The sequence below is a fragment of the Anopheles coluzzii genome, chromosome 3 (genome assembly GCF_943734685.1).
Source record: "Anopheles coluzzii chromosome 3, AcolN3, whole genome shotgun sequence".
NCBI lineage: Eukaryota > Metazoa > Arthropoda > Insecta > Diptera > Culicidae > Anopheles > Anopheles coluzzii.
Window position 1 is genome coordinate 85,592,283 of NC_064671.1, and position 144,179 is coordinate 85,736,461.

Genomic DNA, 144,179 nt, shown 5'->3' on the forward strand with positions numbered 1-144,179 from the left:
TTGATATCAAAACGATCAAACGATGACCAAAAAAAGAAGTTGCAATTGATTATCAATGCAAAGAAGACAAAATACCTGCTTGTGAGAAATCCACCAGCGGCTTGTAACTGAGAAGCAGCGTATTACCGACTACTTTGAGGTGGTAGAGCAAGTCTGCTACCTTGGAACGGTTGTAGCTTTTAATAAAATTAGCATTTAAAACTGGAACCAGGATCCAGAAGACTTCGAACCCACACGAAATGTGCGATATACCACACGCTGATTCACCTGCTAGTCCTCTATGGACAAGAGTCTTGGAACATCGGAGTAGAGGATGCATCCGCTCTAGACATCTTGCTTAATGCCGGCAGGGTACAATGACTAGAGCTCCATTAAGAAGCTACTCGACAGTGACACTCAGTTCAGCAGGAGCCACAGAGGAGCATAGCGAGCTCATTGACTCTAGTCGGTGTTTCGGTCGTAGCTTGAGTGCCGGTAATGGATGGGAAGCAGCAGACAGGGATTGATAACCAGGGATGTTTAGTATTTAGTGATTGTCAGTCCTGTGCCTATCACAAGATCAGCCCTTAAAGTTTCAAACATAGTGAACAGAATCTACATTGAGCATGTGCTCTGAATGATCGATGTTGATCGTTGATAAAGTTGGTCATCCAATGTTGATTTTTTGTTAAATTAGAATATTATGAAAATATTTGTAATGACTTTCGTAGTAAGACCATATAACCACGATATCCCTCATGGTAGCTTCAGACGGTTCTGGTTGTAACTACAAATTATATCTGTTTATACAAAAAATAAGAGGTGATTTTGGAATACATTATTATGAATATTTGTTATAGCCTTTTTACTATTTCTTAACGATCGCCAGCTTTACGTAATTTCACCATCGAATTAATATTTGCTTCAAACCCGTACAATCGCTTACGTCTTTCACACTCCAACTTTTGACATCGAACCACAACCAAACCCAAGCGAACATCGCCCATGAAAGCAGCAATTAGTATGTAATCCACCGTGCTACTGCGCGTTTGCTTAAAGGGCTATAAACTTACACCTTCGAGCGCAGGCACGTACTGCCTGTTTTATTTGGTCAATCTTTTCCCGTGCCCGAGAGCATAAACCTGCTCAACCGATTTCGGCTGAGCGTTCGGACACACGGGCCAAACACACATGGCTTTTGTGTTTCTTTTTTCCATCTCGCCATCTCGGCTAGATTCAATATTGGGACCCTGTGGGGCCCTAAATCATATCGAAAAAGTGCTGCCCAGTGCTGGTTGCATATTGAAGCGTGTGCACAGCATAACAAATAACATGTACCCATACACACACGCGCATCCGATGCACTTTTCGTTTAGGCTAGTTTGTCACCCGAAAATATGACGCTTCAGTTTAACCTTTTTTTCCCGTTCGGCTGCTCCCAACGCACAATGACACAACAACGCTGCGCCAGGTGCGACACAACCGCACAAGTTGGGAATCCGTCATCAAGCCCTCTCACCCAACGGGCCACGGGCAGCCAGGTATCAGTATGCCGACGAGGTGTGAAGAATTTATGCTCGATCATTATCATACACCACGCACCGCGCGTTAACATGCTGTATGTGTTTTATTTATCCTCTTTTTGTGTAGTAGTAGCAGTAGTTATCGTTGTCATGTCATTTCTCTGCGGTGACAAAATGCCGTTGGATAACTGAGGTTGAATGAAAGTGAAAAATGAACAAACGCACCAGTCTGCCCACTGGCACATGTTCGACTGTGGGAATTGATGTTGTGGCGCTGTTTAAATGCGCTTATCGCCCGTAGCTTAGGCGGATGGGTTTGAATACTAGATTTGCCTGGATAGTCGTGGGTTTGATGGGCTTTTTTAATGATTCATGCTCATAGATTGCCTCTGTACTGCTCTGAGAGTATGAGTTATGAAAGAGATCTGCTTGATTTAATAACATCATGCCAGTAATGCCTACAAAAACAGAGTTTTTATTCAAAGTTCAAACATCACACCATTCCAAAATCACTTACAAGCCATGCTCTTAAACCTCCACCTGTTGTGCTTTATACAAAAACCGAAGACATTTCCAAAGAAACGAACGGTACAGGACGGACAGGACCGGATGAAATAAATTACCCCAAAAGCCATACCTATTACCCACGGTCGCTACACCCCGCGTGGCACGTGTCGATCAAAGACCATTGATATGGTGCGAAGGCTCTTGGCTGTCGGTCAAACGCCGAAAGCATTGTTAATTAAAAGACGGTAGCGCAATGGTTTCGTTTTGATTTTCTCAGTGCTCTCGAAAAGCGTAGCATGATATTGGAGAAAAGATTGCACAAAACACGCCCCTGCCAACGGTCCGTGATTTACAGAACCATTTATGATCATTTAACGAAATAAGAATCTTTTTATTTTTTCAAGAAGAAGATTTTTTCAAGTCACCTGTATAGCCATTTTAGATATCTTTTATATTTTTTATAGAGACCTCATTTCCCTATTTATTTAAGATAATGCATTCTTTTGCGTTTATCTTTATTTCCCAAAGCTGAAAAACAATCTTCTTTATTAATTGAATTTAATTGGCAGTTTCCTTACTGTTACTAGATTGATTGCCACATGACGACTTTCCAATACCCCAGGCAACTTCAAAATAACGTAGTTCTGTTACCTGCAGCCATTAACAATCAATATTTCAATGTATCTCAAGTGAAATCTATACCAGAAATTGCTAACATCCGTACCCTATAAAAGGTTATAGAAAAGTTTGAACTTTCAAGTCACCAGAGTTCGTAGAAGCCACTAAGAACCACATCTCAACAACGAAACTCAAACCCTGCAGTGAAATTTAGTAGCAAGCTGTGATACCACCAAGAATCTGTTGCATTATCATCAAAGAGCAATGGAAGCCTTATAAGGCCTCAAACTTCCCAAAACTTCTGGTAGTCAAAGGGAATCACTACGAATTACGGTCTTTTGGTTTTGGTAGGATAAATGTTTTAGTAAAAACAGTTGAAAACTTTACCAATAACATATATTGTTGTAGAGTCCAGTGAAGAAAACATGTTCATTTTACATTAAATGCAAATTTGCATAATTAGTTTTCCTTAATTTGTATATTTTTTTAAGCAAAACTTGGTCAGTCTTCATGTCTACAGCGTGTTAGCCAGGGCGTCCTCTAGCGGCAAATAGCGTAAGCTTCCAAGCACAGTGGTGAAACGTCATTACAACCTGAGGTCAAATATGTTTTTTTTGTCTTTTGATTTCTATTTTCTTCTAAATTGCAAATTAAAGTTCGATAATTAATTGAAAAAATACTACAATATTTGAGATGCTTTAAAAAATAAATACAAATTTGTATACTATTTCTTCTTAGTGTATTATCTTTTACAATCGGTGTTTATTTATACTGCTGTTCCTCTGTTGTAAAACTGTTGTAAGCTCTACATAAAATTTTCCAAATTTAAACAAGAAAATTAGTATAAAAATATACAACTTAAAAAACAAACAGAAATTCTTCAGCACAACCGTGCATGATGCTTTCGCTCCAATCCCTAAAACAAAAATGGGCTATCAAACGGACATTTTGCGCAATGGTTGTGGTCTATTATTACAACACAGTCACTCGAACCAGGGTGGGGGGGGGGAGAAACGTTGGCATTACAGACAACCGAGCGTATTAATAATGTACCGAAAATTAATTTCTTCCCCTGCAGGTGCACCGTGGCGCTCTTTGTGTGGCGGACACCGACTCATCTAGCCAGCACAACATCAAATTCCCTTCCCTGCGAAGATGGCGCAGCTTGTTGTCGTCGTCGGTTGCCTCCAGGATGCTTCCCCGTCGCTCTATTTTGGTCCGTGTCCGTGTCGTCCATGACCGCGCTCATCACCTCGCTCCCTGGGGGCGACTCGGATGCGAAATAAGTTGTACAATTTATTTATTTCCCATTAGTAAGGGATTTTCCTGGGCACCTTCTGCGTCTCGCTCGACTCGCACGCGCAAACACAAACGCACACACGCTACGGCTCGGGGTCGAAATCAATACTTACCCCCGGGGGAGGAGATGTTGGTCGGTCGGTCGGTCGATCGGTCGGCCAGGCCTGGAAGAGTCGGGAGTGTTGTATGCGTGTCCACTCGAGATAGCGCAAAAGCCGGGATGCGTATGTCCTTCGGGCGTATTTTCTATTCCTCCAAACACCGATCCGTGTACGACCCTGCCCAGATTGCCATATTGCCTCCGGTTGTTGCGATGGTAGTTGTGTGAACGTGTCACACAGAAGGTGCTGCAAATTGAATGCCAGGAACACGCGACAGCTTCATCTCGCCGGTGGTGGCGTTGCGTACCGATGGTGATTATTTTCACATCTGCCACATCGCCGTACCGTGCTGGCGTCTATCTCCCTTTCTTTCTCTCTCTTTCTCACCGTTTCTGCTTCTCTTTTTATCCCGCTTGGTTCCATCCTGCGGTGAAAAGGAGGGATGGAAACAGCGCAAAGCCCTCGGGAGGGCAAATCGCAATCGAAACCAGCGCCGTCGAAAACACTCCCTCCCATCCGAATCCCTGCTGTGCTGTGCGGCCAGTCTCCCTTCGCATGGCAAACGAATTTCGGCACGGGATGCTGTGGGGTGTTTTACCCTTGGTTTTCCAGCCTAGCGACGATTTTGTTTTTTTTTTGCTGCTCCCTTTTGCAATGGCCGACCAATGCCGGCGTTCGTCGTGCGGGAAAATCCCTTTCAAGTGGGCAGAATGATAATCATAAAAAAGTAGAAGGGACGCACAGAAACCATGCCACAGAATCGATCCGCCAGAATACAGGCCCTGATCTATCTCCAGGGTCTTTAACTATCGCTACACCTAGGGTATACGGGCAACACGGGAATGATAAAAAAAAAAATAAACACCAATGAAAAGAAAAGCGCGGCTCAGCGAGCCCGGTTCGATACGAGTCCGGCGTGTGGGAGAGAGCGAAAGTAATCCGTACGCAAATTTAATTAAGATTAGTCGACGATGGACGCTAGCTGGTAAGATGATTATTTGCAGCGAAGGGAAATGGCCGAGCAACTCTTTGAACGAAGAGTACGGTCTAGTGACAGTGGTTGCCTGTTAACGATTATCCTGTTAAGCAGTGTAGCTTCGTTTGTATGTGTTGTCGGATCATTCCCGCTGGTGCAGCATATTTTCTGGCTTTTTAAATGTTAAATGTTGTTGTTGTGCCAAAACTACTTCAAATTACCTAGGGTTCTTTAAACATTATCATATTTTTATTACCGATGGTAATTACCATCATGTCTCATTTCAAGCCGTGTCAAACAGCACAACAAGAAACAAATTGTTTCGACTTTGACCAACTAGAAGGTTGCGATAGCTATCAATTGCAGACATTTAGCCGCAAGAAGATTTGCAATTGCAGAGTATTTTTCCTATTTTTCAAAATTTTGTGAATACTGTTTTCCCCGAGCTAAGCGAATAATGCATTCCGGAGACATTCGCGTAATTCAATTTTTTGCGATCGATTGATGATCACGTGTTACAGCCAATATATAGTTGATATATGTAAATTCAAGATTCAAGCTCTCTCTCTCTCTCTCTCTCTCTCTCTCTCTATTTCTCTCTCTCTCTCTCTCTCTCACTTGCGATTAGATCCAAATCGGCATTACTTATTAATCAGTGTAGATAATATATAAAAAAAACTATTGCATAAACTCTGTGTATTGAGTCGAATTCAAACTTACACTTCTTGGATTCAACTCACAGATTCCTTCTTGCTCAATGACGCCATCTCTAATACAAATAGCACCATGATGTGAACTTTTACACTGCTATTTTGTTCTATGAACTGCTGTTGCATCGATGAAATATAAATCATATCAAATAACTAAACAAAATAATCTTTAATGACTTTACCCAAATGTTGGAGAGTCACATCATTTATACAAAATTAAGATAGATCTTCGCCATGATTGTTTAAAAAAAACTAAAAGGCTCAAATAAACCCAGAAGAATATACCGCAATTCACTAAAGTGCACCCTCATAAGACTTTGTGCAGAAATGTAGAAAGACCCTATGCAACAACAAAAAACTCAACAAACATTAAGCATCAAAAACAAACAATAAAACGAAAAAAACTAACTAATGTGCAACGCCCATCAACCGGAAGAGGATGCTAGGGAAAGAACAAAGGAAAGCCTAACCTATGCTCGCATTCGTATTTCGCCCACACGCTACATTTGCGCTGGGTTGGTTGACTGTTTTGCACATTCTCTCTCGCACAAACAAGCTCGCTCGAGCGTTTGCACTCATCGCAATAATTGCAGATGCAGGTGCTTTGCAAATTAAGATGAAGCCACGCTTCCCGGGCGTACAGTGCACCCATCTAAAGGGAAGCGAAACCAGCCACTAAGAGGTTCGACAAAGCCCGCCTAATGTGTCACCGATGTAATAGGCGGAGAGGAAGCTGCAGCAGCAGCAGGGGAAATTTCCACTGCTGGTGGAAATGTGCAATTACGGTAAGATGAACCACGCCGATGACGACGATGTGTATGCATCACTGCATCCGACTGCACTGCAATTGCACTTTGCTCGATGAGATTGGATTTTCCATGCATGTAACCACTTTCGACATAAAGCAAAACAGCAAAAAACGAGCTGGAGGAGAACACTTTTTCATGACTACCATTTTTTCCTGTTTTGCTCTCCCATTCAATTGCAGCGACAAAAACAATCGTGTGTTGAAGAAAGGTAAGGTCCTAACCAAGGCAAGGCAACGTGCATCTTGCAACCCTACCTCATTAGCTGAACAGTTCCTTGCGCACATTACTAATCATCATTAGCCACAGCAGGCAGCGATACAAATGAGCTAGCCTACTACTCCCTCACGCGTAAAACCAGCTCCCCAGCGCTTGAAACGTCAAACAATAGGGCACATTACTTTTACCCCCAGGCCATGAGGGAGGAGAGGAAGGTATCGCTTCGAAGTCTCGACTGCTCGAGCAAGCTCATTGAGCGCGCTACCACTCCGTCTGTCTGGAGTAGCGGTGTTGCGATGTGATGTGGTGTTGTCATGCGTAAAGCAATGGCAAAGAGTCCTCCACCGAAGGAGACTTGGTCACAAACGGGGTCTGCCCGCCAAACAATAGTCTTGCTGGAAGGTGGAATTAAAATGTGCGTTCGCTTGATGAATTACCTTCCGACCGCAGTGCAGATGACAATTTCTTACAACGACCATACTTCGACCGTCACCGAACGGAAGAGTCAAACACCGCCGGTCCTGCTAAAACCGGCACCCAGTTGCACAGTTGATAAAAATGGCGGTAATATTTACGGTACTGATAAACAACAAATACCTGCAACCCTTGGACGGCACGAGTGTGCTGGCTGAGTGTGCTTGATGGATGAGTTTCCCATTCAAGGTGATTTTGCTGGGCCGCCACCCGCCCGGGGAGCATGTCTAAGGATTGGTAATGAAATACCTCAAGTGACTCCCTGGAGCGCTCCCGTCTGGTGCTTCAAGATGTCGCGTCTATGCCGCGTGCTGAAGCTGGGTGCTTCAACCAATGTAAGGAGGGTTTTGCATACCCTCCTACCTTTCTATTACAATGGTGATGAACGCTCTAACCGGTATACGGTGGGCGAACAAAATGGATGCTGTATTATTTGATGCTATGTTTTCAACATGAGTTTCAGGGCTTGCAAATGGGTTTTAACACTTTTCATACTTTCGATGGACTGCTTTTTAAGCATGTAAAGGAAAAGATATGTAAATAAAATGAAAAATAGTAGGAAAAATTCAAAAGTGTTTGTGAAATAAGCTAAAGTTATTGTAAAACACATGAAAACTACAATCTAATGAATAGGCTGTGAAAATAGTTATAATCTAACTTTAATAACTCTACATTGGTTTCTAGATGAAGTTCTTAATTTAAATTAATCAAAAGAGTAAGATAAATAGACCACTCAATGATATATTCAAGAAATACATCGTAAACGAATGAAAAATAAAACGAGAAAAAGACATATTTCTAGTATTAAATTATATAAAATCAATAAATTACACATGAAAACAACCGAAAGCAATAACAAAAACTATACAAACATATAAATACAAAGATGTGTTCTTGTTAATGAATGTGTAACCCCGTTGTTCATAATGTCATGACGTTTACATCTTTAAATTCAAAATCATTTATGTAATGAAGTCCATGAAATAAGCCATCATTTGAATAAGTCACCACATAATGACATCAATCGCCTCGAAGCCATTCAACGGAGACTCACCAGGTACGCGGTTCGACTCCTTCCATGGCAATCCCACCACGCTCGGCCCACCTACCATCAGCGGTGTCTGCTTCTCGGACTTGAACCACTCTGCTCTCGACGTAAAAACGCCCAATGCCTTTTCATATTTCGGCTCCTTAACGGAGAGATCGATTCCCCGGCATTACTAGCCAGCATCAATTTGTTCGCTCCCTGTCGGATTCTTAGATCCAATTTCCATCTCCGTGTACCGCGTACCCGCAACAACCATAGCCAGGGACACCCTATTATACGTATGTCCCTCGAGTTCAATGAAGTGTTAGATTTGTTCGATTTTAGTATGTCTACTTCCACGTTCAAGGAGAAATTGCGTCTACGTCACATGTAATGTTTGCTTATAACTAGATGTTTATTTATATGCTCCTTAATTTAATTATAAGGTTGCCGATTAGACACGATGGTCCGTCGGTTTATATATGAAATAAATAATAATAATAAATAAATAATAAACCACTAAAACTTAAAGCAAACATTCAACGAATGCTGACAAAATACAGAAGACCCTCGACATACGATTGTATTTGAGACCTCAAGGCGTAAGTCTAAAAAGTCGTAAGTCGAATACATAGTTTTGTACCCTTGCTATTCAAATTACAGACAGCTTCAAACATTCAAGATTGAATATTCAATATTCAAATTTTTATTGAACTTCCTCATATCTGGTCCATGGCCATGCCGCTTATTAATTTTACATGATTGCCATGATGTACTAGAATAAAATACAAATTTGTTTGAACCTCAAAAGACCCTGCTCTCACGATAGATAAATGTTTTCTGTCGATCAGTAATGTGTGCATCGTCGGAGGCATTCTTAGCCGTTTTGCTTCAAACCAACTATAGTAAGTTCTATAGATGCACTATAGATGCATTCCTATTTGCCTGGTCCAGATTTGAATGCATCGGAATCCATTGTAGAAGCAGTTATCAATATGAAAACAAGAGTGTTTAATCATACTGCGATCTTATCTTCACAAAAACACATGTCTGTTTTCTGTTTTCACAATTCTGCCCGGAATTAGAAAATGTATTTGACAAATGCCTTGATGGTTATACGGGATAGACCATCAATTCACGCAGCACTTCGTCGGTCCTATGCATCTACGAGTACAGGAGAAAAACAGCACCCAAACCCCGTTGTTTTTAGGAACATCGTTCTGTCGCTCTAGGGGACTCCTTTACTCAGAATTAGGTGTTCGGAATTTAAAATAAGTAAAAAACGGAAAAGGTGTTGCGTGAGTGTGAATTTCAAGCTTATTGTCGAAATATTGACTGTCCGAAATTCGAATCAAAGCTGTCCATAATTTGAAACATGAGCTCGAAAATATTCGCAATATGAATCCAAATATCGTGCCAAATTCATGATTGTTTGCAATGTTTGGAGTAAAACAAGATCATTGGAAATCTGTTTTTTTTCTCGAAAATTTAGAAGGTTTTCTTCTGTTAAGTTTAAATGCAAATTATTACGTGCCAAAAATGCCTTAAGTGTTCGTTATTCGAAGCAATGTGGCACCTAGTTTATTAGTAAGAAATTTAACGTCTCATATTCAACAATATACTAACTGAAAACTGTTAAATTCAAAATCGTCGTATCTTCGAATAGTCGTAACTCGAGCCCGTTGTATGTCGAGGGTCTCCTGTATGTAAAATGTCATGTGACATTTTGTAAGATGGCTCATTTAATTGTTTTTTTATTCAAATTTGCTGACAAAATATAATGTAAACATTATTTTATTTATACAAACAATTGTAGTAATAATATCCCGTCTATGCGTGTAAATAGACTTTTCTCTCGGCTTTTATCGCCTACCAAATGATTCAAGTTAATCCATAAAACATAAAAAAGAGCTCTTCCATTGATTGTGAATTACTGAATATTTGAAATTGTATTTATTTAAAAAAAAACTACCACCCAATGGAAATGCTCTACTTTTAATTAAAAAATGTCTAGTTCTAGTAAACGCTCACCCCCACGATACCACGTTTGCATGTATCGATGCACAAAAAGTATACTTCCCTTGCTTTCGCTACCGAGTGTGAATTTCATTCCAGGCTTCATCACGATGGCGCACAAAACAAAGCTAGACCAAAAAATACTGTCTTTTTACAAGCGACAAACAAACAACGCCATGCCCCATTCCACCCATGGTGACATTGCGACAGGATAATGCGCGACCGCCCTGACGTGCGCGAAACATGCCACACAGGGCGCACAGTGGGGGTGCAGACCATCTCCAAATGAATAGAGGCACGCAAAAGAAAGCAGAAAAAAAACAAATCCCACCCCAACCGTTCCGAGGCAATCCAAACACCACCCGACGCCAACATGGCTGTGCTGTCGGCGAGGACAAACTTGCGACAAATGTGGGCAACAGCAGAGGAAGCACATGCACACACAGGGAAGGAACGTGAAAATACAAAATGGAGTCGACGCTGTGGGCTGTCAGCGTCAACGACAACGGGCGACGAGAAGATGACAAAACGCAACAGCAACGACACCGCAAACGGTGGGGAAAAACACCCCGCACTCGCTCGTGGAAAACTACTGCTTTCCGGTTGAGTGTGCGTGAGCGAGCTACAACATTGCTGCATCGGTTGTTCGGAGAGCGCGCGCGCGCGCTCCTGTGTGAGTGAGCGGAATGGCGGCGAGCGACACAACACACGGAGCAAGTTGACAGTAAGGTTGACAATTTTCTAACCCTCCGGCATTTGAACAAGCGTACCGGAGAATAAATTAAACACCGCACTGGAGAGGGCCATAACACAGGGGTGGAAGTGGTGAGAGGGGTGCCAGTCAGTGGTGATATGGCGCAGGCATCCGTGAGCTGCAGACGACATCCTTTTGCTTCCACCATTTTTCAATTTTTCATCTGTCATCCGACCGTGTACGGGGCGAGTTTTTTCCCTCATTTCTTCCTCCCATCCTAGCTAAACTTTTCATTCATTTTAAGAGACAAAAATGTAGCCCCACACCCCGCGCAAATGGGGTTGGGATAGGTATGCGATGATGAGAAAAGGGGTGAAAATTGTGAAACGCGTTCACTGAAAGCAAAAGCAAAAAGCACAACCAGTCCAACAGTTTTGCACTTCTGCTCGATGTTGTGGGTTCGCTTTTTTTTTTGCACAGGAAGTTTTTTAGTAAAAACCACCCATGGAATGTATATAATGCTCGGATAGATGTCACAAAAACCCGAGAGCAAGCCCCGGGATGCCCCTTTCGGCTGGTGGTGGTCTTTTCAACCGTGAGGGAAAGTGCGATTTGCTCACCATTCGGTGAAAATTACAAAACAACAAACTCCCATCATATGATTAACGGGCAAGAAGAGCAACACGCTGCAACTCGTTTTGCACACGAGCTACTGGTTTCTATTTGTGTAATAGCCTCTGTCTTTAAAGTGTTGAGCTAAAAAAAAAGCTTAAATATATGCAATATAAAGTGATAAACTAATACCATTGAATGATTTGATAATGATTTGAATTAAAAGAAAAGTATAAAAATTGTTACATTATAAAAAAATAACTTTAAAAATAATAACAGTACTACACAAAACCGACAGCCGTTTTATCTAAAAAGGAGGTGATAAAAAGAAAGGAGTCAAAAAGGTTGAATAGAAAGTTGAATAAAAATAGAAGGAAAGATATTGAAAATAAAGAAACGAAAATTGAATAGAAATTTGGGAAAAATATTTTCTGGTTTCAACAAAGAGTTATACAAGATAAAATCGTACAAAAACATAAAAAATGAATTGACAAAGAGTATACAATTTTTCTTGAATTGTTGATACAGGGGTTTTGCATCAGTTCTGATACTTTGGTACACTGTCATAATTCGTTGTGATATGTCAATTAACAAACAAGGCATTACTCACAACAAGAGTTTTTCTTTATCTACTTTCATTGTTATCTTCTTATTTATCTACAATATTATCTATACTTTAATTTTTTGAAATTTTATGTTGTTTTCTTTTTAATTCTTTCAGTATTTTTTTATTTTTTTCCTGTTAATGTGTTTTTTGTTCTTTCTCTTCGCTATTATTTCTCATTTATAATACTTTTTTACTTCCAAGTCTTTTTTTGTCCTATATTGATAACAAATCTTCTGGATCTTTATGATGACATTTTACATGTTCGTTTTGTTTGTATTCATTTAAGTTGAACATAATTTAAATTTTTTATCGTTCATGTTACCCTTCTCTATTTACTTTAAATATATTAGTTTTGTTGGAAGTTGATATTATTTCTGTACTGTAATCTACTTTATAAATTTTATATTACTTGGAATTATTTTGTCTTATTGTGCAAATTTTTGGGTTTAGAAAAATTAATCAGAAGAATAAATAGTAAACTTAGGTATCGTTGCGGTTAATTCCTTTTCTCATCTTCACTTTAATCATGTTATGCTGTTTAGTTGCATGTTTTAGTAATACTGTTTACTTATTACATCTTGTACTCGTTCGTTAATTGCACTGATGTTCTATTCCTCTCTATTTCATTCCCATTTTTACTTTTTCTAATCAAATTTGCAGCACTTGGTTCACCGCGTTATTAGGCCAACTCATTCAACGTTGTTCAACAGTTTTCGCGTGAAAATTGCAGCAAAACTCTTATGCTGAAGCACTTGCTTCATCGCCCACAATCGATACCGGGCAGTGTGCCCTTGGACGATTTTGAATGAACTCACACACACACAGCCAAGGACAGCGTATCCCGCGCGACGGTGGGTGCAAAAAGAAAACACACGGAAGCAAGGCAAGCAGGATCCGTTCTATGCCAACGGAACAACGAACAGTTTTGGCGTCAAAAGCCAACGTCGGCCTTTTCAAAATTAAAAAGCCTCCTTCCGCCGGGCAGGGAAACGGACCGTATCGTACAGTTTCGGGTAGCGGGCCAAGCGGGAAAATATTTTTAATTGGCATGCCAAGTTCTCGAGCGCCGACGCTAACGCCACTGGAAAACACTGCAGTAATCTGGCGAAGAGAAGAACGGGGGGAAACCTCCTCCTTTCCCACCGCGCGCAGTCAGCCGCGGCGGTGCAGGGCCGTTCCTTTCGACACAAATTCGACAACCCTTTCGAGTGCAATCTTCGAACAGGAAGGCGACGACTGGCAAAAGAAGAGGCATTTCTGCCGTAACCGCTCCAGCCGCTCGGCTCCTGCTGCCCGGAAACGTGAAAGGCGTCACTGGCAAATGGGGCATAGACGCCCCCGAACCTTGCAATTACAAACATTTTCCACAGTGCTGCAAAGCAGCAAGCGAGTAAGTGAGTGAACAAGAACAAGAGTCCCCCACCGTTACTTGGTCTCCGATTTATTGAAATCAAGCCGGCTAATAATCAACCATGCGAACGACACCGGCCAGGAAAGTCATCCGGAGTTTCCAGCCGACTGGGGTGGATTGCAGGGGATGAACGTAAGGATGTAATTGATTCCACTTCCCTCGGGAGAGAGTGAGAGTGCGCAAGTGAAAACGCAAATGAAACGAAGCCGCCTGCCGCCTTTTCAACAGCCAGATTACGATCAAAATGTTGTGATGAATTCGATGTTGCGCCACGGGAAAACGTGTCCGTAGAAAACACTTACCTTCCTTTCCTTTCCTTTCCATTCCTTTCCTTCCTTTCTCGGGCTGTTATGCCTTCCAATCTGCAACCCCTCGCGAAGGTTTGGTGGGTTTCGGTGCGAAGCCAAGCATGGGCGCATTTAATTATGTGAATATTTTCGGTTCTAATCTTGGCGCAGCAAACGGCGGCAGGAGTAGCAACGGCAATTTGAATCCGGAAAAGGGTATGGCTGATGCTGATGGTGAGCATTTTGGCAAGGGCTGTTGCTGTACTATTGAGGGAGAACTTCGGTGCAGTTACGAGAGAGGAGCAAGGAGGAGTTTTTTTGTTATCCCTTTCAAGGCAACCATTTTATTTTCTTATTTAAGCCTAATGGAAATGGGGTTTTCTAATTATTATTATACTTAAAATTTATTGTAATATGTTCTTTGTACTATTTTAAAATACGGAATATCTGCTTTGTTCGAGCATTTATGCTGATGCTGTAAAACATTTATTATCAGAATTTTCAACTCATAATTGAATAGTGAAACCTTACGATTGTATTTTATATTTATCACTTGGCATCTATTTATACGGTAAACTGAAATCACATCACCTCATTCAACTCAAGCCATTGCTTCTCTGCTTCTGTTTTGTGCAAACGACCTTGCCACACGAATCGCTATTTGTTGAGTTATGTTTTCTGTTTGTTTTCCAATCGATAATTAAGATGACAATTAGATGATAGTTAGAGGCATGGGATGCATACATTTGAGATTGGTTTTAAAAGACTTGACCAAATGTATTGCTCATAACATTGCCGTAGGGGAAGCATTTCGCCCAGGGCGGATTAACACGAGTAGAGTCCCTAAGTGGTCACACGAACACGTAGAGCTTTCTGAAGTGTTGAGCGAAAAGTTGTATAAGGAGTTCTAAACCAGAGAAAGATTTCGAAGCAACTTTTCTTGTGAGCGAGGTGTGAGTTCATTCTCGGGTCCCACGTGGCTGCTTAGTTTGAGTACTGCTTAAGCCGCTTCTGTGCATGGGTAGAGTTGGTGCTATAAAGCCACAGCATGGGGTTTAGTACAAAATGTACGCTCATCATCGCGTATATACAGCACTATCTCTCTTCTTTTTTATAGAAACTTTGGGCCGATTGTCATCATTCGGCTCTTTAAATCGATAGATTAATTTAAAACTAAAATCTGAAGTAGGTTAGATTCATTCAATTACTTTATACCGTATAGTCTCGGTTCACTTAAAGCTATCCGTTGATACTATTAAAATTGTTTTTCTGTTTTAGCATATGATCCATCATCATACAACCTTTTCGGCGTTTTCCGTTAACTACTATTTATGCAATGTGTGCAAAAAACGGGAAAGAATTCCAAAATATGTTCCGATGAACAGGATGAAACTAAAAAAAATGTTGATAACGATGTGTATTTAAATTATTACAAAGTTATTTAAATTTTAGTTTAACTCATAATGCATATCCTCTGATAAACTAATTTGTTGCGTAAAATTATGTCTTGAACAACTTTCTAACAGCTGACGTTTTAGCTTCAAACACATACAACATTGTCAAGCGTACGACATTGACTATCACATACTGTAGGTAGGGTAAATGTACCTATAGTGGTGGTAGTACCAATAGTGGTGCTATTGCTCTAAAATGCGGTTCATAGGGCAAATTAAAAGTTATTTAAGTTAGTGTGAAATGTTCTTTAGCCTTTTACAAAGGGTTTAAAAGTTAAGTGGGGCCATTCCGTTACTTAGTGACCGAAAAATCCATTTTTTGTGAAATGTGTCAACATTTTTCCAAAATCCTTAGGATTTCATAACGATACTCATTTTTCTGTTAACGTTCTAAACGTTATGTAATGTTATTGTTTTACTAAAATTATTTGCCTTTTGACCATATTTATGCATTTTTAAGTGTTTTTTACCATAGTACCATTATAGGTACACAAAACAGGCATGTTCCTATAGTGGTTATAGTTATAAAGTCAATAAAAAAAGGTCGTTTTAGATTTTTTCGGGGAAATTGTTGACATGTCGTACTGTTTTCACTAAAATAAGCAACAGAAATGAGTTTTACGTAGGTAATTTACCAAAAACAGGCCAAAATTCGCTTATCTGGCTGAATGAAAAATTGACTTCAAATTAAGCACACTCTTCCGGATGTAGGTTGACGACAGGTGTGATGCAGTACTTTAGTGAATAGTTTCATCAATCAAATTTATACATTTTTTTTACGATCAAATTACGCAAGAAACCAATATTATGGCAGTAAGAGCCACCTTGTACCGATGTCATGCATTAAAAAGCTATAAAGTTCCACCAAGCTCGGTACACATTCTTAACAAGCCTTAAAGTTCTATCATGAACCCTACACATAGTGCTAATCAGCCGCAAAGTTCCAAAGAGTACCGTGTGCTTGTTAAAAAGCTTCATGGTTCCACCAAGTACCGTTTCATCTCTTAATCAGCCACAGAGTACGACTTTAAACTGGCATTAAAGTTCAACAACCAATAGCACACGTGACAGCTCCGTCCTAGAGTCTTTTTACGATTGAAACAGAATAACGCTGAACCAATGAAAAAAATCATACAATTAGTTTTGCAACCTTACACACTTCCCAAAGCTACAAATGACACTGTAAATGTGAATGCCGTCAGCACAAAGTAGGATTTAATTCTTTGAAATTGCTGCATTTAAGCCATTAGCTAAAAACTCAAATAATGAGAATCTTAAAGAAAATGGTTCATTTTCAATTGTCATAAAATTAAGCTGCAACAATGATGAAAAAAGCATGCAAAATTTAATTGATATTCAATATTTTTTAAATGTTTTTATCATCATTAAAACAAAATATAGAATTAAATAATTGTTCTACGACTACGTGTATCGTTTTTGTCATAAATGTCGTATCAATTGCTTGTTTTTCTATAACTTGTATCAACGAAAATATAAAACTATGTCTAATGTCTAAAAAACCCTCGAACAATCCTAGACATATCTTACACAAATAAACACCAAAACAAGAGATATAAACCTAAGCCATAATGATGCCGTCATCACAAACTGTCACGGGATGATTAATCACAAAACAAGCGCAATCAATAAGCAGCACAAGCAAGTTCGGTCCATAAAAAAACCCCTTTTGCTCCAAACAATGGCCAAACCAATCCTGGGCAATCTCGAACCGTACAGCCTCGGCGACAGCATCAACAACTACCTGGCCCGGCTGGACGCGTACTTTGAGCTGAACGGCATTGGTGACGATAAAAAAACGGCACACCTGCTGCTGGTCGGCGGTGCGGCACTGTACGAGCTGGCCAGCAAGCTGTGCTCACCGAAGAGCCCCAACTCGTTAGCGTACGATCGGCTGGCCCATCTGCTGCGCGGACACCTCGAGCCGGTCGTCAATGTGGTAGTGGAGCGGTACAAGTTTCGCAATCTGTTCCAGCAGCGTGACGAACCCATCGGGCAGTACATCGTGAAGCTGCGCACGGCGGCGCTGAGCTGCGATTTTAACTCCTTTCTGGAGGATGCACTGCGCGATCAGCTGGTGGTGGGTGTTGCTGATCAGGAGATAAGGAATCGGTTGCTGCTGGAACCGTTTCTCGATTACATGTCGGCGTGCATCATCGCACAGGCCTGGGATGTGTTGAAATAGAGATGGAGGATGAGGCGAGTGTGCCGTTTGGCAAGCAAAAACCGTGCTGCCAAGTGTGTGTTCCCAAGTAATTTATTATATATTAATAGTTAAGAATTGTGATTGTTATGAAGCGTTTGTAAAATGAGTGGAAAATAGGAGATAAAGTGTATTAAAAAGATGTGTTTGTGTTTGTAAATAAAAGTGCAGTATTTAAATGAATGTGTGTTGGGATGAATTTATAACCAAACACCAACACAGCAGCCTCTAACTTCCCACGTACGCGGCTCTATTTATCTATTTATTTACCTGCGTTGCGTAACCCTTTGTTCAGACCTTTCAAAAATTATTTCTAAAGCGGCTTTAGTGAACCAAAAAAAAAGAAGAAAGAAGGAAGCTTATCAAAATGCACCCATGAGCGAGCGTCGATTGGCATTTGCAAACAGAAGTCCCAAAAACTGCTGCGCCATCGCTCAATGCATACGATGCGATGGTGTTTATCTATCGCACAAAGGGACGCACCCGGTGTACGCATCCCTAAACGCGGTCAGCAGCGAGAATCCTTTGTAATCCCTTTACGTTCCATATTTCACGCCATATTCTCTAGGCGCAACTATCCATTAGATTCAGAGAAGGGTCTGTGAAGGGTAGTGAGAGTTTTTTTTTGTGTGTTCGTTTAGCATTATTTTCAGGTCATCAGCTAGAAAAAAAAACACAACACTCGGCACAACGGCTTCGGAAGCTTCGGCACCGGGCTCGTCCTTCCATCATCATTGTTCCACGCGTAAAGGTAAACGTTGTAACGCTTCAGTTCGCGCAAGCATTGCGTACACAGTGAAACTACGAGCACTGTTTCGCCGCCGAGTTTCCAGCCGGCCACGGGTTGTAAAGAAGAGCAGGGCAAGGGCTTTTGGGTTTGGTTTGATTTTTCCCCGTGTGTCTTGCCCCCCCGGTGTACCCGGTGCTCCGCTCCTGCGCTCAGCGATGCTACCAGCGTTTCGGGTTCGGGTATCGGGTGTAACGCATCGATGCGAGTTGAAGATCGGTACAGAAAGTTTGAACGTGGTATGTAAACGTACATTCATCGCTGGATGCTCACACAGACACAAAAAGACGCAGCGCCACACAGGCAAATGGTAAAATGTTAGGAAATCTGTGTTTGGGAAAAGTGATAACCGATCATAGGAGGAACGAAATGCCAAGGGGGGGTCTGTGGGACTAGTTTTACGGGCACGGGAATGTAGAAACGGGAATTTTAAATTATGCTCATCATCGTACGCTCCCATGTTCTCTCGATACGACTGCAACTGCAAAGTGATTCCATATTTTTGCAATGGATGGAATTTTTTAACAGAATTTATTCAATTAGAGCACTTTACCGATCGGTAGCAAGGGTCGAATGTGTTGCGGTAAATGAATTTATGGTATTTATCTCGATTACGCTCTGTCTGGCTTGCATTTTTCGTTTCTTTTTCAATGCGAGCTTATATGGTTTAGGGTGTAATATTTCGTAATTTGCTCTCTTCAACGTAATGTGGTGTAGGCACATAAGAGGCTGAAAGTATTTCTATTGTTTATTAATTTATTCATAAAATTTAATAAACTTTGTTTTCATCCGTTTTTTCTAATATCTGTATTTTTTCATAATTACATCGTTCATCATTACCTCATTGATGGACATTTCACACTATTACAAAAGTAATACAAGTGCTGATGCTATATAAAATTAATGTTACTGAAAATCATTATTCGAAGATTTGGGAAAAAATGAAATGTACGGAATTTTTTTTTCACAATAATAGACAGAGCTGTACGTCCGCATAGCTCTTGCTAAAGATTATGAAGACTGCAGTATTATGAACTAATTTAATGAACCATTTCTTTTCTAAAAATGCATTTTCTTTCATACAAACGTATGAGAATATTTGTGAAAACTTCCTATTTCTAAAACATTGTACGTATTAGCATTTCATATGAATTCCATAGAACGTGTTTAATCCATTATGAGCTTTCATACGCAAAATATTCCAATTTTATGGAAAGTAATTTTCCAAAAACTATTTCGTTAACTATAAAAGCTGATAATTTAAGAGTGCTTCCGTTGTGTTTGAAGAGTGTTATGTTCGAGGTAAATGGAGCCACAAAAGTAAGGATCAAACTTCAAACGTTTTCTATCTTAAAGTAGTTACTATTCCTCAAATTTGTGACAAAATATTGCATAGTAAGTGTAAAAAGAGATATCTAACACAAGACCAGAAGAAACAAGTAAACCCGCTTAAAAATTGGTGTTTACTTTAAAGATATCACTTTTCTCTCTATAGGGTTATCTTGCTTCCTGAAACTTTACTTTACTTTACGACAGAGCTGTACAATTTTTTGAAAGATTTTGACGAATAGTTCAACTCCAACATAGATATCGAAGTGATCGGAAGCTAGGTTGGACAGAATAAACCATTTGAACAATACGAATTCACCCAATAAAACCCAAAAAAAAAGTGTGCATATTGTAACCGATGCTTAACAAATACATACAAATACAAATACATTTGTTTGGAGAGTGAAGAGGATTTGCACCCTTTGCCGTGCTTTTTCCAGTACCACACTCATTGATTTTGAAGCAAATTAATCATAGAATTATTTTTGTTGAAAAAAATCCTATAATATGCTTTTTTCTTTTTTAATAATCAATGAGGACAACGTATGAAATTGCGTACTGTGTCTCAACATCTAAAGAATTCAAATAAAAAAATGGTTCAACTTTCCGCGTAGCTACGTTACAGCTTACAGAACAAATTACAATTGCTCTGCTATTCTGCAAGCAAAACAACAAATGCATCACGCAAAAAATGACCCATTGCCTGTACGACTACCGTACGGCTTTCAAAATTTCAATTTTTGCATCACATTAGTAGCTATGCATAACATGCAACAGCCACCGGCCCCGGCAAACGAATCCTTCCGATGGTGCCTCATACCTTATGCAGAGTGCAAGGGAAAATAGAAACGCGTGGACTGACACACAGACACCATAGGCTTCCCCCTTCGACCCGTATCGTAATCGGTAATCGAAAGCCATCTACGGTCGCCCCCCCAAAAAAGGGCAGCATCCAAATAATATTTGTTAAGTGAGCCGATTTTCGATTACGATGATGCGATGCAAGCTCGTTTTTGTCAACCCCGAAGCTCATACAACATACACATACTACGCCAAATCCATCCACGAGGACGAGGGCTTCCCGGCCAGGCGACTGAAAGGCCAAAACCACAAAGCCTCGAATGCAAATATGCATGAGATTGAAATTGAAAATTTATCTCTTAAATTAATCTCGACCCAATCGTTCGCTTGCTTCGGGCAAGGAGGTTGGTGAGTGGGTGCTTTACCCGTGTACGCTTCCGTTCCAGGGATGTGACGGGATGGGCGGCTTCAATCGATTTGAAAAGTTACTCCCAAGCAATAGCAAACGAAAAAAGCGCAACAAGCCAACATGGCGACACACAAGCCAGCCAGCATGAACCAGCATGAGAAATGAAATCTAACTATCATCCCAACCACGGTAAGCGTCGAAACAGCGCGTACGCTGCGTACGGTGTGCAGTCTTCAACGGTAGCATTTTGCATTGGGCAAAATTATCGAATCGATGAATTTATAATTACAAATTTCGTACACCACAGTGGGGGGGGGGTGTGGTGGTTGGGGAAGACTCTTTTCCTTCCGGGACGGTGCATAGAACCAACCATGTCCAACAGTTTGCAAATTAGCATTTCCAATGTTATTCCAACAATGCATCTTTCATACCGCACGATGACGGTGGTTGCGATGGTAAGGATGAAGGTTGTGGATTTCATTTTATTAAGCGCATACGTGAAAACAACATGTTTACTTCTTCCTTCAGCTCGATATTGCGATATTCACATTTAATTGAAATAAACTATCAATGTCTAGTGAATAACATCATCAAATAGTAGATGGAAAATATTATTTCAATTTTTTAAATTATTTTTAGAACAATTGCACGACGAAATATTGAACGGAATTTTTACTCAGTTGTATGAGAAAGCTATGAAAATAGTTTAAAAAAATGTGTAGTGGAGACGTGAAAGAGAGCCCTAAGAGGTCGACAAACTTTGTAATCATAAAAACAACAATATTATGATTATCCGGTAGGACCTTTACTGTATATCATATTAACGTCTGCCACAATCTTGCCCAAATCTGAATCGTTTCATCTTCTCCAATCATCTTCAATTGCCTCGTAGCTCCTTATCATCTTTCTGAGTTACATAAATAGTTATTCCGAAATAATATTATATCTAAATTTGGCAGCTATACCTAACGCAGGTAATGTGGTAAGCCATGATTGAAGTTAACAAGTAGCGGAGATAAATGAAGATCATGAAAAGACCGACAGCAAAATGAACAAATCAAACGACTAACACAACACGTCTCATATCTAACGAAACTTATCTACTGCTAATTAATCTAACTCAAAATTATAGATAATCTACTGGTAATATTTAGTCAGTCATCCTTCAACTTTAAATCAAAAACTAATTTTGCATACTGCTTTAAAGCACAGCTATATCTAATAAATAAACGAAAGAGCATTGAAATTCTGCTCCATTTCATGTATCTATTTCGTTACCGATTTTCTAACCTTTACAATCAGATATTCATCATCAGGATAATCAGAAGTATCTTAAGAATATCAACCTTAAGCATGATCAATTTCGATTAAAGTTAATATAATGTTTTAATACTGTAGAATAGTATATTAAGGTGTTGGTCTTTCTTCCGTAAAAAAATAAATAAAATAAAATTATCGAATCGAATCTTAATACTTGCAAAAAAAAATTACGTGTTGCTAGGTCAGCCATCAAACTAATCCTACTATAACAAAAATAGTAAAAATAATTTATCATTTCATAAGACTCTACTTGCAAGCAATGCACTTTGCCTGTGTTCCAGAGAAAATACTCTCTGGAGCGCACCCAAGACTCCGATCCGACTCCGACTATTGTTAGTCCGATTCTGGCTCCGGCAAAATGGAACCACTAAATCCGCTTGGAGTCTGTGTCGCCCGGAGCCGTCTGGAGCCACCCGAAGTCTTTCGGAGTCGTCTGATGTCGTTCAGAGTCGTCCAGAATCGTAAGGAGTCGCCCGGAGTCATTCGGAGACCGATTAGGGACGACTCCGGACGTATCTGAAAGACTTCAGACGACTCCGTACGACTACGTATGACTCCGGACGACTGTGGATGACTCTGAACGAATTCGGACGATTCCAAATAATGCATGGTGGACCTACCATTCGGAGTCGACTCTCGATTTTTGCCAACTTTACCCATCACTCGGACAAATGCTAAGAGGTACAAAACCTCTTTAAACATCTTTAAACAACAACAGAGTTGTAAGTAAAATGATGTACGGCTTTTTTACATAAATTTTGGTACAATCCTCTGTCATTGAGCATGTAACCCAGGCTCAAACGCAACACAACCCCAAATTTGCTCATTTTACAATTTTGTTACAACCGTCAACTCTCACACACATCCAAACACAAAGACTGCATACAATAATTGTAACATTACCGTATGCTGAAAGCTAAAATGTCAACATCGTGCAATAAAACATTCGTACACAATATCGCAACGCTCTGCCAGTAAGAATTCAGTATCCATTTCCCTAGCTCAGTATTTATTTGAGATTATTTTCTTTGCTGTGCTACTCCGTTTGCCCCAATCTCAAGAACGGATACTTGGCTCGGGAATTTGCGGCGCAACATTTGCAGTCTGTTGGAGGATTGATTTTATTTACCCAATCCTTATCAAGCGTACGAAGCGAGAGAGCGAGCGAGCGTGACGTACATGTGCTTGAGGAAAAGGTTAAGGATTTCCATCGGCAACTCCACCACAAGCTCCAATCCTTTAGCACACAATCGAACCTCACCCGGATAGGTTCAAAATTGCGTTCTGCATCGGGATAAGTGGCATGGAGTACGGCGGGTAATATTCACCGCATTTGTCACTGGCTGGCACTACGTGTGTACCCACAAACACGCATTATCTCGATCCGTTTCGGCAAACTCTTCGGCAATCGACTTCATTCAAATCGACTTTCGAATGCCCGAACCTGCTTCCAATGCGCATGAAGGTCGTTCAATGCAATTCGCTCAAACATGCTCATCACATTGCATGTTTGCTTTCGGTACCGCATAGAAAGGCTCCAGAGCTCGGATCAACAACGGTTTTGCCTCCTTTCTTCCATACGTGATTGGAGATTTTTGGAGCAAACTAAGGTTTCTTTTTTGTATAATGTCCTGTTGACAAAACGATGCCAATACCACTCCAAGCAGCGTAATTTCGTAGCTCAAGACATCGTTCCACCCGGTCCTTTCACCCCGCAAAGAGTGTAATATTAGCATGAAGAGTTTTCCATTTTCGATGCTACTTTTGTCATTTTGTGCTGCGAGCGAGTTGGAGGGACAAAATGCGCATACCCAAAAAAAAGTAAAAGGGAAAGAAACCGTCACCCTCTCGCGTCACATTGTGTGTACCAAAATTGCAAATATCCGCCATATTTATTTCAAACAAAAAAAAAGAGGAATGCCCTTGTTCGACCCATGGTAAGGGCAGCCAGATATTGCCACGCCACAGTCACCCACTTGGGAGAGGAACGGCGACGGCTTGAAATTTCTGTGTGTGTGTGTGTGTGAGAGAGAGAGAGAGAGAGAGAGAGAGAGAGAAAGAGAGAAATGGTCCTCTTTTTTGTTCAAGCCATCCTTAACGCCCTGGTACTTCAACTTCATCAAACTCGGGCCGGTCTGGGACATTTCCCAACAACGGCGACCACTCTACCCTGCATCTGAGTGACAAGAGGCAGACGAAATACAAAAAAAAGAGGAGGAAAATAAGAAATAAAAGGAAATGAAGCAATCAATGAGGCACGAATCGCAACGGCGCCCATTTGCGTAGGGAAAAAACACACAATGGAAAGCGGAGAAACACTCATTGTTCACAGTAGGTGACATTTTATAAAGCCTCAAGTGTACAGTAAACAATTGAAATGTATGATTAATTTTCCGTCATCCATTTTGTGGGCTTTCCTTCGCTGCCGGTCGCAATTGCCGGTTTCCACTCCCGGGGAGAGGAAGCCGAGGAAATCCGTCTCCGTGCGCTTTACTGGCGCAAATAATCCGCAAACGCCGTTGTTGCGCCAGCAACTTCCCTGCCTTGCGTAGGCTTCGCCGGCTGTGATTGATGAGTGTGTGTGTGTGTCAGGGTTGGGTGGGTTTTCCATCACGTCCTAGCCGACTCTGACGTCAACAAAAGGGGAGTAGGCTGTTCTATTGGCTGCGTATGTGTGTGCTCAAGAGAGTGTAAATATGGTGGAAAGGCACACAGTGGGGTGCTGGTGAAAAAAAATCTTCATAAAAGCATCACAAGGGGTCGGTTGTCAAGATGGTTCCCTCTCGACATACTCCTCCTTGTGGTGCGTTTGGAAAAGGATGGTGGCGTTTTCCCATTTTTTATTTGTTCTAAAATATAGATTTTTTCCACAATATTTTCAATTAAACATTTCATTTTCTAACTCCTTTTGTTTGTAGTGCCCTTCGCTGCAAAGCAATCCCTTGAGAGCTGCCCAAGCTTCTCAAGCTTACCCGCCCACCTTTAATGAACCTCTCGAAAGCTTCTTCTTTACCTGGCCAAAGCAACTACTAACGAGCAGGATAAAGAACGTCCATCCCGTATCGTTGGAGCCCGCTGTGGATTTCGCCACGATGGTGACCGCACTAACGAACGTCGTCAAGCACTGCACCGCAATGGATGGATAGATTATGGAGTGGCCATCCATGTAGGGAGCAAAAGTGATAAGAATGGAAGAAGCAAAGTAAGCGAAGAAAAAGTAATACACCTTGAGATCATCGAAACAACCGCAACCCCGCTCGAGTGGGGCATTTTTATTCGCCCCCGCCCCCGGGAGGTCAATCGATGGCACTGGAACCGGAACGAACGAGTTCACCTTAGGGCACGGGATTTGTGGATAGGAAGGTACTTCTTAAGGAAGTGGTGCAGTTTTTCTATTGTGATGCTGTTTTTTGTTATGTTTTTTCGGTTTAGCATTACCTGCAAGATTTAAGAAGATAGAAGAAGAAAAGTTGAAAAAAGTGTTTACTAATTTTAGTATATTTCATTCTTTCACTCAAAGCATAAGCACTAAATAACTAAAAGAGACAAGCTTTATTCACTATCGAAATGTTAATACTTCTTAGTAATTTTTGGAACGCTTTGGCCACTCCATGGCCAGTTTAAATTGTTGTGATTAGAAAGTAACATTTCATGCGCCAAACCGCAACCTTAGACAGTGGCTGATTAAGACGGGTGGAAGTCCTAAGCGATTACACGAATGTAGGCCTTTTTTGAAGTGTCAAGCAAGAAGTTGTATGAGGAGCTCGTCGTTCATCCTTCTCCTCCTGAAACACCTTGCTAGAACACACCACCACAGATATGCATTACTTTATCTAGCATTATTCTCATCTCTAGCATTAGTCTGAACAAAATGATCACTGCACGAAAATTTGCTCGAATTAACCTAAGCAAATTTTACTCATCATGCGCTTATTTTATGAATGATTATTTAATTGTATAGATATTTCTTCTACCAACACTCTCCTGAAACAGAGGTCTCCAATGTATGGTGCACGGAGCACATGTGGTTAGTGGTGTTAATAGATATGGTCCGTGGAAGAATTAATTTTGTAAAGCTAGCCTTATTACAACACATATTGTAAAATCAAGATTAAATGTTCACCTGGTATGTCTAGAATACGAATTAAACATACAGTATTGCTGAGAATTATGGTCACTTAAACTCTTTTTTGGCATGCAACATGTTCTTACTAGCTCAAATTTAATCGGCAACACCTCTTTGTCACTCAGTTTACTGAAACAATCCTATTTTCAACAATCCTTCCATAACCCAATTTTAGAAAAAAAGATTTCCAATGATTCAAATTCCGCACAGCCTCAAAATTGTATCATTAATCTTCAATTTCACACACACACACACACACACACACACACACACACACACACACACACACACACACACACACACACACACACACACACACACACACACACACACACACACTACTTTTTTTAAAACTTGTTTTAAGGTTGGGTCTGATCAACTCTAAGCGTCAGACTCCTAACTGGACCGACAGGACGACTGTCTTATCGACAACCATTGATCTTCCCCGTAAGGATATTTAGGCATTTGTCGCATATATCTTCAAATATCATTGATTTAGTATTATTACTGGACCAGATGTACCGGAGTAACTGCTAAGAATTCCAGCCATCAAGGTCTACTAGATGTCAGACACATGTTTGATAGATTTTAGTACATGATGACGATCATCTAGAAGTTTAAAACTAATAACGTAATTTGAATCATAACGTCATATAGATGGTCCGCGATCCTAAAAAGGTTGGAGAGCACTGTTCTAAGGTAAAGGATCTTTCTTTTCAAGCATGATATGGATCTAATGTCCATCAGATTAGCATTTTTTCTTAAAAATCATTTGCTCTTTCATTTTTTCCAATAGCTAATAAAAGTGTAGTAGAAGAGTAAATATAATTGATCTACTTTGTTTGACAATTTCATCCGCTGATTGTTGGGTACAAAACAATATGTTACAGCAAACGATAACGTATCAATGCAGCATGAACGGGGAAAATAGGTAAACAAGTTGAAGCTTTATAATTTAGTGCATTAATGAATGAAATTCAAACTAAAACAAAAAGACCTTTAGTGTGTTAAACACTTCATACAATCTGAAGACGTGCTAAAAGCATGTCCCTACCTGATGGTTTCACCTACAAAAGCGAAATAAAACGCAATCCATTTTAGATAAGAGCCTCACACAAAACCTTCAACTTCTGTAACTTTATGTTCCAAAAATTTCCTAATCTCTTCCATCTCCTATCCAGCGCTACGGTTGAGAAGATCACCATCAGCACGCATGAAAGCGATCGCTCCTGAACGTTCGATCATTTGCTCCTCCTATCTGCATGCCGAAATGGAAAAAGTAACACATCCATAAAGATGTACAAGAAAAGATCAGCGCACACAGAAACGTATCCTATTACAGGTTTTTTCCACTCCGCATACCATCCATTTCTTTACATCATATCTTGGACAATCGGTTGACCGAAACACACACGCACTCCGTCTAAACAGGAGTGGAGTGGAAAGAAATAAGGCTAGAAAACAAAAAATCCCTTCTCACACGGTGTATGAGTGCGTCCCTTTTGTTCCCGCTTTACGCTTCGTCCGTTTTTGGCACGAACCACTTGGCACCTTTTGCAAGCGCGCACTCACTACCATGTGCATTGCGCGCAAATCAAGCCTACGCGCAAGTACAGCGAACAAAACGAACGCAAAAAGATCGTCGGGATTAATCGTATCATTTCACAAAGGGCCGCGCCAAGAGGGTTTCCACCAACAGGGCACTGGCACCGTGCAGAGGGAAGGTGAGTGGCCAGTGGTGTTGGTAGGCTGTTTGCGTTCGAGTGGCCAGATGCACCACTGGGCCCTCTCGGCTGCCAGGCTGCGCCGGCATAGTTCAATCGCCCGGTACCGGTACAATTGAATGTTCAACGATGGATATTTTTTTTCCGTTCCATGATACGCTTTTGCTGCTTTATTCCAATGCCCTGGCGGACTCGGGTGTACCTTCCATAGCGCGTCCGGTCTGGCGGTTCGGGGCGCGAAAATATGAAATGCCCGAGCATAATGAAATGTATATTTCCTCCGTTCGGAGCAGCAAAAGCGGAAAGGGGAAGGCCGTACAGCGGGGGATTCATCTCGAATCACACGAGCTCTCGGTTAAACGGTGCCCGATGCTTGTTCAGCTGGTTTTTTTTCTTATGAAAAATGAAATGTCGGCGTATGATTGACGTATCCTCGGCAAGTGATGGAGAACTACTTAATTATGTTATTAAAGCGATCGCTCCAGCACCGGCGGCCGGAAGTGTACACACAAACACACACACATAAAAAACCGTTCATTCGCTTGCGAGGGTTATGAGAGCGTGTGTGTGTTTTTTTTTTTCTATTCGGTGAGTTTACCAAGTGTTTGGATGTATGAAATCGAACGCTGGCAATTGAATTCGTTCTTGGTTGAACACGATGGAAAGGAAAGCGTTGCGTTGCGGCCAAATTTATATTCCTGAAAAGAACAATAATAGGCATTTTTTCTTAAAATTCAAAGAGAAAAATATCAAGCTAATCGACATACTCATATTTAATCGATTGTTTCAAATGTTGCTATAAAAAATGAGAGCCATTTCAGAAAACTATGAATGCAGTTTTAATGCAGAAATGAAGAAAAATTTAGCTTACGAATCCTCGAGTATGGTGATCGAGTTCATGATGTTTTTTTTTTACATGAGGAGTTTACTAGCAAACATTGAATCTAAATGACTTATTTTTGAAGCGAGAAAGTTTAATGTTTAACGTATATTTGTGAAGGGACTCATAGTCTCCCTCAATACTGCTTCAGATTACAATGTCATTTTGTCGTTTTGATTGTAGGGTCATCTAGGGCCAACAAAAGTAGTCGGCACGTACAAAGCATGGGGATACCAGTAGCCAACAATGATCGCAGACAAAAGGTCTTAGCAAGCACGTACAGGTGAATCAACAGAAGCAGCACAGGACAATCGATACTTATGTTGTGAAGCTTGGAGCCAAATACCGAGTAGATGCAAGCCACCACACAACGATCTAATGCGTGTGCAGTACAGCGTCTTGAGGCATCGCGAAGCAGACAATTGTATCTAGCCTCAAAATATTGCGCGCGCCACGCAATTATCTTCAATAAATAAATTACGATTGTCTCGGCCAACAAACTCAAACGGAAACGACAGGAACGGCAGAAAACGACTTCAAACTTCAGTTCTCTAGATTTCAGGAGACGGAAGAACATTTAAAGCAGGACCAAAAGAAGCCTTTAATTGAAGCCCTGACTAAAATACCTATTTAAAAACGTGTCAAAGTTTAATAAAACAAAATTAGCTCAGCTGATTGCTGCTTATACTATTCTACTTCTACTATTTGGAATCATGGCAAATGTCAATAATTTAAGAAATAATCATCAGGAACGCCACGCAGCACCCAGAATTTTTACAAGATATTACAAGTATAATACAAATAATTTTGTAACTCTGGACGTCTTTTGAACTTAATAATACAAAAACAAGGTACAGATTCTACTCTACTATTCTTCTTCTTATTCTTCTTCTCCGACACAAAACAACCGTTGTCGGTCAAGACCTACCTGTACCACTACTAGTGGGTTTGGCTTTCAGTGACTCATTGATACCCATACTTAACAGGATAGTTAGTCGGGACTAGAACCCATTCCAGGCATGATGTACTGTACTATTACTTTAAACCAGGTATGTCAAACTGGCGGCCCGCGGGCCGCATGCGGCCCTCGTCAATGCTGAATGCGGCCCGCGAGAATATTTTGAGAATTGCTAAAATCACTCCAAACCAAAAAAACTGTTATTACTATTTGTCGAAGTGTATTTAATTTTCCAGAGAAGAACAATAATTTAGATGGTATATTTTTCGAATCTAACATGAATGTACCCATAACATCTCATAAACTTTTTCTTCACAATCGTACAGAACAATAGAGACCCTTAAGAAACATTGAATTGAATGCAAACTCAGTCGGTATTATGTTTCGATTAAATTCTGAATATTTGCATAGTATTGTGCACACTCGATTGCACATTCTATATGGAAAAATAGATTTGCGACTACCTTCTACCAACGAAAAAGTAATGAAAATAACTTGATACACACACTTGGAAACTTCGCAACAACTAATGATGGATTGTCAGAATCGCATCCACGGCTCAAAACCATTTTCGATCTTAGCTATAGCAACTTCGAATCCGGCCAAATCAAACCAACAGTTCCGTTCGGTGCCGTCCGAAGCCTATAGAGCCGTTTAAAGCCATTCGGAACCGTTGGAGTCATCGGTTGTCGCACGGAGCGGCTACAGTGAGAAATGGATCCGGTCGGTCCCACCGAATTTGACCATCTCAATACCCCCGAGTGCCAAGTAAAGGATTCATTCGGCTCCGAATTTCTCCGATTTGCACGGCTCCAACGTTATAATGTTACATCATTGATGTTCGATTGGAACCACTTCTGTTTTTTTGTCATAATCATGCCACAATCAATTTTAATAAAAATGATTGTAGCCAAGTTGGAATTTTGTGTACCCCACATTTTGCAAGATGAATTAATGTACTTTTGAACCTCCCCAAAAATCTAAACCAAAATGATATGATTACGCTTAAGCCTAAAGTATTTAGATGAAAAATGCCGAAGTCGTGCGATACATAGCTTATTAATAAATTAGCTCACACAGTCCATACCTCAATTCGCGAATCATCTCCCTTCAAGTGCAAAACAAGATTTGCCAATCTTTATGGGATCACACAGCATGAATCTTCGTCAGATAAAATTATCGTAATTTAACAAAATTATTCGTAAAATATGGGTTCTTGTAATAAGAAATGCCTCCATACCACCATATACCACCATATGCCCCTTCGAACTTGGAAATTAGCGAAAAATAATGTTTAAACACGTTTTTTTACAATTTTCCTCTTGATCTATCAAAAAAATGCATGCAAATATTTTTGTTATTCATCCTGCGGTGGATAGCTCGGATGGCTTGAAAATGATTCGCAACAGGCTGGTAGACTTCCCCTACCTCAGTGAAAAAGTGTGGTTGAGTGATATTTTCTAACAGAAGTGCCGTGTTAGAACGCGACTAATGAGAAATTTCCTATTTTAATAATAAGGATGAAAACAACGCATGTGACTTTAAAAGTACATTTAACATTTTTTTTTAATAAAAAAGTGCACAATAAAAAAAACATAGCAAATTTGTAAATAAGAAACTATTCCAGATTTGAAGCGAGGAGTACAAAAAGTCAATTTGTTTAACGATAATGATTTTAAACAGTATTTTATATGAATATTGAGATATATTTTTTATTCTCAACTTTGCGGTCCACGAATCACTGAAAATCTGTACTTGCGGCCCTCTTATGAATTGAGTTTGACACAGCTGCTTTAAACTATTGTAAAGCAATAATTTGGCTTTAAAAGGTAAGTCAAAACAGTTAAATATTTATTAAATTTCTTGCAAATCTTCAAAGGGGCAACTTATTTACTTACAAAAGGTACATGGGAGGAAAAATATATAATAGAAGTATTCTGTCAAAAATTGATACCAAAGAAGGCAAATCTAACTGGCTATATTTGTAAAGCACAGTTACATCTTTTATTTGCCCGTAACGTCCTTCACGGATATGCCCCTCCGGTCTATGGTCCGGTCTCCGAGATTTATTCTTGAACCCAAGACGGGCATGTTGTTTAGTCGTGCAAGTTGACGACTGTACCACGGGGCCGCCCCAAAAGCTCTGTTAGCAATAGTTAATTTCATGAATGACACAATGTTCAGAAAGATGAAAGATGAGTTTGAGGATTTTCATGACAAAAACAAACCCAAAATTTTAGAACAAAACCAGAACATCAGATTTACATACAATAAATAAATAAATGAATGAGTATTATGTCAATTCGCAACAATACCCTGTTAAATATTTTAACTTTCTCCTTGGCCTGTCAATGTGCATGAGTTTGAGAGACTTTCTCTTCTCAACAAACCAATAAAGAGATGAAATTATAAACACAACTTTTACGAACGCCAAACAGCTCTCAAAATGTGAAATTGCACCATCATATAAATCGATTTTTCTCACCAACGATACTCACGTTCTCACAATTAATTAATTAGCAGCATCAAAAATGCAACACCGAAAAAGTTGCACAATAGCTCAACTCTTTTCCATTTATTTGTCGCATTTTACACAACTGCACATAACCAAAATTGACTTTCGTTCAAACAGGAGAAAAAAAAAACAGAACTACACAGCACACGTACTGGTAGAGCCACAAACTGATTACTTAATTACGCTACCGCCATCCAACTCCCCAAACTTGCTTGCAAAAGGGAGTGCATTAAGCCGGAAAGCTGGCCAAAAAAAAAAACAATGCCAATCGAAACGAGTATGGTGGCTGCGAGTAAAAGTAGTGGTGGAAAGGTAACGAGGGACGTGGGTTGATGCAATTAATGCATCCACACCACAATGCCTGCCGGCAAAGCGATCGGCACAGCTTCTGTTGTGTGTGTCTCAAACGTTTGATGTCTCAACCCGAGCTGCACCCAAGCCCCATGCACCATCGAACAATTACCAACCATCTGTAGTGCGCGCTCGTGTGTGTGTGAGAAGGAGAAAGAGAGAGTTGTAATAAAAAAACACACACGAAAAAACAGTTAAATCAACCCAGAAGGAGTGTACATGTGCGAGCACAACGGCACAACGGCACAGCACAAAGTTGTTGTGGAACAAACATAACAACACTCACACAAAAAGGAAATACGCCAAAAGCATGTAACTACGGCCATGCAAGTAGGTTCAGGCACAAATGGCACAAAGTAAACAGAGTGAGCCTCGAACGTCGAGGATTATCGAGCAGCCGGAGCCGAAACCGCCGAAAGCGCCAGAAGCGATTACATTTGCCACTGACTGCACACACACACACGTACACTCATTAGCAGCGCCCAGATGGTCGGCAGAAGGGGTGTGCGCCTTTCAGCCCTTTGGAGCGCGAAGAAGAAGAAGAAGAAGAAGCGGTGGGTCGAAAAAATGCAACAAAAAAACCCTCCTACCGAAACAAGAATTGACGCCCTCGAGACATATATTGATGTACGTGTACGTGTTTCGTCTCTTTGCGTATCCTTTTTTGTTTGTGAAAATTAAACCGATCGTTCATCCAAACAAGTCGGGCCTGCCTGTAAGCAATACCAGATTTTCGAGATGAAAAAAGGGATACCGTTTCAGGAGGAACCGGTGGAGGCAAAGGCCTTAATCCTACGGCTTTACAATTCTAGCTTGAGTTGTGTTGTTGTGCTTTAGTCTCTCTCTCTCTCACTCTCTCTCCTTTCCTGATCACTCACACTGATCCTTCACGCATCCTCTCAACACTGGGTGCAGCTCAATCGTCCTTAACTGGTTAGCTCCCGTGTCCTTTATGCTGCGAGTTTACTGTTTGCATTTGGAAACGATTTGTTCGGTGCGCGTTGATGTCGCTTGTTTGTTCTTTGCATCCTTTTGCTGTTGTTTTATTCTTCGCTTGCTTCAAGTGCCTTAAAGTGTGTTTGTTTTTTTTTTCTCCTTTACAACAATACAATCTTCTGCAGTGAACAATACACTTTAAGTACTTCGAGTATCGACTTCTTAAGCTTTACTTTTCCTTTTGCTGTTAAAGATCCCACTCGCACATGCACCCGAAGCAATCAAGGTGCTCATGCTCAATTGAACGGCCGATGACATTGCCGAATGTCATCTCATACCGGGAACATTTTGTGCATTGTGCTCGTTGTCGTTTATGTTTAATCGATCTCTGTGTTTTTGTGTGTTGCTTTTGTTGCTTTCTCCTTCTGCAAGGTTTTGGTGCCTGGTTCTGTCTCTGCGACAGATAAGGTCACCTAAATCCCTTTCTGTCGTCGGTTTTAAGAAAACATGCTCAATTTGATCGGATCGGCCCGTACATCGTTCACCGGGCACCGAGGTTCATACGCCGGTAGCGCCGAGCGAGGGGTCCATGCTCGAGCTCGGAATGGGATTACATTAGCCGGGAGCGGCTCATCAGGGAGGTCTCTTTATCCGGCTGCTTATCCCATGCGTATTGGGTTTGTATCCTTTTGCGTGATGTACCCTTTTGGGTGTGTTTTTTTTTTGTCCTCGCTAATGCTGTTGCAAAGGAGCGCAATGTGTGTTTGTTGTTTTAAGAAGAAATGAGGATTAAATTAAATATATAGCATTTTAATAAATACAATTATCAAATGGAAAAATCATGAATAAGACATTTCTGAAGCATTTGTTCCTTTTTTGCCTAAAAATATGCCACCGAATAGAATGATGATTATAATCCACGAGTTTTTCGTTATGACATGATGATCGTTTGACTTCGACTGCGAAGTGTATTGCGCATATGATTGCCGACGGCATTTTAATGCGCTCCATGAATGTAAAACAATCAATCAACACGTAATCTACAACATTTGCATATAATGTTTATATTTAAAAAAAATTGACAAACAATGTTGATTTTACATGGATTTATCCTTACCCGTACTAATGAAACGTTAGTTGTTTGAGTCAGCAGACAGCGTTTGACGCAACTTCGTTCAGGAGCGTGCGCGATCAAAGAACGGCACCCCGTAGTATCGAAACCGGACTCTGTGTGGCACTTTGTGGACGTCGTATGAGCGTGTTCCGATATCCACAACAAATTTGTACTATTAGACAACAATCAAAGCATCGAATGAGCGACCCTGAGCGACTTGAGGTTCCAATGAAAGCTGAAAATGAAGATCGAGAGACCTGTGTGACTTTATTGATGCGTTAGCTTGGCCTTGGCAGGTCGATGCAACCGGCCAAACAGTAAAATAGTACCTGGGGAACATGAACAAACACATCAAGAAGCAGAACTCCACAAAACTTCAAAGCGTCCACTGGCTTCGCAGCGACAAGCAATGAGGCCACCACTCGATTCGACCCTTTCAGGTGAATTTCGGCTGAATTTTGATACGACACCGTAGTATGCCGGGTAACTTCCGACAGGCATCTGGCAAGGTCGTACAATAATTTTTTGCACGTTAGCTTAAATAATTACATTTCAAAAGATGTTTATGAAAAGGAATTATCTGTGTTAGTTTTTGCTCTACAGACGTCCAAAAAAATCCATTTTTAATGCAATTTATTTATTAATATTTATCTTGGAAAGGACACTAAGGCGCTAAGAAATCTTAGTCACGGATCATGAGAATAAATTAAGGCACATGAAAAATCACGAAAATGATCAATATTTTCAGTTATTGTTTTTAAGAGTTTTGCTGCTCCTGATTACCATTAAAACCATCGCATCGGTGAAATTCTGTGAAATAATCCTATAAGAAGATTTACCATAAAACAGAGCATTGTCATAAGCAGTTAATAAGAATATACTACATTAGAGCTACATTAATCAGTTACACACGTTAACATTACATAGAGTTGAGTTTTATTTGGGAACTTGGTCACATTGTTTCTGTAAAAGATTATGTCATCACCTTAAAAATTCAATTAAATCCTCCATCATTTTAGTTCGTTGCTCTTCCACTCCATTTGTCATAATCATTAGCTAAAGTATTTTTTTTTAAAGCGGCAAAATTTGATAGGCTCTTCATTTATATGGTTATTTATCATGTCTGATATATTTTTAGTAGTCTTTAGTAATTTCCTAAAACAGATTAGATTTGTTTCTGATGAAAAAAATTCTCTTTAAACATTTATTCAAAATTGCATTTATGTAATTTGCTCTAAAAACGATGTAACCGACAATTTAGCTCATTCAAAAAACGTGATTTAATCATCCTGAAAGAAGCAAATCCTTTACCAATTTCCAAGAATAATTCCAAGAAGCAAAGAAATACATTTTATCTCCTTAAGTGTTTCACGAAATTTTGCCTTAATTTATTGTAAGAAAAAAAACATGTTTGAAGAAATAAATAATTACATACACACACAAACATACACATCCCAAAACGCAAAACGCTCGTCCAAGTCCAAGTACTAATCGACCGTCCAAAGTACAGAGGGAGGAAAACTTTTCCACCCAATATCCCGCCCCATCATAAACCCCATTTCGCCCCCACCACGGAAAAAAAACTCCAATCCTTCGCCGAACACTTTGCCAAGTGTAAATCCAACACCGTAAAGCACACCGTGCGGTTTGCCGTGACCAAACAGAGAGAGAGAGAGAGTGTTTGCCTCCCAAACACCCCTGCCTTGCCCCGTGCTCTCAGTGGAGCAGGGCGAAGGACGCCTCAAACCCACCAACGAACTTTCTCGTAATTATGCACGATGTGTGTGTGTGTGTGTGAAGGAAGCTTTTTTTGTGTAAGGATAAGCATAAAAGCTACCATGGCAACGAACGGCGAGATGATGCACGCTAACAGCATCATATTGTGTGTAATCAGCAAAGCATTAGCATATGTGTGAGTGACGGGCTTATGGAGCAGCTTTTCGCAACTTTATCCGGTTCCCCTCCAGTGCCACCACCCCCGTCCCCCTCTCGTAAGGCAGTAAATTGAGAGAAGATCGGACGGGGCCCGTTGTGGTGTGGCGGAGTTAATCCTACTTTTATTACTTCCATCACCAGGCGCCTCCATCAAATAGGTTTTCACCCGCCCCAATGACGGGTCGTTGTGCACTGTCCCTGTCCCGAGTCCGCGCCCTCGCCCGAGTATGCCTCCAAAATTACTAGCGATGCTTTCTCCCTTTCGCACACCAGAAAATTAAGGGATGTTGGATGGAACAGAGCGCCGGGTGCAGATGAAAGGAACCCGACACCGCTTTGAAGCATGCCGAGGGACACACCATCGGATTAATTGAACAAAATGGAAAGCTTTTAAACACACGCCCACACACACACACACACACACGCTAGCTCATGGGACCATAAAGTGTGTACGTGTGAGTAAAGTTGTGCTGCTTTTGTGTGCATCGCGGAGAGAAACAAACTTTGTCACCCCAAAAATTTGCTGTACCCAACCCCCTTGGGGTCCGGGTGCTGTTGATAATGTGTGCCATTTTGTGTGTTTGAAGAGCGTTGTCCCTTGGGGTTGGAAATCTAATTTTCGGTTGCCAAAGTGTGTGTGTGTACGTTCACGTGTGTAAAAGCTAACGCCTCGTTTTGGATTCGAAAGAGAGAAAGAAGGGGCGCTGTAACTTGGATGGATGGACACGAGTAATAAAAGACAAAGACCTAAGGACGAGTTCGAGCGCTCTATTCCTCTTCCCCCCCCCCTCCCCCACCATCATGTCTGTGCTCGTGTCTTTCGTACAAACAACTCGCTTTGCTTCCGTTGGCATAATAACCGGATGCTCGAATGGCGAAAGGACAACTCCACATGTGTGCTTGTCTCCGCTTGGGCGATACATGGTACATAAGACACAAGACGGTGTAGTCGTGAGATGCCAAGAGCCAGGCTGACATTATACAACGTCGCACAACAACAACAACAACACGCACAAAGAAAACCCACAGCCAAAGGACGCTCCATGAAAGTGTCATTGATTTCAATTTCGATTCCAATCTCCAATCTCCAAGAAAGGTACCGGGAGGCAAGCATAGCCGAGCATGCCAGAAGCTGATGTGACAAATAAGCTGATGTGTCCCATCGCTTCTCCCTTCTCGCTGCCCGTGTCCCCAAACGTTGTCACCGCCATCCATCCGCCTGCTCTTTGGTGAAGATGACGCAAATGTATTTGCCGACACGACATGTCCTTGCCGCTTCCACCCCATCCCTGTTGGAACACGGTGTATGTGTGATAAGGATGTAAGTGTGCATCTGCTTGGTGTGCTTATATACATCACCTTGTTTCGCTTCCATTACGGTTTTGCTTTTTTTTTTGTATGTGTGTGTATATGGAACGCTTTACCTTTAGGAACATTCAAACGAAAGGCTCTTCTGTGCTGTGAGGGGGGATTCCCGTTTAGAAAAGATAGAGCTGATGAGAAAGAGATAGAAAGAGCGAGAGAGAGTGAAAGATCAGGAGAAGATGTGAGTGTGCTGTTGTGCAAGCAAAACAGGGGAAAAGGAGCAATCATCATCAACTGCCACGAGAAGAAGGCCGGGAAAGCGCAGGTCAATCTCGAAACTCAATGGGGAGGGCAGGTCAGGGGCAAACGGGGATGAGAAGCGCGCGCGCGGATGCAAACATAAACATAATGGCGTTGCCTTGAGGGTGACACAACGCCGCCACCCGTTATACCGCCATACCCGCAAGCAGAGAACGAACGTGGAAAGAAGTGGAAGCGGAAGAGCAGGAAGGGTGCGACTTCCCTGTACACACACACACACACACACACCGACACCGGCCCAAGTCAAACAAACCGACCAACCAACGAGCGACAACGCTTCGCTTCCCACCCAATCTCCCGTTTTTGGCCGGAAGGACACCAAACTTTCTGCCTTCTCAACCGTGCTGCGTATCGCGCCTGTACGACACTGTCTCTCTCTCTATGTGTGTGTGTGTGTTTCACCGTTCCTCCATTCCCCTCGGTCGGATTAGAGGCTGCTTCGCGTGCAGGGTGAAACCGGATACTGCGTGCGAGGGGTGCAAAATCGACAACAAACGGAAGCAAAGCGTGTTACCGCCAAGAGAGAGAGAGAGAGAGACCAAGAAGAGGAAGCGAGAAGGAAAAAGAAGAAAAATGTGCGAGTGTGCACACCGAGCTAGTGCTGAGGAAAAGATGGAAAAAAGGACATTCAGGGCTCGGCGCCCGTGCTGCCGTACGGTTCGGTTGGCAAGCACAAAGTACATCAAGCGGTATGCGGAATTGAACTGTTAGAGAGCGAGTAAAGCGAGAGACATACACACACAAAAAAACACGGGAAAATGCCAGTGCTAAAGAATAGAGAGCGTTAGTGCGTAGAATAAGAGATGGACAGTAAAAAAACAAAATAATGGTACTGTTGTTGTCATTTTTATGGAAAAGAAACCTTTATAAAGCTAGCCAGCGTCGTGAAGGAAGCTAGAAAGTATAACAGTTATTTTGAATTGCAGTAAAAATAACTAGAAATGCAAATATATTTTAAATTTTCAATTCAACTAACATGCACATAAATAAATGAGAAATGATTATGTAGTAATGCGGTAAATTATAAAATAAAATTGAACCAAAACTTTTATCAAATGCTATATTTTAAATGTTTTAGTAGCATGAGAACTTCGACAGAAAAAGACTGGTAACTAATATCATTCATAGGAAATAATAAAAAAGACCAGGTAAAATTCCACACAAAATGGTTGGAAAACAAGCTAACATGATACTAACAAGGTATTCAAATAATTAGTAAATTAATAAATTAATTTAATTAATTAATTAATAAAAAAAGAAGAAAAATAATTAAGAAATTAATAAATTGACAAATAAATAGTGCAATCAAACAGAAACAGAACTATAAATTCTTACTAGAGCTATTATATTCTAATATGAAAGCTAATAAAAGGAATGAGAGTTATTATGAGCAGTCGAAAACAGATAGTTAAAACTGCACTGAAATTAATTATTATAAAGCAATGCAATTACACATACATCATTTAAAGGTAAATTAAAGTAATAAACTCATAAATATACAAATAAAATAAATATTAAATCAATTATCAATTAATCAATTAATTATGAATTATTTAATGGTTTGATTGTTAATTATTAGTAAGTAGTTATTTATTGAAAAATAACTCTTTATATGAAAAGTTTAATTAAAAGAGAGACACAATAAACCAATATTTCTGCAATCTTAGAATGCACATTAAGTAAACATTCATTATCAATAATCAAAAAACCCAAACTGGATCACAAAACCGAGCCAAAAACCAACAAGATACTTAAAATTAAGATTAATTATTCTATCATGTTATCTTTCTAAGTTTCTTTTGTATTTTGTTATGAAGTGATCAATTGTAGCCAAAATCGTCCAAAATAATATTTCATTTCGCATACAGAGATTGATTCCGCAGTATGTTCAGATATGAATCTTATTCAACTTTACATATTTTTATTGGAGTAAATTTATGTTTTGACAATAAACTTTATCTGAAAATTCTGTTTAAATTAATTCTAATAAGACTTTATCGTAATTGTATGCTATCAATAAATCTTAACCTTGGACTGTTACCACCAGCCAGCAAAAGCAACGCGCACACCTCCGATAACAGTTTTGTCAAACTTGCTCGAAACTCTGCTATTGCGTAACGGTCTCGCGTAACATTTACTGCTGCTCTTTTGCGTTTCGTCGCGCCCGCTTGACGGTTGTGCTGTGCTAAAATATTTACCAGATAAATAAATGCGACGCGGCGCCATCGCAGTCACCTTTGCCGCGAATAAGCCGAAAGTACACTTCCCTTTTTTTGCTGCTGCTGCTGCTGCGTCGCTGTGTCGGTGTCGAGCCGGCCGCACCGCACCCACCGCTAGATGGCGCCTATATACCCGCAGAGTAAATCCCGCAGGAAGCAAGCAGGCAACGAGAGATACTACCAACAAACTAAGCAAACATGGCAGCAGCAGCGGCAGAGGCAGCATCACCCAAACCGAACACCCGAGCGCTTGACACGTTGAGTGTGTTGCCATGGTGACACAACCGACACCAATACACACGCGCCAAGCACATCCTTCGCCCAGGATGGTTAGTTGGTGGGCTGCGAGGGGGGGGGGGGTGGTTTATGGTGCGATACCAAAAAAAAATGGACTTCCACTCTGTGTCCCGCATCGTGTACTCTGGCACACGGTTGAGTTCACGGATTCCAGGAGTGCTATTCAATTTACGGGCGCATCCTTCCGTGACAGTTTGGAGTTTTCTTTTTTTTTTTCGCTTTTTTTAGGTGGCGGCCTAGCTTGCCGCAATAGAGCGACTGAAGGTAGCTTTTGATGGAGGTTTTGGCTGGATGGTTGTTTATCGTCAGCATATTTTCCTTTTTTTTTTAGCTAAAATACATATGAGGGTGAAAATTCCTGACAATAGATTCATCTTTCCTTTTATGGGGAAACAAACTGCGTGCAATTTATTTTAACTTAACTCACAAAAATAGATCATTTTCATTGTGGAAAGCTCTCACAATAATGTCCTCGAATGTAACGTAGAACCATGCAATAAAATTCTCATAAAAAATGTTTAAATTAGTGGGACTCATAGCGTATCCAACCTTAATGATTTCTCACGCATTTAAACCACACTGTCCAGCAATAAAAAGTGCTAATCCTTTTATAAGCTGTGACCGACTCTCGGCAAGTCGTGAAACTTTAAGCATTAATGTTTATCCCAAAAAAAACACCAAAACACAACTTTACGGTTGGCTTGTGGCTTGTTGGCTTGACCTGTATCGTCTAATGTAAGGGTTCATCATCATTAACCGATGATAACCTGTATTAAAAATAGCATCAATCCCAACTCATCTAAAACCACAACAATTAAACTTATTTTAAGTCCGATTTGGAGCCTTCGCTTTTGTCCTTTCTGACATTCCTTTGCTTTGTGTGGTAATTGTTTTACAAAAGGTCATAGTTTCAGTTTTTTTGTGTTAGAAATTGTTGCCTAAGCACTTGGGCGTAGTCATTACAAAAACATAAAATCATCACACTCCTATGATGTTTATTATCAATACAATGTGAACATTTTGTGAATATATTGATGCACTGTCTTTCTCCCTAGTGTTATTTAAGTAAATATTTAAGGGATTGCCGTTTTAAGTATTAATTGTTAGTTAATAAAATAATTTTTATCTTTCTTTATCTTGATTTGTCGTTTAAAACGTCTATTATATGTTCTGATGTTTGTGTAATTCGTGACGTTCCGTGATGGGAATCGAACTACATTCTACCTTGTCAGCGCCGGCACCCTTACCATTCAACCATCGAGTCGCCTCCGGTTTGGGGAAGCTATTTATTAATAACACTGTTACAGGTTAACCGTACAGTACACAAAATAATCTCTGATCTCGAATATACCAAGGCCCCAATGTCAATTTGAAACATAAATTTAAGAAATGGAGCGCAATCAAAACGCTGCCGGCAACGCAGCCGACGGCAACTAGCTGAAAGGTTGGTTTCTTAGCCAATGAAGATACGACAAATGCACCAAAAGCATCCAAACCAAATTTGTAGCAAGTGTATGTATTGTTGCAAAAAAACCATCCCCCAAACTCAAGAATAACATGTTCGAAAGCATTCAAATTTATTGATTAATGCTCATAAAAATCCATTTAAAACGACCATTTTCATGAAATCGAATGAAACGAATGAAACTTCAATCCAAGCTTTATTGGCGCCTTCTTCGAATTTTTGAATTATTAATAAAATAAATGTGGTTTTTAAAGGTTTCGTTAACATGAACATTGGCAAATACCATTTTAAGATAGCAAATTATCTTCAAACAATATAAAAAGCATAATCAAATATGTATTAACCCACGCTATGTTTTATACAAATTTAAACGACTTTTTCGAACTGAATAATTATCAAAAATTAATTGCAGCTCAATTTGCGATTCCTCCTGTACGATTTCAAACTTCATTTCCCCGCCCTGCAGCAGTATATTAATGTCAAATCCTTTTTACTCCCTCCCTGGTTAAAATCCCTGTTCCTATCAATCCTTCTAGGTAAATGCGGCGTGTTGTGTATTAATATACTTTCCTAGCAGCAGCAGCAGCAGCGGCGGCATATCATCTTACAGCCGTACCTGCCCCGTTGTACCCTGCTAATTGCTCCCGAGGGAAGCATTTCCAAAGATGCGGACGCTTAATGAGGAATTAATAATCCCCATCTGCTGCTGATCCTCGAATCGGAACTGCGCCGACGGTGTGATTGGATTTGGACAAGCCTGAACTGAAAACCCCGGATCTGTGACTCTTCTTCTCCAAAGCCAATGCTCCAAAAGTCCCCTACAACAACAAAAAAACGGCTGAAGTGTCACTCGCCCAAGACTGGCCATCCGAGGTCCCTTGCTGTGGTAAAAAGCAACCAAGCGGGAACGTGCTGAACGCACTCACTTCATCAACGCATCCCCAAAACCGAAGCTTCAGTCCTTTGCCGAGGATACAATGTTTTCTCCCTTTGAAGTAGTCGTCCAAAACGGGGGGTGCCAGCCTTCAAAGGGATGATCCAAAATAATAATAACGGCTTTACATTATCCACCGACGCGTACGACAGAGGGACCTGTGTGTGTGTGTCCAAAACCTTGGTACGGTAAATAGCCCTGGAGGAAATGGCGACAAGCAAAAGGACACGAGACACAGCCATTCCCGACATGCTCGGAAAGGGGCATGACGGGCAGAACGATGTGTCAGACCCATCCAGGACTCCAGGGACAGGGACACGGGTGACACTACGCTGCTGTTTGGCTGCTTTCCTAATCGATGGCACATCCTGGCACCGTTTGATTGCGATACCTGGGATTTATACGTGTGTCCGGGGCGATGATGACTTCCCGTCGAGCCATCGAGCACTCGCTCGCTCGCTCGTGCCCACTCGGAAGTACCACTAAAAGCCTCACACCACCACTCCCGCGCCAGTGTGTGTGTGGTGCGAGCAAATTGCTCACTACTTCAAAGTGGCAAATCCCCTTTTCAATTTTCTAAACGGAAGATGAAGGATAAAATTTTAATGCCCAAGCATAACTCAATTTCGTCGCCCGGGCGCGGAACCACCGTACACCGACCCGTGTGGCCGATCGAACACACGATAGCGATGCGATGCGGCGGGCTGTTTCGTTTCGTGGAAAATGGATTCACAATCGAATCATACGGAGCCGGCGCCATTACCTGAGCCGCCTTGCTGCCGCTGTCTCCGGGAGGGACCGTTGATCTCGGAGCGTGCACCATCGTACCTGGGTGGTCTTTGCTGAAGCGGCACAGAAGATGACCATTAGCTGGGCCCTGGTGTGCGGATGGATTGTGAGCGATGCGTTGCGGGCGAGGAAAATGGTGACACATCATAGGGGAGACTACCGTCCCACATTCAGCTTGGCAAGAACGTAGCAATGATGTGTTTAAATGCCACAAAGGAAATGCGTAGTTTTCGCAATGTCAGATATAGGTTTTTGTTTTGGTACGATTGATCCATGTGTTTGGTATTTATTGTGTTGTTATTCAGATAAAATGTGTCTCTTTTTCGGATGTTCGTTTTTGGATATAGATCCTAGTAGTTGGAATTAATATAAAAAAAAAAATTATTTGTTTAATAACGATAGCTTCTCATTATCATGAAAAGTAACAATATGCAAACTTCACTTAAAATAAACTTAATTATGTAGCAGAGAATGATAAACTTATAATTATTTTCAGAAAATCCAGTTCTAGCAAAAACGAACAAGAAAAATGATCAAATTGTACTGACGAGTATACGACGAGTACAATTTGGGAGAAGAATGTCGAAAAAAAAAAAGAAATAATTATTCATATGCGCTTGAGTTAATTTTATTTATAACTAACACAATTGAAGAATCAAAATTGAACAAGTAAGGCTAAAATTTGAAATGATAATACGCATTAAAAAAATTAATTCAAACCAAACGTCCAACCGCTTGAGCAAAGCAAAATTCAAAAATATCATAACCAGTGCGCCATCTGCTGGACTCTAGCGAAAGCTACCTTTAACTGATCCGACATCAACAAAATCCAACAGGAATTGCAGGATAGAAATCCAACAGCAATTAGATGAAATTTAGTGATTTTAAACGATTATTTCTAAATGATATGATAATTACCAGTCTTCAGATTGTATTGTATATTTATTTCACTCACCTGTGGTTAATGTAAGATTAATTTCAAAAGACAGCACGTTTCCGATATTCGTACTTGTCGTACTTGGCAGCATTTCGAAGCTTCTCCATAATCATGGTTTTATTTAACAATCTTTTCATTTCTATACTCATTGTACCAGCTGATGATGCATATTAGTGCACACATTCGATTGAACGTTAATTTGTATCACACAATGGCTTCCGCTTTCTAAACCTAACTCCACTTCCCTCTACAGATCGGGAAAGGCGAACGTTTTCATCTTTTTCACCGACCGTTCGGCGGGTCGCGCGTTGAGATGTTTGCCGAAAATCGTTATCACCTTATCTTGTAGGAAAACCTCGAACTGGGAATCATTTTTCGGGATTGCTAAAAGAGCAAAAAGCGAATTAGATAAAGCAGAATACGAGACACCATCAGCTATTTGAACGGGTTACTACTCACTTCGCAGTTTGTTGTCTTTCGAAATCATCTTGAAGGTTCCTTTCGTGTCCAGTACCACGATGCCCTTCATGCCGACCACGCTGGGCTGTTTCGATCGAACGATGTGAATTTTGGCTCCATGATAATCCGCCTTCAGTAAGCTTGCTCTACAGAGAGACAGAGAGAAAAAGAAAACACTGATCAATATGCCCTTATAGCACTAAAAACATTCCCCCATTCCGGTACATACACAATCGTGTTGTATCTCGCCTCGGTCACATCCGGACATTCTCCCGGCGGGAAGAAGGTATCGTAATAGCCGAGCCACATGCGGTGTAGCTTCAACCCATCTCGGTACGTAATCGTATCGTGCGGTAAGGTGTACAGGCCAAGCTCTTTGATTTCCCTGCGCGAAAGTTTCTTTTTCGTAAGCTTCCCCGCGTTCGCTTTGTTCTTCTTCAAGATGACGTGCTTGTCCCCAAGGTCCACACTGCTGTTGGCAATCTCCAGTATTTCATGCCGGTAGCGTGGAGCGACCAGCTTTTCCAGGAACGAGGAAGGATCTAAAGGTGGAGGGAAAGGTTCTGTTAGCATTTACACGCAATAAACGATGATTTTACAGCGCTTTACCAGCCATCGTGGACGCACGTGCGGACGGTCTAGTTTGTTTTGGGATGGTTTGTTTACAAAGTTTGACGTTTCGCCGGTTGGTACCGGTTGTACCGCTGTAAGCAAATAGCCAGTTCAGCTGTCACGCACACACAGAAAATGCGACCAGTATTAACGGACACGTTCGGTTAAAATAACACGATTCAAACCTTAATTATGATGTAAGCTTTTTTTTATACAACAATTCTACTCCATTCCATGATTTATTTCAGTACAAAACAGGATTTTCAATCATTGCTCTAAAATCCTTTGCCTTCCGACACTTCCATCACGCCGAGCAGGCTGGTCGCAATCTCTCCCAGCTGCTCGTCCGTTGAATCCTTCATCGTTTTGATCATGGCCCACGGGATCTGGAATTCAAAACGAAGCTTAAGCATAAAACTTCTCACTAAATAGTTTTACTACGTTCCTACCTTCTCCGACAGCGATGACGGTATTCCTGCCTCCACCGTTACGCTCAGCAAGCGATAGATAATGGCCACCGCCGCTGCCACCACATCGGTCGGATCGTGCATGCTCAGGCAGCGCAGCACACTGTTGACGAGCCTCTCCTCGCCCAGCATAACGAACGCGACCGGATCCTCGAGCGACATGTTGTACGCGAACGTGAGCACCATGCGCTTGATGAAGCGAAAGTGCGGATAGCTCCAGCGGTCCTGATCGAGCACCATCCGCTTCAGCAACTCCACCACCAGCTCCTGCTGGGCGAGGAACGCACGCCCTTCCACGAACGCGGCCAAGTTCGTGATCGATCCGAGCAGCGATACGACGAACACGTGCTCGAGCGAATGGAGCGGCGGCAGGCTGGTACCGTAGGCGAGCAGAAACGAATCGATGATGCCCTTCGCTAGGGCACAGTACTTCAGCATCGGGTCTTGTGCCTGCACCAATACCTTCACGTTCGAGTGGCTCTTGAACGATTTCCACACGATCTCACCCATCACGGTGCCGATCTTCATCATCACCTGGTACTGACCTTCGTACAATCTGCAACGGAACGGAAGCAATCGGTTGATAATGGCAGCACGACTTGTTGAAGGTTCTATCGGGGGGAAAAGCGAACTTTTTGTAGTGTTGTGACTGGGCAGCCTTTTCCTCCAGTTGCCGCTCGAGTAGTGCCACCTTTCCTTCCGCTTTCAGTGCTCGTTCCTTCCATTCCGACGACTTCTCGTCCGCCTCTTTCAGCTCTACGGGACAGGCAAAAAGGTGGCAGCATACAAGGAAGTTTATATAGAAGGAAGTTCCCCTTTTCATACTTACTGCTCTCGAGCAGGGGAACACACTTCTTGGTCACGTAATGCAACATCTTCCGGTGGCGCTGTACAGCAATATCCATTTGCTTGCAAGTATTTTCGTTTTCTGCCATCCTGATGCGTGCAGCCGGTGCAAAACAACAACAGCAAAGTGTACCGTGCCGAGGGATGAAACCGCTTTGTTGAATTTCCGTTCCTCAACCGGTTCAAACATGCCTCGAAACGGTTCTAAACCGGTTGCTCCATGTTTTGATAACTTTATTATCTTTCTAATACTTATATTCCATTTATTAGATTGAAAAATTATTAAAATAGCTTAGAATAATTATTATTGACCTTAAAATTCACGAATAAACCACAAAATTTGATTTAATTTCATTATCTTCCAGCCACCCTGTGATAACGCGGCTTCAACCGTTCAACCCACCAGCGTAGACGCAGCGTGACAGCCAGCCTGTCACAACAATCATTGCTGCTGTTGCAAAATACATACAGAAACACGGCTAAACAGTTCTAAAGCCTGTGCATTTTAGAAAATGTGTTACGTGTTGCGAGCAAGAGGCGAAGAAGACTGAAGAACTGTGCGCTCCAGCGAGACGAATTCTCGGTCCAGTGGGCCAGCCTAGAGAGTGGCGCGGACACAAAACCGTCAGCCCGTAGCCGCTGCTACCGACCACTTTCCCGGCCGGGGAGAGGTGGACAGCCAGTCATCAAGAGTGCTGCAGTCGCGCGCGGTGAACACGGTGGCAGAACGAAGAAAATTACCCGTTTTATGACTGGAGGAAAAAAAACAAGCAGGGAGCAAAATCCCCCCATCGTGGCGTCCACGGCACGGCCGAAAGGGGCACATCACACGGCACACGGTGAAACTTTCTCCCAGTCGCTCGCCAGTCTTGTGATACGTTGGACACGGTTGCAGCAAAGGGTTTGTTTACCTGTGTTTACCGTACTGCTTAATGTGTCTGGCGGTAAAGTGCTGTGGCAATCAGTGGCAAGAAAGCAGACACCGTTGCTTGGGACTCTCGATTAGCCTCGCTTGAAGCAAAACGTAAATCCGCGGAGCGGCGAATCGAAGCAGATTTAAAGTAGCGAGAAGCGTCAAGCGAGCGCGTGTTTTCGAGAACACTCCTAAACTATTCTCAATCCAATCACGCAACGGAAAGTATTTTGCACAACAGACCGTCCGCAGACCGACCTGCAGTGGATAATGTGCGTGGGCATTATTTGATTTGCAAAAGCGTCCCAAAAAAATCCCGAGCCAATTGTTGCCGATCGCGCTGTGACCTAGAACACATCCGCCCAAAGGACAGTATTGGAAACACATCAGCCATGGCCAGCAGTGAGTCGGCAGGAAGCTCGTCCGTAATACGCAAAGGTAAGTGAAAGTCCGCTCTTTGCAATTGGATTCATTTTCCTTCGTTTCTTGTTTCATGCCAACCTTTTGATGATCGGTCGTGTGCACAGAGCGGGCATTTGCACAGAATATTGGGGTCAGCCGGTCGTGTTAATTGCTTTTTTCCACTGCGACTGACAATGCCGACCCGCCGTTGCAGCGGGCAAATAACGAAAAGCACGACAGACACCGTCGACGCTACGGCGGGAAGGGCGGGAAGAATAATTGATGATCTGTCTTTTGCAAATGCTTCCCTCGCTTCCCTCGAACCGCGTTATTGGCACGTGGCAAAAATCCTAGGCTCAATCCTACCCACTCGGCTCAGAAAGCAGCCAACCGATTGTGGATAGCACAATTCGTGTGGCTGTATTGCGAACCAGCTATTGCACAGATTACGGGCAGCGAATGTACTGGAATGATGCGAAATATAAGTCCGCTCTCGTTCCAGTTTCCCTCGTTTCCCCGGCCTCGCTGATAAGCTAAAATCATAAATTACATCCACTTATGAAGTAAGTGTCCCGTACACCACTCTTGCCTACTCCCCTCAGCGGAACGAGAGGAAGCTGCTGGTTTCCCCTCTCTTAAGCCATCCCCACAGTGTTTTGTTGTTATCACCAGGTTGGTTATCTTGCTTGGCCTGCACAGAACGATACGCACACCCTCCCGGGGCGTGCTCTCGCGGGTGTTTGCCAACTTCGTGGGCGCGGGAAGCTTCATTGTTGAGTGCAAAAAGCGAGCGAAAAGCAATGGCCGCGCGGCCAGAGAGCTCTGTGAAGCTTGCACCCGCGTGGTGGTGGAAGGGCACGAGCACATTAGAGAATAATTATCATCTTTCAATCTTTGCTTAATGCATTCGTCATATGCTTTGCTCTCCCCCCCATTGTTGTGCTACTTTATCGCATTTTATCGGGTCGTCAATCTAAGGTGTGAGCTTATTAATTTGTGATGATTTAATGAGTTTAGATCATTCTTTGTACAGGACGGGGCATGAACCCTCGAGCGCAATAAAATGTGCCTTTGCTGGATAATGAAGCAAAAGATTATCCACGTCAAATATGTTCACTAATTTATTATACCTATTGTTTATTACATGAAAAAGTTCAATAAGCGCAAAATATAGATTTAAGGTATATGAAACCTTTTATCAGCAAACCGGCTGTCGATGGAAATGTTTTTGTTTTTGAAAAAGAGTGGAATGTTTCTTGGCTGGCTAGCACGAATGAATGAGCATTGTTTCGGCGAGATAATAAGTGCTGATCATTACTCGCCCCTGAGCAAATACTTTGGGCAGCTCTATTCAGGCGCTTCACTCTGCCAGGGATGAGCAACCTGATCAAGAGTATTTGTGTCATATGGCGTTTAGAAGATTATAATAACGGAATTGTCTGATGGAAAATATTATTCATGTATTTGCCAAAATTTTTAGGGGCCAATCGGCTCCAGTAGCCTCTTAGAAAACAATTACGATGAGCATAATGTTAAGTTGTTAAGGCGCATTTACTCTAGATTAAGCCGAGGTAGTGTGGAAGTGAAAAACTACATTAGGGTATTTGAGTTCAACTATTTCAAATCAAGCTGTATTATGATATTTTTGGCATTAATCGGTAATCACATTCCTGCGAGAATATTTTTTCAGTAAACATATAGCTTATTGAAATATTTGAACAACACTACACGATTGGCAAATTAAACTATTTTTCTGTATAAAAAGTAATGTATTTATATTTAATATAAGAAGCTTGTGTATAAGTCAATGTGGAATCAGCGAGAATTAGTGTAATACTGAATTTAAGCTCTCAATCACCATTGTTTGTCAGTACCCATTAATGGTTGATTCTAATGCATCTATTTGTGCCTGTTAAGCTTGAATATTTATTCTAGCAGAAAGTATGATTCATTCCAAAGGTATATGTCTGTAATTACATTGTTTTCTTGTGAAAAAAAAACTAAGACGATTTAGTCAATTCTCATTGTTTATGCCTTTAGCTCTTTGCTAAGAAAAGTTCTTTACATTAATTTTACAAAATTGACGTAATAAGGCCCTATTACATTGGGGCATTTAGAATCGAACTGCTACGTCGAATACGAATACGCCGTTTGACAGCTTTTACCTCGCCAGGAAAAATGAATTGGTCTAGACCAGCGATCGGCAAAGTACTTCTCGCGAGCCGCATGCAGCTCTTAATCGTTCACATATTTCAGAGCGCTTTCACACATTTTTGTTATCGATTTTACAATTTGAACTCTTCCCGTGAAACTCTACGAACATTTTTGTAAATTTCGCTCTTTCGGTTACAAAGATTGCCGACCACTGGTCTAGACCAGGGGTCTCCAAACTACGGCCCGCGGGCCGCATGTGGCCCTCAAGCGCCTTTAATGCGGCCCGCGAGGGCTGGGTTAAGGTTAAATTAAATAGCTTTCTTTTCTAACAGATTATTTTTTTTACTTCTGAAAGATGAAAATTGAGATTCCATAAAAGAAAGCTGCAGAAATTTGATATATTTCAATAGTATTTTCTTATTAAAACGAGATTTGAACTTCCACTCATTCTAAAGATAGCGTTAAAATGGCCCTCAACAAGGTTGATTGTTTAGCAATGCGGCCCGCGAACTGAAAAGTTTGGAGACCCCTGGTCTAGACCAATGTAGAATCTTTCAAGACGAAGAATTCCACTGTCAAGGAGTAAAACCGTGTTTTTTTGGGAAAGATACACATAAAACAGATCTCCAAGAGTCTCCATAAAACAACTCCTTCGGCAAAGAAATATCATTTTAAATAGTAAGATGAATTTCACATAAAATTCCGTTTCGTAATTTCGAGGGTGTTATTACATTAGCGAGGCAGATTTTTCTATCAAATCGGGTCAACGAAAGATGAATTCTGGAATGATTCCGGTAATGTAATAGGTCCTATAAGCGTTATTTTTTAATACTATTTATTTAAAAAAAATATGTAATTTCAAATTTTGACTTAAATTGACAAAAAAAGTATTGACAACTAAGCAACGCATTCAAAACAGTTAAAAATCTATGCCTTAGAGACAAAAAATTATGATAACGTGTCCAAAAATTAATGACTTAACGCAAAAAATTAGCGGCAGCGGTTGAAAATATTATGGTAATAAAAATAGAAAGCATTTTGCACACATTCATTGCAAAAATCGAAGCGTTTCTCAACAACATTTGTGTTACTAGTGTCCACGAAGCGTTACCACTGGGAATAAAAGTCACGCACCGAAGTGCATTCGTACCGCCACCGCGATGGATGAACGGTCGGCATGGGAATGAACCACTTTGCGTCCGCTTAGTGTACAAGCCGCTTAGCGCGCAATCGGCGCTGTACACTCTTCTCCACAAGTCTCAGCGCGCTCAGCGCAGCGCAGCGCTCGAAAGAGCGCCGCGGTGGAAAGAAGAGAATCCCGCTCGTACGAACCAGCGCAGAGCCGAGCGGCGTGTCTCAGTATCTTTTAACCACTGGACGGTCGCGGTTCTCCCACACGACGCTCTTGACGCGCGCACCCAGCCCATAACGTCGGTCAAACGCTGTTTTTGCAAAACGGTCCGCGAAACTAGCGCCCTATGCAACGCCGTGTGCTGCTGGTGAAGGGGTGTATCAGGCGATAGAGATCGGATGATCACGCGCCACTCCACGTTCGCATCAACGAGCTGCTCCTGTGACGTGTTTGTGCGGTTTTTTGATTTCTGGCAAGTGGTAAAGTCGTCCAGCGAATGATACAACAAGCGCGCAAAGTTTGGTGAAATTCGCGGTTCTAACAACCCCGTGTTCGAGTTTCGTGAGAGAAAGAAGTCGTCGCCGAAAGAAACCGTTAGTGTATGCTTGTGTGTGTGTGTGTGTCTGTTCCTGTTCCTTCCGAGGTCATCCTCTGTCCGCTTCGCAAAAAAGCGGGAAGTCTCGGTAGTGACGGCGGCAGCAGCAGCCAGAGTACTGTTTCGTGCGGTGCGGCAGGAATTTCTCACAGTTTCACCGTAGGTGTCAATCAAGCAGTTCAATTGAGAAGAGCTCCCGACCATGCTTTGCATGCCCTGCCGTGCGGTGTGCCGTGTGTGTTTCGTTCGTGATAACAGTAGCAGCAGCAGCAGCAGTAGTAGTATCGCAGGAAACGTGGCCTGCCAATCGGATGTTCTATTACCAACGCGCGAGGATAGACCTCATCTCTCCAAACCACAACGACACGATTGAAGCAGAAGCAGTATCTAATGTGCAGGGTTGCGAAAAATGTGTGTGGACACTTGGCGAAGTTGCCGTGCGATCATCACTCACATGGGGTAGAGATCGCGAAACTGGTGTGTTGCTACCCCGATGCCTCTGCCCCCAACTTCATGTTTAAATAATCTTCAGGGGGGAGTGGTGGACAGCAGGCACGCTGGTTGTGTCTGTTAACACTCTCGGCCACGCTTGCCGATCACGCCATGGTTTGAAGATCACGGCAAAGGTACTCTACCACTACGGAGAGGTGGAGCGCATATACCCATGGAATCTCCTCTCAGGTGGAACTCGATGTTGTTGCGTGGCGTACGCTTCGGTTCGACCACCACCGCACATCAGCACAGCAAACTATTGTGTAACCGATTTTGGCGGTACTTTTTCTGCAACCACAACGCACAACTGCTGCCTGTCTTGGTATATGGGGGAAGGAGTGGTGGTTTTAGCGCCACCACGAACGCCGCATTAGAGTGTGCCCGGGCGTGCGTGCGGAATGCTCAGCAATTGCGGGCCCGTGTGTCTGTCTCTTTTGCGAGAGTGTGGGATCTTTCGGGTGGTCGCCCGACTTCGCTTCCTTGTTGTTATGCGTCTTACCTTTCTTCGGGTAATGATGATGCCCACCTCACTTTAAAGCCATTCTCTCACCGATGAACCTTCCACGACGGGTGTTTTCTCTTTGTGCGGTCAAGCTGCGATCATCCAAAGACACAAGACACGACACGTACCTGGGGAATAGTGCGGTATGTTGCACTTTCGCTGTTCAAAGGCCGTGCGGCAATCCAAACACACACAGACAGCAACAACGAACGAACTGGAGCGTGTAAAACTGCACGCGAATGTTCCAAACGCCCCGCTGTGTAGTGGTGAAGTAACAACTGGTGACAAACCCCGTGGTGGTGGTACGATAAGTAAGAGAGGAGACCTTTGGCGATCGTGCCGGCACATTCCTGAGACACACCTTCGGCGTGACGTTATAGCCGCTTAAGCCACACACAGAGGGTCTCCTCAGGAGTTTTGTAGGTCAGCGCGCAAAAATCGTCATCAGCGAACGAATTGATACAGAGATAGGGGTGGGGATCGGGGACAGTTCGCTTATCCGAGATTGGTGGACACACGGTGAAATGAAGTCTGCAACAAAAGTCGCCGTAACAACGGCCGAAAACCGGAAGTGTGTCGGTGTGGCCTTTTCGGTCCGTGATTATGATGGATGGAAATGGACGGGGTGGGAGCCATGACACGCGCACAAACACACACACACACACACACGCACCGTCAATGTCGCGTGTCATGAGACCGGTGCAAAGTTCAGTTCATTACTCTAGTTCTCTCGACACTTGCCCAGCAGCGGGCCTTGGAGGGTGCGCCGCTGCACATGAGGCTTAACTTTGAAGTGCATTTTTTCCTTTTAAATGTGCGTGATCGTGCAACCGTCTTCGTGCAACCAAGCGAGCCAAGAAGTGTTATCGCGAGTTGCGGCAGGAACAGGATGCGATGATCGTATGATCTCGAACACGGTTCTCTCAACCATAGTTCCGTGTCGTAGGCACCCATATTCATACCCAAGGTGGTTTGGAGGAAGGTTGCGACTTTGGGAGAGATTTGTTGCTATTTTCTAGTCTAGCCGATTGATAAATCGAATGCCTCAAAACCGGATTCTGGCAGATGTTTGCCTTGCCCCCACCGGCTGCTGGATACGGGTTCTTGTTCTTGAAGGGAGTTAAGAACGGAAGAGCTATTCTTAGCGAAACCTGTAAACAACGTCCACAACGACCCATCTGGAGATGATTCAAGAAATCAAAATAATGATCTTCCTTTTGGAAATCTGTTTTGAAGAATATCGCTTTGGTTTATTGATGTCTAGAATGTCTAGCATGTCTTAGGCTTTTTAGAATTAGACATCATTTCAAGATTATTATTTTACCGTAAGTTAATGGCTATGGCGGTTCAAAGTTCGCAACCTTTGTTTAACCTTCCCAAACCAATAATTCATTCCGACGCGTACCTTCGTACTGTAGGAAGGATGACTTCTCGTCTTCCAAATATAAGCCAGCACCAGCACAATCTCTCCACTCCACCGGGGGAGATAAGATTAAGATACGCAATAAGATTGCATCTTTCTTGCTTGTGTGTGTGTGTGTGCATGTGTACCTCACAAACATCAATTGCGACGAGGTAGTTTGGCGCTTCGGCAAAACACATTTATCGGCCAACGGTCAAGTAGAACCTGTGGTGGCGACCCCCCGCTTGTTCAAGGGGGCTGTGTATATGCTCTACTACTACGTCTTGGAAGGTGTTTTGTTGTCTCTAACAACACTCTTTATGTTTTGCGAGTATTAGGGGGCAAAGTGGCCACACTACCGACAATGTTACACCGGTAAAACGCACTCAATGTCTAATTAACTGTGAGTTCAGTACCATGAACTACCATGGTTCATTAGTCCAGGATTTACAACGATGTTGTAGGTATTTTGTATTAAATTTTTGTATAATTTATCAAAGAACCTTATTCAGCAATCTGATATTAGAGGATTGCACGATGCTAGCCAGTTGTTTTTTTTTATTTTGTCTGGAGTTTGACAGTAGGCGGCTGAAATTATGCCCACACTCCATACAAAACCATACGGCAAACTAGCAAATATATTGTCATCGATGTTTCAAAATGTATTTATTACTCTTTTCAAACAGAGAAATTGGAAACACAGCCCAAATTGCAGCTTTCTTGCTCCTATCATGGCTAGTATTGTGAAAGTCAATGTAAAGAGATTAAGAAATCTACATTTAAGAATAATAAATTAGGGAAAATATGACACAAATGATACATAAGGTAAACAATTTTAACACCGTCAATAGTAAGATTTTTATGGTGATAGTTCAAATTTCACCGTTGTTCTGACATTTCATGTTTGTTGGTGTCTACTTTACCCCAAAGGTATCAATGTTTGGCACAAAGATAGTTTAACAGGTCTTTATCAAATTCTTATTAAACTTTAATTGATAACATAAATTTTTGGTAATAAAAGATTATTTTTGTCGAAACTTTTGTTTAAAATCCTTTGCGTCTTTCCGTTTTAATAAACGAAAAAAAGTTTCAACCGCAGTTCAATTTTTACCATGTCCATTTTGCGCCATATACACCCAGCCTCGACAAAGCGACAAAGCATAGCACAGTAACTCACTACCTTGTCGGTGCCTTAACTTGCGCACTGGACAAAACACTGTCGATGAAAGAGGCTGATTGGTAAGATTTACTGCAATCAAAAAAGCCTAGAAGCTACACGGCAACCACCACTTGCGATTGATAGACGCTTTGGCTGGTCAGTTGGTCGGTTGCAAGAGAGTTTGTTGGAAGCTTTTTACTTCATGTTTGCTCATAAAAACAACAAACCCCGCCACACACACACTTGCGGCGTTTCTCGTTCATATCGGCTCCCGGCGACGCTCCGTAACGATTTGCCAATTCATGCCCGATTCCATCGCATCGAATCCAGACGCGAAAAAACGAACACACCCGCGGGCCACAACGACGGTGGTGTGCCGGCTCTGATGTGTGACTCTCTTCGGCGAAGGTTATCATCAGTGCATGTCTCTGCGAGTATATGTGTGCCCGCGCGTGTGTGTGGGGGTTAAGTCGCGCCACCATCGGTTTTGTTTGCCTCTTGCCTTTTGCCGGACAATGCCTGGCTTTGGTGGGGTTGGGAGGGCTTTTTTTAATGGGCCCGCGGTGAAGGCTTGCCGCCCGAGACCGACACTCAGCGCCAACCGTTTGCCAATCATTAGCGAAACCCGCGGGTTGGTGGTGATGTTGTGGTAGTGGTTTAATTTCATTTTCTTACGTGACCCTGATTGTTTTTGATGCGGGGCCAAGTCGCGGAGGGGGTCAACCGCCATGAAGACAGACAGACATACTGGTTGAACTGGAAAGTTCCATCTGCGATTGGAAGTGGAAGAGAGAGAAAGTTTGTGTTCTATAATTACCGGGCATGTCATGTACAGGCTTCATCTAAGAGGAGATGGTTTTGTTGGATTATTAGAGGGACCAATATTAATGTGTTTGGTGTACGTACTATTGTTTTGATTGGAACGTAGATGAACAGGGAATGGGATTTTAGAACGGTTGACTATTAATTTGGAATTACGAGTACAACCACAAGACGTCCAAAGGTTGTCGGAATCAGAGTGTATTTTTAGCAGTGGTGCGGTCTTCCATGTTCATTTCCTTAGCATCATTTGCTTGATGAGTTATGTATGATTAAGTTTTTTTTTTTAAATTCTTAATCTATTGCACATTTTGCTATCAGTTTGGTTCCAAGACTCCAAATTGGAACAAAAGATCATTAAGGATGGCATTAACTTTAGTAGAACAGACTCCTCGGAAGAGGTTATGGTTTTTCACTTCATCTGAGACACTTGGTATACTTTCCTTGATTCTTGATGGAATAATGTCATAATATTAATGACGATCCTATCAGTTACAATTGATTTATTGACCTAAGCTACTATAGAAACGTTCGTGTGCTAGAAGTGTTTAGTTATCCAGGATTAAATAGTGGATTGGATCGTCCGGAGTCACTACCATATCCACTACATGCAAGCATGCATCCACTACATGCAAGCACGCTAGTCATACAGCTTGTAAGACTCCATTTGTATGTTCTTACGAGATTAAGATTAAAATCGCTTTTGAGCATCTTTGTTTGAAAACAGGTTTAGATAGGTCTCAACAAACAAACGGACGTTGGACTTGATTTTTGGACTTGAAAGTTTGGAATGTAAACTATGCCTGATAAAAGAATTTTGTTTGTATCTTGCGTCCTCTGGTTCCGTCCGTCCTGAAAGTATTTAAATTTAATATTTCCGCAATGTTTCATTGGAAATCCTTTCATACTACAGTTTGTTGAAGATCTTTTGAAGAACAAATATTGCAAGAGTCAAACGACATGAGACTAATAAGAGACGAATGATGCCAATCGGCTCAAAGTCTCTATAAAAATAAAGAATAAACATCAGAATAATATGGTTCATTGAAGAACTGACCGCTCTCCAAGAGTTAGCTCCGCAGTTTACTAACCAAACAGTGTGCTGTAATCGATGTGATGTTGGCACTTAAACATTCTGGAAAGTTTTATATACTTTTCATTAAAAATGCTCTCCATTTGTCGCTTGATTCCACTGTACCGATAAGTTGATAAAATGTAAAACATCGCCACATTCACACACGGGCACAACAAGACGGCACACGCAAAATACGTAAGCCTGTGACCTCCTTTATACGCGAGTCTTGCGACAAGAGGTGAGAAAGTTAAGCCGTCCAACCCCCATCTCAGAATATTGATGATGAGCTGCTTGGCAAGGTGTTGCCATCGCTCCCTGGCAGCCGTGTTTTACTGAAGCACACCGTCAATGAAAGCGCGCGGGCATCGCGACTTGAACTCGCGACTGATTTCCATTTGTCCACACAGTGGTTGACCTCGCATAATGTAAAATAAAGGGGTAGAAGTGCACGTCCCTTTTTGTCGTTAAGCTTGCCCAACTCAACCTCAAGCGTTTGTTGCAAGTCGCCTAGCAAAGCCATGCTGAGTTCTACTCAATTTCTGGTAGAACCTTTAGGGGCATTGTTGTTGTGTGTGCTTAAAATCACACATTTGCAAAAAAGCCGTTTGCAGGGCGGACATTGTGTGTGTGTTTTTTTGCTGCAGCAGGTGGTAGCTTACACGGAAATGATCGCGGCCTCTCGGTGAAGAGAATGGCCACTTCCTGTACACGTCGTTCTCCTCGCGTATCTTTCCATCGGTAATTATTTCCTCCGCTCTGACGCTTGTAACACAAAACACACACAAAAAATCCACCTTCCCTGTTCATTTGCTGCGGGAGGGTTGCACGCGAGAGTCCATTTGCGTCATTTTTTCGCCAGCAGCCATTTTTCCCGCGGGCCCTTGTCTCATCGATGCCGCCGGGCTATGGATAATATTAACACTCCCCCCATGCTCGAGACGAGATAGCTCTTTGATCGCACAAAATTGGTAAACAAATCGGTACGACGTAGCAAAGCACACGCAAAAAAGGCAACCAACCACTTCTAACCGGAATTATGAGGCTCGTGGCTGTCGTTTAGTAGTGATAAAACAACGTCTGCCGTGCCTGTTGTTTCATGAGAAACTCCTCAAACAAGCCGTGGGCTGATGGCGGGGTAGTGCGTCATAATGTTTTGACGGAGTTCAGGATGTTTTTGCATGATAAATACGAAAAGGAAAAGATCACGGCATATGATCACTGACGATCTTTGTTTCTGCGTTGAGGTCACAAGTGTTTCTTTTGTGTTTCTAAGGAAGAATTTTAGTCCTTATTTATGCACAAAATTTGTAAGAAATGGAATGGAATATACTAGCGATAGGTAACTCTGATATTGATTCAAGAAATCTGGATGAATTTTTACAGTGAAACAATAAATCTAAATCTCAGATGTTGATATTCACGGGACGTCCAAGTGGAATCGCTAGAGACGCATGAATCTCAGAAGATCTTTAGTAATCCTAAGTGATCTTTATAGTATCTATCACAGCAAGAAAGGGTGAAAATGTCTGAAATAAGCGATAAATCAAAGTAGAAAACAACGGAACAATCTACTACTGGTTGACAATCCCCTCCAAACCTCGATAGTTAAGCTGTACCTGGAAGTGTTTAGGAGGACATAACATATTCTTGAAGAAGATCTTGAAGATCTCGTTATAAATGAATTGAGTTTGAATGCGACAGTTTACACACATTGCCTTCTTATTAGCGGGTATGGGCAAGATTTGCTAAGTTGGTTAATCCTTGAAGATATACGAATGTTTCATTTTTTGAACATACATACATCTCCTGCCGATTCCTTCCAGAAATTTAGGAGATTCATATAATTTCAAACTCCTTTTTTAATCTTTCAAAATATGTGTGTTCTACTGAAGGAGTTTAATCATAAATCATAAACACACCTGAACGAGCCTACCATGAATCATGGAATTGTTTATACTTTTACAGGCTGAAAAAATCGATAAAGCCCCAAAGCGCATAGTTTAGCTTATCGCTTTGTGTGTATCTATGACGTCATTTCAATTGGCAAGCATCAATTTCTCACTGAAAAATCATGAAACGCTCCTTTTTCTGAAAGTATTTTCTGAAGCAAAAACACTACACACTGCAATAGCAAACGAGGCTGCAGCGTGTGCACATCAATGTGTTTTCGATGCACTTAGCACTGTTACCTTTTACGCCCGACCCGAACAACAGTAACGCATCGCGATAAAAACATCAAAATGGTCAATAATTGTGTCTGCTTTTGTTGTTATAGTCTTCTTTAACCAAAGAGTATCCCCCCCATAAAGCCACCCACCACCTATACACACCTGTGCAAACCAGTGCTTTCCCAACCTTGACCAAATGCCTGGTCATGTCAATTGATTTCGTAAACACAAAAAAACCCCGAAGGCTTCTTCACCAGTCCCAAAGTGGTCATATGCGGGAAGGAGGGTTTTTTATGGTCTCAATATGGCCCACCTTTTTTGCACTACACCATGACCATCATCATCATCATCTCTGGTGAGAGAGTGTGATGTTGTTTGATGAAACATCACGCTAATTGCTAAATAATTCGTTTGCAAATGACGCAACTCGTGTGGACGCGGAACAGATTGTCCATTGACCCGTCTGGGATTGGACGCTCTTGGGACGCCTTTATGTGTGTCTGTGTGTGTCTCGATCACATTATCGTCGTTACTACACTGACCCGCGTGCCAATAGGGATCATTTTTTGCAAATCAGCCTTTTTTTGATGATAAGATCCACCACTCATTGCTCCTTTTTTGTGCGGGAGTCGTAATTAGGGTTAAAAGTAATCAGAACATTGCGATAGCGTTGATAAACGCAAACCAAAAAAACAACCCTTTGCACAATGCAAAAGGCGCAACAGCATGACCAAGGTCGAGATAAAAGTGGACCGCCAGAAGGGGGGGTTTTTGGTGTGTTACGAGTGCGCAGTGATTCATTGATTACGCCTGGCGTTGTTTTAGTTGATCCACAGCAACGGTTAGAGGTAGCAACAACACCTACTGTAAGCTCACAGCTTGATTTCGGTTGCTACATCGAATCGCGAATGTGGTAGAATCGTGCAGAATGAGGTTTAGGCAATAGATTGATGCGCAAGAGGGCGCCACTAGCCACATGTGGCTTAGTGAACGATAAGAGTTCGCAGACATCGCGTATTAGTAACTGCTGCTACTGCTAGCTGTTCGAAGCGGAAAGAAACACATCGAAACTACTCACACCGACGCACGGCCAAGCAATGTTGACTGGTTTCATCTTCTTCCCCTCTTCTTCCATCCATCCCGCGAGTAACACTTTTAACCCAAACCCCAAAACCGACAGGTGGCGCTGAACGCGTACATCGAGCGGGGCATCCGGCTGCGCCAGGAGCGAGCCCTCGAGCAATGGACGCACACACGCATGGACGCGCTGGACAGCAGCAGCAGTCAGCCGCCGCTCGGCCCGCAGCTCTCTAGTGCCATATCGCGCTGGATCCTGTACGGTACCGTCGTGCCGAGCGTCCACGTCACGCCCAACGGCACGCACCGGCATCATCATCAGTACGCGACCCACTCGGTCGCCTCCCACTATCACCGTCCGCTCGTGCGCAAACCATCGTACCGGCGCAAAATGTCGTCCACCGAAAGCGGCGCCAGTGGTAGCAGCAGCCCCACGACCAGCCCCAAAGTGTCCTCCTCCCCGGTGCAGCAACATCGCCGTCGGACGGCGGCGGCAACACCCTCACCGCAACAGTCCCGTCGCCGCACGGGTCGGGATCTGCAGCGTACCGCCACCGCCAACTCGTCACATTCCTCGGCCGGGTCCATTACCTCCATACTGTCCAGCCTGTCGTCGGCGAACAGTGGTGGAAGCCAGCAGCAGCGCAAACAACGCCGCATCAAGCGACGAACCGCCCGCAAGTCGGCAACGGCGGAAGCGAAAGGGGCCCGACCCAGCGCACGGAGCAGCAAAAGCAACGGCAGCAGCAGCAGCAGCAGCAACAACAAAGCCAACACCGACACGCGGTGGACCGACGAAAGTCGTTCGGAATCGTCGGAACATTCCATTGAGGGGCCAGTGTGTAAGCATCGTTTCATAATTGCATTTTTTTTTCTATTCTACTTTACCCATCTGGATGAGAGTGTTGTATCCATCTTTTGGTTGTTTTTTGCATAGTTTCGTTCGTGTTGTTGCTTGTTTCTTAAGATTTGTATTATTCCTTCCTCTTATTGCTTCTTCATGCTTCCTAAGTTGGACTTTCATATTCTTAAAGATGCGCTTTTCAACTTCTTTGTTTATTGAGCACTACCGATCGGCTTGCTTTCCATTACAATGTAAAGTATTTTGAAAAAAAGACACCAACAGACATAAACTTTCTCCCATTTTTACCATTCCGACCTACCAACAATCAATAATAAATCAATCATTCGGCATCTTGCTCCTCTGCAAACTATCAACAAACTCTGCCACGTTCCAGCAGTAGCACTTTCTTTTTCCCTCCAACATCTTCCGTCAAAGCGTTATTCACGTGAAAAACCCCACCACCGCCACCGGATTCTTTCACACAAGATCACAGATTTAGCAGATCCTCGCCTCGTGTGCTCCAAATCACCCCGAGACACTCCCAATGACACACACGTGAATCAAAACCGGTTCTCCGTGTTCCGGATGTTTCAAAGGCGCTGTCCGGTTCTCGATGCTGGTGTATCGTGTGTGCGCGCCTAGCTCACGCCGCCTAGTCGCTGCTGATAAGTATGCAATGCATGCATATGCAGCCCAGAGTCCTTGATAATGACTTTAGAGAGCGTGTTGGAGCTCTCCGGGCAAGCGGGTTGAGCAGTTTATGGAGTTTGAAGTTTGGACCTTTCTTCGGCAACTTGCTGATAAGGGGTGACGTTTGCTAGCCGCGTGCGCTATAGGCTATAGCGTTTTCACTGGCCGTTTCGATAATCTAATCAACCGATTCAAATCGATCGGATTTCGTCGGCTCTGCGGGTCTGCGAGTCTACGGCAAGCAGCGCGAACGAGGATCACCAGCACGAGCACGTGATCGCGGTAGCATGCGCTCAGAGGTCAGCTGGACGAGTTGATCAGCTCAGGCACTTCGAGTTGAATGCGATCGAACCTCAAAAATGACCTTAACACCGAGTGCGATTGAGGCGAGAAGGCATGTTGCCTGGGTCAGCGATAAGCTCTGTGTGTATGTGTGTGATGAGGTCCAAAATCCCTACAAAAATGTTTGGGTAGTCGTTGATGATCGATCGTTTGATTATTCCGTTTGCTTCAGTTTGCACCGTTATCTCGTCCATTTGTTTCAATTGTTTTACTAATAATTTCTCGTATTTCTTCTTCTTCTTCTTCTTCTTCTTCTTCTTCTTCTTCTTCTTCTTCTTCTACTTCTTTCTCCAACAGCGATGCCCTGGTTCGGCATGGACATTGGCGGCACCCTCACAAAGCTGGTGTACTTCGAGCCGAAGGACATCACGCCGGGCGAGCTGGATCAGGAGGCACGCATCCTGCGCAACATTCGGCGTTACCTGACGAAAAACTCGGCCTACGGCAAGACCGGCCACCGGGACAGCCACCTGCAGATGGACGACGTGGTGATACGCGGCCGGCGCGGCTCGCTCCACTTCATCCGCTTCCCAACGTCGGAGATGCTCAGCTTCCTGAAGCTCGCCAAATCGAAGGGCATGGCCCAGCTGGTAACGACCGTCTGCGCGACCGGTGGCGGTGCGTTCAAGTTCGAGGAAGACTTCCGGCAGCACGTCAACATGAAGCTGGCCAAGTTCGACGAGCTGGATGCGCTGATCAAGGGCATCCTCTTCACGGAAACGCACAACAAATGTGAGTGCTACTTTTGGGAGAACGCCAACGAAATTAGGTAAGCGAGGATTCTTTTTTGTTTTGTTTGATGGCAAGAAGTAGCATATTAACCTTTGCGTCTGCTTTTTTCTTTGCTTTCATTTGTCCTTCCTGCAGTAGTACGAAGAAAAAGTTCGACTTTAGCCAACCGTACCCGTTTATACTGGTGAACGTCGGGTCGGGCGTCTCGGTGCTGGCGGTGCGCGGCCCGGACAACTACAAGCGCATCTCCGGCACGAGCCTCGGCGGTGGTACATTCCTGGGCCTGTGCTGTCTGCTCACCGGCTGTGAAACGTTCGAGGAAGCAATACAGCTAGCGACGAAGGGCGATCATAAGAAGGTGGACAAGCTAGTGAAAGACATTTACGGCGGCGATTACGAGCGGTTCGGGCTGCCCGGCGAGCTGGTCGCGTCAAGGTAAGTGCGATCGTGCAATCGCCCGTGCGTTTGGGAACGTATTAAAACTCTCCCCGTGTCTCCGTTGCAGCTTCGGACAGATGCATCTGCAGGAAAGGCGGCAAAGCGTCAGCAAGGAAGATCTGGCCCACGCCATCCTCGTGACGATCACCAACAACATTGGTTCGATCGCGCGCATGTGCGCAAGCAACGAGAAGATCGAGAAGGTAGGGTGTGACAAGCGCTTCGAAAAAGGCTTTTTTTGCACATTAACTGCAATGCTGATCCATTTCCAGGTGGTGTTTGTGGGCAACTTTCTGCGCGTGAACCCAATATCGATGAAGCTGCTCGCGTACGCGATGGACTACTGGTCGAAGGGGACGCTCAAAGCGCTGTTCCTCGAGCACGAGGGCTACTTCGGTGCAGTCGGGTGCCTTTTGCAGTTCAACGGTGAGCTGCACGCACAAGTCGGTGATTTACTTACTTAGACTAGTAGATAGGAAGGTAACGAAACAGTGATGGGAGTGGGAAGACGCGAGAGAACAGGGCCGGCAGAGATGCCTTTCTCTCGTGGTTGTTTTACTACGCGCTAAATTAGCTTGTTCGTTTTGATCTAGTTCTTGTAAAAAGAGAGAGAGAGAGAGCGCGAGAGAGATCTTCTACACAATTGAGTGATAGCTTTTGAAGCTTCTGAATTGATTCATTTTCATCATTCTAACCTGCAAAAAGATTAGGCAAAATCAGCTCACTCGCTCTCTCGTAAGGTTCTAGGTGTGACCTAACAGCGGAGTAGCGAACAGAAAATAAGGAAAAACACATTCACTCTTGCGAAAATTAGTTAAGCGATGAGCATAAAAACCCCCCTTCGCAAACAATCAGCCCCTTTTGCCGTCAGTCCAATCATAGCGTAACGTAATTTAACTTTGCCAAATCATGTCGCCGTATCCCCGCTGGTCCGGCACACATTGATAGGCAAGGCGCGCGGCCCATGACGATCTTTCGACGAAACTTATTCAACATATTTACAACGAGTGAGATTCATTAGACACAGGGAGCGCACAGGCGGAAGCTCTTTACTGCAGGCAGGCAGCAGCACGTGGCAAACACACACACACACAAAACAACGGAACCAGGATAAGTACTAGCTAAGGTAGTAGGCGCGTAAGGCAGTGACACTTTGCACCGGGTTGAGGAAGCTAAGTGTAAGTTTAAGACAATGTTAAGTCGCTGTGGGCTATAAAACGAGAGAAAGAGAAAATGAGCGGCATTGGTGGGGGAATAACAGGTGCTCATTTGCAGTGATCGCGCGAGATCATCGCGTGTTCGGCAGATCGGTAGGAGTAGTAATGGGTAGATGTTATTAATTATTATTATTATTAGTTTTATGGTTATTATTATTAATTTTATTTTAGATTGTTAGTAAGAAGCAAGCGCGTTGAGGGCAAACGATTGGCAACTGTCTTTTTTTGAGTTCAAAACTCGACCGTGTATCCCATTCTGGTTCATATGAAAAACCGAAGACGGTTAAACCCGAAAGCGACGCTAAAATGTAGGGATTTTGTTTGATCCTGTCTCCTCAGACTGCGCAAGAAGTGCGAGGTGAAGTGTTTTAAAACGGAAAATCGAAATTCAATCCAATGGCCAATCACTAGCTCTGCTAATTTTTACACACAAACACTCAATCTTACAAATACTACAAAAAAAACGAAGGTATCAAAATAAGGGAGGAAGTTGCGCATAGCGGTGGGCAGCTCAATCTCTTCATACGCCTAACACGCGCGCCTCAAATGTTGCAGCATCATCCGCCCATGCCGAACCGAAGGAATGAATGGAGTGAAAAACACTAGCAAAATGGTGTTAACAGTGGTATAGCGGTAGAGAGAGAGAGAGAAGCTGATAGAGGCAAAAGGTTTAGCGCGCGTTTAAGCACAAGCGGAATGGATTAAAAGTGCGGCATGCAGGTGACAACAAGGAAAGGGGGTCATACGTGACGGAGGCAGACAGCAACGGGATGTTGAAATCACTTTAAACATAGAAAAGCAAAAGACAGCTTTGATCACGTTCGATCACTGCTAAACAATTTTCCACTATTGCTTTATACAGTTAATAAAAACCAAATGGAATATATACATATATACAGCGCACACAAGAAGACTTTGGTTCGTTTGATGGTTTGATTGCTTTGCACAAAACAGTGCCGAAACGTTCATTATGATTTTTGTTTTATTTTTAGGTTGTTGTGAAGATTTGATAAGAAGATGCGATCAATGCAGGATAAATTTGCAAATCCAGTGAGCAAAAATCACTGTTATAATCAACGGAATTATACAGTTTTTGAAGAATTCCAGCAACGACAACAGTATGGAAGCTGAGTTGCGCGCAAGGATGCTGACTGCCAACCGCTCATTCTACAGCCTGAAAAATCAGTTCACCTCAAAGCACCTGTCGCGACGGACGAAGCTAGGACTATATAGTACCTATATAGTTCCAATACTCACATACGCCTCTGAGACATGGACACTGTCCAAATCTGACGAAGCCCTCTTAGCCGCGTTCGAGAGGAAGATGCTCAGAAGGATACTTGGCCCCGTATGTGTGGAAGGACAATGGAGGAGCCGATATAATGACGAGCTATACGAGATGTACGGCGACCTCACTGTCGTACAGCGTATTAAGCTCGCCAGGCTCCGGTGGGCTGGCCATGTTGTACGCATGGAAACGGACGACCCAGCCCGTAAAGTCTTTTTAGGCCGTCCACAAGGACAGAGGAGGCATAGTAGTCCCAAACTGAGGTGGCAAGATAGCGTGGAGGTGTCCGCCATTAAGGCCGGGATAACGGACTGGCAGACGAAGGCAGGCCAAGACCGCAAAGCGGTTGTAGCGCCGGATAAGTAAGTAAGTAAGAAGAATTTCATACGTACACCAAAAGAATAGAAAGAGAGTATGACAGGTAAGTTAATCTTATTAATATCTGATAGTACTATTTTCTTCCAGGTTTCATGTAAGGTCTTCATATACATATGATGGACGTTCTTGTTGCTTTCATCGTAGGAATTTAGAATTAAATTGTATTGAATTGTATTCAATTTAGGGGATATTGTAGGAAGCATGGTTGTAAATTGATGGGTTATAATTTGGGAAATGATTTCATCTCATCGTCGTGCGCGATTTTTCCTTGCAGATTTTGTAAGAATAAGCACAAACTATTAAATTCGAATACGAATAAAATCATACTCTATGGAGCTATAACACCATCCGTACCGTTGCCGATGACCCAAAAAGAGGCTTGACAGGGGTCATCCATTAATTACGATATCCTATTTTTTTTTTTTTGGTTCCGAATCTTCCAGCTGTCCAGCTCTTCAAGCTTTTAATTTAAACAGATTAAAAAGTTATAGAATTTCCTAATTTTAGGTTCATAGTTGGATTTTATTATGTTTTTGGAGGTCGTTTACTGCAAAGCAAAAGTATATATTAAGAGAACGTACGGATAGGTGAACACACTTTTGAAGTCGTCCAAGAATTACCGTATCTCGAGTCAAAGGTCATAATAGAAAATCAGCCGTACCGTCAAATATTGTTTAGTTTTGATGCGTCTCACTGTGTAAAAGTCCAGATTTTATGTTGCGAATACAAAATTAAGTAACAATTGAATTTAATTTGCGATAAATAAGCGATAAATTACAGTGGCATATGATAAATGCTCTCCACACCTAACGGGCTCGTGTAGCGTACCGTACTGTCAAATTTTCCACACAAAAACAAACGGAGAGGAACGCTAGCCTGCGACTTGTGGAGCCCCGGTTATCCTCCCTTTCCTAACAAGGGCCGCAGCAGTGTAACGTAATTAATGGATAAACCCTTACAGGGGTTTCCAGGGCTACTCATAGTTGTCGGACATTTCCTTGACTCCTATTGGAAGTGAATTTCATAAGTTGGAAAATGGATTATGATACGCTTTTTGGACAGGCTCCTTGGAAATTCCTATTAGATTTGTCCAACAAGGGTGCCATAGAGTCCAATTCCTGTAACATGAAGTTCATTTCACGTATGAACGACTCAATAATATGTCCCACAGCTATGAGAACTCCAAAAAAACCCTGTAATCGAAATTGTTAAATAATTTCATGCGCCCGATTGTAGGCTCAAATGCGGTTTGGAACCGTTTTTTATTGATCATTTTGTATCTGTAGTTTTTAATTCCTTTACTAAAAAATCCTTAAAAAGCTTATTTAATAACGTTGCATAACATCAGGCAAATACCTTAGTTTGCATACCTTCAGGGGCTCTGAGTATACCTTCAGGCGAAATCACTGGAAACAGTATGCTCTCGACTTAAAGGTATGCAATATGATGATACTAATAGAGTAGAGTGAAATATAAGTGTTTAAAAAGTTGGCAATAGAAGTAGAAAGAGAAAATGTAATTAAACATTTAAAATGAAACAGTGCAGTCATAAATTATATTAAAATAAATATAATAAATATAAATTATATTCGATTTAGATAAAATTATTCGTTCCCCACTTCCACAATATCTTCTTATACACACACACACACACAAAAACACCTAACTTAAACATTTCCAACAAAACATTCTCTTTCATCCCCCCTCCCCCCCCCCCCCCCCCCCCTCTTTCAGTCGCACAGCGTCAATGTAATAAAATGCTAAAATAACTCTCATTGCTGTTTTCAGCCATTGCCAGCAGAAGCCAACGGTCAACTCAAATCATCTGCAGTACTTGTTGCATTTTCCCATTGTGATGAGGAAGCATCCAGCAACAACCGCGCGCAGCATTCAAGCAATCAAACCCCACAACAACAACAACAACAACCGCGATCACGAAAAGCAACATAAAAGCAACAAGCACCAAAAAACCCTCCCGTGCGAAAATGGGGTGCGAAAGAAGAGAACACAGAGAGAGATAAGGGGTGGGGGGGGGGGGGGGTTGTTAGGTGGGTGGTTGGTGGAACATCGAGGAGGGGTTGTTTTTCTTTTTTTATGTTGCATTGCGTCTTGCCGGTTTTGGTGGAGGGTTGGTGAGCCCAACTCAGAGAGAGAGAGAATGGCTCGCACTCTCTCACTTAAAGCACCGCTCCGCTTGTTGGTGGCGCGGGAAGGGGAGGGAAGGGAAGGGGAAGGGCTCGTGCAGAATCGTCTCGTCTCACGGGTGGACGCGTGAGCGCGAATCAACAACCACGGCCCGAACGTCATGCCCCCGGACCGGGACCGGGAGATATCGCCGCTCATCATTCGCCGTTGTTCGGTTGCCGTCGCCGGTACGCGTGTGTGCTGCTTAGTGTGGTGCTGTGTTGCGGGCGCGCTTTGGGGTGGGATATTTTTGTGACCGTTTCTCGGATTCGTGCACCAACTGCGTCATCAGTCGGCGAGCGGCGCGGCGCGTTGCGTTTTCGCACGTACGCCAAACTGCATCCAGCGCAACGTTGGTAGAGTGTGTATGTATCGCCTCCGTTGTCGATTGTTTTTGTGCCCCGAAGGCCATTTCCCGCGCGAGTCAGATCCCCCCCCCTCCCTCCTTTATGATCACCCCATCGGTGTTGTTGCATTGTTGGGGTTGAATTTGAACGAGCAAAAGAGAGGAATGAGGAGCTGTAACCCGTCCCGTCAGCCTCCTCCCATATCGTACCGGCATGCTGCTGGTGCAGTTCGCGTTCTTTCCCCCTCTCTATTTGTGTGTGTGTGTTGTGTTTCGCGGGATCTTGTGCGACCTTTTTGTGTGTGTTGGTACTTTCGTTTTGCATATGTGATCGTCCATCGCTCGTTGCTTGCTGCGTTTTTCCTTTTGTATTACGCGTGCACATCTTTTCGCACATCTTTCGCATGCACGTTGCGCTTTGGGATGCATTTGTGTGCAGTTTGGTGTGCCGGGGCGCATGAAGCCGATGACGACGACGACGTCTCGATCCCCAAACGCGTGAAGGTTCTTTCAGTTTGTTGCCCCCATGGTGAATATATGTGTTGTTCGGCGATTCCCCATCGGATCCACGTCCACCACGCGGCTCTTGGTTTAGGCTGAGGCCGAGAGAATTCGATGGATCGGCTAGATTTAGAGGAGTGAGGTTTGGTGTGTGATGTTTTCTGGTATCAAGAAACGATCAGAGAAGAGCGCAAGACACCTGGGACACCAGATAAAAGCATTTAAAGTCAATGGGAGCAGTTCGTTATCTTGTGTTGATTACAATGAATTTCGTTAAACATGGTTTTTGCTGATCAAAATTGAAATGGCTTCCTTCTGTCACGGTAAATTGCACTCTCATTGAACCGGATTTTGTTCATTTCATTGCCTCCAAAACGGTGAAAAAGAACGGGAAGAAAATTTAAGAAAATTCTTATCATACCGCCATAGCAATGTTACAACAACACCGCACAAACCGAGCCTGTTATGAAAGTGAGGCTGTTGTGTGTGGGAAAAAGTGCAACAATTACGTATCCATCCAAGCCAACAAACACACACACACACACAAACGCACACGAAGCTATTAATTAGCTGCACCCGTGAAGCGATTGAGGAATGTTCAATATTTAAACTGTTGCTAAATCGTTCTGTTTTCCTATAAGAATGCATTTTTCTCATAATATCCCCCCCACAGGTACAGGTGTGTTGGTTTGTTTGATTGTTCAGTGTATGTGTGTGTGTGGAATTTTCTCACGTGAGTGTGTGTATGTGTGAGTTCGTGAGCCGTGTAAGTGTGTTTATCGTGCAAAAATTACCACACAAAACGGCCGGTGATAAGAGTGCGCATTCGTTCGATAATCCTAATCGGGTTTCTTTTTTCTGCAAAGTTTCATGTGTGTTTTTTTTTCTTCTTTGATTTTTACTACACTAAAAATGTGTAATGAGTGATATTTTTTGCCCGCGTGTGGTGTGTTAATTTTGTGTTAAATAATCGCGTCAAGTTTTACAGTGCAAGAAGCTCCCCCTTGATGAAGGTGTGAAAATTAGTGAAATACTTGTGACGTGTGCGATTTAAAGGAAAGTGCAAACAACAACAACAACAACAAAATCCTTTCTTTATCAATTTAATATTTCAACGAATTGTGCAGTGCGTGTGTCTGTGTGTCGTGAGTTTTGTGAAAAGTTTTTATCAAAGTGAGCACCAGCGCAAGGACAACAATCGTTCTGTTCGCTGCCATCGTGCCACAGGTAAGTGGGAGAAGTATAATTTGGGTTGTCTAGCAAGTGTCCTGTCTGGTTAATATGACCTTCAGAAGAGATTACGCTAAAACAAGGTTTAATTAAGGAAAATCGTTTCAAAAAAATGACCAAATATTCGACTAAAATTACATTCTTCTTTAATTGTTATTGACAATAGTATAAATATTTCTTTGTGGATTATTTTTTCCGGATTTATGTTACTTTGCATTCATAAGAACAACGTAATATTTCCTTTCAAATTTCACTCTACAATACAAACAATAAAACATGTATAAACTACACTCGAACAAAGAGAAACTGCACAACGTTCAAATGCTGTTATCGTTTTGTGCCTGTGCCTAAACTGCCTCACTTATGACGCTTATCAGTTATCGGGTCTGTGAGGGGTTTGCCGTTATCGAAAATTGGCCACACCAAAAAGGACAACAAAAACGTAAATACCGACGATGATTTGAAATTGTGTGTTTCGATAACACGGAAAAAAAGGTTTTCCACCATCAAGACAGTAACAAAATAGCGGACGAGAAAAGTGAAAAACACTAAACTTTTAATTTCATTCCACTCTGAGGAAAAAGCAGACTTGTTCTTCTGCTGTTTTTCCTGATGTTTTGTCTGTGACCTGAAACTTTGGTTCAGGTTTCTCTCGCTGCTCTGCACCGTCGCATTCTCTCGCACGTTCGTCCACAGAGGAGACACACATACTGTGGGTGGGTGGGTGGGTTTTGGCGAACACAGAGTCTGACCTTGGTGGCCCATTTCCACGACCTTGTACCATGGGTATGGCTGGAGAAGACAGTCAACCCCTCCCCACCACCGACCACCCTTATTCTTGGGAGAACCTTCAAGCTCTTAGACACACAGCAGCAGCTCTGACGGATGCTACTGCTGCTGCTGCTAGCATCTGGTCGAAGGTTTAAACACATGAAGCTGTGACATATTTAAGCTAGCAATTTTGGGCAGGACAATTAAAAGATGTCATAGGGGTTTATTGGGGTTTGGAGTGAATTATCATTGGCCTTTTTAACTCACTCATATGCGTAGGGTGGATTGTGAACTATCGTTATTATTGGTAGCACAATTGTACCATTAAAATGACGTTTTCTTATGATCCTGAATGTACCGTATGTCAAAAGCATATGAATAATCCTATTGAAATAAAAGTCCCGCCATAAAACCGCCATTTTGTCAATAAACTTCATTCCTAGAATCCAATTCTACAAAGATTAGATTATAATATCCAGCAAGCAGTAACAAATTGTTTTGTTTTTGTATTTCTGAGCTTCCAAGCAAGATATATTTGATTTGAATTGAGCAAGATTTGTCAGGATAATGGTGAAGTTATCGACCATAATGCAGAATGGTGAAGTTATCTAGCATCTGCGATGCTAATTCTAGAATAATGACAGAGACCTCGATCAAAAACTTGACTTGGAACAACTCTGGTCAGAAAGTTTTTCTCGTCTCTTGATAGAAATGAGGTCCAACTATCACTAAAACTGCTACTACCTGTTAGTAACCCTCATCCTTAGCTTAATGTTCCTCGCCGTAGTCCGAACTATAGCGCTCAGGTGTTCGTTTTATTACAGCTTTTCGATTTTGAGACGTTAAAAGTTTTTTAAAGACTATTTATAACCTTAGTGTATACCTCATATATCATGTAGCTTTGTAAAAAGCTTTGTTGGTGAACCTAGTAGAGGGGCCCTTCACGATTGTAGTCAGTTTTTTGTATGGAGTTTGACAGTTGGAGGCTGAAATCATGTAAACACTCTATACAAAACCACACAAAAAACTAGCCTGCAATATTCAGTCTAGATTATTCTAGCCTCAAAGCTAGAATTAGATTCGAGTACCTGCTCGAAAACACGGTGTTGTTTACATTTACCCCAAGGTGCATTAAAGAGATCACGTGGTGTAATCTAGAATCAAAGTTTATGTAGTCCAGGTGGTCTCATAGCATGTTTTTTAAAGCCAAATTTGAATATCACTTTTTGACAGGATGAGTGAAAACTTTTGTTCAAACAAGCTTTCTGGAGGCTTGACGAATACTCAAAACACTCTTAAAATCTTCATTCAGAAGCAGAAGCGATGACCTTCTAAATTCATACCTGTATATTATACACAGTTAGATAGCTACTCTAAAACTGCTATACAATGCAAACAGCTGACAGGCTGAAATTTCAGCCTACGAACTTACAACAGAAAGGGCCCCAGTGTTAGGTTTTATGAATCTTTCATTGAGATTCATTCATATGAAGCTTCAGGGATGAGTGATTCGAATCTCGTATCGAATCTTTAGAGATTCATGCATCATTTCAACCGAGATTCTGAATCAGATTTACCCAACACTAGATCCTAGAGCGCAGCTTTGTGATTAGACCCTTATAAGACCTAGAAACAGCAAAAAAACGTTCTTAACAGTTCTTTTATTTCAAGGTCAAAGTTGTATCATATTAAAATTGAAGATATGTAATGGCGTTTCTACAAACATTCCTGAACTGTGGCGTTCATTAATGATGAGTTGTACCTTGGCGTTGTAATTACACCATAAAGACTCTAGTAGTGTTCGTTTCTGAATCAGTAGCAATAACACCGAAATGCATAGAAGCAGCAATAATTGTATCCACTTTGCTCGGATATTCGGCAATTCAAAACACCACGTTGGTGTACTTCCACAAAATCATCACAGATGGCGCACTACACACTAATTTATAGTATAGTTCTAGTGCATAACACGAAATGTTTGTGGTAAGTCATGTGTTCCAAAATAGTTAAATAAATTATTTTAACAAACAATAGGAAATCATGTTCGCCAACTCCAGTCCAACACTCTGTCCCTGGCGAGCTATGAAAGTAAAAAGGCAAAGAAAAAGTCGCAAGCGTTATGGATGCTGGAGCGCATTTATTTGCCAAAGCAGGGAAACGTATCCCTCCCTCTTTAATTATAGCTCCTGTTTAATAATGACCCCTTTTATGGGATGGAGGTTGAGAGTGTGCTTAAAAATAGCCACCAAGAAGGACAGATGGGAGGTGCCTCATGGCATACAGAGAGCAGCATAATGCTTGGTGTTGGAAAGTTAAAAGAAGGAAGCCTAAGGAATGGGTATCTCCAAATTACGAGGCTTTTAGTGTACATAAACACACATACAGATAAAGAGACGTACAGTGAAATGTCTTCGATCGACGATCTCCAATCGATCGATGGAGGAGGATTTCTTCTTCCTTTATCCCCACGATGCGGAACACCGCTCACGTTTTGTTCCCTTCTTGGCCAGCAGCAGCAGCATGATCATGTACGATCATGTTCGGGCTGGCCAAAAGATTCCCCCCACAATTTGTTGCCGGTTCGCGTCAACCCACCCCACCCACAGCAGCAGACAGATGAGATAACGGCTTGTGTTTGTGCGCTTGCACTAAAAATGTGTGCGTGTGCGTGCGGGTGCCCCCTATTTTTTTCTTTCTTTTGCTGGCCCGGTTTCTTTTCGTGACGAAAATGGCAAAGAAAAAAGAACACCCGAAAATAAGACAAGACAGGCACACACGGGACAGGCAAAAGCAAGGAGACGCAAAACTGCGTTCCGCGATTTTATGCACACACATACAGACCGGCGCATACCGAGACAACAACAACGGGCAAGACAAGGAATGAATGAAAAAATAACCACCATAGGTCAGCATATTTGACGGCTTCGTCCGTTGTGGTGTCGGCGGTGGTGGTGGAACACCCCATCATTCCCAGATATTTCGCTGGCGCACAATAATTCGGTTCAGGCTTTGCAAATGGAACAACGATCGAACCAAAATTGACCAACCCCGGGCATGTGATGATGGCCGAGGCTCTTTCGTGTAGGGCCTCGGGCTGGCTGCCTTCTCTATCTCTCGCTCTCTCGTTCTCTCGTCAATTTTGTATGTAGGTGTGACCGAAACCGAAACCACACAAAAAACACCATCGGGCTCCAATGGGGCCACTGCGTGTGGAAAGGCCTCTACCAGACGCACACAGACACCGGCGTCCGAACGGTGGTAGTAACCACAGGCAAGCCACAAGAACCATTAACAACAACGAACAACCGAAAAAGCATAACCAGTTTACATCCTCCCCAAAATAGAAACAAAAAAACTCAACCACACACACACACCCCGCAAAGACACGAAACCCGGCACATTGATGACCGACCGCTTCCTTCGCCATCCTTCCTTCTCCTTGGAGCTTCTCGCTCACGTCTTCAAATCGAACAGCACCAACGCACCAACGCGACACGGTCATCATCGTTGGGATGGTGGGGGCCCACCGTACGTAATGAATTGGCCGGCAGTCTGGTCTGGGGTCTTCTCTTTTTTCTCAGCTCTTCACACCATGCATCTACAATGTGTTGCAAATTTTGTCAACAACATTAAAACAATTGAAAGATTGAATATAATTAAGGAGAACAGTTTGCAAATACTAGTTTTGCTAATCAAAATGTTAAAAAAATAAGAAGTAAGACTAATTCATTAGTTACCAAACGAAAGTAAAGTGTGGACAACATATCGATAATTTCAGAATAGCCGGCAATAGATATGGTTCAACACGTACGTCATAACATTACAGTAAACTGAATATAAATAATGAAGCCCAATTATTTTTGAATTAATTTTCTGTTTAAGTTTCACGCTTAATTACCTTTAATTTACTTGTTTGGAATATTTACATTCTTTTCGGGGGGGAATATTTACATACTCGTCTCTTAGGGGATTTCTAAGTCAGTATCGAATGTAAACGTTGATATTCACCACGTGCAAAATTTTACTCCACATCGATCTGACATTTCATTTCCATCATCATAATTTTTAATTTCTTCAGCATGATTTTCAACACGTCTCAAGCTAGATTGAGTTTGACAGCTATCTGTGATGTGTTGAAAATCATGTGTTGAAGCTGAAATTTCATTTTGAGACAAATAAACCATTTAATAGCTGTTGAAAAACATCTTGGATGCACATAGGAAAATGATTTGGAAAACACTGTATATTCATTTTACTATTTGCGATATTTTGTGTACTCTTACAGCGTTTTCCAAGCCAATCTCTAATGTGCACAGCATTACAGGGTTTTCCAAGTTAGTTCCACATCGATCTGATATTTCATTTCCATCACAATAAATTTTAATGTCTTCAGCATGATTTTCAATACTTCAACAGGCTACTGTTATCGTTTTTTCGGCGGGATTTGAAGCCGAATATTAAAACTTATTATGATGAAAATGAAATATCAGAATGATGTGGAATAACTTCTTACACGCGGGGGAAAACAGTGTTCACATTTGAAAGTGACATGGAGAACCCTGTATTTACCGTTTGCAAGATGTTTTTCAAAAGCTTTCACGTGTTATATTTGCATTGCAATAAAATTTCAATTCTTCTATATGATTTTCGACACGCTTCATGCTGGATTCAGTTTGACTGTTCTTTGTGATGTGTTGAAAATCATGCGTTAGAAGTGAAATTTAATTGTGATGCAAATATAATTTGAAAAACGCTGCATTTTCATTAGTATGAATAATACAACTTTTGGAGAAAAAAATTTAACAGCTCGTTTTAATCGTGTAATGATTAAAATGTCAAACAGAAAAGACATTCATCGTTTTCATTAAATTACACACAATCCACAATCATCCTCAAGCGATCATAAATAGTGCTCACAAGAGGTGACTTATTTCGTTACCCACTGTAGCTGATGCTGTGTCAATCCAGTCGTGTGCATGACACAGTTCGGAACGGGAGGAAGCAGCTCAAAATTGGCAACTGAAACCGATACGTTCCGGCCGGTTCGCTCGGCCGATGCGTATTGGGGGCTTCGGCTGGAGATTGAGCCAAATCAAGAAGGAGAGAAGGCCGTAAAGTAAAGACGTAAAGACACACAACACAGGACGGGATATGAAAGGTAAAGGCCCTCAAACTGTTTCACTTCAGCCATCACCACCATACGGTTGGCACCATACACGAATGATCAGGCGGGCGCGATCGGGCTCGTAGCTGGCCATGATTTGCTGTGACCGGATGCTGTGACCGTTTTGGTGTAAATGAAGTGCCTGCCCTGTCTACCGATCGAAAGGTATTGGCATACACGCCCCGCGTCCAGGTGTTGTGTCCCTTTCACCGGATGCGGCAAACAGTTCCACGCGCAAATCTGTGCGTCTTTTTTGGAGGAAATTACATTCTTTGTGCGTTTTTGTGTTGTGGCGGATATCTTTAAGTGATCGAAAGCAGATAGTTTCTTTAGTTTCCTCCCTGTAACACATAATTTGTCTGAATGTCTGTAGCTACACGAAACCGCTTCATTAAAACCGCTTCAAATAAAAACATTAAAATCATAAAGTAATAACACTTTAGGGCCTCCGCATCTTGCCACTAAATTATGCATGTTGCTGTTTTATTTTCGGAGAATGGCTGTCCTCTGGCATTAAAGAGCAATTCCACCACCTCCGAACAATGCAAACGACGCAAGTTCTTTGAGAAAAGTCTCGCCCACACGCAAGTCCGGGAAATGTTTACCTTTTATTTTTCTTTCTTGCTCTACTCCACATCAGACATTCTCTTTTTTCTGTTTCTCTTCCTCTCACTGTTACAGCTGGCGTGTGGAAAATGGCAAATGGTCTAGCTCGCATTTCGTCCAAGGGCAATGCTATCACTTTCACCTACTCACGGTGGTAAAATTATGGTTTATGGCACACTCGGTCGTGAAATGTGCGCCAAAGAGCAAAGGACATAGTGAGAGAGCGAGAGAAAATAATGGAAGAACTGTGAGCGATAACGAGGACACACTGAAATGTCCGCATTTTCTTCCAAGGATGTTTCAAGGGAGAGTCCCAGGGGGGGGGGGGGGGGACAGACACAGGTTGTTGGGTGGTTGGCTGGATGAAAAGTGAAGGTGGAAAGGTTAAAGGATTACTTCACACGAGAGACGTCCCGAAGAGCTTGAGCTTGGTTTTGAGATGGAGAAAACTACAGAACTGAAGAAACGTTGTTGGGCAAAGTGTGGTGCTTATGAAATAGAGGCAAGATGAGATAAATCTTGTTAATTTATTCTGCGCGTCCTTGAGCCATGCCAACACACGTCGGTGGTTTTTAATGCTTTGTTTTGGAATTTGTATCATCTATGCAGGGGAACACCGCAGATATAGAATGCTTACTCACTAAGTTTAGCACCTTAGTCAAATGTAAACGTTTGCCTTTTGCAGTAGATATGTTGAATTGAACGAATTCTGTTCAAAAGCTAACTCTAGTCTAAACGATATTCAAGAAGGTTTCACATATGGTGGTCATGTTGAATTCCAAAAATGCTTTAGTATATTCAGAGCTTCTCTAAAACTGTCACAATTGGTTGAATGATTTGGTTCGTAGTGTATTGTCACATAAATTCCCAAAATATTCTATAAGGATTGATTTTTTTTTATTTCTCATAATGACGGCCTGGTTGGCCGTATCATTTATATAAGGATTGATTGTTCGCACCACAATAAATACAATCCCGGATGTAACGTCCTTCAGTAAAGGTCAACCAGGAGAAGAAGCATGCATTTCAAGCCTCAAAGTATCTATACCCCAAACCTGCTATTACTGCCGAAGGTAACCCCAAAGGTATGTTTTGTACGTGTTAAAAATCATCTTGATGTCTTCGTCCTCGGAAGACCACCAGTATTCTTCTTCAACATCTGAAGGTTGTATTGCTACAAGTACTGATACCTTCACGGTGGTTAAATCTTTTTTTTCATCGGGAACGAACACTTCATGTTATGGGAAGTACTGAAGTGAAGTAGACGACTTGAGTTACTCGCATGCAGTTCAAACCGAGTTTTTAAGCAGCATCTGAAACAGATGAATTCTGACCTGGATACGATTGATTAGCCACCTGGATACGATTGATTAAGTACTACCGCTTTAAAGATCGTAGCGCCATCTGCTGGCAAGTCTCCGAAGAAGTGACAGAGTGGTCTAAAAGTAATACAGCAATATTAAAGCAGTAAAAAGGCATTTCATATAGCATCTCCTATTGCCATTTTATCAATGCCCCACCCGGGTTTTAAAGTTACTTTAATTCCTCGCATCACTTAACAACCACAGGCCCCTGTTTCTCTCATTCCTCTCTGGCTGGCGAACATATATCAAGCAAATCTCGCCTTTCAATGCTATCGAACACGTTTTTATAAAAATACAAACAAAAAACATGAAACTTTTCGCGCTGACTCTCTCGCGCCCTGCGTCGTAACCCACATTACGCGCGTTTAAAGAAAACGACGTCGCCGGAAAGGTAGACACTCTCTCGTAGTTCTCCCATAACACGAAACACGAAGTACTGGGCACAAAATGTACTGGGCAATGGGAAAACTTGGGGAAAACGGTGCTGGAAATAATGCTCTGCAGCGCAAAGGCAAACTACGACGTGCAAACATGGCATTGAAATAAAAAGTTTGTTTTGATACGACGTCGTCTAGTGCTTCTCCTTCTCTCTGTCTCTCTCTTTCTCTGTCTCTCTCTCTGTCTCTATGTTTTAGCATCACAAGCGCAAGTGCATTTCGATTTCATCTGGCAGACAAGGGGTTCAGGGAACGATTGTTCTAGATTTTCCGATGCAATTGATGGAGGGTTCTGGATGTAATGTTATGTTCCCATGTTGAACGGAGCATATCTGCATAAACTCACGACCAGGATCAGTCAGAAGATATGACCTTCAAATCACACATACACCGTCCAATCTACAATTAAGAGTGTTGATAATCAAGATTAGATGAAAGCTATTAATGAAACACACTTTCCCTATCGATTAATTCAACACATGTCTCCTTTTAGGCTAAATTCTACCCATCCACCACCGCACCATTCCAACGAGACATGCCGGCCGGTACAGCACAAATGTTCGTGGTGTTCGTCCGTAATGATGGCAGTGTTTAATGGCGGTTGGTGTGGTGTAAATTTTATTGCGTTGCAGAAAAATACATCGACATCAGCAGCAGGAAGTGGATGTGGAAGTAGTGAGAGCCTGCCCTGGGGGCATGACTTCATCGTTGTTGCACTGCGCTTCCCGCTGTAACTTGCATTGCCCGGTGCTTCCAGCACAGCACAGCACAGCAAATGGATTCGATTTCTGTATGCCCCGGGTTCTCCTCCGGGGGGAGAGGGAGCTGAAAATGCATTTCTGCTCTTTTGATGCATTTGATGCGTGGCGAAAAGAGAGAGAGAGAGAGAGAGGGAGAGAAAGAGAATGCAGTTGCAATTTCTCACACACATACTCTCTTCTCCGCACGTAACGATGTAGTTTTGGGGTGAGAGAATGTAGAGCCTTCTCTCAGCAGGGGTTCAATTATTGAAATGGAAAATTTGAACCAATGAACTGTGAATTTGAGTAAAAACGGGCACAATAAATTATAAAGTGAGGAAATTTTAAATTTATAACCTCGGGTACAATATTTTAACCATGTTACATTCCTCCCTCCCAACGGTGCTTTGCTGGAAGCGGTCAACGTATCGCTATGACGTCATGGGAACGTAAAACATCCATTTCGTTCTCGCCGTTTTGTGCACGGTGGGCTACAGCTGGTGGTCATAAATGAGAGTTGAACTACTCCTTCACTGGAGAATGCTATTAACAACATCACAATACAGTGCCCAATATTAAATACTCCTCTACTTCGGAATAGGACCTAGATCATACGCTGGCGACCTCTATCATATTAATGGAAAAGCTGGTCCTAAGACACTAAACTCTGCAGACGCTACTGCAATGTCGATTAGCCGAGGTTTAAAGAATCAACAACCCTAACAACTTTTTAAATATTATTATCAAATAGTTTGAAATTAAAAACAAATAAATCAATCACCGACTTTTGCTTCAAATGTTTGTCTACTTTTCATTATTTTTTGCCTATAAAACAAGCTTTTTGTTCAGACAAGGAAACTATGTAGAAGAATTATGCTAAAATTAGTTATTTCGCACTGCACAGTCAATAATTTAGTGAACAGTAGCTAACGACTGAAGTGCTCATTTTGAAAGATGAACAGCTAACACGAAATTCTGGGTATAATAAATACCATGAAAATTCGTTGAAACTATTTAGATACAAAATATTACATAAATTTATAAAACCTAAGACGATCAGCGGGGACGGGTTGTATTCCTTTGGAAGTATCTTCTTATTATCAAAAACGTATTACACTTGCCGACATCCAATTTGAGTTGGAAAATTCGTTTGATTATTCGTTTTAATTCACAAAACATAAAAATGCTCTGTAAGTAATTTTTGGGAATTTTAGTTACCAATTGAGAAATAAAATTAATGTTATATTTAGAAGAAAGTATACAAATGCATTTAATTTTAGAATAATTTTAGGAAGTTCTACAATGAGTAACAACAAGACACAAGAAGATCGTTGAATAAAGGGTAAAGGTCGGCCTAGTATGTTTTCAGGTTTTGGGTGGAAAAACAGATAAATTATGTTTAATTTTCTTTTATTTTGGGATTTTCAAACTTTTGGATTCAAGTGTACTATTTCTGATCATGGAATACAGTAGCGCCATCTCTCGGATTGCAGGGGAAAAGGCCTGAACTACTAAAAAGACCCCTAAATAACTGTTACATATTTTGTTTAATTTTTTCTTTGATTTGATAAATCCAGAATCTCTCATTTACCCTATAGTGCAACCCCACCACACTCTTCCCCAACGCCCTAGCCACCCCAAAAGGCAGTAGGCACACACACAAAAATCTCTGTTTTGTTCTCTCTCGTCCAACACTTCGTTTCCCTAATGCCCAGCCCGTTCCTTTCCCTCTACCTTGCAGGGTGGGCACTGGACAGTTCAATTTCTCTCACTCTCGCTCTCAACCGTTAGAAGAGGAACAACTCTTTCTGCTCCTCTTCTCCAGGCTGGAAAGGCAAAGTACCCCTAGAACCCTAGAAAGGGTGATAAAGGGGGGATGCTTCACTCGCTGGTCAAAACACACCGTTCGCTCTGAGAAGAAATGAGCGAACATAAAGCCCCCTCCTCCCCCTCACCCACACAGAGCGACCGAGTCGGCGCATGTAAGTGTGTTTGGCTTGACATTGAACTTGAGACGCCATTTCCCAAACATACAACACGGGCTGTGTGTGTGTGTGTGTTTCTCTCGTTGTGGGGGGGAGTTTTGTTATTGTTATTGCTTCCCGTGCTATTGCCGGAAAAGGTACGTCCATGTGTGTGTGTGTGTGCGTTAAAATTCGGTCCCACTAATAAGGCAGATACACACAACAACAGTGCGGGTATTCGCTTCGGTCCCAAAACACGGTCCCAGCCGCCCTGGGTCCCAGCAGCAGCAGCAGCAGCACGGGCACCTACACGGACCTTCCCCAGGAGGGTTAGTTGGTGGGAGGATGAATTTTCACACAGTGAATGAAATCGTCCCAAGAAAGTGTTTGGGCTCCCTTTTTCTTCTGACCAGCGAGAGTGTGTGAATTTTCCCTTATCTAACCGGAAAAACGGGCAGTTAAGTGTTGGCCATAGTTGTTGGTGGAACCCCGGGTCCCGGTGCAGTTAAAACGCGGAGCGGTGGAAAGGTGTGAAAAAGGACCACAGTTTAGTGATTTGGTGCAGCTTGTTGTGTGTGGCTGTGTGTGTGGTGCCATTTGCACCTGTGTGTCGTGAAAAATTACAATTACAACATCCTACATTCACATTCAGTCTCTGAAATTGAGTAAAGTAAAGGCAAAAACGCAATTGTGGAAAAAACAACATTTTCTCCCTCGGAGTGTGTGTGTGTGTGTGTGTTTGAAAATTTTAGAAAAAAACGATTTCCGCCTACTAATTTGCCGTCACATAAAATATGAACCGTTTAACCAGCAAATCGATATCGCCCACCACCATCAGCAGTGGATGGGAGGGCTGCACCGTTACAGGTAAAGCTATTATGGCCCTTGTGAATTACTGTTGCTGCTTTTTTACATTCTCTTACTGTCTTTTTTTGGTACAAAAAAAAAAGATAACAAATGTGATAAGATAGCGCACGAGAGTTTGGGGGACTATTTTGTATGCCTTTCCGTTAAATAGTAGAAGAAAAGTGGAGTTTTTGAAAGGTAAAAAGTGGAAAAGCGGGATTATTTAATTAAACTAAATTATTTCAAAGAGAAATACTAAGCAAAACAAAGGGAAAATTAAACAAAAAAAGCGAAAAAGAATGTTTAAAAATTAGAAAACACTACAAAACCCCTGTTTGGACAATTTCTCAAAGAAATCTACACCCCTTTTTGAAAAACAGGCATTCGAGCGCGCGTTCGGTCCATTTTTTCCAGCTTTTTCGAGCCGGGTGCCTTTATCATTGCTACTATCTCTACTTACATCGTTTTTTCCTTCCGTCGCTCCGCCTCTTCAGTCATCACCTTACACTTTATGTCTTCATTACAAACTTAGAAAACAATCGACTAATCGACCGGCTTCAGCGTGATAAACCGGGACAGCACCAACACGACGGCAATGGTGGCCAGCACGAAGCAGACGGCAAACATGTAGAAGCTCTCCTCGGTAAACACGTCGGTAAAGGCCGGTATCTGGTGGTACCAGTTCTCGATGATGGCCATGTGGCCGCCCTTCAGCTTCTTGTGCGGCATGGTTTGATGAGCTGGTTTGCTGACGTCCTTTTTTTTAGCGCCGTTTGCCACCACCACCCGCTCCGCCCGCCTTCTTCTCCGATTTGGTCTTGACCACGCTGGTGGCGATTTCCTTCGGCGCCAGTGCGCTCACGTGCTTGTTGCAGAGCTTGAGCAGCTCGAGCGTGGACAGGTTGGCGCTGCTCAGCTCAATCTTTTTCAGCTTTGCTTCAGCTAGGGATGGTAGTAGAGGAAAAGGGAGGCTTAGGCTTGCTTTGAAAGGGTAGAACAGTACGCTTAACACTTACCCTGCACCGATGGTATGAGTTGGAAGACGATGGATGGGGGCCTTCGATCGCACACGACCTCTGTCTTGAGCAGGCAGGTTGGATTGGTCTGCGATATCTTCGGGGCGGAAAGATGGTGCACAAATTCTCTGCAAAAAGTAATGTGGAAAAGAATTCAGTTTAATGATATGTTTTTGTTCGTCAACATCGTTCTGGGTCGCGCATTCTTCTCGAACGTTCTGGATTCGCTCTCACAAGCTGCAAAACCCTACCGCTAATGCTCTTTCTCTCACACACGTGCTTGTTTTTTTCTTCTCCCTCTGCCTTTACAGACACGGTGCACGATTGAGGCGAGGAGGCGGCAATGTCCACCGAACGGGAACTGACTCCCGGAACAACGCAGCAGCTGCACCCACTGTCCTACTCGGATATGGCCACACACATTCAACTGAACGGAGTAATAATGGGCAAATCATTCAATGGTAAGCTGCCGTCCTTCCTTCCTATTCCCTCCGGCCGTGGCCTACTAAATACTTTCCCGTCGTCCTGTCTCTCCTGAGAATGGCTACAATTGTCCGAATCTACTGTTGCGCCCGTTCTGCTGTTCCGATCGCGATTCCTTACGTTGTGTAATGCTGCTGCTGCTCACTTCTAATCGGGGTTTTTTCACATTTTAATCGGCCTCAAAAACGTACCCTAAAATTATATGGAAAACTCGGTGCCTCGGTCGTACTGCGTTCCTCTGCCTTAGCTGTACGTTCTCAAAATACACATCACCCACCGACGACGGCATTTCGCGTTTCTCTCGCCCTGTGACAGACGCGTGCGCATTGGCCACTTTCCGGGAGCGGGCCATTTTGCATTTAGGGCGCGTTTGCGAGATGTAGGATGGAACCGGCGGGGCGGGATGGGTAGCTGGATCACTGGTTACGGTTCTTACCTCGTTGGAACGGCACTCTCGTCGAACGGGTCGAAGGTGACCGTAATGCGCTGCACACCCTTCAGGTTGACCAGCTTTAGCTGCTTGCCGATGGCTGATACGATGCCACCCGACCGCCGGAATGCTCCACCGACCTTGATCGACATCGTTACGCTGGAGGAATTTTTATTGTTGCGCTTCCTGCAGAAATGGTTGTTGTTTGCCGACTGCGTGTGCGGCAAGTTTCATAACAATTCTCGTTAAGCAAGGGTTGACGTTTTGGAGCTCGGACTCGTGTTCGAAAATGATGTTCGAACTTGGGTTAGGCAGTGCTATGGCAATTTGTCGCATGAGACAAATGGTGCGTGACGGACGAATGTTTCATAGGTTTTTTTTTGTTTTACAAAATAAAAAATGTAAAAATACTAAATTTATTGTGGTGGTCATTTAGATACAGAAATTTTATTTAAAGAAAAGAGTTCAAATCCAAATAGTCTCGAAGATACGCCGTTCCTCTTAAATGCGGATTCGGAGATACGCGGCTTTCTAAATTTGACAGGGTTGAGCAAGGTATATGGATATTAGGAGGTGAAGTGCTTCAGAGCAAATTGACATTTCTCGACTTGACATAACAATACTGGGGGCTCCGGTATTAAAATCGGGAAGGGCTGGAGGGGGGTATAGAAAATTGTATGCGATTTGACATAACAATACTCAATGGTGGCGCCCGGCAAACGCGCTAATAATCCACCTCCTCAATAAATACACCTTGAGGGTTGAGCACATTGTACTGATTTGACTCACCAATTTTCAAATGTCAAATACTTTGCCTTTCGATCGAACGTTAAAGACAGTTTTAAAAATGTGAAAACTGTTAAATTCGGTCAGAATCAAATCAAACAACCAAATAAATGGCTAAAACCGCCTCCTAGGTACAAAATTCCACCAAAACTAGTGGAATTTTGGCTGGAAATCACGAGATTCGACTTACGCGAAAATTCGAGATACTTAAACATGATAGATAGGAAGAATTTACGAAAATGTTCAGGGTGTTTACAGCAGGACCCACAGCCAAATAACAGCTCCACAATATGTTTGACAAACTCTCCTTATTCTGTTGCAACATTCTCTTACACTGCTTCTAGGCGACCGTTCAATAGTCTGTTCAACTAGTATGTGTTTGAGTGAAAAAACTAGTTTTAAAAACAAGAAAAAAAAATCAAAGCTTTGTAAGAAAGATTTCGTTTTTTTTTTAATGTAAATATGTGCTAACTTAAGAGCAAAAATTTAATAAGTACAGGCGGTCCCCGGGATACACGGTTCATGGGGCCGCATACACTGAAAACGGCCGCAAAATACCGCGTATCTCGAATATCCGCATAAGTCAAATCCGAATCCGCGTATAAGAGGTACCGTGTATCTCGGGGACCGCCTGTACAGCCAAACAAAGTTAAGACTTTTTTTTCAAATCACAACAGCATCGTTTCCTTGTATCAAAGGTTAGCATACGTTATTTGATCGTCATAGCACTAACGTATTGAATCATTTATGCTTTTTTGTGTATTTTTTTTTTTTTAATGAGACTCTTTTCATTTTCATCTGCATGGTTGCCCCATGATTTCTCGTGAAAAGTAAATTTGTATAATGTGCATGTAGTTTGTCTGATGTGCCGTGTCTGGTTGGTCATACACCATAGCAACTAGAACACAGCCTTCGTGCACGGCGGGTCCTATATAGAATGCCGTTTTGTTTTAATGAACTTGTCTATAGATTTCTTGTAAATTCATCTAAAATCCTCTTATATTCAAACCAAGCAAATACAAAAAAACAATACAATTTTATTTAAAAAACCAAAATTATAACTGAAACGTCACCCCACAACCGCCTGTGTTCGAAAAGCCTTTCGCCCATCTTTTGGAGGCCTTTTCATCGCCACGCGCGCGTTTACCGCCCGAGCGGGTTGAAAACTTACGCTCTGTGTACGAGCGTGCGTGCGCGCGCGCCTGTATGTGTGTGTGTTTTGTGTGCGGAACGAGCAAAAGTTGTGGCGGATGCATCACTCTTTTTCTTCTTCAAATTTCCGAGCGAAACGCGCGCTGTTGGCGAACGGGCGGCAGTGAAACTGTGTGAAAAGCTTAAACCACTCCTGCATCCGGTGTTTGTGGCGCGGGTTCGGTGCGGTTCGCGTCGGTGGTCGTACGGGAAAGTGGGCCCTACAAAGCGCGTGTCTCGGGTACCCCGTCAGCGAGAGGGGGTGTGGTGGGAGAGAGAACACAGAGCCACAGTGTGTGGACCATCTCGGGTCGGGTGGAGCAGAAGGGAAACATTAAGGGCGACACACAGTGTGTCAGGGTGTGTGTGTGTGTGTGCCTGTGTGCGTGGAGCAAGATCAAACGGGAAAAAAGAGGAAAGACACCCCAGTGTGTGGTGTGCCGTGGCCGCAATCGAGTGTGTGAAACAAGGTTGTCCCGCAAAAGACGGCCGGACCCACCGGAGCAGCAGCAGCAGCAGCAGGCGTAGGAGCAGAAGCAGAAGCAGCAGTAGCACCAGCAGCGTAGCAACGAGCAGCCAGCACATACATTCACAACAATGTATCCAGTAGGCCAACGTAAGTAAAAATGCGCCTTCCCTCGGTCGGGCGGGCGATGATGAACCAACCGGGAAGGAAAAGGGGCGACCAAAAAAATATGCACGAGACACACAAGCCACAATGCAATCAGCATTGATCGTCATCGATTCATCATTACACCAAAGGCAGCAGCAGCAGCAGTTTAACCCCTTGTATAGGGCGACGGGAATAAGTGTGTGTGTGTGTGTGTGTGTGTAGTAGTAGTGGTGTGTTGGTGTGGCCGTAGTGTGTCTCGATGGTGATGGTTCGCTTCAGGTGGTGTGGAAGATTCTTTCTGTCCCTCCCCTTCCCTTTCCCTTATGTTCCCATCTTCGTATTCGCCTTTTCCACTCACAACGGGAAATAGCATCGTGGTGTTAGTGGTGTGCAAAAAAACAAAAAACAGGAAGTTTATTTAAAAAATAAATCAAAATTGATTCATGTGTTGTCCTCAAGAATGTCCCAAAAAGTCGGGGCAAATTTCACTCGAGGTGCCATTTTTTCACACATTAGACAAGATTAGAGAAGCGTGCTGTTGTAGTGTGCGTGTTGCCACTGTGTATTTAGATGCGCGTGTGTGTGTGTGGTGCTTACAAACCCCGTGAAGAAAGCCCTGTCTCGCACTGTTGTGCGCAAGTGGCTGTTGAGTGCGAATGTGTGTATGCGTGTGTTTGTGTGTTTTGAAAACTCATGACGATGTGCGTGTGTGTGCGTGTGCGTGTGTGTGTGCGAGTTGCGTACTACTAATCAGAGGCAATATGAGAGTGAAGAAAAAAAACCCTCTCCCCCCCCACACAGTTACACACATACCGAGGGGTTGCGTGTCACCGTGACAGCATGATTTTTTTATGTGACAGCATAATGTAAATGAATAGAGCAATCGTCCCGTTTCTGGGCCTTCTGTTGTATGGGCACACACCACCTGCCCTTTTGTTCACGGAGGAAGCAATGTGTGTGTGATTGTTGTTGATAGGGCCCAGCGGTCCAGCGGTCGGTTGACATCGGTGTGTGCGGTGTGGAAGATGAGAAGGGAAGAACGCTCCGGAATGGCGCCCCTCTGCTCGGTGTTACGGTGACCAAAGATGTAGCGCAATGCGCGTGTAGTAGTGTGTGTGTGTGGTGTAACCATTTGCGTATTGAGAAGGTGTTGTTTGTGCGCTGTTGACTGTGTGCGTGTCTCGCTGTGTGTCAATGGCTGCTGAGAGAGGGAGAAAGAGAGAGACAGTCGCCAAACGAAACAGTGCGTGAGCGAAAGAGAAAAAAAAGCAAAAAAAAAAACCTCCCAAAAGAAGGGCGCCAACACATCGCCAAAACATCGCCAATGTGCACCAACACCGACGCAGACCGACCAACACAAACACACACACACACAACTCTCGTCATCAATTTACACACATTCTGATGATGGCGCCGCTTTGACACAAAGGCCACAAACTCTAGCATAGAATTTAGTGTTTGGAGTTTTTCTTTATGTTTCAGGCCTCGTGTCTTGTCACTCGCTAAATGGACTGGAAAAAAGGAATGGGAGGGTGGGAGGATGGTGCCTTTTTCCTTCCCTCTGTCCCAAACGACGGTTTTCTGTTGATTTGATTAGCGAGGAGCTGGAAGGTGAAAATGGACAGTTTTTGAGAGGAGGAAAGGGATGGCGTTAGAAGATGAAAGATGGTACTGTTCCTGTGTGTGTGTACATTTGTGCTGTTGCGAAATTTGCTTTGCACAAATGTCAACAACCCAGCGGGTGGTCTCATTTCGCCGCTCATATGCTGGGCCACTCGGCATGCTCGGGTGGTTTTAACTTTTACACAACATACAATTCATAATTATCATGATTGATATTATGCGTGCGGCTGTTGGAAGAGCCATAATGGATAGGAAAGATCAAACAAAACAAGGCAGATCGCTTGTGTTGATCATTATGATGAAATGTATGATGCAATTATGTTGATCATGGATTTTATCAATTCACAGCAATATTTTATTTTAATTACATCATAATGGTAATAGGAGCGAGTGCTTTCTTAGAACAATTCTATTCGCCGGCCGCGTCAAAATCCCATTTTGTCTACAAACGTGGCCACGCCTGAAAAAATCCCACGTGACAATAATCGTTTATTAAATTAGATTGAATATGTGGGTAATAAGCAGCTAGACTGTGTCATCTTTTAATACGTAAACAAAACTAGGACCTTTAACGAAGGCTTGGACTACTGTCACGCAGGGCATGTGGCTTAAATCCGGCTTCCGGTTGCATCTGCGCCAGAAGAAGATACAAAACACAGTTGTAGGCCAGCTTGATCATTGCTGCTTTTACAACTTCATACTTATTGTTAAACATCTATTACAAGAGACATTCGTTTTCGACAATTTGCATTGCATTCTCTGTGCCATACCTCTTTGAAGTCGTTGGAAGCACGATTTTCGAATTGCTGTGCTACAATTGCATTCTTACATTTCTTAAAGATAATACCTTTAAGGGCTTCAGAATGCTCTGTGCCACGTGGTCGTTAATCAGAAGGATAATTGGCATATCATACTCTTCAGCCTTCTAGTATAAGCCTTTCGAGACTTAATTCATTACCAGGCACAGCCCCCGGAAGATCCTTGCTACGGCTGGACGGTCCATTCTAGACTTGAACACCCATGATGTACCCATGTTATTAAGTCATTCGAGTTGACGACTTTACCATGAGACCACCGTCAGTTATGCAGATGAAATGTGCCATTTAAATCCGTGTTCGATCTGGGATTATCGATCCAATACGCTGGACTCATCATTACTTCAGCCTTTATAAAGTGTTGAACTAGGTCTGTGGCTATTTACAATTGGTTTTGTGGTAAATACTTAACCAGAATTATTATTATTGTTTGATATTTACTTCAGCGGGCGCAGTGGTCTAATAGAGGGTTTACTAGATACAGTTGTAACATCCCACTTTAGCAGCAGCAATAGATCGCGCATGGTATGAGTCAGAGTCAATCTTTGAACCGCTCTGAAGATATCCTGAAGTCCCGAAATGCATTGAACTTCGTCGTCATATGGATCATAGGGTCTGACCGACAAGCACTAGATATGGAAGCTGTGGTATCCGCAGAATATCCTTTGACCTGAGTGGGCGAGATGGTGCCGAATTAGATGAGATATGGATGATACCAAACAAGAAAACCGTAAATCTAAAGTAATCATCACCAATCGATCGGTTTTGTAGTTTTGAGGGTTGTCGCACCTCACTTCGGTCCCACTAAAACAAATCCAGATGTAAGTAGGGGATGACGTACGAAAAGATGAACCCATTTTTGAGGTCGTCCTAGACTTGTTTTGAATTGTCCATATCTCACGAAAACTTCTTGATCGTGTGTAAAAGTAGGTGCTTAGAATGATTTTGGGGACATTTATGTGTGGAGGGACAACGGAAATGGACGTCCCAGCACGTTCAAGTTTTGTAAGGATATCCACAAGCACATTAAGCACTTAGTAGGCGCAATTTGAGGCGAGAAGACCGCTTGGAGGAGTCCGTCATTCAAACTACCTCCACTTCGAGACGAGGACGAAACTTTCGTCTTTTCACTCAAACACGCAAAGACATCATTCTAATTCTACCTCTCTTGAAAGTAATCAAAAGGTTTTGGATAGATTTTGACAACGCCTCCATGGCTCAGAATATATGTAACTTCTAGTACTATCAAACCGAACGTTCGAGGCTATCTCAAACTAGCATTTTGACCACCTCAGCTTGGGTTTGGCCTGGGGCTAATATTTTGCTCAGCTCAGCTCAGCAAAAGCTCCGATCTGTTATGAATTTCTCTCGGCTGTTGTATTTATCACTTTCTCCCCTCTGGTCTCGCCTTATCACGCTTGAATTGCAAACGCTGCAACACGCTTGGATGCCAAAAAGGTACGCTTTGGATAGAAAAAAACGAGCACAAAAACAAAAGGAAAGATTCACAGTTTCACTCATAGTCAACAGGGGCTTGGCTCCCAGTTTGGGGTGTGCCCTTCAATGTTGTTGGAGTGTCTGGATTTGGTTGTAAATGGAGTAATGAATGTCAAATGAAGTAAATTGTGGTCTGGCTTGTTGTAGTTTGTGATGTTTGTCAAGTCAACAGCCAAGTCGATCTCTCTAGTGGTGGTGGTGGTCACCAATATGGTGAATTGAACCAAAGAATTGAATGAAAACTTGAATCTCCAGTACTAGCCGAGCGAAGGCATTGGTTCAGCTTTGGTTCCATATGGTAAAGCGACGCTTACGGAGTGTTGTAAAACTGTTTCATCATCAAAAAACACGTGAAGAAGTTAAACACATTTCCAATCGATTCCTTGAACATTCATGCTTAAGGGGATGGGAGTCAAAGAGGAAGTGAAAAAGTACAACCCTCAGACCTTTTGTTTACCAAACACAGACAGACACACACACACGTATGTCTTCTTTTGCGTCGATTTCTAATGTGTGTATGGTGACCATCTTTTAAAATTACGCCCCTGCGTTGGTCCCCATGGTCGTGCGTTGTAACCTAATTTTTAGTCCCCCCCCCCCTCCCTACCATTCCCCCGCAACAGAAGTCAACTTCCCCATAGAGGCAGAGTAGGGAGGTTTGATTTAATTCCGCAAATACAAACGCAACAACCAAAAAAATATGTCCGGCGATTGTTGCCTACGCTGCTTCCCCGTTCTCCCAAAATATCAGTCCCCAAAACCCCTCCAAAGTGCGATGTTTTTTGGCAGTAGGCGATGTTTTTTCTTCCACAACGCTCACTCTTTCCGCCAATAGCCAATAGAGAGGTAGAAATGGCTCTTTGTTTTCATCATGCACATGTTTTGCGTTTCTAGCGATTTTCTAGCGGTTTATGCGCTCTTTCTTTCCCTTTCTCTCTCTCTCTCTCTCTCTCTCTCTCTCGCTGTTTTACTTTTCCCTAGTGGAATGGTTTTGTGTGTGTGTGCGTATTATGTTCAAACATTCAACGCACGGACGGTGTGGAGTTTTGTGGGTCATCGACATCTGCCAGCGGTGTGCTCGCGCTCACTTGCTGTTGCCTCTCTCGCAGATTAGGAATCTGTGAGTGTTTATGCTGGCTGCTGTGGAATGTCATGCTGTAGCAGCTAACGCAGAAGGGTATAGCAACACGTTCAGCTCTTTGGTTGGGCATTCCTTTCGCTATTTGAACACAAGGTCTTCGTCGTTAGCATCTGGAATGGAATATTTCTTTTGAGACTTAAACCACAAATAATTTTGAGGAATTTTGAAGAGCTTCACCTATCTTAATGATAACTTCGTCACATCGCAATCCTATGTAGGGATATCCGGGAGGGCAACATCATCATCGTCATCATCAGCGAAGGTCAACAGATAGTTTGTATGGGGGCGTCTTCTCATCTGTTGCTCCACGTGTCGCCGTCCTCCACACACAGAGAACCTCGTTTTGTCCCACATTTTCCTTCCACCGTCGTTGAGGTGTCACTCTATTTTCTTCAATTTGTCCGTTAGATCAACTCTGAATTGGTTTCTGTGTGTTTGTGTTACTCCCATTCTCTGGTATGTGTGCACATAGATGTAAATAAATCTAATCTTAGGAGGCGCTGTATTTTGTCGCGTGTCGCTGGCCGTGCATGACGCTGCAGAATGTGTGCGTGTGTGTGTGTGTTCGTGTTGCCAAGGAGGGAAAGGTGGACGCGATCACTTCTTCTTCTAATCCAATAAATGACACTTAAAATGAAGTTCTGCGCTCCCCCATCCTCCACTGGCGATTATTCCATTCAATCTCGGCTTTTGTTATGCAAAATATGCGCTTTGTCGATGTTTGTTTCATGCCTCACTTCGCTAACATTTCTAACACCACTTACCAAAACAAGCACCTACGTACTAGATCTGTGCCTATTGCTGCAATGTCGCCTGTATGACTCATGCGAATCTCGGAAATGGTGGAAGGTGCAGTCCAGAACAACTGCACTCGATGCAATTAGTGGCTGGATGAATAATCCCTATCCGTTTCTGACTCACCGGTTGTGACGTTAGGGGGGAAGGTATAAAACTTCGCTCTTCGGTTTTGTATTTGTAGTTTAGCCCTTGCGTACGACTATATTTCTTTAAACGACAGGCTTTTTCCAGGTAGAACGGCAGTGCGGAACAACGGATTCGGAATCATTTGTAGCATTCTCTGCGTGCGTTTTTTTTGTAGCTAGAATTTTCCCCTTTTTGTTCAACTATGTTTCTATTTTTCTTATCTTAAGATGATTAGTTTTGATGGAGAGTTACTTTCTCTCTTCTTTACCAATCTTTTCCTTTGAGTTATCGTTTTGCTTCCTTGATTTATACATATTTCTTTATTTTTCTACACTCTTAAATATAAACTGTTTTTTTTTTTAATTTTTTTGTTTCCGGTTTTGTCTACCAAAAAAAAAACAAAACCACCACTCCCCCCACTGCTCCCAAACCCCCCCTCCCCCCTCAAAAAATAAAAATGCGCAAAGAAAATATCGTTTTCGTTCTCTTTTTTTTCTTCTCTTTATTTTTAGAATCACCATGGACTTCTTCGCCGCCAAGGCCTCCAAGTCCGTCTCAGTCGCAGACCAGCTTCGATACACTCTCACGTAAACTACCTGCTTTATCTTCTTGTTTCGATACATTTTCGAATACTACCTATTCATAAATTATCATCATCACATATAAACAATACAGAAGAAGAAGAAGAAGAAAAAACAGCAACGAACAGGAAAATTTAACAAACCACAAAATGAAATTAGAACAACATCGGAGAAGGAAAGCACTTAGGGTGATGAGCGCGATGCGTTAATTTATGAATATGTATTTGCATTCGAAAAATCCAAAATTTACAACATCAAAATTTGCAAAAACAAAGAAAAAAAAAACAACACCGCAATGTGCCTTATGAAGAAAGAATGGAAAGGAAGATTACTTCGAAAAGAACACAACAACATTTCGAATCTTTGGTTTTGGTGTGGTGTGCTAATTGTTCGAACAATTCAAAGCAGGATGTTTTGCTCACAAACATGTATTGGTTTTTGTGTGTATTTATTTCTTTTCAATGTTTACCATTTTATTATTTGGTAACTTTGTTGAATTGTTTTATTTTTTGTTGTTTTACTTTGCTATTTTGTTTAAGTGTCTTTTACTTGTCATTCATCGACTCTGAGACCAAGAAGAGTGAAGAAAAGTTGCTTTAAATTCAATTTTAATTGTGATGTTACATTTCATTCAGTTCTTAAAATTATCATATAATATCTTAAAACTAGTTTATTCTACTTTAATGATAGCTCCATGGCGCGAATGAGTTATGCTTTAAATATTTGTGGATGTTGTTGATGATGTTTGCTTTACATTTAATGTTAAGGAATAACTATACTAAAGTTCTGTAAATAAGAGTCAGCGCCTTGTGGTAATCTCTAACTTTTTTGTAAATTATTCATCTGTGACTAACTGCTTTAATACACATCATTCGAGCAAACTATCAAAAGTAATCAAATGAACGTAACTTACATAATCCAAAAAAAAATAGAAACATAAAACTAGAGAAAAAGGCAAATGCTGCGATTGCTTCCATTTGCATTTGCTCATCGATGCTCATTACATTATTATCTTTGTTTTAAATTGCTTTTATTTTGGGCTCAATTTATGTTCAGTTCATTTTACTCCCTCCACACACAACAGACACGCTCAAACCGTGCTTGTTACAGCCTAGGAGGTTATGTTGAAATTACTAAACTTTAATCGAAATTTAAAAGAAAATATTTATTGGAGCTTAGCATACGATTTGGACAGCACAATGTACATGAAAACATAACACCAAAAGCGTATTTAGTAACACAGCCAGAATGTGTATTAATGTGTTCTCTCTGTGTAAATAGTTTCAGGTTATAATGACACTGCTAGGGCTCTGTAATAGGGATCGTTTTGTTGCTCTGCGTAGGGTAGCGTGTTTCACTTTAGGTCTCCCGACAGCAATTAAGAATGGGAGCGCAGCACTTTCGCTCCCACGTTTTTGTTTGCCCACCACATGGTCCACGTCGGTTTTGCACACGAAATGTGTGTGTGTGTGCAATGATGTACCAAGCAGGTGTGGAGTCTGATACTCTTCGCTTGTTCTCTGCAGGGACAAAACAACATCATTTTCGTATGCTCACCCTCTGCAGCACTCATGTTAATGCCTATTTTCTCGTTTATTTTTCCCTTCTTTTCATTCCCCTCATCGAACAACAACACAACTATCAACTGTTTACAATCTTTGGTTTGTGTTTCGATCCAATTAAAATCATGCTGAAATTCGAATCTATTTATACAATGTTCAACGATCGACTTGAATCGGTTGTGGAATTTTGTGTAAAATTTAAATTCCCCTTTTAAACCCCCTCCCCCCTGACAAACCCTGCGACTGGATTGGATTCGACGGTCCTGCAGCACCTCCGGCTGGGGCGACGGTCAACCCGACCACGGTGGCGACGACGACGGGTACGCAGGGTGCGCAGGCACTCGGTGTCGTGCCGGCCACACCGCCGGCACCGCCGGATCTACCGGTCTTCACATGCCCGCGCCGGCCCAACCTGGGCCGGGAGGGCCGCCCGATCGTGCTGCGGGCCAACCACTTCCAGATCACGATGCCGCGCGGGTTCGTGCACCACTACGACATTAACATCCAGCCGGACAAGTGCCCGCGCAAGGTGAATCGCGAAATCATCGAAACGATGGTGCACGCGTACAGCAAGATGTTCGGCGCGCTGAAGCCCGTGTTCGACGGGCGCAACAATCTGTACACGCGCGATCTGCTCCCGATCGGGAACGATCGCGTCGAGCTGGAGGTAACGCTGCCGGGCGAGGGCAAGGATCGGGTGTTCCGCGTCACGATCAAGTGGGTCGCGCAGGTGTCCCTGTTCAACCTGGAGGAGGCGCTCGAGGGCCGCACCCGCCAGATACCGTACGATGCGATACTGGCGCTGGATGTGGTGATGCGCCATCTGCCCAGCATGACCTACACACCGGTCGGACGCAGCTTCTTCAGCTCGCCGGATGGGTAAGTGGAGAGGCGTCGCGAGTGGTTTCTTTCTGACCGATGTAACCATCTCTGTCTCTGTAACGTCTTTGTTTTTTTTGCAGGTATTATCATCCTCTGGGCGGTGGTCGTGAGGTGTGGTTCGGTTTCCACCAGAGTGTCAGACCCTCACAGTGGAAGATGATGCTTAATATTGACGGTAAGGAACGGCTTTTCTGCTGGCGAAATGGACAAATAAAAACTCCTTTCTTTCTTCGCTTTGCAGTATCGGCTACCGCGTTCTACAAGGCGCAGCCGGTGATTGAGTTCATGTGCGAGGTGCTGGACATCAGAGACATCAACGAGCAGCGCAAACCGCTGACCGATTCGCAGCGCGTCAAGTTCACCAAGGAAATCAAGGGGCTCAAGATCGAAATCACCCACTGCGGTACGATGCGGCGCAAGTATCGCGTCTGCAATGTGACGCGACGACCCGCACAAATGCAATCGTAAGTTGAACCGGCATAAAGTGGGAGATGTTTCATTTGCTATACGTTTTAGGATGTGTATTGTGTGTGGTTTAAAGGTACTAGAGTGCACAATTAGCAATTGTAGAAACCATAGCGAGTGATTTGGATCAGTTTCAGTTCCATAGCTCAAATTGGAAGCAAGGCAACGAATAGGACAGGGACAAAAATAAGGGAGATCGGTAATGGATGATTATAAATGGGACGGATATTCATCAAAACTGAGTACATGGATTACTGGAATACGGGATTATGGAGCTAAAACAACTTGGGAATAGAGATGTTGGGCAAATTTGATTCAGATTAAAGAATCTCAATGAATCTTTGAAATGATTAAATTAATCTGATTCTCGGTTCGAATCTCGAAAAATCATATCTCATGAATCATGAATCTCAAAAGATTCATATATCTCGAAAGATTCACGAATCTCTAGGGATTCATAACACTTCTAAGATACATGAATCGTGATTCTTGACGCATTGGAGATACATGGAACTTTAGAGATTCATAAATCTTCGGAGTTTCGATTTTAGATTCGAATCACTCATCGTAGAAGATTCATATAAGTGAATCTCAACGAAAGATTCATGAAACCCAACACTAAGAGATGAGTGTAGGATTCAGAATTCTGAAAGTAAATGTGGGATACACTCAGGACTTAATGTTAATATAAATCATTTCACTGTTCCCTTTTATATTTTATATGATTCACTTCATGATCATGACCATGATTCTCCAAAACACTGATCAACGATTCGAAGGGAATTTAATCCCATTCGAAGGGTTGCTTTCGCTAGAGTCACAAAGAGTCAAGTGAACAAAGCTAGGATTTGATTCCTGTCAGACAGGAGTGAGTCGTTAGTCGGTGCAGCTCAAAAGAGTGAGTTACCGATTCCAATCCCTATAGTCACTCCTCTACACTGAATAAACTTGCCGAAAAGAGTTTGTTATATATTTAGTCGGGGACAAATAAGGAAGACTTCTAACATAATAGAATAGAAACTAAGATGCATACAGTGAAAATAACTTATGTTAAAGGAGTATTGAACCTCAACAGAATCTTAAAATCTCAACAACTAGTAACAACAGTCTTGATAAGAATACTAAGAATAATCTCTTATCTCGGTTTTTTTAAGAACTATCACTTAATCTCAGTTTCCATGTACAGATTTGGAACTGGAACAAACAATTAGGAATAGGTAAAAGATCGAAAATGGGATTTAAAACTCTGGATAGCTCTGCCTAAAATGATCTAAAGACTCCTTCAAAGTGAATTGAATCATGAAGCAAGTGAGTAGGGATTCAATACATGGTCCGATGAGCGTATGAATTAAATATCTAAAGAGTTCTTAAAACTAGTAATTAAATTAAACTGTAAACGATTTAAATCCTTGCAACTACTCGTTTACTCTGGCCAACTATATGCTTGGATATCTTTTCTTCTTCTTCTTTGGGCTCAATAAACCGTTGTCGGTCACAAGGTCTTGCTTGTACCACTACTGGAGAGCTCGGCGCTTTGAGTGATTTAATCACTACCATAGCAGGATACTCAGTCCTATCTATATGTATGGGGGCACTTTCCATTCGGGGCTTGAACCCATGACGGGCATGTTGTTAAAGTCGTACGAGTTGACGACTGTACCACCAGACCGGCCCAATGCCCATGCTTGGATGTACCTATAAGAAAAAGAACAAATAGAGCTATAAATAGAATGTGCAAAAAATGCACAAATTTAATCACACTCTTCCCGTTTTTCGCACAGCTTCCCGTTGCAGCTAGAGAACGGCCAAACGGTCGAGTGTACGGTGGCCAAATACTTCCTCGACAAGTACAAGATGAAGCTGCGCTATCCGCACCTGCCCTGCCTGCAGGTGGGCCAGGAGCACAAACACACCTACCTGCCGCTGGAGGTGTGCAACATCGTGGCCGGCCAGCGCTGCATCAAGAAGCTGACCGACATGCAAACATCGACCATGATCAAAGCGACTGCCCGTTCGGCACCCGATCGGTAAGTGGAAGTGGTGGGGTTTGTTCTGTCCGTCACGTTCGTGCCGGTTAAGCGACTCTCCCTTACTGATTCTTTTGTATTCCTTTGCATTACAGGGAGCGAGAAATCAACAATCTGGTGCGGCGAGCCGATTTCAACAACGACGCGTACGTGCAGGAGTTCGGTCTGACCATCTCGAACAACATGATGGAGGTGCGGGGCCGTGTGCTGCCCCCGCCGAAGCTACAGTACGGTGGGCGCGTTTCCAGCATGAGCGGACAAGTAAGTTATCCATGAGTGGTGTGGCAAGCAATGCCCCCTCTCCAAGATCGAGCGAACGCCGAGGACACGTGTTTTGTGTCGTCGTGTTCATGGGTGGATGGGCAGCAGTGTTTGCCGTTTGCTACGATTGGTGGAACCGATTCCTCTACCCCGGACGGGTTTCACAGGTCGTAGCAAGCAAGCGCACCGAGCCCGCATAACGAAACAGTTATCATACACACATACACGCACGCACGCACAACCAAACACTGGCCCTGATCGCGCGCGCCTCGACAGTGGCCATTCGGCCCTGGCCCGCACCCCGTAATAGGCATATTAAAATAAGTGAAAAAGTTACTCTCCGGTCCACAGAACAAGGTGAGCTTAGCATTACCAAACCAAGGGGTTTGGGATATGCGAGGCAAACAATTTTTTACCGGCGTCGAGATACGCGTGTGGGCGATCGCCTGCTTCGCGCCCCAGCGCACCGTGCGGGAGGACGCGCTGCGCAACTTTACCCAGCAGCTGCAGAAGATTTCGAACGACGCGGGCATGCCGATCATCGGGCAGCCGTGCTTCTGCAAGTACGCGACCGGGCCGGACCAGGTGGAGCCGATGTTTAGATATCTGAAGAGCACGTTCAGCCACCTGCAGCTCGTCGTGGTGGTGCTGCCCGGCAAAACGCCCGTCTACGGTAGGTTGTGAGAAGGAACGAAAGGAGCGTTCAATTGTTTCTCAATCGAATTTGCGTATTATTTTGTGTGTTACAGCGGAAGTAAAGCGCGTCGGCGACACGGTGCTCGGCATGGCGACGCAGTGTGTGCAGGCGAAGAACGTGAACAAAACGTCGCCCCAAACGCTGTCCAATCTCTGCCTGAAGATCAACGTGAAGCTTGGTGGAATCAACTCGATTCTGGTGCCATCGATCAGACCAAAGGTGCGTAATTCAAACCCGTCGCATAGGGAAACTGTGTAAAGAAACGTTTTTATACTTTTCTCCTTTACATCACCACCCCTAAATACAGGTATTCGACGAGCCGGTCATCTTCCTCGGCGCTGACGTGACGCACCCGCCGGCCGGCGACAACAAGAAACCGTCGATTGCGGCCGTCGTCGGCTCGATGGATGCGCATCCGTCCCGGTACGCGGCGACGGTGCGCGTCCAGCAGCACCGGCAGGAGATCATCCAGGAGCTGAGCAGCATGGTGCGCGAGCTGCTGATCATGTTCTACAAATCGACCGGCGGGTTCAAGCCGCACCGCATCATCCTCTACCGGGACGGTGTGTCCGAGGGCCAGTTCCCGCACGTGCTGCAGCACGAGCTGACGGCGATCCGCGAGGCGTGCATCAAGCTGGAGGCCGACTACAAGCCGGGCATCACGTTCATCGTGGTGCAGAAGCGGCACCACACGCGGCTGTTCTGCGCGGACAAGAAGGAGCAGAGCGGCAAATCGGGCAACATTCCAGCCGGCACGACCGTGGACGTGGGCATTACGCATCCGACCGAGTTTGACTTCTACCTGTGCAGCCACCAGGGCATTCAGGTAGGTGTTGCTTTGGCTGTTTTTTTGTGGTAAACGTGCAGATAAGTATGATTTATGTTGCAATTTTTGTATGCATCACTGCAGGGTACGAGTCGCCCGTCCCACTACCACGTGCTCTGGGACGACAATCACTTCGAGTCGGACGAGCTGCAGTGCCTAACGTATCAGCTGTGCCACACGTACGTCCGGTGTACCCGATCCGTTTCCATTCCAGCTCCTGCCTACTACGCACATTTGGTCGCATTTAGGGCGAGGTAAGACGCCACACACACACACTAATGTCTAGATTAGTGATGGGAAAAATGAAGATTTCGTCGGAATCGATTCCGGCTAGCTCCGAAGTTTTCTGGAATCGATTCCGGATAGTAGAATAGTAGAAGAATCAGTTTCCAGAATCGGCTCTGGATTTGTTTCCGGAATCGGCTCCAAAATTGGTTCCGGAACCGGCTCCGGAATTGGTTCCGGAACCGGCTCCGGAATTGGTTCCGGAACCGGCTCCGGAATTGGTTCCGGAATCTGCTCAGGAATTGGTTCCGGAATAGGATTCTGAATCGGTTCCGGAATCGGACTTGGAATCGGTTCCGGAATACGATTCGGAATCAGAATTGGTTCCGGAATCGGAAATGATTCCAAAATCAGAATTAGCTTAAAAAAGGAATCGGTTTTGGCATCTCCATAGGAATAGGCGTTTGGGTCCAATGAGGCTAAGTATTGATAGCCGCAAAAACATAAAATTTACTTGTACACGATCCATTCTCATGGAGATTCCCGGACTGATTTCGCTTCTACAGCTTCTTATTTCAATTCAAGAACTAATTATTATTCCGGAGGTAATTCCAATTCTGGAGTCAATCCTGATTCAGTTACCGGAGCAAATTGCGATTCCCAGGTCGATTCCGATTCCGGGACCGATTCTAATTCCGGAGCCGATTCTGATCCCGGAGATGACTTCAGAATCGGCTCCGGAGTCATCTCCGGAATCGGTTCCGGAATCGGCTCCAGAATCGATTCCGAAATCGGAATCGGTTCCAGCATCGGAATTGGCTCCGGAATTGATTCTGAAAACAAGATTTAACTACTTCGCTTTGGATGGACCGGTTTGTTAATCCATTAAATTCTGCCCACAGGTACCACTTGGTCGAGAAGGAGCACGATTCGGGCGAAGGATCGCACCAGAGCGGTTGCTCAGAGGACAGAACGCCGGGCGCGATGGCCCGCGCCATTACCGTACACGCCGACACCAAAAAGGTTATGTACTTTGCCTAAATGCTGGGCAAAGGCTTCATCGGACGACACACGCACACATACACACGCAGTTTCAGTTTGGCCGTCGTCGCCGTCCGAGCTGCTGCTGCAGTGTGCAGAGGAGAAGAAGAGGAAGAAGGATATGCATCCCGAAGTCACTAAAACAACAAAAAAGCAGTACCGAATCCAACGCGCGCCAGCTTGCTCTGTTGGTGGTGATGATCCAGCAGCAGCATCATCAACAATCAACATCGGCAGCAACAGTAGCAGCCGAAGCGGTTTTAATCGTAAATCAAATTCAATCAATCACTATGCTATCGAGATCTCTCACGCGTTTGTCAGGTGTAACGCAAAACCCACTGATGCTTTAATTTTGTACCCCGGATGATGATCCCGAATGATGTTGGCAAGCTTTTACGCGCAAAACCCCCCCGAACACGTGTGCGGGCGCGTAGTTTGCAGTGCTCTGCTGTACCAATATTGAGCGGAAGCAATCGCACGAGATACTGTAATGTGTAGGGGGGAGTGTAGGGTAACGGATTGTGCAATTGTGCAGTTATCACCTCATTGCATCACCACTACCCAGCGAGATAAGTATGTTCTAGCAAAGCGCAAGAGAGGTGTAGTAGAGTAGAGAGAACAGTCTCGTCTTTTGCAACAGATCGTTGCATGTTATCGTGTGTTTTAAATGTTTAACGTGTCCTTATATTATTTCATAACGTATATGCAAACCTTTAGTTTGTAAAACGATTCGCTTCCTTACGAGCTCTTACCAGTAGCAGATGCTGATGATGGTGTTGTTGGTGGTTGCGTGTGTTTATGTACGTAGGAAACAAACCCCAGATTAATTTGGGTTTGCAGTGAGCTTTACGTTTTTACGTTTCCTTTTCTTTGACATCGTGCAACAACCAATACAAACAACACACTATCAATAGACTCTTGTTGATACACAAAAACACACACTTTACGCTACAATCAGTGCCCCAATCACGTTCAACACCGCAAAATCGCGCGGTGGGGGAAGGCGACCACCATCATCAGTGAGACAAATGGTGTGAAACGTTGTATTTAGTCGGTAATAGTTTAGTACAATTGTGAAAATACAAGGGATTTTTTTTACGTCTTAACATCGACTGTCACACGCTACCAATTATGAATTTGCTCGTTGTGCGGCTTCGGCGGCTCTGAACCCCCGAAGTGTTCGGGCGGAGGTATCAAAACGAGTTATGTTTTGAGTTCGTCAAATAAGCTGCTTTTTTTACTATTGGTTAAATTTACTGGAAGCAAATATCCAATATATTATGACAGCATTAGTGTAGAATGAGTACAGAAAACGAGATGAAAGAGATGTAGGTGAATAAGGTTTCTTTCTTTTTTCGTTAGCGGGATATGTGAAAGAGAAGCAAGCTTTCCGTGTATAATTCATTAAATGATAATTTCCCACTGCTCAAATGCAAACCAATTTGCAACTACAATGCCATCCGTTCGGCAATAACATGCTGCTGGTGGTTTAAGCTTCCTCTACGAGATCTCCCGCCCCTTCGGCGTTTGGAACAGAACAGTCTCTACCACCGCCTCCATGAGCCCAGCCCAAGGGGTTGATGAATCATTTCGCCTCTAGAGTTATTAGTAGATACACGCGCTTTTATACACTAGCACAAGCTCTCAGTACTACTACTACTACTTACCAGTAAGCTTCCCCCACTCTCAGCACACACACACGCCAGCACTGTAAAAATAGTCAAAAAGGTTTGCTCGTTTCGTGTGCTTACTAAGCGCCATTTTGAATAGATTTGATCTAAAGCATAACGAGCAAAAGCTCTCGATGTGTTGTGTGGTGTGCGAAACACGCACCTCAACACGAGTGCCGGGAATTAGACAGACAGTTTAATAACACTCAATACACTCAAACACAATCAATTCTTCAACTTGTTGTATATACGTGTAAGGAAAACAAAATCTCGTCTGCCGCGGGAAAGAGCATCGAATATGCAGGGGGGAAGGGGGACCCCCCCCCCCCCCTTTGAATGCGCCAACGAAACATCATCATCCAAACTTAAGCGAAACAAACTAAAGCTGTTCGGTACGGTCACTAATGAATGCGGTCAAATCATAGATTCTTAAGACGTAAGACGATAAGAGGGAACTCAGCATGAAAAAAAAAAACATGAATAATGCTTCATCAAACCCCCCGCAGTGGTTTCGTGGGGGAGGGGTAGCACTACCGGAAAGGTGTAAAATATTTAACACAATGTAAACACAATTCTTTTTACAAACTCTGATCACACAACACAACACTAAGCTATAGAGAGCCCCCCACACAAAACGTGGTTATGTAGATGAATTTGTAGTCAAATCCAATCAAACCCCTCTCAATGTATGGAGGCTTTTATCAATGCAAAATGTGTCAAAACTGTATGTGTGTCACGGGCGGGAGTAAGAAAAGAACGGACAAAGGAACGGCGACAGCTACACAATTTAGGGTTTGTTAGGGACAGCAGCGAGCCAGGTTTAAGATGTGTTCTGTTCCGTATACATGTATGTGATGGTGTGTGTGTGACAGTGCGCAGCTGTAGTTTGCAAATTCGGCTGCTACACTTAATCGTATGATACTTATAAGAGGTGCAAAGCGATTGCAGCACGCGAACGATACACAAACCCCCTCACTCCGCCCCTTTCCCAAAAAACAACAGAATCTTACCATTGAGCGAATGAACAACCCACCCAGAGCGGATAGAATGCTCACACTAAAAAACAACCACGCAACAATAATCAGATCAGATCCCATTTCCCAGGCACCCACAGGTGCCCTTTTACAGGGTTTTCGAGGATTATATAGACATGTTCAGCGAGTTGTAGATTCGGTCAGGCATATAATAGACTCTTTCAGCGAGATATAGAATTGTTCGGAAGTAGGCGTTGACATGTTCAGCGATTCTGTAGAGCTGTCATTTGTTTTGTTTACACGCTGTGCCGCAGGGTTCAATTTTTCATTCTTAAAAGTCCTAAAAGTAGCTAATAATCATTCTCCAAGCTGTTTAATACATAAATTAGTTGAAAAAAGCATATTTTTTCGAAAACCGTTTGTTTACCTTCTGATGAGAATGATCCAACTTGCAGTCCAAGGGGTACGAAAGTGACAGCTCTACAGTATAACCGAACATGTCTACACCTACTTCCGAACAATTCTATATCTCGCTGAAAGAGTCTATTATATGCCTGAACGAATCTACAACTCGCTGAACATGTCTATATAATCCTCGAAAACCCTGTAAAAGCTACACCCGCCCCCCATTACACCGTTTTTTTAGTTTTGCCTGTGCAGTAGTAGCATCAGATTGTATTGTCGATTCGCACGAAGGTTTCAGTAAACGTATGATGATGAGGATGAGGAATCAACCTGGCAAAAAATGGGAAGTAAGCTTTACTCGCTCGCTCGAACCTCCTGCGCACTAGCGTGTTTAAACATACATTTGTAGCTCCCTTCCTTCATACACATTAGCAGCAGGCAACATCAGTCCGTGCTAGTGTGCGGTCTTTATATATTAGCTCTATATGTACGTACATTTATATATGTTGCTTGCTTCACTCGGAAAGCATCTCTAAAGTGGGGTAGGATTTAATGTTGACAAACAAGGAGAAGGAGTCTAGTAGCGTGGATGGAAAACAAAACTGATAATGAGCATGATGGATTTTAAAATTGTGGTGTATGTTTTTCGGGGACGAACTGTGTGGACTGGGGCTTCCTTTTTTTTATTTAACACACCAACGCAAAGCCACCAACCAAACCAGTTCACGCACACACACACAGCAGTTCGTGGGTAAAATTCAGTTATTGATTCATAGCAGCATCACCCATTTCGCGTATAAGCAAGAGAGGAATGATTCTAATGTGAAGTAGAGTTGGACATCGCGTGAATATCGCAATAATAAGCAAGATCATCAGATGAATTGCGTGCGGGCAAAATGACTAGACGGAAGTATTTAGGTCAGCAGCATCTCGATAAAAGCAGCAGCAGCAGCACGCATTCGTCGAAACATAGAGTTATAACAAACAAACAAAAAAAACACACAAGCGAGACACATACATACATATATATATATATATTAGTACGGTGGTCCATGTGCCACCAGTAAGCTGAAACTTCAGACCGGGAATTAGATTGTAAGGATCGTAACAAATAATATGAAAAAAGGTATATTATACATACATTAATTGTAAATGATTAAATCTTAAATGGCGGTCACCAAATTGCTAATTTTTCTCAAAACGCGATCGCTCGCGGCGGTGGTGTTTTGGACGCACACTTCACGAGAGAGACGAGAGGACATTACATGGCTTGAAACATTACCCCCAATAATCATATCGTTCGCGTATTGCAGGGAGAGAGAGAGAGGGGTGATATCGAACGGTTAGAATGACTCCATCAATAGATTAGAAATGTGTTTTCCGTTTTGTTTGTTTCTAATTTATAAAGCAAACAGACGTAAACACAAACTCTACCGCAACTGAGAAAGGTTTCTCCGACAAAAAAACAAACCCAATAAAACACTGACAAATACACCACAACGGAAGCGGTAAGGAGATTTTGATTTTGCCAAGCCTTTTGCAAGGGCTTACACAGGGACGAGTTGCTAAATATGTTTTTAGCTGTAATTACGAACTGCGCTTGAGCACAAAAGGTGCGGCCAGCAGTGATGATGGAAGGCTCGAGAAGATTAAAATCTCCCCTTCAATTTGAATCATAAACTTTAACCGACCGATGGTCAATTCTAATCTCTCTGTCTAATGATCCAAATCACAAAACATAAGCGAAAACAAAAAGAATAAAGAGTGAGAGTGAATGACCAAAAAGAAGAAAAGCACACAAACACACCCCCACACACAGAACAAAAGAGTGGAAACAAATTTTTAGCAAATTTGAATGTGAAAAGCAGCGTTTTGTTTAACAATTAATTGGGCTAAAATGAATGAAAAAGAGTACGTAACGGTGAGTGATGATAGCACATAACACGCAACGCAACCAACACACAACACAGTGACCAAACACACAAAAAAAAAAACGTACGCGACATGTTTTCTTTTAAAAGAAAAACAAACAAACAAAAACAAAGAAAGTGGAAAAAGAACCGCAAGACAAGTGAAAAGAAACAAATAACTATATTCAACTTATACAAGGGATTTATAACATATTAAGGTAGTCAAAAAGAAGAAGAAAAACGGAGAGGAAAGAGGAAGTGAAGAAGAAGCAAACACCTTTGCAAAAATCGAACATTAAAGTATGAAAACAATGACCCATTAACAGGCAAAATTGTATTTTAGATAACAAAAGCAACTAAAATAATGAAAAAAACAGAGAGACATGTGTTTAAGTGGCAAGATTAAGCTAAACAAGAAGTAAAAAAAAAACAAAAACTAGCAAGTAAGACGAAACAAAGCAAAGCATAAACTTTAAAGTGTAAAGGGAAAGAAGAAGGAAGGAACACAAAACATACATTAAACATGTGAGAAAGTAAGAGAAAACAAATTGTCAAAGCACACATTCAAAAAAAAAAAAAGAAAGAGACATCGTCACGTAGAGAAAAAAAAACGAGAAAGAGAGACACAAACAAGCAAACGAAACACAAACACAAGGAAAACGAAACGTCATTGAATGAGGTGATCATACCAAAACACTTTAATATACAACAGCAACAACAAAAAATGATTCCAAAAGAAGAGACATAAAAGAAACAAACAAAAGAAAGTGGAATTAGACAATGAAAAACGGAATGGAAGAAAAGCACAGACACAAACACACACACACACACAACTACAATTGCAAAAGAAAGGAAAGAAGCTAAACACTTTAAAAAAAGAAGAAAACGAGCAGGATTAGCTTTACATACGGCGGAGGGGTGGGGGGTTGGTTTTTTGTTGTTGTTTTTGTATTTTCTTTTTTTCATCCCGTTTGACCCCTCTCGTTATGAGCCCCACCCACCCCCTACACCGACCCGACCCGAATGACACAAAGGGCAAGATCAAACGTGCGTAACAGCAGCAGCTTTGCGTGTGTGTGTGTTTGTGCGGAAAGAGAGGAGCAGCTCTGAGTTCGTCTGTGCCCCTGCGCAAGCGCGTCTCTTCCTTCCGTTTGTTCGTTCGTTCTGTTAGTTTTGGATTTAATTTAATTAATTTAATACCGCAATTTATTGTAGCAGTTAGTATTGACCTTAACGTTCGCCCAATATATCGAAACGCGATACCTTAAAGAAGATGAGCGCCACAGAAGAGAGAGAGAGAGAGAGAGAGAGAGAGAGAGAGAGAGAGAGAGAGGGAGAGCGCGCGCAGATGCCTTTTTAATTTATTGCACGCAGTAATCGCAGTAGGCAGGCAGATAGGCGCAGATGCGCGTGCGTTTGGCATCGTGTTTGCGTAATGCGCGCGGGCATCTCTTCGCCGACCTGAGTGGCAAACCTTCGAATGCATTAGTTTTTTTAGTGAGACGGTTTAATCTTTCTTTATCTTCCCCCCTTTTCCGAGGGTTTTTTTCTTTCTTTCTTTATTGTGCCCACTCTCCCGCTCCCCCGCACGATCGCTCAAACATAAACAAAGCACGAGAGCGTGTGGATCGTTAGGATCGTTAATTATAATTATTTCAGTTAAAGCGATACCCCGAGCGGCGCTCGATTGTGTGTTGCCTTACAAATCCGTTTTTGCCCCGTTTTGCGCTTATTTTAGAAAGAGAGAGGAAGAGATTGAGAGGGAGAGAAAGAGAACAAAAGGGGAGAGTTGTAAAAGCCACAATAAAGAATTATATTAACTGTAACACAAGCACGTGTGTTGGTGCAAAACGATGACGAAAAAGCTTTGGTTTATCTGGTGCGTTTGCTCCTTAAGCTGTCGGGTGTTGATTAAAGATTTCTATGATCTTCCTGTTGACGCGCGCGTAAAGACGGTCCGAGTACACAAAACCGACGTGGTTGAGGTCGGGTATTTCGAGAAAGTTTTTCACATTTCGCAGCTCGTCCTTCAACCGCAGCGCATCCTGTTGGAGGGAAACGGAAAATTAGAATGGCAATGAAGCTGCTTTCCCCCCCCCCCCCATTTAACGGCAAACCTTTGCGGAGGTGATGAAATCCTTCGTGCCGTGAAACAGCGAAACGGGAAGCAACACACGCGACAGATTGTACTCCGGTGGCTTCGCTTGGCCGTACTTTTGCGTGTTGAGCATATAGTTGCGATAGTCAAACTGTTGGAATTTCTCTAAAAAATAGAAGAAAAGACATTAATGTGAGCTCTCTACTACCCCACAACACTTCCCGCTTTACTCGTTTGCATAAGCTGCCCGATGTGGATAAGCTGACGCGTTGACACACTCGTCAGCAGATCGTCCACCATGGTCGGCAACAGATTGCGCGATCGGTCCACCGTCGAGCCGAAGAAACCGCGCAACATTTCCACGCACAGCTCGTTCATGTCGCTCGAGCACACGATCCCGCTCATCAGCCGCACAATGTCGGGCGTCGGCTTTAGCTCGTGGATGTTGAGCGCCTTCAGGGTGGAGTACAGCTTGTCCGTCAGCTCGGCCGCCCGCCGTACGACGCGGTTGTCCGTGGTGCCAAGGTAACCGAACGTGGCCAGACCGATGGCGTGATGGATCTTGCGGTTGTAGCGCGGTTTGGCGGAGAGCAACGCGAACAGATTCGTCATGCCCTGGTTGTGGCCGACGTAGTAGAGCTTCGGTGCGTTCGTTTCCCGCAGGATGTAGTCGATGATGGCGGGCAGATCGATCGTGCCGATCTCGTGGAAGCTTCGTAGGGGGTGAGATTGAGAGAGAGGCAAAGGCAGTATTTTAAAACACTCTCCACTAACTTCTTTCTATCATTCCAAAATTGATGTTTCAAACCCCGAACGTGATTTAGATGTCCGAGTTCTTAATCACCTTTTAAATCTCTTCACCGATAATTCCACAGAATTGTAGAATTTCTTCATAATAAATTATAGTAGCCCAAACCAGGAAAAAAAGGAAACCAAATCCCATCCTTAGTGGCGGATATAAAACGCTATTTATCTAGCAGTGCGTATGAAATATGGCCCCCGCCGACACGTTGCAAAAATGTCCACCAATAATCCTCCGCCTCTGCTTTTCAGGTTTTTGGGGCAGCAGACGGGTCGTTTTGTGTGTTGCGTCGTTTTTAGAGTCGACGGGAGGGCGACATCTTTATCGCGTCGGTGTCGCCTGTCTGGCGCCAATTTAAACGAAGTGCTGCTTTATCGTGTGCGGGGGGAAATGTGTTTTGGCACAAGCGTGTTTGTGTCTGAATGTATTCCCTCCCCGCATTGGACTCCGTTTTTAATTCCGAGCTACATTACATTACACTCCCAAGCGCGCTGTGCTTGGTGTGTTTCGGGATGGCGATTATGGTGTGGCCGTCTGAATTTTATCGAATGGCTATCGTAAACAGTCATCTGAAGGCGGTAGAAATGTTTAATGCTTTCCCTGGGATTAGTAGGAGCTTATTGTAGTTATCGTAATGATATATTCATAGCTCGGTTTTGGAATGAAATGCGAAATTTGGGCTTGTAAATTATGGGCCATATTAATTCAAGGCAGGTTTTGGGGAGGGCGCTTTAGAAACAGTTTGGTTGGGATTTGTTACACCGATAGAAATGTTAAGTTGTCGCTTTGCAAATGAAAGAAAGTTATTTGCAGTTTTGGATTTCTGAATCAAACTAGCCACAGAATACTTGCGGAAGGTCCCGTAAATAGCGCATAGTCAGCATCACTGGTTATGTTTCATGCAGAGTCCCTTACCTCAATTTTTTTACTTTTTTTTACAAAAATCCGAACCATGATCAACTGTGCTACTTTCTAGCTAACTATCGATTTTCATACCTAAGATCGGTTAAACCATGGAATTACTTAAGAAATAGGAGGAATTTAAGTTTTCAACCTAATCATTAGTGCACTTTTTCATATTTTTTCCAGAAAATTTAAGAAAGGGCTTGAAGAATTCAATTTCTGATTTAATAAATTATCTCCTAAGCAAAAGGAAATATGTAAGTTCAGAAAGACGGCCTAATAATGTCCGAAACGATACAATGGAAATGAACAACGAAAGTTTTTAAAACTGAATGTGTCTATTTCATTAAACCACTCATAAAATGTGCTAATTTGCATCGAAATTCTAGACACCTTCATGACTGTCGAGGATTATGGAAATTGCAGTATGCACGTTTTAACAGTAAAGAAATTGTAACAGTGACCCGGTAAGTTCGACAACTGCGAAAAAAAATGACTAGAAAAATGAGTCAATAGTAGAACATTAATGCATGTATTAGCTTCTAAAAAATATGAAATAAATAATGTATCAGACACTATACAGGGGTTTTCAGGGGTTCTCATAATATTGGGACTCTTGCTTCACTCTTTCTTCCGGGAAATTGACTCTTTAACACCGTTTTTGAACAAATACAATAGGAATATCTAATGTGATTGTCAAAAATGGTGCTAAAGAGTAAAATTCCTATTACTTAAAGCTCAGAGGCAAGAAAGTGTAAGAAGAAGTAAACCTTAGAAGTGTCTCAAAACTATGAAAACCCTTTGAAAAACCCTTGTAACGCTGAATAATTTGATGTGTTCTTAGTATTCATCTTCCCTAAACAAGCAGTAACGGAATGACACGAGTGGAGGCTCTAAGCGTTCACACGAATGTATTCATTTCTGGAGTGTCGAGCGAGAAGTTTTAGTTGTAGAATTCGTAAAACGGAGAAAGATTGCGAAGCAAATTTACTTGTGAGTGGGTGGGTTCGCTTTTTCGCTTAATCCCTTCTTGCTAACAAGATTCAATTAATTGTAAAATATTGTTCTAATTTCTATTTTTCAATTTCGACAGCTTAATTGTTGAACTAAAGAAGTACGTTTATTAAAATAGTAAGACCTATTTTTTTCCAATCTGTCAAAGGATGTGAAAGCCAAGATCGTTTCAAAATTAAGGATAGTTTGGGCACTAAAGCAGTATTGGAGCTACGTTTGATCCAACCTTAATGCAGATCTACAAAATATTAAAAAAAGTGTATTTTACCTCAACAATTTCAGCCTTTACCTGTAGCCTGTAATTCCATAGTTACTTTATTGCTTTCCCAAATTGTATTGGATTTGCCCACCAAATCTATTCCTTGTTTCGCACATGATTTTGAATTCGAATGAAGGAGTTCCCATTATTTATTGGATTTGTGTTAGCATTTTTTCAATAACAAATTACATACATTTTTGAGAAAACGCTCAATGAGGCGAACATTTTTGAAAATCGTCAAAAAATCCTTAGAAAACAACTAAAACAACAAGATAATAAAAATACATTTAAAAAAAATTTATATCTGTTATGTTCGCTTTGATCTACGACAAACCTTGGTGCCTGGATCCGCTCTAAAAGATTAAATGTTTCCAATAAGAATGAATAAACCATACCTACCGTTGCTCACGGTAGGCCATCTAAACCACCTTTTGTTGTGAAAAACTACCCCACAAACCTCCATAAATTATTGCAACCACACCACACTTATTTACACACCCATGTTCGAGAACACGTCCAACGACAATCTAAACAATCTTGATAAACACCACCGTATCGACAGCAATCGAAAACCTGCGTCCCATTTGCGTGGCCAATTGCTTGGAAAGAAAGCAATTAAACACGATGATTTGTTGTGTCCACCGACTCCACCCGAACGGGTGTTTCGGTTGCTTCCGGTCAATATCAGTGTCGACACCACATTTTCCGCACAGTTAACTTCCCGCTGCTTTCAAATCGCTTTAACGATTACCTCCCCCCCCCACCCCCTCATCTGAATGATTTATGTTTTTATCCCACCAGCACCACATTACGTTAAAAACTCACCTGAAATCCCATAACTCACTATCGGCTACGCTGAGCTTGATGTTTTTGCGCGAAAACCGGGAACCGCGCACATTCGCCAGCCACACATCGTAGCCAGCATCGGCCAGCACAAACGCCAGCCCATTTTCCGGCCCAGTAACGACAAAGTCGGCCGCCGTGGAGAAAAGCCCAGGCATGAGCAGTACCGTGCCGCGGAAGGTCTTTGCCGGACCGAAGCGCAGCAAACCATCGGGGTCGTCCGCCAGGTTTGGGTCGGTGCTCTGCTCCCCGCTCGCTGGGTACTGCATTGGGTCGGGAATGCGATGTAGCTTCAGGATGTAGCCATCGGTGGTGGTGAGGACGTGCTTCTCGATCGGATATTCAGCTCCTTCGATGAGTTCGATCTTGGGGCGGGAGAGTGCGGTTTAGGGTTAGAGTATAAGAAGATGTAAAGCCACACTTACCACTAGATCCCGCTCGTACTCGATCGGTGGTCTTCTCCAAACGGTGGCCGGCGTCGTGGTTGTTGCATCCAGCTCCACCTTGTTGTGCGTCCCATTGAAGGAGTTGGAAGAGACACACTGTTGGACTAGTAAGGGCATCAAAAGCAACCACCTAACAACCGTTGCTAGCATCTTGACGCTGGGCATGCTATCCCCACACACAAATCACAACACACTAAACAATCACACCCCCCAGTAGGCCAGACAGAGTCATCAACCTCTCTCACAAGCACCGCAGAAGGGATTGAGGAATATGACTTTGCTTGATGTATTATTTGCTTGAAAGAATGCTTCCAATCTGTGGTTCCAGAACTTACTGATCCAACTGAAACCAGACGGTGTGTTATCTGTTTTTTAGTTCCAAAACAGTGAGCAGCTTAATTAGCATTTCCGTTGTGTCGTTGCTGCTGCTGCTGCTGCTGCTGATGAGGGCCCAGCTGGTGAATCTCTCTTCCCGGAGCACTCCGCCATCGGGGTGAGTACAACTGTTTAGTTAAAATTGGACCTTGGGGACTATTATAATGTATGGATTTACTTGTCGTGTCGGTCGTCGGTGGTGACTTGCTTGGCTGTTGCTGCTGTTGTTCTTGTTGTTTTTGTTGTGGTGTTGGGGTTAAACGGTCACTGAATAAGTAATCGTCGTTGGGTTGGCTTTTGGGAGGGGGATGAGTCGCTGTGGTTTTGGGCCGTGTTACTGATTTTAATATTTAATTTCCAGCGGACAGACTCTCAAAGGGATGCTGAATATAAAACATCCCTCTTAACCAGTGGCTTAATCCAGTTGTAAGCTACAAAAGCCTAGTTTTTACTGCACTGCAAAGGATTATTTACATTTATTTCTTCTTTTAATGCCGATTTCCCTTTGTCTGTTGGCTACTACCAGCCGTCCCACGGGTACATCTATCGGAAGCACGTGTGTTGTTGTTTTGAACAAAAGTCAGTGAAGAATCGCTATCACTTGCAGCTTTTTAGTGGATGCCTTGTTGCCACTAGAACACCGCAGATTTGCTGCAAGTTTCGCCCAACTCCCTTCTACTTGTTGACCTCCCCAAAACACCAATCCCTCCTTCTGGAAACGTCCCACGTCATGTTTGATGTAATGTTTGGCAAAAAGTTTACAAGCACTTCCAATCCTCCAGGATGTGTTGGGAATGGAAGGTCCGAGGAAGTTTCCTACTTCCGCTTCATGGTGAAACATTAATTTCGAACCATCATCATCGTCAGTGCAAGTGAAAACACACACACAAAAACTACCAACAAAAAGTAGTAAAGTTGCTACATTGCTGCACACCAACTTTTTTAAACCCATTTCCCTCACCGGGACCACATGGTTGCAGGTCGCAGTTGCGTTTTGCCGCTCGAACCGAGTAGTTTGAAGTGTTGGAGTTTTTTTTCAGTTTCTGATTGTGTGTGTGTACGCTGGTTGCAGCTTTTCAGGATGGGAAGTTTTGCAAGTGCAATCGTTTTCGTGTGCGTTTTTTTGTTTTGCTTTTGTTGGTATCGTTGTGAAGGAAGGAGAGAATTGTTTTACTAGCTCTAGAGCCGAGCGGAGCATGAAAGTATGATTTCCCAGGCACAATGTGCATATGCTTTAGACGATGAAATTGGTTCCAATGGTTGAGATAAAAGAGTTTTTTTTTGTGTGTTGCACTGTGATATTAAAGAAGTGTGTTTTTGTTCTGCAACAAAGAATGAATTTTGTTTTCGATTAATTTGATTTTTTAGGCATTTAAGCACACAGTTATAACCGCTCGGCTGGTCAATCTTAACTTAGGAACTATATTAGTAAGTGGAATAGTAAAATTCCTTTTTTGTTGCTTCCGTTGTTTACTATGCCCGATTCATTCTTCACAAGGCGCGAATTTGATTCGACAGTTGAAGAGAGGTCAGAGTACAAGGCTTGAACATACCTAACAATCCTCAATAGAGGGTTTACGTCACCCGAAAGAGTATATACGGTGACCGAAAACCCTTTTTTACGAGGCGGGATTGGCAAGGTAAACTCTGTATTATACCGGTAGATGGCGCTAGTGTCAATAGTTAGTAGTGTACGTAGCGTTTTTACGTCAGATGTCGCCACCTGTGTATTGAACACTTGTTTATCTCATTAGGCAACATTATTAGTGTCGTCCTCTGGGATTCTTTTCCGCACAACATTTCAAACTTTACCTTGAAATGTGTGCATTTTTACGGGGAATGTTGTTTCATTATTGACATGCGTTCAAGCCTAGAATGGACTGTACCCCCGTAGCAAGGACTGACTATCCAGCTGCGTGGTAATTGATTAAGTCTCGAACTCCTGTATAGAGGACGGCAAGTCCCCGTAGGACGTTTACGCGCCAAATACAAGATGAAGAAAGCGTATGCCAAAAGCCAATGTATTTTGATGGAAGTTCATGGTATCCATGCAGAAGCAAATTATTGGAAGATTCTAAAGAACCAAAAAACATTTTAAATAAAGATCCTTTAACACATCAAGAATACCTACAATAAGCCAATAAGAAGTATCTTGGTAAGTTATTTCCCATTGACTGTTATCTGTAACTTTAAGGTTGAGCGTTTGGTCCCATGTAGACTAAAGAGGATCACTCAAACACTGAATACTATAAGTATTGAATAATTTCGTAAGACACTAATCGTTCTTGTGATCGTTCTTGTGGGCTAAAAATGGTCATATACCTGTGCTATTTTTAAATGAATGTTGAATGTCGTAGTATGTAGTGATTGTTTGCTATTATGATGCTATTTTATTTAAAACATGTCGCTTTTTTGCAACTGTTTACTGAGTTTGGGTTTGTATTTAAATGTTATATGTACCATTCAATTCAAGTAACGATAAACTTTCAACACATCTTCTTTCATTGTAAAAACTTACACTCGGTACTTGGAATTTAAATGCACTCCGATGCACTTTAAATTTCAGTAAAGATTTCAGTGTTATAAATGCTTTAGCAATATAATAACATATACAATATAATATTTCCGTGTTCTTTGTATGTTTGGATGGCTTCATACACTTAAGCTTTATTCGTAATCAAATACAATTGCATATTTTTCAATCAATTAACAAAATTAAAACGAAATTAGCTGATTGACATAATCGTCCTGATAATCCATTTACAACAAATTGCTCAAACCACTATCGGAACCCCGACATCAACACCGAATAACAATTAATCTGCCACCGATACCGACGCAAAATAGTTTCCAGCCCAGGTGAAGCTACACCAAGTAGCCTGAAAATTGTAATAAATTTGCACCACCTCAAGAGCAGAGCCACAGGAGCCAAACAAAGAGTTGACCCCGAATCGCACGAACGTGATTAAATTTAATTACAAAACTTTTACTCCACTTCTTTGTGCAACATTTCTCGCACCGTGTGCTTGTGTTTGTGTGTGAGTTAGTACGCTTCAACCCGCCTGGTACCTTGTCGTCATGATTCCCCATCCAAGCAGGTGATTCCCCAGAGGGAAATAAGCACGACGAACTCTCGCAAAGTTGACGATCTAAAAAGTTGACCGGTAAAGGTGAGCACCGAGTTTTCTACGACCTTTGTAGTTTTGTGGCAGATGGTTTATTTGTATGAGTGTGTGTGTGTCGGGCTTCACTGCACGCTGACCCATCCCTGGGAGTCCCTGGGGAGGAAGGAAAAGAGGGTAACAATTTTCTGCATCCTTGCAGTTTTGTGTGCATCCGTGCGGGCAAAAGTTGCATCCGCTTCGTTAAGGCATCTCGGCTGATCAGCATACCAGCTTGCTGCTGGCACAGGTCCAGAGTGCTTCTCCCAAAGCGCGGACCTTGATTGATGGGAGTTGGAAGGAATGATCACTCGAACGATCCCCCGGCAGATAAAAGTTCAGTTCAGTAGAGAGAGAGAGAGAGAGATGGGAAAAAATGGAAGACTTTCAAACAAACAGCTACAAAACACACAAAAAAACAGTGCCATAAAGAAACTTTGGAATTGCTCGGAGCGCTGAAAACCCCTCGTAGGGGTGTGCACTATGTGCAACAGGAAAAGATAGCAAAAAAACGGCTCTCCCCCAACACAGAAAAAAAATCAATCGCACTCAATTCGTACACCGTAGAACAAAGCGACCAAAGGAAAGTGGTGGATGTGCGTCTCTGTTTTTTTTATGTGTTAACTTTGTTTTTGCTTATCCCAGGGAAATGCGATGAAAGGAACACTGATTGATTGATTGGCTGTGTTGCTGTTGCAGTTCACGAACACGAACAAGCGGCAGTGCGAATCCATCCCAAATCCAAATAAGAATGCAAAAACACACAGCCACAGCTCAATCCCAATCGCCAAAAGCGCCACCATCGAAATCAAAGGCGCACAGAACGCAAGCGAGTTGTAAAAAGAAGGGCAGCAAGCTTGTTGGATAGCACTGCGTGACCATTTTGCCTCGGGGTTTGCCGGAGTCGGGGCTATCTCACCACCACCACCACACAAAGAAGGCGGCGCAAAGCGATAGAATAGGATTGGAGAGATAGAGAAAAAAAACATCCATGCAGAGGCCAGGCATTCATTAGGTTGATTGAACCGTTTACGAGCTCTTTTTTTGGTTGTACAGCCAACCGCTTCTGTTCCGGGGTTGCGAAGAAGTTGAAACAGTTACCGATTGTTTGGGTAATCAATTTTACTTTTCATCTAAATTGGTACCATCTAAATTGGGAAACATTGTTTAGAAAGTTTTTAAAAGCTTTTTGGATTTGTTAAATTGCTGAGGTATGCAAAGCAGTAATGTAATTTAACTGTAGTAAATCTTACCATGGTTTAATCATACACTCTTTATCATTAGAACATTTCCAAGAACTTCCCTTTTTGGACGAACTTACTGAATTAATCATCCAAATGTTGTATTAAAATTTCGTTCCTCCTAAGCTTGTATTTGTTAAACATCAAATTTATTAAAAAAAGATTTTTAAGAAGTACCAGACACCTTATAATAACTTTGAAGTTTGTCAGGTCGGTTTCGTTTTAAATGTTAAATCTTACTTGATGCTTTGCTTGGCGATAACAAATTATTTGTCTTTTAAGAAAAGTTGCAACCAAATGAGTGTTTCAAAAATTTTGAAAATATAGGGACGATACCAACTAAGGTAGGGTATAGTAACACATCTTTGGTATTAAACATTTATATTCTAATACAATAAGATAAACGTGAACGAGACTGTTGTGTGTGTGTGTATGTCGGGTAATAGCTTATGATCGAGTGCCGTTCTCGGTAGCCCGATCGCTCCCCAAGCCCTTAACGGCTTTGCACAATCTCGGATGCTGTCAGTTGCAGGACAGCATCAAGTCGCGGTTACACCAAACTGGCTGCGTACACAACAACTATTAGGACGCAGGACATTGAGACGAGACAAAGAATATGCGAGGCTGCTCATTGGCTAGTAACACACGAGCACCAGGCAGTCAATGCTTCTGCTGAGAAGTCCTGTGATGACGTCTGGCATGTTGAATGCGGAGATCTAGTTGTGGTCCCACGCGGAATAAGCACCAAGTCCTGTAATCCTGGTTGCGATCCCATGATCGAAGACGCGCTGCAGCACGGGTAGAGGAACCCGCCACCACAGTACACTAGCATACTCCAACATCGAACGAATGAATGAGCAGTAGAACATTTTTGAAGATAAAGGATCCCGTGGCTTGTGTGTCATTTTTGCGACCAATTCGATTACACCTTGCTACAACATAGTTAACAACGAGATATTCAAATCCTACCAAGCTTCATAGATGCTTAACATAGTCTTAATATTGGCTGAATGTTATCGTTACGTACTTCTCTAGGCCTAGAGTTAACGCACCAGCGCCAACTTGTACAAGCAGTCAAATTCACGCCAAGAGGCTTGAAGTTGAAGGTGATCGCCTGGGCGTCAGATTTGCCGGAAGATTTTTGCGCAATCAGCATCATCTTCTTCTTCTTCTATTTGGCGTAACGTCCTACGCGGCCATGCCGGCCTATACAGGCTTTCGAGACTTAATTCATTATCACACAGCCGAATAGTCAAATCCTTGCTACGGAAGGATGGTTCATTTTTGGCTTGAACCCATGACGAGCATGTTATTGAGTCGTTCGAGTTTACGAATGTACCATTGGAACACTCCTGCAATCAGCATACAGGAGATAATTATCTTCTGGAAGGACCACGGAAAAAATTTGATATACAACGTAAACAACAAGGACCCTAGGTTGCGGTACACTAGGTTGTAGTCCACCGGTGGAAGCATCTAGGAGAGATCTAGATGGAATGGGGCCCAGAGAAACAGAATATATTCTGTCTGTCAGTTCTGTCAGGTAGGATTTTATCCATGCCACTGGGGCTGTAGGTAGACCAAGTTTGTCGAGTTCGACGTGCAGAAACGTAAGAGGCACACTGTCGAAAGCACTGGGAAGGTAGCAAAAGGAATTTCTTACTATTAGTTACGTAGATGGAACTGGATTATTAAATTGGAAACGGATACTAATCCAGGGATGGTACCGCTATTGCTAGTTGCGTTACAGGATTTACTATAATCAGTTACCAATAGCTAAGCTTACAAGTGGTTTAGTCAAGCGATTGTTGCGTGAAATAGCTCAACAAAAGAGCATTTACATTTAAGCAGATATAGAACGATCCATAATCTGTTCTGATGATTGTGGTGCGACTACAAGAGGCCCCTCGAAAGCACTGCATCTCCGTTAACGACAGTTTTAATCACAACTTTTCCACAAGAGTGCATTTTAATCTCACTCTTTGCACTCTCTCTCCCTAGGGTAATTATTTTGCCTCCCTCTCAATCTACTTAATGCACATTGACCGATGCTCAACTGTTCATCGATGTGATCGTTCGTTCATTCTTTTTTGTACTGAAAACTTTACCAATGGAAATGGAATGAATAAAAGCTTTCAAATTATATTGCACCGAGACATATTCTATGTTCGTGCACGATTGGCCGCTTAAATGGACTTACCAAGAACAACAAAACGCCGGACGCCGTCTCGCCGTACAGGCAGAGAGGGCTGACACCAAAAAAAAACCCACAAACCAAGAACGATTCTACATGGTCTGGGAGTTTGCGGTGGTGAGAAACTTTATCTGATTAGCATAATGGTTGACGAAATTGTTATGCATAGACATAACGTTCCGGTACGGTACGGCCAGCGGTTCAATAATCGGTAACAGTACAGTTGGATTTTTTTTTCGTTTATGTAGTCCTCCCGGGACGTCAAAGTCTTTTGGTCCGATAGACGGCAGGGTCCATCTGGCCGTCGAGCCGCACTTCCTCGGTAGATGTGCTGTCCTCGATGTGTCGTTAGAAGTGCTGTTTTTAAGTTGAATTTACCACAGAAGTTGTGCCGGGCGGACTAGGTTTTTGAACTTTTGTGGTCCCTTTTTTCTTGTTGTCACTCATGTTATGCCGCGCAGCAATGAGGTTTCTGCAATAGTGCTCCTGCGGAATGTATTCATGGACAGCGCTAAAGTGCTTCCCAGTGTACCATTAGCAGTTCTGTTAGTTTAGAATGTGTTTTCAGTACGGAATTAAAGTTTTGTTAATTTTAACTTTAAATTGAAATTTATAAACTTTGCTTTGCTGCTGCATGCTACTTTTTTGCACTATTTTTTATTCTTCTTCTTCTTATTATTATATCTTCTCTTATTAAATTTCTGAAATCGAAATCTAGTGACTTGGTGTATTATTTATCACGTGTAGTTCGTAACTTAGAAGTTTTGCACTTTTATTGCATCATTTTATCATTTTACATTTGTGTTACTTTTTTTCTTTCTTTCTTTGGATAAATTTTCGTTGTTCATTCTAGTTGTTTTTGTTTCTTGTCTTGGTTGTTTTATTTATTGTTATGTTTAATCATACCAGCCTTTTTTCCTTTAGCATTCTCAAATAATTTTTATGGATTTAATCTTTCATCTTTAATTAGATTAGACTTCAATTGCCTAGTTATTTTTATCTATGATTGTTGATTTTTTTTCTTTTTATCATTTTTGCAAAAAACTCTTAAATATTCTACATTTTTTGTTTCTTGTTTTACTTCGTTTTTTTATAAAGTTAAATAATGTTGTCTCACTCGTTTATATAACACTTTTTTATGTATTTTAATATAATTTGTTTTTTTTTTGTCTCGACCGTTTTGAATGTTATTTGTGAAAGATTTGATTTCAATTATATGATAATATGTTTAAACTTTTTCTCACAACAACATTTTTTTACTTCTATTTCTTTTCAACAAACATTTAAAATCTTTCAACCTGTTTCAACCTTCAACGTCCATTTACACACCTCCGGAAAAGCCATTGCCTTCCTACCAACGCAATACGCCCCAGCGCCGATGTATCAATTTACCCTAAATCCCACTGATTACATTCGTCCACCGCAACAACTCCATCCGACCGGGTCGGAGCTTTTGCACTAATGAAGTGCTGTTTATTTGAAAACTAAATTTATCCCCGCATCGGTTCAGCATGAAAGAACGTACTCGTCCCAATCTACTAACTCCTCGCAAACGAAACGAAAAAACACATCATCCCCATCGGCAAAAGCCAACAGCCTGCGGGGACCAACCGTGAGCGGACGGGCGACCGTATCGATGGATTCGATCGATTGCGGCCCGGTTCCGCACCGAAGCCACCATAACAATAAAGCAGGATAATTTGAGCCAGGAAATGTTTAAACTAACCTACCACCACCGACCTCCAATAATCGATGATGGTGCGTGGGGCCGAAAGTGTAAAAGACCGGGTCGTTTGATCCAATTTATGTATGCAAATTGTGTTTACCATCCTTATCGCACGGAGCGCTTATTGCTGTTGCGATGCGCTTTGTGCTTGATGAAGGGGCATGCGAGCGGGACTGTACGCGGGTGCTACAGTTTCAGGGTTAAGTTTGACGATGCTTTTCCCGCCCGTTTCGGTATGTTTAGTTTTCAAAGTGCAGTGTGTATGTGTGTTTTGCGAAAATACCCAACCAAACAGCTGGAAATTGTGGCGCAATTTTGCGTTTGATCCTGTTGTTATGCTTTCGATTCATCGATATTATTATTCGGGCCACGTATTTGGGCTTCGCATTTGGCTGTAGGCTGCTGGCGAGCGAAAAACAAACGACCCATTCTTCCCCTGCCAAAGTCCCCATATGGCCGTGGGAGCGTGGAGAGCGAATGGTAAAGCCACTCAGTCGAGTGTAAATTAATTCATTCCCGAGCTGCAGGGTGGAGGTATTTGCTGCATCGAAACGGCCCCGAGGGACATGCCACCCTATACATGTATGTATCCCGATGTAAATTAAAATCAAATTACGCTTTATTATCGTATATAATTGATTTTAATACCCATCCTGCTCCGTTGCATCGGGTTAGGTGTTGTGGGGCTCGTGTTGTGTGCATTTGCACGGGGCCAGAAAAAGAGCGCCACACACATAGATAGAGGAAGGGTGGACTTGTGTGTGTCTGCATGAAGTGTTGTGGTAGGATTTTTGGAAAATCGCTTTCTGGCTTCCTCTGGTGTACCGCAATGTGTACCACAGTGGAATTGAACTACCGGTTGGTGGTGGAAGGTGCCCCGAGGAGAGCGCCCGAGCGCGATAATTATAGCAATCGAGGTACAGGGTAGTTCATTAATGGTATTGAGCGTGGTTTGAGGAACAATTACAATGGAGATAGAAGTATTATTAGTTAAACCTCATTTTGGTAATACACTTTAAGTGGCAAATATTCGATACAGGCAGGTTTGGGGAACAGTAAGTTACCAAATTTATTTGTGGACTTTATTCAATTTGAGGCTGGTGTAAATATTAGTTCCAAAAAGGGCCTTAGCTTGGGAATTGTTATGGGCATTGGTGTACAATAAATTGTTCAAGAGCATTTTTTTGATATTTGTTTGTAAAAAATATTCATCTTTAAATATAATTTGGATAAACCATAGTAATTCCACATCTACCTCTACATCATATACCAATTAACAGGAGTAACCAAAACTGTATAAAAGTCATAAATTAAAACATCAAAATTGAAATCATGAATGAAAAGAAATCATAAATAAAGAATTTACATCAAAAACAAAATTAAATGGAAATATAAATTAATAAAACAAACCTTTACATAAGATAAAGCAATCAAAGTAACAAAAAAGAAAGGATAAAGAAAGACGAGCAAAAAAGAAGAAGCAGAAAATGGAGTCAGATAAAAACCAAAAGAAATAAGTTAACAATAGGTTGACAAAAAGCAGAATGAAGATAATTTTGTAAAGAGACAGATAAGCAAGCAAAAAAATGAAATCAAACAAGAGCCAAAATAAAGACATTAACAACAATTAACATGAACAATACAATATTGCAAAGAGATAGATAGAGCTAAACAGTTTAAACGAATTAATAGCAAAATCGAAAGGAAATTAAAGAGAGATTATTATAAGAGCTCTCTTATAGTATTGTGTTGAAGCATATTTTCTCTGACTGCTAAGATATGTAGTTTTATTAAAGGTTCTAGAAAGATATGATTTTTTATATGATCATAGTGAAATAGTGGACTTTCTGACATATTTAGGCAATACTTATAATAATATAGAGCCTCTAAAAGATTACTTATTTTGCTACTGCTTTGTATGGTAAGTCCGTACTGGCTGAATTAAATGTTGTAGTACATCCAATATCCTATTTTTACGATGCAGAAATAGAATTTCCTATCTGTTGAGTATTTAAAGATAATTTTAACATTTTGAAAGCAAAATATAAGCAACTAATTTGAACCATTCAACCCACACACCCTGTAGCAACACAACCTATATCGCCCCATTCCTCGCTCGCTAGCAGCAAGCTTTTTGGCCGCAGGAATTACAATCAAACTCCATTTCCGCGCAGCACACACTACACAAACGGAACAGTTTCAGGCGGTGTACATAATTTGCTTCGCTTCCACCACGCCCGGTAACTGCGAACGCTGGCGCTTGTTGCAAATGGTTGCAGTTCCAGCACGCTGCTCACACATTGTCACCACGCACACCCGGGTGGCTGGCGCAGTCGGAGCTCGAGCTACAGTACGAGTCGAATCAGTATTTATGTAGCGGATAATCGCTCCGTTGATTTATGTATTATGACATCTGTCCCGGAATCGGCCGCAAATTGGAAATGGGTCGCCTTTTGGGGCGGGAAGCTTTTGGGAAGGACGGGCGGGTGGCAGGGAGGGAGCTTCTCTCGCAGGTCAAATGTTGCCCAGTGTCAAAAGGGTAACGTGGAATTAACATGGAACGTGAATTAATTGCACGGGCGCGTTCTGCGTGCGCTCGCCGAATGCCACGATGCGCCGATACGCAGTAAAGTGCGTACGGCGTACAATTTAACCATTTAGCTTTACAGCGCTGGATGTGGGCGAGTGGTTGTGTGAGTGTATACGGCACTAAATCTGGTTGTTACTTGACAGAAATTAAGAGCATCACCGTATATGTTAATTTGTAGATGCAGTTGAAAGGTAAGTGGAACGAAATTAATTTAGTTTGCATGGCACCTGGTGCATTACAGGTACCAGGTGTCTCCATCGAGGTAACACGTGTTGGCTAAATAGAGGCTAAATAACAAAATTATAGTCATCTGCAATCTCTAACATACAATTTTCAAATAAAAGATAAAAATATCTTATTGTCCTTTTTGTGTAAAAATAATTAAACGATTAAATAATTAACTAACGTTTATGTTATGTTATTAAAACACAAAAGAAAAAAAGCTCTCGCATGGTAAATCGAATTAGAATTTCACATTTTCTAACTGATTATTAAACTTAATATGCTTTCTAAAGCAATTCTTTTGCATTTAAACTTCTCGTGAAACCTAAAAAAAAGTCCAATCGCTTTACAGGAGCTCTCATAGCTGTGGGACACTTTATTGACACTTTCTTACATGAAATAAACTTATTGTAATGGGAATTGGCCTCTCCAGCACCCTTGTTGGACAAATGCAATAGGAATTTCCAACGAGCCTGTCCAAAAAGGGTGTGATAGAGTTCAATTTCCAACTTGTGAAGTTCACTTCCAATGGGAAAGAGTCTAGGAAATGTGCCACAGTTATGAGAACCCCTGGAAGCCCCTATAAATCGTCATAAAAAAGTGCGCAACAAAAAAGCAAAGCTACTAACACCCCCAAAACAAGTGAAAGAAAATGTCCTTAAAACTGTCAAAATGCATTAATCCAGGCACATTGCTATCGAGGCAGCTACAAACCCATGGATTATTCAGTGTAATTACCGAATGAAAAGCAAACTTCTGCCCCAAAGCGTGTACTTACCCAGCGACTTTACGGCACCGAGCATCGGCACTCCGGCTTTATGGGCAACGAGGTGGTTCGCGCTTTTGCCAGCGCGAGGGAAAAATGCCATACAAAAAGTAAAGAAAAACCTGCACCCCATTCAACGATTAACATTTCACTCGTTGGTGCGCTTGCTGGTTTAATGGTGAACATGCACAACCTGGCCCACAGCATCGGTCATCGGTGTCAGCTTCCGTTTGCAGCTCTGTGTCGCGCACCTGCTGCAGTGGTGATGGCGGGTGTGCACCCAAGTTACAATGGCTTTTTCCACCCTTTCTCCTTCCTCACAGTGTGCCCCTTGATGGCTGACTGTGCAGTGGTGCAGCGTTAAGGTTTCGATTGCACCATTACACTGTAGCCGCTTTTATCGCTTTTGCATCAGCTTTTGCAAATAAACTGCAGCACTGGCCTGTGAACTGTGGACGGGTGTGGTTGTGAAAGGGACACAGGGAAAGTGAAAAGGTCACCCCCGTTTAAAAGGCATCAGATTGTATTAACGAATGCCGTGATTCTCTGCACCAGCAGGCACATGTGTTTGTGTGTGTGTTTGGCCTCGATTGTCAAAACTTTAGCAACACAATCGAACTGCGCTCGATCGGATGTAAAACGCTAATTGATAAGTTATATGCTTTTAATTAAACCGTAATGGTGGAATGGCGAGCAGGGCAAAGCGGGGGTTTTCCACATATTGAGTTTCATGTTTGTGTATGTGTGTTTATGCTGTACGTGTGTCGGTGGAAAGTTTAACCCCCACACAATGGCACTATTGTGCGAGAAATGAAGCAAGTGAACCGTGTGCATCGAGTTTTATTTGCATTTTACTTTTGATTGAGCTATTTTTCATAATGAGCGTTTGCAGGTTGAATGGTTTTTTCTGGGTGGCTGGTGCAGGGAAAAAGTGGCACATGAATGAGTTTTGGGAAGATCGATTTTTTCCAACCACTGTCAGTTGCTATAGAGTTTTATGAATATAACAAAGAATGTAAATATTATGTTTTTAAAGTAGTTTTATTTTGCTTTATTACATATTTTATAGCACAGTGGTTTTCGGTATAAAGTAAGTATTCAGAACAGGAATAAAATGGGAGGACCGATATGGGCACAGTATCACATCCCGAACTGTTATGGATTCAGTATTAGTTCTAGGACCGGTATGGACTCGGAATCAGTCGCAGTACCACTAAGGAATCGGCATCAGTTTTAAGGCCAGTATGGTTTCAGTATCAGGATCCATGACTGGTGTAGGTTTGGAATCAGTTTCAGGACCTGTATGAATTCAATATCAGCTCCAAGATCAGTATAATCTAAATATCAGTTGCACAGCCATCATTTATTTCTATTTTATTTATTTACTTCAATAGTTGTATATGTCTTCCGTAGCCTACACATAATACTTAAACCTAGACCTACATCTATACTTGTGCAGAGCACCAACAATCACGCAAGAACTTTAGAACATTTAGGCAGGCTAAAGGACAGATCGACAACACTGAAGCAATCATTGAATGTTTTATGTCATACAAAGCAATGGATCGGTGGCCAATAGCTGAAATTTGACGAATTCCTAAAACTCTGCTCGGTATTAAAAATTGAAAAGAGGACAACAAGTAAGGAGCATTGATGAGTCCAATCGATAGTTTAATTAAGAATAACACCTGGTCCTCTTTTCTCAGATACTCCAAAGTATCAAGCCCTAGCAACAAGCAGTGCGACCTCAGCTCAGATCGATTTCTTCATGTCAATGTGTCATGGATTCGTGATCAGCTGCAGTTGCACTTCCAGTATGGGATCAGTATCTGTTGGATCGGTATCATTTCAAGGATTAGTATGAGCTTAAGATACAGGGTTCCCCACGATTTGTTAGGCTCGTCTCACGATTTATTCTTGATTTTTGACTCGATCGTTCCCACAATTTATTGGTATCGTCCGATTGGACATCAATACAATTGAACGAAAAAACGATTCCTTTTCATGTTCTACGGTTTTTTGGGCTCATAACTTATGGGTAGAAATTAAAAAAAATCAGGAAACAACCAAAACACCTTGAAAAACCCTGTAACTTATTAGAATCATTTCAGGATCAGTAATGCTTCAATATCAGTTGCAGGGATTAGATCTTTATGAATTGCAGTAGCAGTTTGAAGACAGTTGTAGGTTTCATGTTTAGGGCCAGAATGAGTTCAAGATCTGGGTTAGTATGGATTAAACAGAAGTTCCAGGAATGGTATGGACTCTGTGTCAATTCCAGAACCAGCATGGGTTTAGTAACAGTTTCAAAACTTGTGTGCATTTAGGATCAGTTCTTGGAGCGGTATGTGTTCAACATCACTCCCCGGATGAGTTGAGGATGTGTTCCAAGACTGGTAATGGATAAGCATATTTGAATTGATTGGACTCCTGGATATCTTGGAGCGCAGTCAAATGAGTTTTGTGATAATGGTAGATGTATAGGATCTACAAGCATTCGATATACAGGAATAAAACTCAAGCGTTGTCTTGTTACTGTTTTGTCCCAATGTTTACGCTTCGTAGTCACAAAACAAATTGTGGAAATTCAACAACTCAACTGAAAGTAACATTTGCAAACATTCTACATGAGACTCATAATCCTTTTGGGGTGCGATCAAAGGTATGACTTCGTGTAAAAATTGTCAATAATTCATTATCATCATTACTTGTCATTATAACCATTCGTTCTTTGATCTTGTCAAACTTTTATCCACTCACTTGACAGACCATTAATTCTGTTGAACAAAATAGACCATTTAAAAAAAGTAATTATTTTTTAATGATTTCAGTGCCACATCAAAGCCTTAACGCGTCCCAAATTAAAGATAATAATCCTCCCAGCGATTATCTCATCAAAACTCATCATCCATACATCATCATTAAAACCCGTCAACGAACCATTAGCAGCTGCTACAGAAGACGGCACTTACGTATCTGTATCATTAATTAAAACGCTAACACATCTTTGCCGCAGAATGTGATTCTTGCCTTCAAAAAAAGCTCTAAATTTGAAAAGTGATTTAACTGTAGTAACCGAAACGAAACGACCTTGCTGAGCGGTCTCAAAATTGTAAAGCCACCATCACCCGTAAACCCTTCCAACGATGGTGGTGTTTGCGCCGTTGCAGCAGCAGTGCTTTGGCGGTTCATAAACCAGTGCGAAAAATGGGATTAACAACCGACCGACGAAAATTTATCGTCCGACAAGTGGGTTGATGTTTGTTTATGGCACGCAGTGAAAGGGACAGAGATATGTGGGTAGGGAGACAACAACAAAAAAAAGAGAATAACTATGCTGATGAAGTATGGCACCGAGCTGGGGTTGCGTTACCCCTTAATTGCAGTTTTGCCGTTGGCCGCCCCTGTGCCGGAACGATTACGCAAAGGTGCAGGTACTACAGGACGGGAATATTGGAAAATGTAATAAATAACTAGCTGGTAATGAAGAAATAAATTCTGGTTTGCCTGTCATAGTTGCGCGGGCGCATGAAATAGCGATCGTTGTGCGGTTGTTGGTACCTTCAAAGCTGGTCCATTTTTTTGCTTTTCTCTCAACAGCCACAAAGCTATTAAGCTTATAAAATATGTTTAACTAGTTTTGGGGCTAAAATTCGCCTCGTTGGAGAAGCATTCTAACATTCGAGTGTGTGTGTGTGTGTGTGTGTGCAGTTTGCAGGATGAAAATGTGTATATTTATGATTTGTGTTCTTTTTCGTGCTCCTATCAAAGCTCTGCTCGTACTCGTGTGTTGACCTAGGGAGTGAAGCATATCCGCTGTGGGAAGTATAAACAATTCATGCATTATTTATTTCACTTTACATTTATTTAGTGTATCCCCGTACTGGCCCGGGACTGGGCAGGCGAGCACCGTTGTGTTTACATTCCTGTTTTGCAGTGCGATCCAAGATTTCGTCCATCTCGGGCGTCTTCAGTAACTGTGGCCTCCACTCAGAACCTCTTTCAAAGAAGTATTTTCTATGGCAGGCAGTGAACAAGAAGATGTTCTTGTTTCCATCGAAACACTTCAACACACGCCAGCGAAAGATCGGTGAAGAATACTTAGAAAATGGGGTTTCGAGCTAGGATAAATTGTAGTGAAGACGTTGCGATGAGTGAAATTTATGTTTGACGGGCTCGCTCTCTCTCTCTGCGTTGCTGTATGCTTCACCTTGCGATGTTTGCTGGCTGGATGATGGCATAAATGCTTAAACATACTCACCGTGTATGAGAATTGCTTTCGCCGTGAAAAGAAAAGCGAAGCTTAGAGAGCTTTTGAAGAAACGGAAAAAGCCCCGTACATGATACAGTGCATGAGTGCGATGGTTCAGTTCGTTAAGAAAGGGATGAGCTGGCAGGATCGCTGCTAACGAGGAGCGTAATTTCAATTTCAATCCATTTTTTGTTTGTTCCCGTTCGCGAACATCCCGTGAACGTGCTTGTCGATGGACATGATTTTGCAGTCTTCAAAAGATGATTTATTTTGGGTTGTTTTTTAAGGTACAGAGTGCAATAGAAAAGCTTCATCGTTCCGTAGCCTGAGTGTCAGATTTTGTAAGGTTTTATGCAAGTTACTGTTGTATGTTGTGTAGATAATAGTAGATTATGATGGACTGATGATTGAAGGACGTTGAAATGCAGATGCATTTCCATAATAACTGAACTCAAAAGATAAACCTAAGCATCATTGATTAGAAAAAAGGTAAAATACATTACGATAATTGATAAAAAATTAAAACCATTGCCTAAGTCTAAGGTTCCAATGCCATCTAAAAACTCCGTGAAATGCATGCCATGATGCATATGAAAAGTATACTAAACAATTGACGTCTGATTGAATTGTTAATTATGTTTTTCATACAAGAATATTCAATAAGATCTTAATCCTAACATGGCGTAACTCTTATACGAAATCAAAATCAATCTGCGAACTTGCAGTTGTTGTAGTTCAGACTTGAAAATCGTGTTGAAAATACAGGGTTTTTCACGATTTATTGGTCAGTTCTCATGAGTTTTTGGTGCGTTCCCAAGATTTTTTGGTCGTATCCCATAGATTTTCGGTTCGTTCCCATCATCTATTAGTATTTTCCGATTGGATATCAACATAATTGGATCAACAAATTCTGGGAAACGGCCAAAAAATCGTGGGATCGCACCAAAAAAATATGGGAATCCACCAAAAATTGAATGGGAACCAACCAATAAATCGTGGGAAACCCTGTAAAACGAACTAAATTAGGTTCATCTTCTCGACGTAATTAATCCTAGACAAATATAGAATTGTACCATATAATTTACCAATTCATTGATAGCTTTTGAAAGTATGCCAATTGAGCTTACAAAGACTGCTTGCTTATTTCAAATGAGGTATACAGAATGATTAGACAGGCAAACGAGTGCAGTGTCCGGGTGGGTTGAAAGAATATATCTATCGCTGTAGTGAGATCAAACCTGGAGTTCGATTGCGCTACCTATTATCGTGTCTGGATAGATACGATTTAATCGATGCAAAGGCGTTTCAGGCAATTTTCCCTTTCAGCTTCTTCCTTTGACCATGAATCGACTGCTAGAATGTATACATTTTTCTGATAAACTTTATTACTTCCATTTTCAGTACAGCCCAAAAAGCCAGCTCGATCTTTATAGCTGCTATGGCTGTTTAACGAACAATTCGTGAATGAATAAGAAATGAAACAGTACTTTGTGGAAGGAACTATGGCGCTTTTTATGGAGCTCACTCTTTGGAACTATGCAGCTGGTTAGCCTGATGTGTATGGTTCATGATGTAACTTGAAGGATTGTTAAGAAGGTGTACCGAACTTGGTAGAACTTCATTGCTTTTCAAAGCATGACATCGGTGCAAGGTGGCCCATGTCAAAGTGTCCAAGATTGACTGACATCAATCGTCTCGTCGCTTGTGAACAAGCTAGATTAGTCATTCACGAAAGGGATGTTATGTGAAGAGATAGTGATTTTACAGTAAATTTTGCAAAATTCTAAAATGAAACAAATTGTGTTGTTTATTTTAATGATAACTTACCGATAATATTGATGCTCCTTCCTTACTGTCCAATATTCCGTTGTATGCTCCTTCCCGCAGTCTTCGTAACAGACCCTCCATTTTCATTCCTCGGATGCGTTATACTTTCGCACAGCACGACCCGTGGCTTAGAGCGTGTGAGTCCATCAGTAACTACTATAACTACTTTTGACTTTAATCTTCCTTTATCCCGCTTCCGTGCTATCTTACTGGATTCGTCCTAATCTCTCCACACATTTTTGCCCATTCCTCAATCCTCCTTCCCTAGATTTAAGTAAAAAATGTCTTCCCTAGTAAAAAAAAGCCCAGTGAGGCAAACAATTAAGAAATAAATAAATAATAAATAATACTAACGCCTTCCTTGAAAGTAAAACACAAAGAAAAAGAATCCCCTGCATTAAAACATAAGGAAGCGGCTTAGGCGCTATTTAGAAGTGGGTTCCACCTGGAACTTTGATGTTGTTTATCTACTACAAAAGGCGAATTCAAGCAGTGATCTTTAGCGTGCCAGAATTGGCTGCTTAGCTCATTTTGGCTATTAGGGAGTGTAGATAGTTCTTTAAAAAAAAAAGATAAATTTGGTCGCTATTAGGACGGATTAGGGTACATTTGTTTCAACTATAATGATCACTGTGAACAATAAAATAAACAACTGTTCTATGAAGGCAAAGGTACTATAACATTTCCTGACAATTACTGTTCTGCATTACAACATTGCCCTTTTTAATCGGCTTTTTGGTTCACACACTTACGATTCTCTTTCTATCTCGTCACCTAATACTCATCACGATGCTAAACCGTTTCCTCTCATCCATTTTGACTTTTCTTAACCCCCCTTACTCCCTCCCCCTAAAAGAAAGAAAAGAACGAAAACAAACCATGAATCCACAGAAAATGAGGAAAACCAGCTCAAAACAAATCAGTACACGTAAAACAAGGCTCAAGTGTACCGACGAAAAGGGTTGCGGTCCCCTTTTCGCAAAATCACTTTACCCGACGGCCAGACGGTTTTCGCTCTCCGCCTTTTTTTTTTTTGCTCTCTAGGTGTCTCATTCATTCATGCTCGCTTTTTTTCCATTTGGCCTTCAGCTCAAAAGGACGACGAGTTGCCTTTTGTTCTCGATTCGTTTCCGAAACGCTGAAGTTTACCACGCTCCTTCCCGTTCACCGTTTTGCTGCCAAAGTCTTCCCGGGGCCACGGGGCAACGGAGCCAGCCCGAATGTTGAATGTCCATAATCGTTTGTTACACTTCGGTGCGTACGGTTCTCGTTATTGAAATTGGATCATCCTTTTCATTACAATGCAGCCCCTGGTAGGCAAAAGGGTAATGTCCTGCGAGCAGGTGGGACTGGTGGAATAGGCCCGTCGTTTGGGAGCCGTCGTGAGGAGCCACCATCCATCAGTATCCGTACGGCGAGCGTTGGCTAGGGAGGATACGCTGCCCTGTTGCAAAATTCATTGGTTTCGGATAATAGGACAAAACTTTTGCCTCGTAGGGCCGGCTTTTCTTCTCCTCCCGGCTTGCCAATGTTCGCTTACACAGCTTATGAGCAAACACACACACACCTCCTCCACGTGCTGGGTCGTGTGAGCAGACAGAGGACGACAGCCAACAAGGAAAAAGTAAAACAACCCCAGGCAAAGATATTCGTCCAAGATTTTGTTACAAAATATGACAACGCCAACGGAGAGCATGGGGCCGGCCTGTCAGTTCGAGGGGCCCAATCGGGTATCGGGTTCCGTTGTTTGCTTCTTTTTTTGTTCCCTCTGTTTCTTTTTTGTTTGCCTCACGTTCGTTTTCTCTATGAAATAATTACAAAAGCACTAAAGAGTTGACGGATCCCGTTCGCTACAGGAGGCATTTTTTGTGTGTTTTCCTTGCAGTATTTTTTGCATGAGTTCTATTTTTATTTCAAAAACTGTGCGTGACAGCATAACAATCTAAGTTCTTACGGGACGTCCTGTTTTTGCTCTATTTTTTTTGTGCACTAAACACAATGAAACAATGAAAATGAGTTTAAAATGTGTCTTTCCCAAGCGCCAGCCGCCAGGATTTTTGGGGCGGGACAAATTTGCATGGTACAAGGGTTTTTACTCAGTAGTAAAGCACCATTCCCCTCTCAACGGAAGAATCGTTTTAGAATGGAAATTTAAATCTAGTCTTTTCTTTTTTCGCTTTTCTCCGAGGGCACTTAAACGTTATTTGAGGAAAGAGAACGGAACAGTTTCTGGTGAAGCTCGTGAGAAGGTTTGTGATAGCGATGGAATGCTTCTTTTATTTTGACGGGGTAGGGGTACAGAAGAAGAAAAGAGAAGTCTGCCCGGTGTTAGGATGATCCATTTGCAGTTTTGGAACGGATTCAAGTGCAAGGTAAACAGTTTCGGGATTGAACGTAATGGGCTCGTTGACTAAGTAATCATTTCATTTTGGGGATTTTTGGGGGAAATAGATCCTCACCAAAGTTTTGCGCGAGCGGGAAGGAGACGCCTGGAAAGGTAGGCAAAAAAGCTGCTGAAAGATCTGTTCGATATTTACATTTCATCAGATAATGCTCTAATCAATCGTTTCGCTTCCATTGGAGCACCTTTCCTCAACTTATCATGCCTTCAAGCCGGCCAATGAACGGTTTGGGTTCGATTGTTTTCTGCATTTGATAGGATTCGTATGGGAAATCAGTGTGCCGTGACCTCACACCCCTCTAAGAACGAGGGAGGAGCAACCGAACCGAATAACACGCGGGTCGTGCTTGAATGGTTGCTAATTAACTACGCAGCTAAACAGATGGCGCGTCCAAAAATCCGTACTGGAAAGCGCATGAATAAACTTCACCCAGAGAAGGAGTGAGTACACACGAAGGATAATAATATGATTAATTAAAAGGTTGTGCATGGGGTCGGGTGGTAGAAAAATGAACCGTCATGTTATGAAACCGACCGGGCGCTTCGATCGTACTGAGCACATGGTAGGTGCTCTACTTCTACAGCCAACTCCATATGGGGATCGAACAAATTGGCTATTGATTAGCTTCATTCAGCACCACAAACATACCTCTCGCACTACGCTGTGCAAGCTGCCATCAAAAGACTCGTTTTTTTTCGTTTTTTGTTTTTATTTTGCTGTCGTAGTTCTAAACGCACCCGCACCGTGTGAGTCCGTCGGAATGCTGTGCGATTGGTATGTGTTGAAAGTGCCCGTATGAATTACACCGGGCGTGGGGGAAAAGCGTAATTTGATCACGTATTGTTTCAAAATACGTCCTGCTTGATGGCAGCAGGACACAAAACCTGCATGCCGGTTGGGATTTGTTCCGGTCCGGCGTTAAATATTTGCTATGAAACGTTCGATTGATATTTGATATGGGATGAAATTTAGGTCGTATTGTTCTGTTTAATTTGTTTTTCGACTCGTAAATAAATATCAAGAATAAATAAAGTTGTTCAAATTTGTATGGATTCATATAACGCAAATATTCACTTTAGCTAGTTTTTTCCTGTATGATATAATGTTAAACCGGATTCTAAAGGGATTAAATTTCTTATTAGGTTTTATTCGATTTTGGTACAGATTGATGCTCAGTCTGCTTCATTCATAACCATCACTTACTCAAATGATTTACTACAACTGCTATCCTTGGTTGAAATAAGTGGATTTGGAATAATAATTATTATAAAAATAATGATAATAAGTAAGATATTTATATCAAAATTCAAATATTGATTACGAAATATGATAACAGTTGTAGAATGCAAACATTAAGAAGAATTAAAGAAGTAAATAAAAATAATAATAATGGTAATATTTCAATTAATAATAATAATTCTAATTATTATCATAAGGAAAAAAATAAAATAACAATATACTGAAAACAATCAATAATAATAATAATAATAATAATAATAATAATAATAATAATAATAATAATAATAATAATAATAATAATAATAATAATAATAATAATAATAATAATAATAATAATAATAATAATAATAATAATAATAATAATAATAATAATAATAATAATAATAATAATAATAATAATAATAGTAATAATAATAATAATAATAATAATAATAATTATAATAATAATAATAATAATAAAAATAATAATAATAATAATAATAATAATATTAATAATAATAACAATAATCATGATAGAAATCTTAATAAAAATTATGATAATGATTATAATAATGTTAATAATAATGATGATAGTATGATCAGTTAAACGTATAATATCAAGTAGAAGAATAGAAGGAAGAAAAGAAATGGATTAAGAAAAAAACAAGAACAAAATACTATACAAGCAGCAAAAGAAGAGAAAAAAGAAAGAAGATAAATAAAAAGGAGAATGATTAAAAGAAACGGTTAAAAATATTAATAGCTTTACATTGAAAACGATCTGAAAGTTGAAAGTTGTGAGAATAGAAAACAAGTGTAAATAAATTATTCCATAGTGGCGTTCAAATTGATAAACAGGTAAACTTAAAGATAAAAATAGTTGTGAATGTTGAATTTCAAAAACAAGTGAGATTTTTATTACTAATAAGAAAAGAGCAAGCATTATCCAAAAAGTGTACTATAAATATTCAAGCCACTGTATCACCAGCTTTGTGTCAAGTAAACAAGCACGAAACATCGATAAGCAAAGCTTTTTCCCCGTTTTTGCCTTCCCTTCCAAAACAGATGGCACCATGACCCAAGCAGGGGAAACGTATTTACCCACCAAAAACATTCCGAAGCAACGGCACATGCGTAAATTGTCGCATGCGTAAAATTCCCCACCAGGAAAAGCTGCTCCCTTTCGTATGCTGTCAGTTTTGCATTGCCGATCGGTTTTCGGTATTCGGTTTCGTTGGTTCCCTTTTCAGCCTTTTCTGTTTCGGCACGAAAGGCGGCTTTGTTTGCGTTTATCATCGCTCTTATCATGATGGCCGTCGCTGTCGTCGTCGTCGTCGTCGTCGACCGTCGATAGTTACTTTCGATAGCTTCAAGAGATGCTCGCGGCTCCAGTGTGTGTGTGTGTGGGTACCTCTTATCTGTCACCAACTTTATGGACCGATCCGATAAGTTCCGCACCGGTCTAGGAAGTCTGGAGTCTGTGATGGACGGGGATTGCCTCGGGTTGAAGTTGCTTATCGCAAACTGAAAAAGGGGGAAGTGTTTGTATCCACAGTTTGCTAGCTATGAGTGGGTTGTTTTTCTCGAATAAGTACTGCTGATGAAGATGTGACACTGATTGTTGTGTGCTTTCGAGTCAGTCGTTGACTATGCCATTGAGTGTGGAATATTTTCCTCTCACTTTAGTGATGAGCTGCAAAAACGTAATGATTTAAAACAAAAATGTAATTAATATAGGAAAAAGGGAGCTAAACAATTTCTACACTCATTTAACCATGACTGGAAATTGTTTTCCTTTTTTCTCTCTCCTTCCAAACAATTAGACCGCATCGTGCACGCTATTCCACGGCCTTTGCTCCTCCCCCCAAAAAACCACTGCCTGTCGCTGACTTTTCATTAAAGTTTGATAAATGATGGCGATAGAAAAACGGCCAGTAAACCATACCAAAAAAAGAAGTGAAACAACAAAATCACTATCATCGAGCATCATCCTCTTCGCGGTGGCGCAACTGGCGATGGTGATGCCCTACTGAAGCACGACTAACGACCGGCTACAAGGCTGCCGGGTACGGCGTGCCGTTGTCGGAGGGAAATTGTTTTGCTGTTCGGCTGATGGCGCACCCGGTGCAATTTCCGTGGCCACTGGTCAGAAGCGAAAAGTCATGCCCGGGCACTACCGATTGTGTAGTGTTTTTGTGTCTTGTGGGGGTCAGACTTTGGATTGCGAGACTTTTTTTACTGCTGCTGCTTTTTTTTTTTGCTGTTGTGGAAAAAGTATAAAAGCTCGCTTCCGGCTTAATTTTGATGGTTTTTTGATGGATGAGAACGTTTTTGAGTGTTCGTTCGATTGAAGTTGAGGAAGATAAGGGCAATTGATTTTTCTTATTGAATTTGCATTAAAAAGCTTCATATCGAAAATCGTTGGCAAGGTTGTAATGCATTAAAGTGGTGGTTATCTTTTATTTCTTATTAAAAAAATAATGATACTTTCAAAACAAAACAAAAAACGAAGATGAGTTACTGGAGATCCTTGAAATACGCACTCACTCTAACAAAACTTCAGTAGTCTTATTGTAATGTCAAACTTTGTACTTTTTATTAAAAAAAAATCACTGAACTTATGTCTTTTTGGAGCAAAGACAAACAGAGGTCGATTTTCGTCTTCGTGTCTGTTTGAAAACGTCGCACAAACCCGATTGCGATCATTCCACTTTAATTGCGCAGGTTCATCCGTTGTACGCGAAGCTCTTTCGTGATTAACCTTTCCTCTTCTCGCTATTTCGCCCGTTTTAACTTTACCTGCGCTAGCTCTCTCTCTCTCTCTCTCTCTCTCACTTCGCCACAACGCATCTGTAAAGTTAGAGCCACTGTTGATAAACAATAGATAGATTTGACTTCAATTTCTCACTAATAACCTTTAAATACACATTTATGAAGATTTCCTATCCATCCGAATTTGCAAATTTATAAAGCGTTACGATTTTTATAGCTTAAAATCTATCATGTATTCTTAAAGAAGATTTAGTTGAAAAACAAGAAATTCTTGTTTTTAACTCTTCAAAACTTCAAAGCTTATAAACAATGTATGAAACGTGTTTGACATTCGACTTTTTTCACTTAGGACTTGCTTGGGTACTTCTTTCGATCCAAAATACAGTCGTATCTCGTGGGTCTCCTGTATTACATTTTCACGAATATAGTAATTGTTGTACGACAACTACAAACTGGTAAAGCTGTTAATCATATAAACCACATAGTCTAGAAGAAAAATATTCTCAATTAGCCCATGATTTGCTTTGCTTCATTCATTTCGTTTTGTTCCCTGATGTCTCCCTTGTTCAACTTCGAAATAATGTATTATCAGTTCATATATTTGCTTACTTTTATAATTTCGAGTACTGTACTGTAGCTGGCATTTCGTTGTTTTTTACATGTTCTCTGTGTTCTCTGTGTTTGTTTTATGTTGTTATGTGCCGTTTTAAAGGCCCAAAATCATTATGTCACGCATAAAAAGCCTTAAAAACATGGAATACCTCATGAAGCATAGCAGCATTCAGGTTGCTCTAAAAATGGCAAGCATTAAAGCGGAGATAATCATTAAGTGTTCTGTTTAACGACCAAAAACCAAACAACTTTACTGCTTCGCTCAGGAAGTATATTACCTCAATAGAATGTACAGAAAAAAAGAGCACAGCAAAAGCGAAAATAAATGCATATCAAAAGAAGTTATTCGTAATAAACCCAAACGCTGCTCCACAAAGCAAAAAAAAAAAAGACACAAAGTCAGCCAGATAGTGCAGCGCCACAACACCAGCACAAAAAAAGGATAGATGGAGTAGAGAAAAATCTCAGCTGAAAATGAACTCCCCGGGTGAGAATTTGTCGGATCAGTCACTGGAGATGCTTCGAGTTCACACTTACAAAGGCTGCCAGCAAAGCAACACCAACGGGAACAAAACAAGAAAAGCAACAACAACAAAAAAACAGGGAGAAAACGCCAGAACCCCGAAGCGAGCAAGTTTATGAAGCTTCGCTGCACAAATTTACATCCAACGCCTTTGGCTGACGGGGAAGTGAAAGCAATGCTTCTATCTTTTTCCATCCATGATCACCCGTGATGGGTCGTTTTAGTTATTTATTTTTAGGTTGCTTTTTTTCTTCTTCTTCTTTTTCTCCTCTACATTCCAGCTTTCCTTTTTGCTGTCCCGGGCGCTGGTTGTGTACGAGCTTGCCTTCGGTTGACCAGACGGCATTCTTGTGCCGTGTTGAAAGTAATGGTCAAAGGGAGTGAATAGCAGCAGGAAAAAAAGGCGAACCAAGGTGCAAACCTGAATGTGAAGGGAGGAATTTTCAATCCTTTAGCTCGTGCGCACGGAAAGTGAGAGCTTCTACATTGAAGCCATTATATTTAAAACAAGATTATGGTTGAAATATTCCCATATTTGTTCGGAAAGGATAAAAACGGTGAGCGGGAACTACAAAAAAGTGCAACGCTTTTTAAAGGATGAGAACCTTTAGATGCCATAAATTGTGAGGCCAGTTTTGGCTGACAAATTCCACCAACGCCAGCCATAAAGTGTTGCACGCGGGAATGGAGGATTATTAACGGTGGAATTTACGGGGTAAAATTGGTGCTGGCTTGGAATGGACTCCACAGAGCCCAGGGGCAGTTAGATTGGATGGGTGTTTTTTTTTGTCCTTTACCCCTCGTCCGGTTAACAGGTACTTTGCAGCATAATTAAACGGCGGCATGCCGTCCTGGCGAAGGGTTTGCACATTTGCATGAATGCACTGTGCAGGAGGGATGGAATGGGTCCGGCAGGCAGAAATATTCAAATTGCGTTGCAAGCGGTTAATGGTCGCGGTTGAAATATGCAAAAAGGGGGAAAGTATTTATGAGGCTGGTTAACTGATTTGTGGTGGCTGTGTTTTTTTGTTTTGTTTTTGCTTTGGCCTTAGGTGGTTAGCTTGAAATGAGCTATAATTCGGATTGAAAAGTGCAATTATGTTATTTTTGTGCGTTTAATAACACATATTAAACCTATTTTTTAGAATAAATGGCTTTTTTTTAAATGTGAATACAGGTAAACTTTAATGATGTACTAAATCTTATTGCATTTAATATTTTGTATGTTATTATTATTAAATCTTTATTCAATGGATAGTTATTGTCCTGATGAATTTTCTTAGGTGTAAACTTAACTTAGGTTACAAACTTAACTAGACTATATCCTGGCGCAAATGTTATCTTTAAACGACTTTAGAGACGCATCAAAATCGGTAGATTTTGAAATTGAAAATTGGTAGACTTCGTTAAAAGCCCTGCACATAGAGATTATAGGGTCTCCTAAGCCTTAGTTCGTTCGACGTCGAGGGACATTAAGCAGAGGTCGCGGGCGTAGAGGGGCCGTTGGAGCATAGATGTCCAGTCGTTGGAGTAGGAATGGACAGTCGATGTTTCCCGTTAGGAGACCTCCAACAAATTTTTGCTGCGCTATACGACGCCTGTCAATGAGCTTTTTCAACCCAAGAAGCTTTATGTTTCATATGGCATGTTTGAATAGTTTATGTTGAAATTAATAGGCAAGACATTAGTAGCAAAAATTTGATTTGCTCGACTTTAAGCATAAAAAACATCATTGGTTTTAGTTTACCTTATTTCTATTTATTTCCAAAACAAATATCAAATATAAAAAACAATTAAACTTCATTTTAAGGATATTTAAAATTCCGTAATTGATGCAGCTAGCGAAATTTAGAGTGATTTACGTTGCCAAGAGTCTGTTTACGCTGTTGTTCGTTTGATGATTTATGGATGGCTTTATCAGGCCTAACGTATCGAAACATAGTTAAAAAAGCTTAATTTGCCTAATGAAAATTGCTCTCAGAAATTGATATGCTCGTGCCAGTACCGCATTGCTGTACTGGATGCCGTAGGGATGTTGTACGTAGCTGCTAGTAGGATAGTAAGCTTAAATACAGATGATTTGTTCCTCAAACAGTTCGATTTTTGCAAAACAACAGCCTCATCAGTAACGAGATCATCCGAGTTACCACAGCTTGTTAGTGTGTAGGTAATGATGGTACTTGTTATCGATATCCACCAGCTAATGACTTCACCAAATGGATGCCTCAGGTGGCTCAGGGCGATCAAGGATTGTGTATTGCCGTTGTTCATTCGGATCTTCCATTCAGCAGCGTAATTCTATAAGAATGTTCAAATCTCGCTGACTACCACGTCTTATAATAGCTCTGTTGGTGTTTACCTTTTGTAACAACAGTTGTGTCAACACCACGAGGGCACTAATATGTCTAGTAAGTCTACATAATAATTATAATAATACCCGCAGTGCTGTTTTACAGTATAAAGAACAGGAAGAATATTCCATTTATCGTCATAACCCACTGATTGCAAAACAACAAACCTTGCATTTCTTCTGTACGCAAAACCAATGCCAGTGACAATGCATCCTAATCTTCAGTTTCATGTTTCCATCAATTTTATATTACACTGAGTGCCAAACAACCGCTTGAACCTTTGATTTAAACAACGCCAGTTAGATTGCATCGCATTGTGTAACACGAGTTCCAGAGAATGCTTATTCCGAACGATTGATCATCCGCAACACTTGATGGGTTTCGCTCTCTTCGATTACGCCATCCTTCACCGCTTACAGGCATTCAATTAAAGAAGCAAATCTGCACCACCACCGCCGATCCCAACCCAAGCCCCGAGACGTAAATGTTCTTTTAGTTATCTTCCCTCGTCGTCCCTCCCTGGCTCCTTTCCATGGAAAATCTCAAGCACAATGAGGCTGCGCCCAGATTGTTGCCCCAGTGTCAACATCAAACGAAGCCGAAAGGAATGTAACCGGTGCGCACGAACGGTTGAAGGAAAGCACTCAAGATTGTGCGATAGCAAAACCGCTTCATTTTCACCGTCATCCTACACACCGGCACCGAGCCAACTGTGCCCCAAAGCACGGACCAATTTGTTTGAATTAGAAATTCATCCCCCTTGCGTCCTTGCTTGCGTCTTCTGTTGGTTCAACCCTCTGACTCCTAGCTTACCGAATCACCACCACCAAATGTCAACCAAATGATGACGGAAACCCATCCGTTGGTGGCTGCTTGTTTTTGTGCGCGCTAAAATGAATACGACCGTGGTCCCCGGTAGTAGCTTCCTGTAGGCACCCTGGGGCTCGTTTCTTTTCCCGAGGTTGCTGATTTGCGTGACAAGAAACAACGCCGAAACTGATGCGAAGGGTGCCCCAACAACGCATGACGCCCAAACGCTTGGGTGAGGTTCATCTTTTACGAATGACTAACATCCGTTGCCCGGGGTGCGCTTGGCTTGGGGGCACCACTGGGCAGGTGAAACATCTTCGCTGCCGTGTGCCGTTCGTCTTCGGTTCGGGCTGTTGGGTTGGAATTATTCATCCTTCGCCGGTACAAAATGTCGACCGAAATGGGCAGGGAGCGTGTGGGACAATCGAGGGGGAGAATGGGAACGATAAGAGAAAGCGGCAAGGCAGAACGCTGCTTAATGCAATTATCCTGTCCTGGGAGAGTGTTCCGGGAACCACAAACCACGGCCAGAACAAAACCCCTTCTCGATACCCGATGATGGTAAGTGGATCGGAAGTGATTGAATTGCAGCATGAAATGAGCATGTTGGTCGGTCTGTTTGGTTCGTGCAAGAGTAGCGCAAAAGGGAGAGATAGATAGAGAGAGAAAGAGAGAAAGAGAGGCAAAGAACCGTCGAAAGTGTTGTTCCGGTGACATCGATGTTCGGGTGGTTGATTGGATCGTTAGAGATGAGGACCGAGACATACTGACGGACGATAAATCAGACCGATGTCTGCCGTACGTGTTGATCGATATCTTTCATTCGGTTCGCATCGATAAGAAACCGTGCGGAGTGGTGGTTGAATGTTGAACTTGCATCGACGATGATCTGGCCGGGTAAACTGTGGTTTTGTATGTAGATGCATCAAACCGCACTCCGTTCAATCGATATGTTGAATTTATATTTGAGACTGTTGACAGAAACAAGGTTTGTTTTAAATATTTACAGCTTAGATCTTGATAAGGTTGAAGAGGTTGAGTTTTGCAAACGTTTTAAAATTTCATGGCAGCTGTTTGTCAATGCAATTAGTTCCAGTTTGCATTGGATATTTAATCCAGTCAACATTTTGATGATTTTTTGAAAAGGTATAATGAAAAGTGTTTCATATGAGATAACAAATTCAAATCGATTACAGTGAGAAGTATTCAAATATGCACGGGTCTGCAGAACGTTGAATTGTATGTTAACTTGAGGACTAAGAATGTACTTAACGCACTGCCTAAAGTTCTCATTCCCAGATCCTCTGAGCAGTAGATATGGGCTATTTTGCTTAACTTCATACAGCTTCGGTTATTTTTTCTATACAGATAATGCAAA

At 42.2% G+C, this 144,179-nt stretch overlaps 7 protein-coding genes across 14 annotated transcripts; 2 read left to right on the forward strand and 5 right to left on the reverse strand.

Annotated features, from left to right (window-relative positions):
• Positions 1-45,092: 45,092 nt before the first annotated feature.
• LOC120957831 (ribonuclease P protein subunit p29) lies at positions 45,093-46,166 on the reverse strand. The gene is made up of 4 exons (XM_040380219.2): positions 46,062-46,166; positions 45,682-45,994; positions 45,453-45,598; positions 45,093-45,377 (listed from the first exon to the last, which is right to left on the reverse strand). Exons 1-4 carry the CDS (start codon positions 46,066-46,068, stop codon positions 45,241-45,243), a joined length of 603 nt encoding a protein of 200 aa, XP_040236153.2. The 5' UTR covers positions 46,069-46,166; the 3' UTR covers positions 45,093-45,240.
• A 102-nt stretch (positions 46,167-46,268) lies between these two features.
• Positions 46,269-47,619, reverse strand: LOC120957830 (uncharacterized). Its single transcript, XM_040380218.2, has 4 exons — positions 47,361-47,619; positions 47,164-47,287; positions 46,514-47,087; positions 46,269-46,450 (listed from the first exon to the last, which is right to left on the reverse strand). The coding sequence occupies exons 1-4, from the start codon at positions 47,464-47,466 to the stop codon at positions 46,340-46,342; spliced, it is 915 nt and encodes a 304-aa protein (XP_040236152.2). The 5' UTR covers positions 47,467-47,619; the 3' UTR covers positions 46,269-46,339.
• Positions 47,620-47,831: 212 nt separating this feature from the next.
• LOC120957829 (pantothenate kinase 3) lies at positions 47,832-66,441 on the forward strand. Of its 3 annotated transcripts, none has more exons than XM_040380214.2 (6): positions 47,832-48,728; positions 61,371-62,109; positions 63,441-63,912; positions 64,011-64,310; positions 64,381-64,516; positions 64,586-66,441. In XM_040380214.2, the coding sequence occupies exons 2-6, from the start codon at positions 61,449-61,451 to the stop codon at positions 64,775-64,777; spliced, it is 1,761 nt and encodes a 586-aa protein (XP_040236148.2). In that variant the 5' UTR covers positions 47,832-48,728; positions 61,371-61,448; the 3' UTR covers positions 64,778-66,441. The 3 variants fall into 3 exon arrangements, with proteins under 3 accessions (XP_040236148.2, XP_040236150.1, XP_040236147.2); XM_040380213.2 differs by lacking the exon at positions 47,832-48,728 and adding an exon at positions 52,189-52,732; XM_040380216.2 differs by lacking the exon at positions 61,371-62,109.
• Positions 66,442-69,526: 3,085 nt separating this feature from the next.
• Positions 69,527-107,977, forward strand: LOC120957828 (protein argonaute-2). 5 transcript variants are annotated; one of them, XM_049608893.1, is made up of 14 exons: positions 69,527-69,745; positions 70,901-71,454; positions 84,677-84,826; positions 94,381-94,455; positions 96,281-96,890; positions 96,974-97,068; positions 97,135-97,357; positions 99,140-99,385; positions 99,481-99,646; positions 99,980-100,319; positions 100,396-100,562; positions 100,651-101,169; positions 101,254-101,423; positions 102,297-107,977. In XM_049608893.1, exons 3-14 carry the CDS (start codon positions 84,709-84,711, stop codon positions 102,433-102,435), a joined length of 2,868 nt encoding a protein of 955 aa, XP_049464850.1. In that variant the 5' UTR covers positions 69,527-69,745; positions 70,901-71,454; positions 84,677-84,708; the 3' UTR covers positions 102,436-107,977. The 5 variants fall into 5 exon arrangements, with proteins under 5 accessions (XP_049464850.1, XP_040236144.1, XP_040236143.1 ...); XM_040380210.2 differs by having other exon boundaries at positions 99,998-100,319; XM_040380209.2 differs by lacking the exons at positions 69,527-69,745; positions 70,901-71,454 and adding an exon at positions 82,593-83,370.
• LOC120957833 (uncharacterized) lies at positions 83,750-84,078 on the reverse strand. Its single transcript, XM_040380222.2, has one exon. The coding sequence runs from the start codon at positions 84,076-84,078 to the stop codon at positions 83,893-83,895; it is 186 nt and encodes a 61-aa protein (XP_040236156.1). The 3' UTR covers positions 83,750-83,892.
• On the reverse strand, positions 84,080-85,530 carry LOC120957832 (uncharacterized). Of its 2 annotated transcripts, none has more exons than XM_040380221.2 (3): positions 85,285-85,530; positions 84,366-84,493; positions 84,080-84,291 (listed from the first exon to the last, which is right to left on the reverse strand). In XM_040380221.2, exons 1-3 carry the CDS (start codon positions 85,428-85,430, stop codon positions 84,113-84,115), a joined length of 453 nt encoding a protein of 150 aa, XP_040236155.2. In that variant the 5' UTR covers positions 85,431-85,530; the 3' UTR covers positions 84,080-84,112. The 2 variants fall into 2 exon arrangements, with proteins under 2 accessions (XP_040236155.2, XP_040236154.2); XM_040380220.2 differs by lacking the exon at positions 85,285-85,530 and adding an exon at positions 85,040-85,247.
• A 393-nt stretch (positions 107,978-108,370) lies between the features above and the next one.
• On the reverse strand, positions 108,371-114,764 carry LOC120956292 (lipase 3-like). The gene is made up of 5 exons (XM_040377674.2): positions 113,739-114,764; positions 113,296-113,678; positions 109,723-110,204; positions 109,512-109,657; positions 108,371-109,439 (listed from the first exon to the last, which is right to left on the reverse strand). Exons 1-5 carry the CDS (start codon positions 113,922-113,924, stop codon positions 109,287-109,289), a joined length of 1,350 nt encoding a protein of 449 aa, XP_040233608.2. The 5' UTR covers positions 113,925-114,764; the 3' UTR covers positions 108,371-109,286.
• Positions 114,765-144,179: the final 29,415 nt, after the last annotated feature.

Bases quoted from the DNA above. Each gene is read 5' to 3' on its own strand.
- LOC120957831 (XM_040380219.2), bottom strand. The intron at 45,599-45,681 runs GTATGTACCGGA...GTCTCTCTGTAG, and splicing joins GCGAGATACAACACGATTGT to AGCAAGCTTACTGAAGGCGG. The intron at 45,378-45,452 runs GTGAGTAGTAAC...TTGCTCTTTTAG, and splicing joins GAAAGACAACAAACTGCGAA to CAATCCCGAAAAATGATTCC.
- LOC120957830 (XM_040380218.2), bottom strand. From the start codon at position 47,466: ATGGCAGAAAACGAAAATACTTGCAAGCAAATGGATATTGCTGTACAG. The intron at 47,088-47,163 runs GTTCGCTTTTCC...GTTCCGTTGCAG, and splicing joins CAGTCACAACACTACAAAAA to ATTGTACGAAGGTCAGTACC. The intron at 46,451-46,513 runs GTAGGAACGTAG...TTTGAATTCCAG, and splicing joins CGTCATCGCTGTCGGAGAAG to ATCCCGTGGGCCATGATCAA.
- LOC120957829 (XM_040380213.2), top strand. From the start codon at position 52,580: ATGCTTGTGTGTGTGTGTGTGTCTGTTCCTGTTCCTTCCGAGGTCATC. The intron at 63,913-64,010 runs GTAAGCGAGGAT...TCCTTCCTGCAG, and splicing joins GAGAACGCCAACGAAATTAG to TAGTACGAAGAAAAAGTTCG. The intron at 64,311-64,380 runs GTAAGTGCGATC...TCTCCGTTGCAG, and splicing joins GGCGAGCTGGTCGCGTCAAG to CTTCGGACAGATGCATCTGC.
- LOC120957833 (XM_040380222.2), bottom strand. From the start codon at position 84,078: ATGCCGCACAAGAAGCTGAAGGGCGGCCACATGGCCATCATCGAGAAC.
- LOC120957828 (XM_049608893.1), top strand. From the start codon at position 84,709: ATGTCCACCGAACGGGAACTGACTCCCGGAACAACGCAGCAGCTGCAC. The intron at 84,827-94,380 runs GTAAGCTGCCGT...CTTTATTTTTAG, and splicing joins AATGGGCAAATCATTCAATG to AATCACCATGGACTTCTTCG. The intron at 97,069-97,134 runs GTAAGGAACGGC...TTCGCTTTGCAG, and splicing joins GATGATGCTTAATATTGACG to TATCGGCTACCGCGTTCTAC.
- LOC120957832 (XM_040380220.2), bottom strand. From the start codon at position 85,200: ATGGCCCGCTCCCGGAAAGTGGCCAATGCGCACGCGTCTGTCACAGGG. The intron at 84,494-85,039 runs GTACGTTTTTGA...TACTTTTTGCAG, and splicing joins GTTTTCCATATAATTTTAGG to AGAATTTGTGCACCATCTTT. The intron at 84,292-84,365 runs GTAAGTGTTAAG...TACCATCCCTAG, and splicing joins ACTCATACCATCGGTGCAGG to CTGAAGCAAAGCTGAAAAAG.
- LOC120956292 (XM_040377674.2), bottom strand. From the start codon at position 113,924: ATGCCCAGCGTCAAGATGCTAGCAACGGTTGTTAGGTGGTTGCTTTTG. The intron at 113,679-113,738 runs GTAAGTGTGGCT...TCCCGCCCCAAG, and splicing joins AGTACGAGCGGGATCTAGTG to ATCGAACTCATCGAAGGAGC. The intron at 110,205-113,295 runs GTGAGTTTTTAA...CCCCCTACGAAG, and splicing joins AGTGAGTTATGGGATTTCAG to CTTCCACGAGATCGGCACGA.